The following is a 127656-nucleotide window of genomic DNA, read 5'->3' as shown; positions in this document are numbered from 1 at the left end:
ACCAAGAGTTGTGCATTCAGTCAATCACGGGATTGATGGGGCACTGGTAAAGGAAGGGGACAAATGGGAGTGATATTGAGGAGGCGAATTATAACAACTTGGTGATTGATTTGCATGGAGAGTAAGGGCGATAAGAATCAAATTTCACTTCCAGGCTGTAGAGTGGGTGCTGTAGAAGATACAGGAAGAAGGGGTAATGCCCGCGCGCACACTCACGTCAGTTGAGTTGCAACATCCAGGGAGGAGATTCCATCAGGCAGCAGGACCCATAGGTCTGAAGCATGGGAGACAGATATGGATCAGAGCAGTTTCTAAGATCAACTTGAAAGGAATCCCCATATATATGACTAGGAAAATTAAAAAAAAAACACTCAGGTTTTTGTTGAGGCAAAGACATGGAGGGAGTATTTCGTGAGCAGATCAAGAATGTGTTTGTCTTGGAAGGAGCTTTCCAGTGGCCAGTGGAGAAAAGGCCATCAGCCTATAAGATCCCAAGCATGAACACTATGGGGACGAGGGTTTGGGGAGACGAGCGGACTAGAAACTTACAATCTGGGCTGGGGCCAAAAGTATAGGGATAGGACTAATTTGCCTTCAAATTCAGACAAGACCCTGGCCCAGCTGGTGTGTGTCTACTTTTCACCTTATACATTTGCATATGTCAACCTGGCTCACATACTCTGGATTAGTCCATCAAAAACACATTCTTGTTTTATTGCATTTAACATTTATTTGTAAATACATGTTCCTGGCTGTTACCATAAGGCACATTAAGTGTATTTTTAGTGTTTCATTCAGTAAGTCATTTGCCAACCTTGACATGGCCTGGAGTCTGGGCTGTAGTCCCCACAGCTCAAAGGCATCTCGCCTGTCTCGAAACTCCTGTAGCACTTCATCTTTGTACATCTCTAGCAGCTATCACAGGCTGCCTTGGAGTATTATTATTTGTGGGCAGCTTATAAATTCTTTGATGTCAGAGACACTGTTTTATAAACCTTCGCAGCCCACTCAGTGAGAAGAACGATTCCCCATGAGCCGTAAATTGTAGGAACCAGCTTTCACAGGATGTCACTTGCACTGGCTGGTCAGTGCCCACTCCTTGTTCTTGGGGAGCAGCACGTCCTGTCCTCATAGTAAATTCTCTCAGCAGTTATATTGCTGCTGCCTGGAGCTACTCCACAGGCATCCCTAACATGCACATCACAGATCAATGAGGTTCTCTCCACCCCTGGAATTTGGAGTTTTGAGCTGAAACAGCCCACACTGAGGCATCTTAATGGCAGCGTGCCGGAAAGAAGTCGGCTTCCCAGTCTGTGGCTGACATGCCCAGGGCTGCCCTGATGTTGGTACCTTCTGAACCTGATTGAAACCTCCTGAATTTCATGAGATATCCCAGCACCTTGCACTAATTTCCTCTTTTTGTTTCAGCTAGCTCAAGTTGACCTCTGTAACTTGAGCATGAAATAGCTTAACATGCAACATTATCCAGTGCAAGCAGCAAAAGATAGGTTCATCACTGAGGACTCACAAAGTGTCTCATGAAATCCGAGGGCAAGAATGTGCCCAGGTCAGAGAAGTAGTCTGGAAACCGGAAGTGGGAACTGTCAGGAACTCAGGAATATAGTCTCTTTTGTCCTGTCTGTTTTCTGTTTTTGTTTTTACTTCAGTTCCTCTCTCCCTGCAGCCTGGCTTTCCCTATCTCTCAATGCACATGGCAGAAGATGGCCACATCATATCACCCAGGTTTCACATCTCCTCCATCCACAAGCAGATCCCAGCATGAGAGTGGAAGCTCTTTGTCCCAATTCCAAGTTCCCTGGAGAGGAAAATCTGATTAGCCCAGTCTGGGCGAGATGTGTATCCCGGTCCAATCAGAGGAAATGATGTCCCATGGTACAAGCATGGCCATCAGAGAGCCCACATCATAGATGAGGATGAAGTTTAAGAGGGGTGCTGTAAACCAGGCTGACACCTCCAATGCTGAACAAACAAGCAGCTCAACTTCAAAATGGCCCAGTGTGCCCTGGATCTAACTCACAACCACCCACCACCCTTCCACCAGAGCAAGCCAAAGTGGCTTATCTGTCTTCCTACACCAGGCTCTGCTCGGGTGAGGGTGTGTGACACCACCTTGTCTGCCTGAGTCATGCCTGCTTTCCTCACTATGTCTAACTAGGAAGATACCGTAATAATTACCTACTGTACCTGGTAGCATTCAGGAATAATTGGGGGCCTACTATGTGCCCAGCACTGTGCCAGAGTTTTCATTGACTTATCTCCTTTGACCTTCACGTTAACCCTGAGATGCATATTGCTGAGCCTGTTTTATGGGAGAGGAGCTATGTCCCAAGAGGTCTATTTCCCAAGTTCAATAACTATTAGTGACAGCCAGAGATTCAAATCCAAGTCGGTCTAAACTCTTTCTACGGCCAAGGTCACCTTCATTATGGATTAGAGGGGTGGATAGAGTGCAGCGATGTGCCTCTGCAAGCAGAGGATGAAGGTGAAACTGAGTTCAGGCTGAGGGTCTCAGACACTGCGGATGCCCCCTTCCTTTCTGAGGCTCTGACACTGACTTCCCAGAGCCCTAACTCAACACACTGCCTCTCTGCCTCTCTGACCCAACCTTCCCCAGGAAAACGGGGCCAGGGAGGAGCAGAGTTAACGTGGTGGAACAACAGAGCCTGAGACCTGCTCAGTGGTTTCTCTTCTGAGTCTCAAAGCCTTTTGTGCTCAGAACCTCGTGTACGTTAAATCACTTAAACCTCAAAACAAAACAAGTTTTCGTAAGAGAAGAATGAGGCTTATTGAAAGTAACTTCCAAAGGTTGCACAACAAGTAAATTTTTTTTGCGTGTGTGGTACGCGGGCCTCTCGCTGTTGTGGCCTCTCCGGTTGCGGAGCACAGGCTCCGGACGCGCAGGCTCAGCGGCCATGGCTCACGGGCCCAGCCGCTCCCCGGCATGTGGGATCTTCCCGGACCGGGGCACGAACCCGTGTCCCCTGCATCGGCAGGCGGACTCTCAACCACTGCGCCACCAGGGAAGCCCAACAAGTAAATATTTTAACTCAAGCTGTTTATCTCAGAGGTCTCAAACTTTTACTACCATGACAAAGCAATAAATATTGGATATGTGCTGAAGAAAAATTTAAGGACTTACCCAGAAAAGTTTAAGGAAGGAATATGACACATAAAGGAGAGGATGAGGCTAAGAAGCCATTTTCCCATGGAGGGGAAACCAGCTGAACTGAAAGGCAGCTCTGGGTGTGATGGGCCACAAAACATACCAGGGAGCAGCTGCCACCTCCTTGCCGGTGAGTCGAGGTTATGTTTAGGTTGAGTTCTCAGCTGCAGCAGCAATTGCACCTAACTTGGCTGTGTGTGAATGCCTGGGCTATGTGAACCCCTGGGGGACACACTGAGACTTCCCAAGGGATATCTGGGCACTAAATTCCATTTTAAGAGGTCCACCTGCCATTCAAGATCCTTGTCATAGTCAGTGTGGGCTGCTATAAGAGAGTACTCTAGTCTGAGTGGCTTGTAACCAACAAATATTTATTTTTCACAGTTCTGGAGGCTGGGAAGTCCAAGATCAAGGTGCCAGCAGATTAGGTGTCTGATGGGGGCCCACATCCTCGTTCGTAGACGGCCGTCTTCCCACTGTGTCTTCACGTGGATGAAGGCATGAGGAAGCTCACTGGGGTCTCCTTTACAATGTCACTGATCCCGTTACCTAATTATCTCCCCAAAGCCCCACCTCCAAATACCACCTCTTTGAGGGTTAGGATCGCAACATATGAATTTTGGGGGACACAAACATAAAGTCTGTGACAATCCTCCAATTTGATGTGAACTCTCCCAGGTTGATCTGATTGTGAACTTTCCCGTTGTTTCAGGCATCTCCTTTCCACCAGCCCCTTTCCCACTAGACAAAGATTCCGGATGAGTGGGAGGTTAACTTTCTTTTGTCCAGTGAGAGAGGAGCACCTCCGAGGCATCAAACGAAGGGATCATTAGAAATACTATTGGGTAGGTATCGAAAAAACGATGTGTCTAATAACAGGATTACAAATCCCTCGTGAGTCAAATGGTTTCCAATCCTTTGCTTTCAGAATAATTGGAGGGGGACATAACCAGGTTGCCAGCTAACACCTCATTAAGCATCATTTTTGATCATTCATAAAAAGGTTTTTTATGTATGACTCAGAAGGAATTTCACAAACTGAGTGGGATTACGGCAACAAAACTCCACCCATTCCCATCGACTTGTCTGTATAGAGAATGTTCTTCAGCACTTAAATGTATAGATGTCTCTTTCTTGCAATTAATATTATTCATCCAAGGTTATATGGAAAAAATAGCCCTATCCACCCCATTAAGAGATGTATTTCCAGTAAAATTACTTTTGAAAGGGAATAACTATCAAAACTTGTAATATGTTTGTAATATTTTATGTTGTTTTGATCACAGGTAATTAAATTTTTAAAAATTTCTATTTATACACTTAATTTTGATGCATAGAAATATGAAGCGGTGCTTAAAAATACTTTCAGATATAAAAACACATTACATTGGGGTAAAATTCTATGGGGGCAGTGGAATGGGAGTGAGCTCAAGAAGAGAAGGAATGATATAAATTTTTGTCTCATTAGAAGAGCTGGGTCCTGTGTATTAAAATGGACCATGATGGGTATCAAATTGCAATGATATGCAGCTCCCAATGGATTTATTAAAAAGTGATCTAATGGTTTCTTTGTGAAATGTCAATACTGAAATTACACCTGAAATTACATCCTTTGCAACTATTTAACTAGATGATGAAAGATTTTAGATGTCTACTTAAAAATGTGAGGGAGGGCTTCCCTGGTGGCACAGTGGTTGAGAGTCCACCTGCCGATGCAGGGGACGCGGGTTCGTGCCCCGGTCCGGGAAGATCCCACACGCTGCGGAGAGGCTGGGCCTGTGAGCCATGGCCGCTGAGCCTGCGCGTCCGGAGCCTGTGCTCCGCAACGGGAGAGGCCACAGCAGTGAGAGGCCCGCGTACCGCAAAAAAAGAAAAAAAAAAAAATGTGGGGAAAAGTACATAGCTTTTCAAAGTTTGTTTAAAGGCTAGATGAACAGTAAGATTGGAAGAGCACGGGCCTGCGCCACCGAACTCAACCCATGAGCACAGGGGGCTAGATTTAAAAGGGTGAGTGTTGGGACTTACCCCACCCCCAGAGAGACTGAGACCTGGCCTCACCCTGAAGCCTCTCTCCCATTTCCCTTCAGGTGACACTCTACGAAGCACAGGGCTTTTCTCAAAGGCCCATTTCAGGGCCCTCTCGTGGCACCTTTAGCCCTTCCAGTGGGGTCACCAAGTCTATACAACCACCTTCTAAGTCAACAGCTCTCAAACTCAGAGAAACACCAGTCACCCCATTGGTGGGTCTGCTTAACAATGCAATTTCTGGGCCCTCCTTAGACCCATGGAATCATATTCTCTGGGGGTTGAGGAAGAAACTGTCCCAAATCTAAGCAGGAATGGTATAAATAGCTCTGGTCTGGTATAAATAGCTATTCTTTCTCAGAAGAATTTTGCATTCTTGATAAAACACTTGAGCAATTTTCTGATAGACATTAACAGGCTGTAGTACATTTTCTGGAACCTCACCACCCTACCATGGTCTTAGGAGGAGCCTACAGACTTTTACAGTCCTAGGAGGTTTCTGATAATCCTTCTCCCCTCCCCCTCCTTCTCCCTTCCTTTCTCCCTCTCCCTCTCCCCCACCCCCTCCTCCCTTTCCGCTTCCCTTCCTCTCTTCTTTGCTCTTCTTTTTTGCCTCCAGTATGACAATGATTATCTAAACCAACACTATTCAATAGAAATATAGTGAAAGCCACAAAAGCAAACCACACATATTATTTTAAATTTTCCAGTGGCCATATTTTTTAAAAGGTAAAATGAAACAGGTGAAATTAATTTTAAAAATATATTTCATTTAACTCAATATCTTCAAAATATTATCATTTCAATATGCAATTAATATAAAAATTATTAATGTGATATTTAAAATTTTTGCCATATTAAGTCTTGGCAATCTGGTGTGTATTCCACACTTCAGCACATCTTTTTTTAATTAATTTTTATTGGAGTATAGTTGATGTACAGTGTTGTGTTTATTCAAGGGTTCAACAGCTGCATGGAGCTTGAGGCTACCATACTGGACAGCAGAGATTTAAACATTTTTATTGTTTCCTTTTAAAATGTCTCTGCCAAGAAAACAGTCTTTGAATTAGCTTTTTTTTTTTTTTTTTTTTTTAGAAAGCTTCCTTCAGTGGAGGAACAAGGGTGTCATTGGTAAGAAAGTAATAATGATTCAAAAGGAACAGGGGTTGCGTGGCCTTGGCCACCACCCCTTAGCAACATTGTTTTAGGTCATATTAGAAACTTTGACTACCACCAGGGCTAGGAAGTGAACACAGGACCTGGCTTCCTTACTACAAAATGAAGCTACATGTGGAATGTTGCATCCCCAAACCCTTTATCCCAAGCTCTGTACCTAGGTTGGAAATCACAGTTGCTATGTGTTATAGTGACCTGCATAGCGCAGAACCTTCAGGCAAGGATGGGACATTCCATGCTCCTGGAAAAGATTTCACATAGTAAAATTTCTCATGGTACATGGATTTTTAGAGGACAGTGTTCCTCAGCCCCATGTTGTTGATGTTAAATAACACAATCGGTTTTATGGTTCCTAGTGGTAACAAGAGTTAAGTGAGATAATATATGCAAAGTGCCTGGTGCATAATAACAGCTCAATAAATAAATGGCAGGTGCTCTTACTCTTGGTAGGAACATTGTTAGCATTAGTGTTATTCATCTAGGTTTCCTGTAAAATCATCCTTTCCTTCTGCTGCATGGGCTGCAGCCAGTTGAAGTTGGACAGTTTTTCTTTAAATCTTAGCCCACACAGGATTGCTCCGTATAGAAGCACCACAGAGGCTCCTGGTCTAGGAGTGTCTAACACTTCCCAGAGCCACGAGTTCCCTTTTTACCAGTGACCACTGCTTGCCTTACCTAAGACGTCTGTCTTTGCTCTGTCAGGGCTTTACTTCTGGACTTCGCTTTATTTTTCACGCACAAATAACCTAAAGGCTCCTTGAAGAAGAGAACCTTATTTTATCAGGAGCCGAGCCCTCATTTCAACCCTGCTGCACTGGGTCAGGGCTACTTGTCCAAAGTGCCCCCACCCTGACACACACAGGATGTCCAAAGTCTCCCCAGGTCCCGTTTGTTTTTTCTATACAACGCCCACACCTGGATCTCCCACCGCCACTCTCATTCACACCTGAGGAGACCAGGTAGTTTTCAGGGCCCTCCCTCAACCTGTCTTTGTCAGACAGGTTCTCCCACCTCCGGAACTTTCTTTGAGTGTAGAACCCAGTTGGTGGTGGTACTTTTTTTTTTTTTTTTAACGAGGGATCGAACGCATGCCCCCTGCAGTGGAAGCACGGAGTCTTAACCATTGGACCACCAGGGAAGTCCAATTTTTTTTTTTTTTTTTGGTGGTACCTTCTTGTTTTCAAATGCAATGATACTGGGATTACTAAAGTAAAAATGTATTTATTTTGAGTGGTTTAATTGCTTGTAAATAAATTGCTTATTTTTCTATATGCATCTCATAGGGAAAAAAGTGGACTCCTCAGATAAGCAAGAAGAATCCAAAACACCCCCATAAGCATCCTTCACACATCACTGATGTGTAGGCAGCCTTCCAGGCCACCTTCCCAGGCATTTTTATTTGTTTGTTTGTTTATTTATTTATTTATTTTTGGCTGCATTGCGTCTTCGTTGCTGCGCGTGGGCTTTCTCTGGTTGTGGCGAGCGGGCGCTGCTCTTCGTCGTGGTGCGAGGGCTTCTCACTGCAGTGGCTTCTCTTGTTGCGGAGCACGGTCTCTAGGCGTGCAGGCTTTCTCTGCTTGTGGCATGCGGGCTCAGTAGTCGTGGCTTGAAGGCTCTAGAGCGCAGGCTCAGTAGTTGTGGCGCATGGGCTTAGTTGCTCCACGGCATGTGGGATCTTCCCGGACCAGGGCTCGAATCTGTGTCCCCTGTGTTGACAGGCAGATTCTTAACCACTGCGCCACCAGGGAAGTCCCCCAGGCATTTTTTTTTTTAAGGCATTTGTTCTTTTGTCAAATCAAAATGAGGATCACCCCGTTGGCAGTATTATACCTTTTTCTTTTCTTTTTCACTTAGCAAGAATATACCACAAACATCTTACTCAGATTTTGACACCACGACTTTAAGTAACTGCTTGTCATTTATGACTTTCATTTGCAGTGTTACTGAAGGCCTCATGGCTTTTTCTCTTTGTGATGTTTTTTCAGCACCGGCAACACAACACTGAGAGGGTGACTAGCAGGTTGCAAAAGTGTGACATACAGCTGTGCATCTCTCTCTGGCCAGGACAGGAGGTTGCTTCACCCTGTCCCTCTAAGCAGGACAAGATTTCCTGAAAGAAGCCACCAGAACAGGCCACAGATACTAAGGGCTCAGCAGCGGTCAGCTGGACAAATTTATCTTGTGGCTAATCTGTAGTTCCAAACGTCAAAAAAAAAAATGTATTTTAACACGTTTGGGATCATGCTACACTTGACTATTAATTCTTTTTAAACTGCCTTTTTCCATAAATCAGGAACATCTTTTCCCGTCAATAAGTATAATTTGAACCCCTCATTTTAAAAAATTGTACAAAATTGATAGACTATTGGCAACTGATGAAGCACAGGAATAGGCACACGGAGCTCTGTTGAACTATTCTCTGATTGTGTGCCTGTTGAAATGTTCCATAATAATTTAAAAAAATAGGTTATAGTGTGCTCTTACAGTCCATCTTTAGTTTTCTGAGACCAAACCCTAGGGTTAGGGAGATTTAGGTGAGTGGCCAGCTTCGAGCAGAAGACCAATTGGGAGATTTAGTGTAGGTGGACCTCACTCTAGAAAAGCCGCTGTAAGGTGGGCAGGACCGGAGGTGGAGGAGGAAGCAGAGGGGAATGTGAGGGTCCGGGGGGGCGGGTGGGGTGGAGGCGGAAGGGGAGCCGTTGCTGTGCGCAGATGCAGGGCCCCTTCCAGGGAAGCCACGGTTGCTGGCTTCTTCCTGCCTCTTGCTTAGACTTTGGGTGCCCCAGCCTGTCTTTAGCACCTGGGCTGTGTGGGAGGAGTTCCCTCTGTACCCGTTGGAGGCAGACCTTGGGTGCCCACAGATGCTCAGGATAGGTATGGGGACGGACAGGGTGGAGAGGTCTCCCCAGGGAGCATTTTCCACTTGCTCCCGCCTAAGGCACGCTTCTCCCCTCCCACACATACTCCCCCGTGAGTACACGGTTGCAGAGTAAGTCAAGGATGCGGGGGAGAGGTGGTCGCAGAGGAGACTGGGGGCTGAGGGAGGGCTGGCAGTGAATTAAGCAAACATGCAACTTGTTCTAGCACCCAGGCCTTTCTGTGTGATTCCACTGAATTGATTTGACTCAGGACAGGCCAGCAAATGAGGGGGGACAAAACCGAAAAACAAGGAGGATTCATCTCTTACACAGAGAACTAAAACTTCTGGCCCTTCAGGCTTTTTGTTTTCTTTTCCTCCTTTCTTTTTTGCTTGCACAGTGTTTACAAACCAAAATAATAAACTTCTAACATTTGGTCTAAAACCAAAGTTATTACTGCTAACAATGAAAAATTAGGGGATTTCACTTAAAAAATTGTGTTTTGGGACTTGTTTAAGAGCATCTGAAGATTGCAGACCCTTTGGCTGTGGGTGCCGGCGGCTGGGTCACCCCCTCCCCCTCCCCCGACCCCAGCAGCCTGGCCCTGGGGGATTTGAGCACAGGGCCCTTGGTTATAGACTCACAGAATGTCAGGAGATCACTTAGTCCAGAGTTTTCCAAACTGTGGGTCTCCCTTCATTAGTGGCTCTTGAAGTCACTTTATTTTGAGAGGAGAAGAGAGGAGAGGAGAATGCAGGCTGACAGAGGCAGCAAAAGTGCTGGTGAGATGTGTGCGCTGCAGGGAAGTGAAGTCCAAAAAAACCCCCAAAATGTTTGAGAATTACTGGACTAGGCTAATCCTCTCATTTTACAGATAAAGAAATTAAGGACCAGAGAAGGAGAATAACTGACCCAAAGTCACACAGCTAGCTAGGGTGAGCGCTGGAGGAGGATGTACGGCCCCTGAGCCCAGGCTACCCACCTTGCTGGGGGTTGGGAACACTGAACTCAATGTGGTCACATCAGGCTCAAGCCAATACTCTTCACTTATTAGAAAGGAAATGCCCAGGTCCTTAGGACAATGTTTCCTCAAGGTAAGGGACCACCTGTACCAGGATCACCCCAGATGCTTTTGACAGATGCAGATCCCAGCCTCAGCCACCTGCTCACCTTAGACAAGTTACCTAACTTCTCTGAACCATTTCCCAGCTGTGAGGTGGGGCTCGTGAGAGCGCCAGCCTCACAGCATTGCCTGGAAGTGCTCCCATATGATTTCTGACATAACGGTGGTTACTATCACCTATTAATTCTCAGCTAGGAGCCAGCCATTGCACTGGACCCTGGGGGACAGAGATGACCCAGCCAGTCCCCCTCTTTAGGGAGCTCACAGTCTAACCACTGATCACACCGGGTCCTCCCTCTTCAGAGCAAGACTCCAGCTCCTAATGATTCAACGAGGCCTGTGACGGTTGTATTTTCCCCAGAACAAGTAGGTATTTGCACCAAAGAAAGGAGCCTCTGGCTGGTTGAGGGGATTCTCCTATCCTGAAGATGATAAAGCCCCTTTCAGTTTCCTTATCTGTAAAATGGGCTTTCTCCATCCTCGGGATGGAGAGGACAGCATGCAAATATTTGGGCTGAGTGCAGAGGCCTGGAGAGCAAGCCAAGAAGGTGAGACTGGCAGGGACAAGACGTCCTGGGAGCAGGACCCCGTGCTGGCCCCTCGGGAAAAGCCCTGGACCTATGGGAAGGGCACCATGGGCAATGAAGCCAACAAGGTGGGAAACCCCCGAGGCCCTGCCCCGCCCATCTGGCCGCCAGACCTGTCTGCCCAGAAGGGAGCGACTAATCAGAGACGTCCCTCCTCTGAAGCCTTCACCTTTCTCCTTCTTTCCAACCTTGACTCCCAAGCTGAATGGACACGGTTCTCCTGTTGATTCCAGCCCACCAGCACTGTGTGGTTTTCCTGTTGTGACGGCTGCAGGGAGGGCCACAGAGGGAGGCCAGGAGGTGCCTCCCTCCGCACCCACCAGCCTGGCACCAGCAACAAAGCTGCCCTGTTCCCACTCCTGCAGGTGGCTTCAACTACGGGGTTCCATCCAGAGAAAAGTCTGGGGAGACACGCCTCTCTCCTTTGGCAAGGCTTTAACTTCTTGCAATTAAGTTTGAATAAACGTAAAGTGATTATTTCACCTAATTGATACAGATCACTTAACCCTCGCACAGTCCTTCTGTTCTTATTCCGAGGCAGCAGAGGAGACCCAGGCTGCCAATAGCGGCAGACCCAGTACATTGGACCACTGAAGCAGATCATTTCTGAAGACCAGCATTATCTATACAACAAAATTATTTTCATCAAGAATCATGGAATAAAAAAAAAAAAATCATGGAATAAAACAAATAATAATGGCCAGAAAAGAAACACAGTGAAGTTTGTCTCATATTTAACTTTGTATATGAAAGCATATATATTTTTGGCATCATTTTTTATTCCTTATCAAACTATTATAGCAACAGTGTATGATTTGTGAGAGAGAAAGAAACCACACAAAACTCCTGTCCCCTAGGAAAGCCACATGTTTATCTCTCCGTGGTCCCCTTCCAACCTTCATCCATATGAGCGCATGTCTTTACATGGCTATAATGAAAGCAAGTCTATTTTATGCCTTCTTTTTGTTGCCTGCCATATTATAAGCATTTTCAACATAGCAACAGCACCTTTATAATTATGGCTCAAAGGATCCTAAGTGAACAACAATGGGGGATGATAATGTATATGCAACAACTCAGTGTTTTTTGTTTGAACAACAAAAGCAACGAATGCACCATATTTCTCAGCAGCGGGAATATAAAATCATCCTTGTTAAATTTAAAATAAAACATAAATATTACATTACAGAAAAAAGCAATGGATTAAAAACCTTAACTACATGTATGTTTGGGTGGTGGGTTTTTTTTAACAAAAGGGGAAAGAACACATGAAGAAATGTTTCTGAATGAATAAATGAACCAAACCATTTGTTTCATCCTTGGAATTGATTATCTGATTTTCTCCAGAAAAAAAAAAAAAAAAGAAGATGCAAATGATTCAATCCAGGTCTTATTATACATTCTGTTATTATAAGTTCCTGATCTGGTAAGCGCACGCGCGCACACAAACACACACACACACACACACACACACACACAAACACTTGAAAAATCTCCCATTCCTAACTATGTGTTTAGTGCACGCCACCTGGTGGACAAATTGCACAGCACTCTGTCTCTCTCACTGGAGCTGACATGAAGTCACAGGTGCCAGAAAGCTCTATAAAGGTTCGAAAACAGGTTTATCCCTCATTACCTAATCCATTTTCAGTGTTTGACTGCCACTTTATTAACTTGAACCATTTCTCACCTTCACCAGGATTTTAACTTTAAATTGAAGGAGGACCATGTGCCTGAGCAATAAGCTATCCAAATGGAGCAAATAAGAATAGAGCTTGGGCTTCCCTGGTGGCGCAGTGGTTGATAGTCTGCCTGCCTATGCAGGGGACGCGGGTTCGTGCCCCGGTCCGGGAAGATCCCACATGCCGCGGAGCGGCTGGGCCCGTGAGCCATGGCCGCTGAGCCTGCGCGTCCGGAGCCTGCGCGTCTGGAGCCTGTACTCCGGCACGGGAGAGGCCACAACAGTGAGAGGCCCGTGTACCGCAAAAAAAAAAAAAAAAGAAGAATAGAGCTTGGCATTAAAGTTAAATGAACACACTGAAAAACCAATGTGGCTTGTGTCTGTGATAGTGCAGGAGAGCCTCTTGGCACAGGGCAAGCAACAACTGACAAAGCTTCAGGGAGAAATAGGTAAGTCAACAATTGTACTTTGAAATATTACCACACTCCTCTATGCCCAAGCAATACAATTAATAGACTGAGCTATTAGCTATATATAGCACTCTGAACCTGGAAAAAAAGGAATACATGTACTTTTTGAGATACGCAACCTTTAAAACAACATCGTAAGCCATAAAGGAAGCCTCTACAAATTCCAAAGGATCTTTACCGTTCAGACTGTACTTTGATGACAAAGCAATAAAATTAGAAATGTATAACGAAAGTAGAGGTTTTTAAAATCTCAAGACAGGCAATGGTCTGTGAAATATTTGGTGGATGGATATAATAATTTCCTTTTTTTTTGAAAAAGTTTGGTGACCTCTAAAGAAGGGAAATACTATTTTATGGCTTCCCAACTAGACAAGGGAAAAACAGAGGTTATAGAAAACTGATAACATTTTCAATCCAAAAGAGAGTCGAAAAAGTAAAAGTGAAGAACGATAAAAGGGTAATACAAAATAAGATATTAGACATAAGTCCAAATGCATTAATAATTTTAAGGAAGATAAACATAATAAATTCAAATATTAAAAGAACTTATCAGATCATAGTCCTACAAATCCAATAACGTGCTACTCACGAGAGAGACCTACAACAAAACCGGAAAGAAAATTTGAAAACAAAGGGATGAAAAGCTGGCTTAGCAACCTAACATAAACAAATAAACTATATGGTGTTAAAAAAATTAATAAGGGATGAAGAGGAAAAGTACATAATAAAGCAATAATCCATTAAGAAAAGAGGACATCGGGACCTCCCTGGCAGTCCAGCGGTTAAGACTCCACACTTCCACTGCAGAAGGTCGGGGTAAGATCCCTGCATGCCGCGTGGTGCAGGCAAAAAAAAAGAAGAAGAAGACATCGTAAGCCTGGGTAGACTGAATAACAGCTGAACCATTGTTAAATATGCACGCAAATTCTTTAACACTCTTCCCTTCAAAAGGTGGAGCCTAACTCCCCTGCCTTGAATATGGGCTGAACTTAGCAGCTCATTTCTGATGAGTAGAATATGGTGGGGTATGTGGTTCCGAAAGCCACATCATAAAAGACATCATAGCTTCTGTGCTGCACACTCTTGCTCTGGGGAAGGCCACTTGCCGTGTCACGTGGACACTCCAGCAGCCCGAAAGATGTCCACGAGGGGGGAGACTGATGCACCAACCTGCCAATCACGTGCATGAGCTTGGAAGTAGGTCCCCAAGACCTGGGCTCACCTTTGGAAGACAGTTGTCCCAGCTGAGATCGGCAAACTCATGAGACACCCCAAACCAGGATCACCAAGCTAAGCCATTTCTGAATCCCAGACTCAAAAACTGAGAGACTGTAAATATGTATTGTTGTTTTAAGCCATTAAGTGTGGGGGGTAATTTACTACACAGTAATAGATAATTAATAAGATGGCCTTAAGTTTTAGAAAGCAAAAACTGACATAATTATAAAAAGAAATTGACAAATCACAAGGCCTAGTGGGAGATCCTAACAGCCTTTCTCAGAAATGGGTAGATCAAGCAGAAAAAAAAATTATAAAATAGAAAATAATAATACTATTAGCTAATAGTTAAGAACTTATGGTATCATTCAAAGTATTTTGCTTGAATACAGAACCTTGCACCAGAAAATAGAGGCATACATTATTTCAAGGGTGAAAAAAGCATCATAAATGCTGACCAGTTATAAGGTCACAAAGAAAATCTCAAGATAGTTCAAGTAATCTGTTATACTAATCACTGTTTCTACTAAACACAGTGCAATTAAATTTAAAACCAATAATTAAAAGTGTTTTTAATCCATATTTGAAAACTTAAAAATTTACTCTCAAATAACTCATGGTTAAAGGGGAAATGACACTTAGTAAGAACTGAACAATGGAAATACTACTAATCAAATCTTTTGAAATGTAGCTAAAGTGGTAGATAGAGGGAAATGTGTAGGCTTAAATGCATTTACTGAAAAACGAATTAAAATAAGTAAGTTGTGCTCAATACATGAAGCCAAACAGAAATACAGAATAAACCTAAATTAAGACCAAAGAAGGAAATTTTTAAATGAGACAATAACAATAAATTAATGAAATAGAAAGCAACAACAGCAACAAAAACAACAACAAAAAAAACAAGAGAGAGGGATTGACAAACCTCCAAGCTGGTTATTAATTTATTTTTTTTTAACTTATGAACTTCATTTAAATTGGAAACTTCTGCTCTTTGAAAAATACTGTTAAGAAAGAAAACAACAAAACAACAATAAAAAACCAAGAAGCAAATATTTGCAAAATACATACCTGACAAAGGACTTGTATCCAGAATAGAAAATAAGTCTCAAAACTTAATAAGAAAACAACCCAGTTTTTTAAATGGGCAAAATATTTGAACGGACACTTTACCAGAAAAGACAAATAGCAAATAAGCACATGAAAAGATGCTCAACATCATTAGTAAAAAATGCAAACAACTCAAATGTCCTTTGACTGGTGAATGAATTAAGACCTGGTACGTCCATACGATGGGATGCTATTTGACAATAAAAAGGAAGGATTTACTGATACCCATAACAATATGGACAAAAATCAAATGCATTATGCTAAGTAAAAAGTCAGACTCAAAAGGCTACATAATGCATGGTTCTATTTATATGACATTCTGTAAAATCAAAATTTTAATAAAGACAGAAAACAGATCAGTGGTTGCCGAGGGCTAGGGTGGGAGAGGGGTGGTTACAAAGGAACCTCAGGGGGTGATGAAACAGTCCTGATTGTGACGGTGATTACATGATTGTATGAGTGTCAAAACTAAAAATGAAAAAAGGGTGAATTTTACTGTAAAGACAATACATGTTAATAAACCTAAGACAAATAACACTAATAACAAGCCTCTGTGGAGATTGCTCAAGAAAAAAGTGAAAGTCACACAAGTAAACAATTTTAGGAATTGAGAAATATTAAAGGGTACATGATGGACAATCCTGCAGCCTGTGGAACAAAAACACATTCACAGAAAGATAGACAAGATGAAAAGGCAGAGGGCTATGTACCAGATGAAGGAACAAGATAAAACTCCAGAAAAACAACTAAATGAAGTGGAGATAGGCAACCTTCCAGAAAAAGAATTCAGACTAATGACAGTGAAGGTGATCCAGGACCTCGGAAAAAGAATGGAGGCAAAGATCGAGAAGATGCAAGAAATGTTTAACAAAGACCTAGAAGAATTAAAGAACAAACAAACAGAGATGAACAATACAATAACTGAAATGAAAAACACACTAGAAGGAATCAATAGCAGAATAACTGAGGCAGAAGAACGGATAAGTGACCTGGAGCACAGAATGGTGGAATGCACTGCCGTGGAACAGGATAAAGAAAAAAGAATGAAAAGAAATGAAGACAGCCTAAGAGACCTCTGGGACAACGTTAAACGCAACAACATTTGCATTATAGGGGTCCCAGAAGGAGAAGAGAGAGAGAAAGGACCCGAGAAAATATTTGAAGAGATTATAGTCGAAAACTTCCCTTACATGGGAAAGGAAACAGCCACCCAAGTCCAGGAAGCACAGAGAGTCCCATACAGGATAAACCCAAGGAGAAACATGCCGAGACACACAGTAATCAAATTGGCAAAAATTAAAGGAAAAGAAAAATTATTGAAAGGAGCAAGGGAAAAACGACAAATAACATACAAGGGAACTCCCATAAGGTTAACAGTTGATTTCTCAGCAGAAACTCCACAAGCCAGAAGGGAGTGGCATGACATATTTAAAGTGATGAAAGGGAAGAACCTACAACCAAGATTACTCTACCTGGCAAGGATCTCATTTAGATTCGATGGAGAAATCAAAAGCTATACAGACAAGCAAAAGCTAAAAGAATTCAGCACCACCAAACCAGCTCTACAACAAATGTTAAAGGAACTTCTCAAAGTGGGAAACACAAGAGAAGAAAAGGACCTACAAAAACAAACCCAAAACAATTAAGAAAATGGTAATAGGAACATACATATCGATAGTTACCTTAAACGTGAATGGATTAAATGCTCCAAGCAAAAGACTCAGGCTCACTGAATGGATACACAACCAAGACCCATATATATGCTGTCTACAAGAGACCCACTTCAGATCTGGGGACACATACAGACTGAAAGTGAGGGGATGGAAAAAGATATTCCATGCTAAATGGAAATCCAAAGAAAGCTGGAGTAGCAATACTCATATCAAATAAAATAGACTTTAAAATAAAGAATGTCGGGCTTCCCTGGTGGCGCAGTGGTTGAGGGTCCGCCTGCCGATGCAGGGGACACGGGTTCGCGCCCCGGTCTGGGGGGATCCCATATGCCGCGGAGCGGCTGGGCCTGTGGGGCATGGCCGCTGGGCCTGCGCGTCCGGAGCCTGTGCTCCGCAGGGGGAGAGGCCGCAGCGATGAGAGGCCCGCGTACCACAAAAAAAACAAAAAAAAAAAAAAAAACAAAAAAAAAAAAAAAAAAAAAAATAAAGAATGTTACAAGAGACAAGGAAGGACACTACATAATGATCAAGGGATCAAACCAAGAAAAAGATATAACAATTATAAATATATATGTACCCAACATAGGAGCCCCTCAATACATAAGGCACCTGCTAACAGCTATAAAAAAGGAAATCAACAGTAACATAATAATAGTGGGGGATTTTAACATCTCACTTACAGCAATGGACAGATCATCCAAACAGAAAATTAATAAGGAAACACAAGCTTTAAATGACACAATAGAACAGATAGATTTAATTGATATTTATAGGACAGTCCATCCAAAAACAGCAGATTACAATTTCTCCTCAAGTGCTCATGGAACACTCTCCAGGATAGATCACATCTTGGGTCACAAATGAAGCCTCAGTAAATTTAAGAAAACTGAAATCATATCAAACATCTTTTCTGACCACAATGCTATGAGATTAGAAATCAATTACAGAGAAAAAAATGTAAAAAACACAAACACATAGAGGCTAAACAATACATTACTAAATAACCAAGAGATCACTGAAGAAATCAAAGAGGAAATCAAAAAATACTTAAAGACAAATGACAATGAAAACACGAAGATCCAAAACCTATGGGATGCGGCAAAAGCAGTTCTAAGAGGGAAGTTTATAGCAATACAATCCTACCTCAAGAAACAACAAACATCTCAAATAAACAATCTAACCTTACACCTAAAGGAACTAGAGAGAGAAGAATAAACAAAACACAAAGTTAACAGAAGGAAAGAAATCATAAATATCAGAGCACAAATAAATGAAATAGAAACAAAGAAAACAATAGCAAAGATCAATAAAACTAAAAGCTGGTTCTTTGAGAAGATAAACAAAATTAACAAAACTTTAACCAGACTCATCAAGAAAAAGAGGGAGAGGACTCAAATCAAAATTAGAAATGAAAAAGGAGAAGTTACAACAGACTCCGCAGAAATACAAAGCATCCTAAGAGACTACTACAAGCAACTCTATGCCAATAAAATGGACAACCTGGAAGAAATGGACAAATTCTTAGAAAGGTATAAACTTCCAAGACTGAACCAGGAAGAAATAGAAAATATTAACAGACCAATCACAAGTAATGAAATTGAAACTGTGATTAAAAATCTTCCAGCAAACAAAAGCCCAGGACCCGATGGCTTCACAGGTGAATTCTATCAAACATTTAGAGAAGAGCTAACACCCATCCTTCTCAAACTGTTCCAAACACTGCAGGGGAAGGAACACTCCCAAACTCATTCTTGGAGGCCACCATCACCCTGATACCAAAACCAGACAAAGATACTACAAAAAAAGAAAATTACAGACCAATATCACTCATGAATATAGATGCAAAAATCCTCAACAAAATACTAGCAAACAGAATCCAACAACACATTAAAAGGATCATACACCATGATCAAGTGGGATTTATCCCAGGGATGCAAGGATTCTTCAATATATGCTAATCAATCAATGTGATACACCATATTAACAAATTGAAGAAGAAAAACCATATGATCATTTCAATAGATGCAGAAAAAGCTTTTGACAAATTTCAACGCCCATTTATGATAAACACTTTCCAGAAAGTGGGCATAGAGGGACCCTACCTCAACATAATAAAGGCCATATACAACAAACCCACAGCAAACATCATTCTCAATGGTGAAAAACTGAAAGCATTTCCTCTAAGATCAGGAACAAGACAAGGATGTCCACTCTCACAACTATTATTCAACATGGTTTTGGAAGTCCTAGCCATGGCAATCAGAGAAGAAAAAGAAATAAAAGAAATACAAATTGGAAAAGAAGAAGTAAAACTGTCACTGTTTGCAGATGACATGATACTATACATAGAGAATCCTAAAGATGCCACCACAAAACTACTATAGCTAATCAATGAATTTGGTAAAGTTGCAGGATACAAAATTAATGCACAGAAATCTCTTGCATTCCTATACACTAATGAAGAAAAACCTGAAAGAGAAATTAAAGAAACACTCCCATTTACCATTGCAACAAAAAGAATAAAATACCTAGGAATAAACCTACCTAGGGAGACAAAAGACCTGTATGCAGAAAACTATAAGACACTGATGAAAGAAATTAAAGATGATATCAACAGATGGAGAGATATACAATGTTCCTGGACTGGAAGAATCAATATTGTGAAAATGACTATATTACCCAAAGCAATCTACAGATTCAATGCAATCCCTATCAAATTACCAATGGCATTTTTTACGGAACTAGAACAAAAAATCCTAAAATTTGCATGGAGACACAAAAGACCCCGGATAGCAAAAGTGGTCTTGAGGGAAAAAACTGGAGCTGGAGGAATCAGACTCCCTGACTTCAGACTACACTACAAAGCTACAGTAATCAAGACAATATGGTACTGGCACAAAAACAGAAATATAGATCAATGGAACAGGATAGAAAGCCCAGAGATAAACCCACACACCTATGGTCAACTAATCTATGACAAAGGAGGCAAGGATATATAATGGAGAAAAGACACTCTCTTCAATAAGTGGTGCTGGGAAAACTGGACAGCTACATGTAAAATAATGAAATTAGAACACTCCCTAACACCATACACAAAAATAAACTCAAAATGGATTAGAAGCCTAAATGTAAGATCTACACTATAAAACTTTTAGAGGAAAACATAGGAAGAACACTCTTTGACATAAATCACAGCAAGATCTTTTTTGATCCACCTCCTAGAGTAACGGTAATAAAACCAAAAATAAACAAATGGGACCTAATGAAACTTAAAAGTTTTTGCACAGCAAAGGAAACTACAAACAAGACGAAAAGACAACCCTCAGAATGGGAGGAAATATTTGCAAATGAATCAATGGACAAAGGATTAATCTGCAAAATATATAAACAGCTCATGCAGCTCAATATTAAAAAAACAAACAACCCAATCCAAAAATGGGTAGAAGACCTAAACAGACATTTCTCCAAAGAAGACATACAGATGGCTAAGAAGCACACGAAAAGCTGCTCAACATCACTAATTATTAGAGAAATGCAAATCAAAACCTCAATGAGGTATCACCTCACACCAGTTAGAATGGGCATCATCAGAAAATCTACAAACAGCAAATGCTGGAGAGGGTGTGGAGAAAAGGGAACCCTCTTGCACTGTTGGTGGGAGTGTAAATTGATACAGCCACTATGGGGAACAGTATGGAGATTCCTTAAAAAACTAAAAATAGAATTACCATATGACCCAGCAATCCCATTAGTGGGCATATACCCTGAGAAAACCATAATTCAGAAAGACACATGCAGCCCAATGTTCATTGCAGCACTATTTACAATAGCCAGATCATGGAAGCAACCTAAATGCCCATCGACAGACGAATGGATAAGAAGATGTGGTACATATATACAATGGAATATTACTCAGCCATGAAAAGGAACGAAATTGAGTCATTTGTAGAGACGTGGATGGATCTAGAGACTGTCATACAGAGTGAAGTAAGTCAGAAAGAGGAAAACAAATATCGTATATTAACACATATATGTGGAACCTGGAAAAATGGTACAGATGAACCGGTTTGCAGGGCAGAAATAGAGACACAGATGTAGAGAACAAACGTATGGACACCCAGTGGGGGAAGTGGCGGGGTGGGGCGGGCGGTGATGGTGTGATGAACTGGGAGATTGGGATTGACATGTATACACTAATATGTATAAAATGGATAAGTAATAAGAACCTGCTGTATAAAAAAATAAATAAAATTCAAAAAAAATAAAAATAAAGTAGGTAAGTAAAAAATGTCAGTATGAGTGATCTATTTAGAGGGGTGGGAGAGAGGGAGAGGTGTAAACACCAGGAGTAGAAAAGCAGGAACGGTTATATACCGAGCCTCTGGGGAGCAGAAGTGGGTGTGGGGAGGGGGAGGCAAGGCAGATGGCTTTTTCCATCATTACTTACCTTCTTTGTGTTTTAAACAATATGCTTGTAGTAATTTAATAAACAGAAAAAAAAATAAAGGGTACATGATGACAGATAGTAAAATTTTAAAAAATGAAAACACTAAATACGAACAAATTTGGAAAACATATATTTAAATAGATAACTTTATAGAAAAAAATCACCAAAATTATCTCAATGAAATGGAAAATCAAATTAAATCAATAATCATTCAGGAAATTGCACATATGGTTTTATAGGTCAGTTTTATCCAACTGTTAAGAGCCAATAAACTCTGTAGTCTACAGTTTCAGAAAATTTAAAAGAGGGAAGTCAAGAAAATATTGTTCCATGGGGTTAGTACAGCTCTGGTAGCAAACAGGGACAAGAAAAGAAATTTTCAGACCGTTTTCACTTACGAATATATGTCAACTGAAAAAAAAAAAAAAAAAAAAGCACAACACATGAGAGTTGTGAGTTAAGTTTTATTTAGTGCCAGATAAGGACTACAGCCCGGGAGACAGCCTCTCAGTTCCCTGAGGAACTGCTCTGCAGAGGAGGGGGAGAGCGTCAGTGTATATATGATTTTAGTGAAGGGGGTGTGTGCAGCCAAGCACACATTTCGGTGGAAGGTCGCTGCTAGTCACGAGGAGCAGATGCCTCTGTTAACAATTTTAGTCCTTTTCTAGATATGAGAAGATGCAAGAAATTGAGCTCATAAAATCTCCTGAAAATATCTAAGTATCTGAAGGCCTGTTCTGCCAGCTTTTCTCAGAGCACAGAGGGCCTCCTTCCTGATCTCCGCCCCGAACCTTTCAGGGTGTGTTGAGGGTCAGTGACGTCAGGGGCTAGTGAGTTCAGTCTTGCAGAACCAGATGGCGAGCAACAATTTCTAACCGGCAGTAGATGCCAATTAAACAAAAACTGCGGTGTATTTTAAGACACACAGGCACACGAGTGACAATTTTTAATTGGCAGTAGATGCCAATTAAACGAAAACGGCAGTGTATTTTAAAACAGGCACACACGGCTACATGCTCTTATCATAATCAAGTTGGGTTTAGCAAGGATATGAGGATGGTTTAATAGCAATCAATTCTATCACTATTCAATATAATGCATTACATTAACAGATTAAAGAAAAACACGTTACATCTTATCTTTTCTATCAGTAAAAGCATTTGATAAAATTAAACACTCGTTCATTATTCACAGCAAACTAGGAATTAAAAGACACTTAGCTATGCTAGCCTATGAGAGCCAGCCTGTGAGCGAATGTCCCTAAAGTCACACAGAAGGGGTTTCTTGGTATTTGCTGCCGTGCACACCTCAGGAAGAAGATGCTACCAGGGGCTTGTTTTGGAAGCTTGTGTTAAGTATTTGAGGTAAGTTTCAAGGCAACATGGTTTTATTCTGGCCTGGGGGCTGTCAGAAAGTGGAGGCAGTTCTGTGATTGGAAATTTCCCTTTTTATCTAGGAGGCCCTCTGGACCTCCCCCTTTTTCACAAGTCTCTCCCTGCTTCAGTCTCTACCCCTGATAATGATGACACCTAGAGCATGCTTTAAAATCTCCTAGGGTGCCCCTCCACCTACAGGGTAGCATTTAAAGTCATGAGAATGTCCCTCCCAGCCCTTTACCATAGAGCAGTCTCCAGGTCCATGCCACTGGGCAGCACATCCCCACACACACACCCTCCCTTCCAGCCACACCAAACGCCCCCCTGCTCCCCAACATCACAGCTTCTTTCAGGCTTCTAGGCCATGGCTCACAATTTTAGCTCAGTCCAGAAGGACCCTCCCCTGCTCACCTTCTTTCTGCTGAGCAAACTCAAGTCCCAGATTAAATGTCAGCTGCTCTGCAAAGCTCTAGCCGGTGGTCCTGCACTACTCCCCGCTATTTTCCCCGGCGCGGTCTCCCTCCTCATCCTTCCTGCAGCCCTTCTTTCCTGTCTCCTGCCCTTCCTCCATCTTCCTTTCCTTCTTCAGTGAAATAATGAGTCTCTGGACCTGCCCTGCTGGGCGCTGAGGAGTCAAGGGTGAACCAGGAGGCCACAGATCAGTGACAAGACTATAAGAGCCACACACGAAACCTCCAGGACCCAGCAGTGTCCACACGTTCAGCTCCACAAGCCCAGCCCCCAGCACAGGCCTGGCACTTTGCAGACGCTCAGGGAAAATCTGCTGGGTGAAAGGAGTCTGTTGTAGGTTGAACTGCATTTCCCAGAATGATACGTTCAAGTCCTAACCCCCAATACCTGTGAATGTGACCTCACTTGGAAATAGGGTCTTTGCAGATATCATCAGGTTAAGATGAGGTCGTATTGGATCAGGTAGATCCTAATCTGATGACTGGCGGAAGTAGAGGGAAATTTGGACACAGACACAGGGAAGATGGAGGCAGAGATAGGAGGGATGCATCTGTAAAACAACAAGCGACAAAGATTGCTGGCAGCCACTAGAAGCTAGGGAGAGGCAAGGAAAGATTCTCCCCCTAGAGCTCTCGGAGGGAGACAGGCCCTGCAGACTCCTGATTTTGGACTGCTAGCCCCCAGAGCTGTGAGGGAATAAATTTCTGTTGCTTTAAGCCATCTGGGTCGTGGTGATTTGTTCCTGCAGCCCTAGTAAATTAATGCAGAGTCCCAGGGTCATTGCCCATGAACTCCTGGTCACATTCCCTCTCCACCGCCCCAGGAGGCCACAGGTGCCCAAAACTCTGCTGCAGGCTGCATCTCAGCTTTCCAGTTTATCCCACCCGCCTGGCCTAAGCCTCCCTTCTCTGACCGGCAGAGGACTAGTGTCTAGTCTGACATTAGATGGCGCCAGCAGGCTGAGCCATCCCGGCTCCCTCACTGTGGGCTGAGCTCCCAAGGCCAAGACAAGGAACAGACATCAACTTTTTAAGTGCTTCCCAAAGAGCTGGCTTTTGTTCTATCAGAGGGAGGAAGTCAGATGCTTTCATCTGCAAACTGTCCTTCCCAGCCTCCGAGTTTGAGCTGCTGTGGGGAGAAATCAGAGGAGCCGAATTATTGCCCTCACCTCCCCACCTCCCTGGGGGTTGTTTTGTTTTGTTTTGTTTTGTTGTTTGTTTGCGGTACACTGGCCTCTCACAGTTGTGGCCTCTCCGTTGTGGAGCACAGGCTCTGGACACACAGGCTCAGCGGCCATGGCTCACGGGCCCAGCCGCTCCACGGCATGTGGGACCTTGCCGGACCGGGGCACGAACTCGTGTCCCCTGCATCGGCAGGCGGACTCTCAACCACTGCGCCACCAGGGAAGACCCTTCCCTGGGTTTTGCCCTCCCAGGTGGGCTGTGTTCTGGTCCTTCGAGTTCCCCTACATGTTCCTATGGGAGGCCAACCACTTCTTTTTTCACCCCAGAAGCAATTCCCTAGAACAGGCTTTGATTCTCCCCCTGGACAAGTCTGATGGACCCTTCCCTGGGTCCTGGTCCCTCAGCCCCATATACTCCAGGACCCTTTGCACAGCTCCCTACATTCCCTCTTTCCAATCAAAGCCCTTGTGCATTTCTCTGTTCTTCCTCTTTTTCTCCTCCACCATAGAGATGTACGGTTGACCCTTGAACAACATAGGGGTTAGGGGTACCCACACACAGTAGTAGAAAATCTGAGTATAACTTTACAGTCCAATGTCCATATCCAAGGTTCTGCATCTGTGGATTCAACTCACGTAGTACCGTGGTATTTACTATTGAAAGAAATCCATGTATAAATGGACCAGCACAGTTCAGACCCATGTTGTTCAAAAGACCAGTACAGTCTTTTTGACCTGTTTTTTATTCCTTTCCATACAGTAGAGTCAACCACAGAGACCTCAGACCTCTTAACCTGAACGATCTTCCCAAATATGTGAGCAACGGTCTCATTTCTTCCACACTAACTCAAGCCCACCTTCTGGTCTAATCACCTGAGGGCTGCTCTTCCTTCTCTCACCAGGATGCCTGCAGTGGCCTCCTGGTTAGGTTTCCACTCTAATTTATTGTCCACCAAGTTCTTTTCTAATATACTCAGAGCCTGTCCTTCTGCTCTTCAAAATCCTTCTTTGGCTCCCACTTGCCTAGGGAATCACATCCAAATCCTTAAGACAGCAGTCAAAGTCCTGCTCCAGCTGGTGCTGTCATATCTTTCTAGCTATTTCCCTCACTAGCTTCCTCCACGCTGTCTGCCACCTGGATACGTCACTGTGGGAGAGAGCTTTGGTCAGAGCCCCCTTTGGAAATTGAATGTTATATTAATTTGCTGGGGTTGCTGTAACAAAGTACCACAGACCAGGTGGCTTAAACAACAGAAATTCATTGTCTCAGTTCTGGAGGCTGGAAGTCCGAGATCAAGGTGTCGGCAGGGTTGGTTCCTTCCAAGGGCTGTGAGGGAAGGACCTGTCCCAGGAGGCTCTCCTTGGCTTATGGGTGGCTATCCCTGTGTCTCCACATTGTCTTCCTTCTGTATCTGTGTGTCCAAATTCCCTCTTCTTATGAGGACATCAGTCATATTGGATTAGGACCCACCCTAATGACCTCATTTTAACTTAATTACCACTTTAAAGATGCTATCTCCAATTTCAGTCACATTCCAAGGTACTGGGAGTTAGGACTTCAACATATGCATTCATGGGGGTGGACACAATTCAGTTCATAACATGAAAGATTCCAAGCCATAATTTTTATTTTCTCCAGGAAGGCAGGTGGAAATAACAGGCAATGAATACTGTTTATCGTTCTTAAGCAAAGCTCTTTGGGGAGCTGTGTGTCCCTTCCCAGACGGCAAATTACTAATTTGTAACAAAAGATCAGATACATTTGCAAAAGTTCTTTGTGAATATTTTCTCTGTACCTAGGTATCATGCATTTTGTTTTTTTAAGAAATAATTTAATTTTGAGCAGGTAATATATTCACTTGCTGCAAAATTCAAAAGTACAAAAGGTGTAGAAAATGACCCTTCCTCCCAAGTCACGCTCCATCCCCAGAGGCACCCAATGCTGACCATATCTGGAATGATCCTCTGTGCACAGAAAAGGATGTACATTGACACATTTTAAAAATCCTTTTTTGTACACAAATGATAGCATTCCAGCACCCTCTTCCGCACCTGGCTTTTTTTGGTTTTTTTTTTTTTTTTACAACAGTGTATCCTGTAGATTAGTCCAGAGCTATTTTATTCTCTCTTTTTTTTTCCTGTATTCATTTTATGTTCAGATGTATCATATGTATTTAACCAACCTATGTTGATGATTATTTGTTATTTTCAAATTTTGGCTTTATTAGACAACTGCAATGAATACCTTGTATACTTTTGATTTTCCATGTATTATGTGAGGATATTTTTCAGAAAAATATCTGCAAGTAGAATTTCTAGGTCAAAGAGTGTATTGTAATATTCTTTAAGTAAATAATTTTATTTAGAAACAAATTTACAGAAAGTTTCCTGAACCATGTGGGGAGTATGTTGTCAGATCCCCTTTAACATGTATTTGCTATGAACAAGGACATGCCCCTGCATAACCTCAATATAACCAACAGAACAAGAAATGAACACGGATACATTACTACCATCTAATCCTCACACTCCATTCAGGTTTTGCCTGTTGTCCCAGTAACATCTTCTATGGCAAAAGCATCTAATTTAGAATCATGCCTTACATTTCTCTGGAACAATTCCTCAGTGTTTCCTTGACTTGTACGACCTTGGCATTTTGAGGACTACAGGCCAGTGATTTTGTAAAATATCACTCAGTTTGGCTTTGTCCCAATTTTCATGATTAGATTTAGGTTGCATTTCAGGGCATGTTATGGAAGGGATGCTGGGTTCTCTCACTGCATTCTATCAGGCAGTGCATGATTTTGACTTGTCCCCCTAGATGAAGTAATGTCTACCAGGCTTCTGTTTATCTGTATGGACTCCTGGTCTCCTATCTTATTCAATGGATTATAATCTATTATATTATCATCACTTTACTTTGATGCTCATATTGCTCCTGATTTGGTCAGTAGAAGCCCCTTCCAGTGGGAGTCCTTTGGACATGTACCCATCATTTCTTGAGCACTTTTTTTGCTCAACACAACAAAATATTGCAGGCTCATCTAGTAGTCTTCCTGCCTGGGCTCTGGAAACAGCCATTTCTCCAAGAAGCCCTGGTTCCTTTTAGTGGAAAACAGTATTTAAATGCCAAGATCTGAACTCTAGATGTGCTCGCTGCTATTGAAGTGTCACTGCTCCCAAACCCTCTGGAAAGAGCTAGGGAATATCGGTGTGTGTGTGTGTGTGTGCGCGTGTGTGTTTGTGTGTGTGTGTGTACATGCATATGTGCATTACATCTATATTTCTATATCTATTTATGTAGATTGAAACAATGAAAACCTACCATTCCAATCTGACACTGCAGGGTTCATTGTGTTTGTTCTGTTTCCCATTCTGATATATGTAACTCTGCCCCTACTTAATGGCATTAGAATTGTTCAGAAGGGAAGAGGGGCTGCACTGTAACTTGATGGTTGCCGCCAAATTGCTGTCTGTACCAAATTGGTAGAGAGAAGGTACCAATTTACACTCCCAGGTCTCTACAGTCTGGAGAGTCCTCTTCTTCATACTTCCCACCCCACAGCTCCTTGGGTTTTTTCTTTGTTTGGTCGTTGTTGTTTTCAGTTTTAATATTTAAAATAATTGAACTATAGTTGATTGACGATGTTATATTTCTGCTATACAGCAAAGTGATTCAGTTATACATGTGTACATTCTTTTTTTCATATTCTTTTCCATTATGGTTTATCATGGGACACTGAATATAGTTCCCTGTGTTATACAGGAGGACCTTGTTTCCACAGCTCCTTGTTGACTTACTCCTCTACCTGTAGTGTTAAAACACAATTCATCCTTCACGATGCAAAGCAAATGGCACCTTCCCTAGGGAGTCTCTCTGCTCGTCCCTGAAAGAAAAGAACTCTTCCCTCTTCACTCCCCATGCACTTGGCTGGTGCGCCATTAGATTTCTTTAAGTTCTGCCTTAAGTTTCAGGCAGCTATTTAATCTCTTTTCTCCCCTGTTAGTCTGAAAACTCTTAGAGGGCAAAGACTGAGTCTTATTCACTGCTGTGCCCCTGGAATCTAGTATCAGACTTTGTGTAAAGTGAATCCTAAAAAAAAAAAATTTTTTTTTTGGTTGATTGAATTAGCAAATGAATGAATGAACAAATGATTATAACAGGAGTGGGAATGGCCATCCCATAGAAAGGCTACAGCACCGAAGTCTCAAAAAGTCTTTGGAGCCGATGTTGAAGGGCTTCAAGAGGCCACCCCAGAAGCCAGAGCAGCCCCCATGCTTGGTGTGTTTGTGTGGAGCCGAAGTCCTTCCTTTCAGCCCCAGCCAGCAGGCTGAACCTGCAAGCAGGCTGCCTTTGTTGGAGGCTGGACTACCTGCTCCCACAGGAAGCTCTGCGGTGGGGAAGTCCACACTTGCCAAAACCTCCTCAGTTTTCTGCCAAGTTGGGAATCGTCTGCCACCCCAGGCTCAGGGACAGTTCAAGCTGCCCCAGATGGGCTGCTCAGGACATTCCTATGTTGTGAAATTTCCTTTTCTGGGGGCCGTAGGGCATCATGGGAAATCTGAAATGCCAAACAGCTGTTCACCTCTGGGCGTGGGACGGGATGGTCCCCAAGCCCTGTGATGCTCCTCTACCACCACAGAGCTTAGAGCAGCAACACGGGCCTGTCTTGGGAACGTGTCATGTCTTGCCCAGGTTCAGATTAATTCCTTTCCTCAGGAATTTATCTATCATCTATCTTTCTCTACATATATAATGTATTATTTAATTTAGAAGAGGAATCGCGGTTTTGATTTTTCATCTCAAACATGGATGTCTCGGACGTCAAACTTGGATAGTTTTCGATATATGTCTTTGTTACAAAGAGTAAGCAAATTATATTTTAAAATTCAACTTCAGGAATAATGAAACAAGTGTGAATCAAAGCACCATTTTCTGTCAACTGGCATATTTTTAAAAATGATAACTCCCCATGCTGGTGAGGTTGTTTAGGAAAATGAACACTGCCAATGACAACATAATTTGGAATAACTTCCTTGGTGGGCAATTTGAGATATATCAAAAGACTCTAAAATGTGTGTTTCTTCTCATCTAGCAGTTTCATTTCCAGTAGTTTATGCCAGAGAAATAATTTAAAATACTATCAAACCACTGGTTGTAAGAATTAAAAAAAAATTTTGGCAACTTCAAAGTCCAAATTACCAATACGACAGAAACCTATACAACCATTAAAAATGAAGTCAACGAAATTTTATGAGATTAGAACAACATTGCCAGCAAGAGGTGGAACTATGGGTGATTGTAACGACCTTTCTAAATTTTCTCAAATGCCTATGTGTTACTTTGGCGTACTGCAAGATATTTTAAGTAGTCTGAGAAAGCCCTGCCCTGGAGACTGTTACTACTTTTGTTCTTGTCTAGGGGTCTCCACTTTCCAAATTGGGAGGCAGGGGTTCAGCAGCAGGGCAGAAAATTCTTCTGCTCTCCTCCCACCCACTTTCCAACTTGAGGCAACCACTTCAAAGACAGCCATTCCCCCAGCAGCTCTGCAGGTTTCGCGGGCTGTTGCCTTTGTCCCCCTCATCTGTCATCAAGAGAAAGGCCGCAAGCCTGTGCTTGACCCCGTTTTGACAAGACTACCCAGCATACCTTACCTGATGGGACGTGTTTCTGCACCTATTTCCCGACAGAGACGACTTACCTCCCACTGAAACAAGCAATCTTTCCTGTGTTTTTTCTTGTAGAGGAACAACTCCCGCCGCTTTGTGAATTTATGTCTTATCACATTTCTGCATAGCTTAAATGCCTCCTCCCCACACGGTGATGGGTACGTCCCATCCTTTGAGATGAGCGTAGTTTATTATCCTCGTGAACAGTGTGCCATTTCCCTGCCCCGAAATTAAGTGTTTTTCCTCTACCTGAAGCTCACTGGTGAGACAGAGACTCTGAAAGGCAGAAAGAAGGGGGTGAGGGCCTGGAGAGGCAGGCAAGGGTGTGATGGGGCAGGAACGGGCCAAGGGAGGGGATCGCTCCGGCAGGGGTATCTGGGTTTGAATTCAATCCCGGCTCCGCTTTGGGCAAGTTAGTTCACCTCTTTAGGCCTCACTTTCATTCTATATCGTCTGGGGCTCTGGGCAGGGATAGTGCCCACCTTGCAGAGCTGCTGTGTGGGTTCCATGAGTTTATACACACGGAGTACTTAGAAGCCTGCCTGGTACAGAGTAAGTGCTTTTTTAACGATCAGCTTTTATCACCATTACTCCTATTGGTACAATACTCTTCTCTTCCTCTCCTTGCAATTGATGTCAGTGATGTCTGTGCGGACCCTTCTGAGGACTGGTGCTCTGAGGCTGAGACTGGGTGTTTGGCACAGATGCCCCTAGAATGTTTTCCCACCTGACACTGTTAGAGAAACACATCCTGACCATTACCCCAAGGGCAAATTTAAGGGTGGCCTGGTTTTCAATGCCAAAATACCCTGTACATCTCTCTACTCACACCCTTGACTTTACTACCTGTTGCAACTGCTCGAGTACTGTCGGCCTCTCCTACCTTGGCAATGATGACCTCTTCACCTCTATGTCCTCTGCCCTTTCATCTCTAGATCTCCATCATTTCCCCTCCCCAAACTGTGCCTTCCATTTCCCCATCTCAGAGAATGGTGTTGCTGTTTACCTAGCTGCTCAAACTGCCTTATTTCCCACAAGACCAACAACTTCTTACATGGTCTCCTGGTACTTATGTTATATCCCCCTAAATTCATTCTTCTTAAGAGACGGAGATAGCTTCCCAAAGAAACAAACAAAAAAACCCCCAGAGCTTACTAAGTCATTCTATTACTTAAAACCATTAAGGCACTTGTTGCCCTTAGGATGAAGTGAAACTTCTCAGCTTGGCTGGCCGGGGCCTCCTACCACTGGCCTCTGCTTACCCCGCTCAGCCCGTCCTGAGCCACTCTGCCCTCAGCCCTGCCTGCGGCGGCCCTAGACTCCTTTCCGTTTCTCAAACTAAATGTGCTTTTCTGCTGCCTTCACACCCACACACACATAGTGCCCTGCTCGGCAGCCTCACTCTTCTGGCCCTTCGCGTCTCAGCTCACGTGGCATCTCATCCAAAAGGTGTTTCTGACCGTCCCCCAACATAACTTCGGTGATCACAGCCATCACTGCATAGTGTTGTGACTGTCTGCTTTCCTGATATGTTAGGAATTCCATGCAGGCCCCAAACTCACGGTGTTGCTCACTGCCGAATCCCAGCGTGAGCACAGTGGGGGGCACACTAAGAGCACTAAAAAACCAAGAGAAGTGATGTATTTCCACTTACGTTTGTGGTCTCCCTTCCCTGTACCTTCATCCTGTCTCCTCTTACCAGGTACCTCTCTCCCCAGAGCTAGCGCTTCATCCCTTCACGAGCTCCTGCCCATAGGAGGGCTGCTGCAAAAACTTTCTGGAAGGATCACATCTCTCACAACTGCCTTCATAAGAACTTTTTTTTAATTATTATTATTTAGAAATGCAGTTATATACATAGAACAATTAAAATTAAATTAAACTTTGTACAAATATTAAAATACTATCTTCACACCCACTGCAATGTACAGGATACCAAAAAATATATATATAACATAAAATAAAGCAAACCCAAACTGACTGACATCCTGCACAGTCAATGATGCGTGTGTCATGTGAAACCATTGCAGAGATTCCATAGTGGTGTGATGAGAAGCCTGGGCAGGGTGTGGTGGGCTGCCAGGCAACCCTCCTCGCCCCTCTCTCCTCCCCTGCTTGGCGATCTGAGTGCTCTGCCCCTGCATCTTCCCCAGCTCCTAGCAGAGGGCTCAGCCTTGGGGTTCTCATTCAAGATTCTACCAGATTTTCAACTGGCGGTTAAGAGGAGTCGCTTCCCAGGAAAGCTGAGCCTGCCTTTCCCTCTCCGGGGAACTGGCTACTCTACCACTCGGTGCACCCATCTGTCGAAAAAAATCCTCTCGGAGCCCCTCACCGGACACCAGTAATGACAGGCCCGATGCTGAGAGCCAGGAGCCCTAGCAGGCTCCACGAGAAACGCTCCCAGCCTCTATCCTCAGCAAAGCACATCTGGAATTAAGCTGTCAAGCCCGCGTCCCTTCCCTCCTGGGCCCGTTATTCTCAAGGTGGGGGGTGGGGGGGAGGAGGGGAACAGGCAAGGATCTAGAAATATTTGCAGCATTTTCCATTCTATACGTAAAGATGTTCCCTGGGAATGGAAGTGACATTGTTATGTAGAAAGCAAGTGGTTTGAGCTCTTCTGGGATGGGGAGGGGAAAGGCCGAGTGCTAGGATTCCTGTGCCACCACTAACTTAGCAGGAAAAGTGTACCTTTGTCTGTCTTGCCCTCCAGCTTCTCCACGGAGCTTTAAAGCTGGGGGAAGGGGAGAGGAGGAGGGCAGGAAGAATGGGGATGACAACGTGAGTTCTGTTTGCAAATGGAGTGTTCGCAGGATGTACACTGAAATACCTTATAAAACCAAAAGAACTCACAAAGTGGCCAGGACTCGGCCCATTTCACGGTTCACACCCAGTGAAGTGGGAGCATAGCACACAAAACTCAAAAATGGCAAAAGACAGAGCCTACGTGCTGAACTAAGGCATTGAAAGGGATGGAAATTTTAAGTAATTTTCACCACATACTGGCCCTTGAAAGTCACTGGAATGTGACTGCAAGTTGCCAGGATATAAAACCTGCACTGAGTCAGCTCATGTATGCAAAACAAACAAACAAAACAAAACACCCCTTTTTAAAAGTCCTTTGGTGCCAACCGTTCTCCTGGGCAAGTCCTCTGCTGGACTCCCCTGGAGGGGAGCCCGGGAAGCCAGACCATGGGCAGTTTTCCCCACCTGCTCCAGGCCCCTCTGGCAGCCCCCAGCACCACCTTGTCTCTCAGCCAGGCCCCACTCCAAGGCAGCTGTGGGGGGGCCCTGATCCTTCGCAAGGGACAAAGGCCAGAAGCTCTAGAAACAGCAGCGCATGGCTGATGTGGGAGCAGAAAGCTCACTGCGGTAAGCCGTCGTGGGTGTCAGCAGCAATGAGGCTGGCTCTGCACCCACAGGCCGGGGGACTCCGGGAGGCCCCAGCAAAGCCAGTGACGTGGGGGACGTGGCAGGGAGGTTCCTGACTTTTCTCTCTTCCCTACCGGGTGGCAAGTCTGGGCTTGTGATCCCCAGGGCGGGCGGGCCAAGTGGAAGAAGGGTTCAGAGGGCAGGCGGGCCAAGCCGGTCACCTCTGTGGCTGAATATACCGCAAACAAAAAGTGCAATCTCTTGGGTGAGAAACCCAGAGTAACTGGATAGAAAAAGGTAAGAGCTTCCATTTAAAGAAAGATCCTAGACTAGAATTCAGGTGTTGGAAGATTGGGCAACAGAAGCTGCAGGCTCAGCAATGAGACTTTGGATGCCTCCCCCTGGTCCCCACTGGTCCCTGCTCTCTTTTGGAGGAAGACAAGGGCTGCCGGTGGGTGGAACAGAACCTGTGCAGGGTGAAGCAGCGGGGCCGGGGACCCTGCCCTCCAGATGGGCCCCGTGCCAGCAACGGCCAGCAGGCACGTCTCCAAAAACGGCCTCTTCTGAGGCCAAGGACAGCCCTGCTCTGTTCCATCTCCCTCCCTCCAGCTCCCGGGCCAGGGCTGAGGGCACACAGCATGAGAGGGCTCCCGCGGGGAGGAGCCCGATGCACGCAGGCGCTGCCCTCACCTGAGCCGAGGGAAGACCACAGGGGCGGCGAGCCCCCCCGCAGAGCCCGGAGTAAAGTGCGCGTGTGAGAGTGGAGGCGGGAGGCTGAGGGCGGGCCATTCGTTCTTCTTCTCTTGGAGGCCACCCGCAGCCACCCCGGAGCTACCCTGTTAGGTCAGGAACTGAAAACACATCGGGCTCTACTATTTTCACCACCCCAGACAGAGGCTGGGGGAAGGAGCGGAGGCGCGGTGCTTCAGACACAAAACAGTAACACGCGCTCCGTAGTGCCACATCTCCTGAAGAGGCAGCAGCCCTGTCAGTGTGGGACCCTCGGCCAAGGGAGCGGCCCCAGCAGGGCCCCGGAGCCAGGCTGCTTCCAAACCATCTCCACCAACAAGCTGGGGGGGGTGTGTGTGTGTGCCGACTGTGTCTTGGGCCCTCCCGGTGCCGGGAAGACCAGGGAGTCGATTGCCAGCTGTGACGAGCGGAGGGGCGGCAGGGGAGGGTGGAACGAGGAAAAGCAGCAGCGAGGCAAGCAGCAGGATGCTTCCTGGGCACAGTTACTAAGGCACGTGACTGTGGTGAGGAGGACCCTCAGGACCGGGGCGGAGCTGCCTGCAGCTGCCTGGGGACACGGTCGGCCGGCGCCTCTCAGGCCCCCTTCCCTCACCATGAACCCAGAACAGGGCAACTGGCCCCAACTGCCAGCGACCAGATGGGCATCTCATGGCATCTCAGCAACACTCCCGACCCGTGGATGACTCGCCTCAGGGCTCGGCCGGCAAGGAAGCCGGAGCTGCGCAGGATCAAACCCAGGAGGCCGCATGCAACTCCCCCCTATGCTCCAGGGAAAGAGAAAAGACCGGTGCCAGGAAGGCCAGATGCTGGAAGGAGGAAGTGAGAACTTGCATATGCGGAAGGCGATCGATCATTATCAGCTACCGTCCTCCCCTCCCTTGGGATCTTCTGGATGCTTCTTGGAAACTCGACAGGGCCAGGCGCTGGCACCTCTGAGCTGCAGAGCTGGGCGCTGGGACAGCTCAGGCCAAGGGAGCCACAGCTTGCCCCAATTCGAGCCACTATCGGATCTGCTCCTGCTAAGGGCCGCGGTGCCAGCCCCCGAAGGAGACAGGCCAGACCCAGGCCCGGCCCCCTGCGTGGCAGAGTGCCTCCACCAAGGCTTGCAGGACAGCAGCAAGCCCGCACGACAGGGACACTGGACGGGCGGGAGGAAGGCACAAGTAAACGCAGCGCTCTCGGGCCCACGGGGGCTGCCGCCCAAGCGCTCGCTCGCTGGAGCGGACCCGGAGGGCTCGGGGAAGGAAGGGCTCAATCCAGCACATTCAACGATGTCCCCGACACAGACGGGAAGGCTGGGCCAGGCAAAAAGCCAGCTCCTCCAGCTGTCCAGCAGGCAGATGGTGAGAATCTTCCTTGAGTTTCCAGCCAAGGTGGGCCTGCAGGCCCTCAGAGATACAGAGATACACAGATACACAGGTGGCAGCTCAGGTATCCGGGCAGGGCAGCTGGAGTACGCGGTGCTCAAACCCACAGGGAGAGGGAGGGAGGGCAGAGAGGAGAGAAGCCAGCGGCAGCCCTCATGCTTCTTTCAAGAGTGGGATATCTGCGGGCAGAGGAGGACGGAGAGCACAGTGGTTAGCCCATGTGAGTGACTCTGCAGCACACCTGACCCCGTCGCAGGGATCCTATGTTTAAAGAAATAAAATGCCCTGTTCACAGGCTTCTAGGTAGCCTAAATCCCTCACCCTTTTCTACTCCTTCCTTGCTCATCTCTCCCTCTGCCTCTGTGACAAAATCTGAACATTCAGTCGGGTATTCAAACCCCTTCTGGTCCTACCACCTTGAACCCTCTTCTCTGCTTTAACTATGCTGGTTTAGTTGCTTCTCTTTCTATCCTTATTCTCGCCCTATGAGGCTCCTGAGCCCTGGTTAAGTCTCACCTCCTCCTTCAAGCCATCCTCCAGCTGTGTGATACTGAGTACATCACTCCCCGTCTCTGGGTCTTGGTTGACTCATCTGTCACCGGGCTTAGACTGACACCTTAAGGGCCTGGCTTCCTTCAGTACTGTCAGCCCCAGACAGCTCAGGCTTAGCCTGCAACCAACTCGATAACCTATGTGTCTTGTTTTTTTGTACTCCTCATTCTGACATGGACCCTACCACTCTTGGTTCCATTTTTTCTCAAGTATAGGCTTCATCTTCCCAACTGACTGACAATCCATGTGGGCAGAGAGCATGTTTCACAGCTCTTCCCATCACACCTGAAACCTAACCCAGCACCCGGCACAGAGGGGCTCTGAGAAACGCTTGTTCAATACCTGGGACAAAGCAAGGGAGCAAAAGGAGAAGAAGGGAGAGAGCTGGCACCACCCTGGCTCCTCAGGAAGGATAAGGGCTGAGGCTTGTGTCAATACGTGCAGACATACAATATGCAAAGCTGGCTGCCCGTGGGGTCACTGGCTTCCACCTTTAAACCCTGGCCACCTATTTAGTGGCCCCTTCCTAGCTCTACATCCCACCAAGAGAAAAGCAGGCATGCTGCTGACAATCAGGAAACCCTACACCTGATCTGCACTTAAGAACTTCCAACTTCTTTGCTTTCAGCTATTCTAAACCATACACATGAACTGTGCCCAGGACTCCCAGGAAACTGAGTTTTCTCTAAGGCTCTTTTACCGGGGGGGGTGGGGGGGTGGGGGTGGTTGGTAAGTATAGAAGTCCTCACTTTCTAAAGGGAAACATCTAGATTCGGTCTGCATCCTGAACCACAGTGGGATTTTACGTAAAGATGTTTTTTAAAGTGACAGAGTCAATCCCGATGTTCGACTCTCCAGGCTCCCGTAAAGGCAGAGGTGTCAGGAGGGGGCAATTTTGTTCTCTGGCTGGTTTGCCACAAAGGACCTGGAGTGACCTGGGAGGCAGCATGGCACCATGGGGCTATAACGCAAGTTTGGGAGCAGATCCATCGGCTTCAAATCCCAGCTCAGCCACCTACCAATGGGCAAGTGACTTAACCTCTTTGAGCCTCAGTATCCCTATCTGTAAAATGGGGCTGGTAATAATACCCACTTCTCAGGATCACTGTGAGGTTTGACTGACACAGAGCAAGAAAACCAACTAGCACGGGACCTGGCATGCTCCCATTTAAAATGAAGCAGCTGGAATGCTCCGGGAGAGGCAGGCTCAGTTTCCTCTGTCATAAGACCCCACACCTCCTTGTTATTCCTGTTCTTTCAGGAACATAAAAATTATGACAAGAGGACAGGCCCCACTCCACGTCCAACTGGCTGTCTACCCTTTGATTTAGCATATCCCTGAGGCCATGAATAGTTTCGGAGACTCCAAACCGATTAAAATTCACAGACAACAGTGAAAAGCCTCCCTATACAGAGCCCAAAGGCCTACCTGGGGCTCCGAGGGTAAAATTCTATTCTGTAGGATAATCCCCCAGGTATTATCTTTCTTTGCCGCCAGATACACCAATTATCAGAAAGGTTCGCCTTCCTTCCTCACTCCAGCAAGGACCCTGAGCAGATAATAACTTACGGTCAGCACCGAGCACCTACCGTCTGTGTAGTCCTCCGACGTGAGGCTTTGTATGTCACTGTTCTCTGAATCTGGGGCTTCTTTGTGTGCCACTCGGCTGTTCCCTGAGCCGGCCACCCAGGAAGAGGGGGCTGCCTGATGCACCATCACAGTCTCTGAGCCCCGAGAGCCCCGGGCTTCACACAGTCCAGGCTGGCCTGGGGCCTCCTCCTCTCCACCTGCGGAGGAGCAGGCCCCCTGGTCCTGCAGCTGCTGCTCCCTTGGCCCGCTCCTCCCACTGGGCCCAGACCCTTCTGACAGCACAATCTGCACTCTGGGGTCAGCGGGCGGCACACAGTGACCGGAACTGCCGTACACAGCCTCCTCATACGACGGCAGCGCAACCTGGACTCCATCCACCATGATGGACACCTGGTCCCCGGACACGCCCTGGTCACGCCTGCATCCGTAGGGAAGGACAAAGGAAGAATCAGAATACACGCACAGGTAAATATCACAATATCAACACCACCAACCGTTTCTGACCACTTACTATGGTACCCGGCATGGCACTAAGGGCTTTACACACGTTGCCCCACTGAGTCCTTTCAGGTAGATTGACCAAGAATGCAGATGAGGCTCAGAGTAGTTAAGTAACCTACCCAGTCGCACAGCTGGTAAGGGAGGAAGCTAGGATGTGAATCCATTCCACCTGCTTCCAAAGACTGTGTTCTTAACCTCTGGGTACACAGGCACCTAGCTCTCTGGTCCTGTGCAAAAACGAGGAAGCTAGAGACCCAGAAATAAAGCCATTCACTCAGCACAGCTAAGACAGGAAAGTGGGAGAATGATGGCTACAAATACCCGTGAATATACCCCTGCCTGCGCACTTCACGCGGGTATACTGTATGGTATGTAAATGACATCTCCGTCAAGCTCCTTTTAAAAAGAGGAGGAGGAAAAGAAGCACCGTGGTCTGGAAATGGGACACTGGACTCAAAAACTGAAGAATTTTATTCTTTTGACTCAGCCACTTTGCTTGCCTTTTATTTAATTTTAACTTCGTAAACTTAAAAAAATATGTGAATTATAACACAAATATTAGACAAACATCGAAAAATGTACAGCTGACTTATTCCAGAGGTAACATGGAGTACAAGCCCTAGCTGGGTCAAGAAACAACACTGCTGGCACCGCCCAGCCCACCCCCGCCGTGTCCATTCCTATCGCCTCACCACCAAAAGCAACCACGATGCTGACTCTCATGAAAATCGTTCCTTTGACTTTTATTTTAGTAATTTTACTGCCTAAACATGAATCCTTCAACACCAGTTATTTCTGCATATTTCTGATCTTTATATGAATGGGAAAGACAATAAATGTGTGTGTGTGTGTGTGTGTGTGTGTGTGTGTGTCTGGCTTTGAATTTAACTCAACATTATAACATTACGTTTGGGAGATTTATCCATGTAAATACTTCTTTTCTGGATTACTTTTATACATGCGCTTTTTTTTTTTTTTTTTTTTTTGGCCACTGTGAGGCTTGCAGGATCTTAGTTCCCAGGCCACAGATTGAACCCAGGCCCCCGGCAGTGGAAGGGCAGAGTCCTAACCATTAGACCACCAGGGAATTCCTGAACCATTCTGAAAATAAGTTATTTCTTACTAATTAAGACAGTAGTTAGCACACACCTCCCAAGAACCTCTTTTCCTATGTTAACTACAACAATATTTACATCCTGGAAATAACATTGGTATAATACTGTAATACAAATGTTCCCAACTACCCAAAAATATATCTGCTTCAGCTGCTGTCTTGTTTGTTTTCATCCACAATCCAATTATGGATCATGCATTGCACTTAGTTGTCCCGTCTCTTGCATCTCTTTTAATCTAGAACAGGCCAATCTCGGCCTAGAACACTACACGCCACAGCACTGCCTGTGATGTCATGTCCTCTTCTGTGTGTCACACCAGGAGACACGTAAGGTCTATGGCTGGACCATATTATTATTGCTGGACTGTTTTATTTGTTCTCAATTTCCTCACCTGTACGTGCAGATAAAAATCTGTACTACCCAGTTCAAATGGCACACACACAGTGAGGATGACAGAAGTGGCACTCATAAAAGTGCTCAGACATTTCTGGAAAGAAGGGAAACTTTGATGGCAGGGTGGCATCCGAAAGCAGAGTGCATCCTGGCATGCGCTTAACTTTCGTTATTCAAAATAACATTTTTTTTTTGTTTAAAAAGTAATAGATGTACAAAATTTAGACAGGGTCTATAATGAAACCCAAATCTCCCTGCCTCTTAGGCAAAATCAGTTACTTTGAACACACTGACTAGTTAACTACCAGGGGAAAATGATCCCTAATTTGGAAGAAATGAGGAACAGCTCGAGTTGACTTTACGTGGCAGTAGCCAATTCTTTCAAATAAACAGTCCCTTCCAAATCTTCTCTAGTCTACTAATTGTTTAACTACCTTTAAAAATAGCCGCTACCCCCTGCCCCAAACAAAACAAAATAACAAGAAGAAAGAAGAATCACACACACAGTACACACAGATATTAAACTGGTCCTTGTCTGTGCATTCCAAACCAGGAGCATTTTAGTTAATGCAGTTTAGTCTGCTCCTTCGTGCCTGTGCCTGACAACAGTCACTGAGGAAGGGCTGTGGATGGACATAAACTGTTTTCTTCAGAGGGAATGAGGAAGGGCCAGGGCAACCCAAGCAGGTAAGGGGGCCATGCCAGCCTGGGAGAGTCCACCATGAGGGACCCACCGGGGGCCAGGTCCCCACCATTGGCCATCCCCACCCCAACCTCACCTATCCAGTCTGGGATGATTTGTGGCTGGTGCACTCACCTGGAATAAGGAAAGTGACAAAGGCAGGCAAGAAAACCACTTCCTCGGTTTCTAGTATGGTATAGTGCAGTGCTTGCCAATCCCAGCTGCACGTGAGAACCACCTGGGGAGCTTTTTAACCCACTAATACCAGGCACCCATCCCAAACTAAAGAAATCAGAACGTCTGGGGATGGAGGCCCAGGTGCTGGCGTTTGTTTTTAGTTTCCCACAGGTGCCTCTACGTGCATCCAGGAGAGGGGAACAGGGAGACAGGGCAGTGGCTCACAGCCATGAGCCTGCATCCGAAACGCTTGGAGGGCCTGAGAAACACAGAGTTTCTCATTCTGTTGGTCTGGGGTGGGGCCTGAAAATCTGCATTCCTAACAAGCTCCCAGGTGATGCTGAGCCTGCTGGGACCACACTTTGGGAACCATTGACGTAGGGGAAATAACATGCCACTCGAGTTGGACAGACTGGGGTTTAAATCTCACCTCTGTCATCACCTAGAGGGAGGACCCTGAGTGAATGACTTAACCGCTCTGAGCCTCAGTTTCCTAATCTGCAACGATCCTATGAGGATGAAGACAATGTATGCAAAGCAAAAGCACAGTGCCAGGCACATCTGGAAGCTTAACACACGGCAGGGCCCTCCCCTTCCCCCGGGTGCACACAGACCAGCAGAGGCCAGCAGGCCCTCCAGCACCCCTCTGCCAGCCAAAGGCCAGCCTCCACCGTGACGCACGCCGCCCGCTGCCACTGGCTCACCTGCTGTGATGGAAAGACTTCAGCTTTGGCTGCAGCAGCACAAACAGCACCACCAGGAGGAGAATGAGCGCCACGGAGCTGGCAGTGGAAGCCACGATGGACAGCGTGGGGACCCCGAGCGACGTGTGGGCGTCTTTGTCTACGGGAACAAGCCATCATCAGACGTGTTTTGTACCCTGACACACGGAACGTGAGCCCCACGGCTGACCTTGTCAAGGGCCCCCTGCACAGCGCCACGCTGAGACATGCTACGTACGGCCAGGGCCACTTTTGGAGTAACGGTGCAGAGTGGCTTTTACATCAGGGAAAGGGGACATTCCCCTATTCTGTTCCTGAATCTAAAATTCCCTTCACTTCACTTCCCTAGAGGTCTTACCTTTATAAACCCCATCTGATCCTGTCCTTAAGAGCAGGCTGGAAGACATGAACCATCCAAATGCACACATCATTCCACCATCTGAAGTCCCACCCATGTGGCAGGAAAATTTATAAGAACAGGGCGGTAATAACAATCTGTTCTAAGATCCTGCAGCTTTAGTTGTAAACCTCAGGCCTGTCCCCACCCTTCTCTGGGGTGTCACGGTCTTGAAGTTCGAGTGAAAGCACAAAGATGGCTGCATGACACACTCTCCCGCAGGCAGCTGGATTTCCTGTCATGCATGACAGGAGGAGGCGGAGGGGGATAGGTCTTCTGGCCAGCTGGACTGCAGCTCCGTGACAAAACAGTCCACTTCCATTCAAGGAAAAATAATATAAAAGAGACACTACAGAAGGTGCTCGCACCGTGCTCATGGGTTAGCAGAACACAGTCGGAGGTCACCGGCACTGGGCTAGGCAAACAAGAGATCCGGTGCATCAAAGGGACTTTACATAGCACAGCAGATGCCTCGGTAGCTCGGCTGAAATGCACTGGGACACGCACCAGCAATCCAAATGCCTTTCACAGAGACGTGAAATCCCAAAGGAAAGGAGGCTGCAGGGCATCTGAAGGGCCATATGCTGCCCCACAGCACAGGGTGCTCCAGAGGGAGCGGGTACCACTTCCCGGGAGTTAGAAGAAAGCAGGAGCCCAGCAGCACCCCTCACTCATCCGCCAAACTGACCCTCGTTGAGATGACAGCTGATCTCCATGGCTGGCTTCCACTCGCCATTCTTACACGTCAGGTACTTGTAATCACCCTTCAACATGTAGCCTTCAGCACACAGGTACTCGATGACGCTGCCCGAGTTCAGGGGGTCTCTACAGGGCCGGGGGTGGCAGATGTAGCCACCATTCTCTGGCTCCGGGGGCAGGGAACACACTGCAAAGACAGGGAGAGCAGAGGTACAGTGGTGAGGTTTTCCAGCGAGACTGCCGTCAGCGACAAAGAGGGGGCAGCTCTGAGGGCTTCAGCAGGAAACACACCAGGAGCAAAGAGCCAGCCCCTTGGAAAGGCAGCTGGCCAAACTTTGCAAGTTCAGGTTGCCAATGACAGAGGGAGGCGCCCTGGCAACAGGGGAAGCTTGGCTGCTTGCAGCACTTCCCCTCGCCCTCCCTCCCCAGCACTGCGCCTTAGGACAACTGCATCCATCACTGAACAGTAGACTTCGACAAAGCTGAACTCGCAGAGATCTAGCGCATGTGGGGCTTTTCCAGCATTTTATTCTTTTATGATTACAAATTGTGTATTCTTTTTTTTTTTTTTTAACTCTCAGTCTATCCCTCCCCCTGCCACCCTTCCCCCCCCACCCCCGGTAACCATAAGTTCATTCTCTAAGTCTGTGAGTCTGTTTCTGTTTTGTAGATAAGTTCATTTGTATTTTTTTTTTTTTTTTAGATTCCACATAAAAGTGATATATATTTGTCTTTCTCTTTCCCTGACTCACTTCACTTAGTATGATAATCTCCAGGGCCACCCATGGTACATGTGTACAATGGAATATTGCTCAGCCAAGAAAAAGAATGAAATAATGCATCGCATAATGTGGTTTTAATAAAACCTACTGAAATACACAACGAATCAGAGTGACAGGTGATAAAACACTGGTAACCTGCACAGGGGAAACATCAGCCTTGTTTCCAACATCAGTACCAGAAAGGATTCCTTCGCATGATAAAAATGTGACTTCTTGGCATCAGAGGGGATTTCTGATGCATTTCCTGGGAGGCTTCCCAGGCCCCCATGCACCACCCATTCCCTGACTAGAGCGGTCACTGGCATCACTCGTCTCTATCCCATGGTAACGCCCATTATTTTTCATTCAGGTAGGACTGTTTAGCTTTAAAAGCACCTTCATTGACCTCCTATCTTATTTATTCCTCTGACAACTCCGTGAGGTAGTTATCATTTCTCCCTTTGAAGATGAGGACACTGGCCCACAAAAGTTAAATGACTTTTAGCCAAGTCAGGCAGACCTGGGAGCAGAGCCAGGGCTTCCGATTGTAAAACCTGTGCTCTTCCCACCAGCAGACATTGCTTCCACCCTAGGAGTGAGCAGGCCTTTAAGGAGTGCATATATGTCAAGGTTGCCTCCCCTATGAACAGGTCAGTTAGGGAGATGGCAAGTGGTACCTAAGTGTGGTGGGAACGCTGGTGTATAGGTAAGTTGCAGTAATACATCAGAGGAGCCGGAAGGCCTGAGCAGCCCAGGGAGCAGGCAGCCTCCCCTTCTGAGCCTGGACAGACACTACAGAACTGAAGTCCCCAGGCAATGGATCATGGGGTATGCCTAGCAAAAACAGGAGGGGACAGGAGGGGCACTATGGGATCACTGTTAAGAAGGCTGGGCTGGGGGAGAAGACATGCTGGCAGGTGGCCAGGCACCGACAAACTTCAACTTACCACAAGCCTTACCTACCAAGGCAGGAAAGATGAAAGTCTCTAAAGGACATTTGATTTTGCTGACAAATACCCTGTCCCCATCGTGACTACCACAAGGACATCAGTATGAGAATAAGAACTGCTGGGTTTCTTTTCTTCACTTCCTCTAACAGACCTGGAGCCTCTGACTGTCTGAGAAAAGGTGCTCTCCCTTCATGGGACCACCCACCACTCTCTCACCAAATGCCACTTCCCTTCAACCTGCTATTATTAAGCAAGATGACTGCCAGCCAGGCTGTGGGGTGGATACTAAGTCGAAAAAGAGATGGTGGCTCCCTGCCCTTGGGCTGCTGATCACTGAGACTAGGAGAAAAGACTCCATATTTAAAGCTGTTAAAACCCTGGGGTAGGTCCACAGCGATCCAGAAACGTCTAGGCAGCCTCTCTGAAACCGGCAGATGAGCCCAATAAGCCCCCTCAGTCCCCTCTAAGCACACACCTCCTCCTCTAGACTCTTCCCACACCACCCACCTCGCCCAAGGTCTTGAACAGGAGGGAGACACAGGCATCACATTCCTCCTGGCGCCTCTCTAAACTATGGCCAAGTAGTTCAAAGAGCCGGCCAGCTGGATTTCCAAAGGAACCTCAGCAAACTGCTTTACCCTTTACACTTACCCTCTTTTGTTCAGGGCAACAAGCCTGCCACAGATTCTCCCGGCTCTCCTTGGGTTGTGTCTAATTGGTTCATTTCCTCAGGGTAATTAATGATGAGCACCCGGGGGGCACTTCCTGAAAACAGGCAGGACCCACTTACAGGTCCAGTGTGCTGGGGAAGACAGTCCCAGGGGAAGGGCTGCTCATTCTAAAACCATTCCCGCTCTGCTGGGTACTTCTGCCCATAAAGCCCACATCTTCACGGAATCTCTGAAAGGGGCCCTGGACATCACCTGGCACCCATTTTTTACGTGCAAAAAATGAGGTCTACAGAGAGGCGACTTACAATTCTATTTCAATTCAACTAATATTTACTGATTACTGTGTAGGGATCATTGTGCTATGCTCTGAAAAAGGATAGAAAGATAAGCACTTCAGGTACTTGTAGCCAAATAGGGGTATGACAAGTAAGTCCACACATATATTTTTTAATTAATTAATTAGGTTGGTTGCAGCAGGTCTTAGTTGTGGTAGGTGGGCTCCTTAGTTGCGGCTCGCTGGCTCCTTAGTTGTGGTATGCAAACTCTTAGTTGCGGCATGCATGTGGGATCTAGTTCCCTGACCAGGGATCAAACCCGGGGCCCCCCGCACTGGGAGCTTGGAGTCTTAACCACTGCGTCACCAGGGAAGTCCCAACACATACATATTAAAAGTTGTTTTCTTCACGGCTCCTGGGTTTTGTGTCTTGGCTAAGGACATTTTCCTAAACATACTCTCCAATATCTTCTTCTAACGTTTTATAGACTGGGTCCTTTGTTATGCAGATAATACCTTCATAGAAAAAAAAAATCTTAGGAAACATATACATGGTACAAAATCCAAAAAGGAAGAGGGTGAATGTGGAAAATAAGCCCTTCTCCTTTCCTAGTCAACTCAGTGCCTCTCTCCAAAGATACTCCACACAGATTTATTCTAATACACATCAAAGAAAGGGATTAGTGTCACAAGAGAGGGAACTCAGAGCAGGAGAGACCAACGTTGTGTGGGGAACGGCTGGGAACAGCTCGCGGAGGAAGTGGCATTTCCAATGGGGCTTGATCTCAGCAGGAAAGGAGGTGGTGGTTTGAAGCTAGTGCGCCAAAGCAGGACCGTGTAGATGAAGCCCAGAGAGCAGCAAGTAGCCTAGGTTAGCTCGGCTGCATAAGAAAACTTGGCCGAATGAATAAATAAATAAAATATAATGGTAACAGTAGTAGTAGTAATAATAATATTGTGATGAAACCATCTCGTAGAGGGGCCTTGGCTGCAACAGGAGGTGTTTATACTATATTCAATGGGCAGAATTACAAGAGGAGCTGAATTTGATATAAGATGGACAGAAGCTGAGAGAGCTTTTAGGGTAGGTCAGCTGTAGAGCAGCCCTTGCAGGGTGAAATAAACTGGACAAAAGTTCTTTTATGTTTGTCTATGAGGATCATACAAAGGAAACAAACTACAGTACGTTAGGTTCAGCGTCACAAAGGGACTGCCCCAGGTCCGAGGAAGAAATAAGGAGGCCTTAGAAGGAAAAGTCAGAAAAAGGCAAGATTGTTTTAAGACGCCGAGAACATAAGGAAAAAAACATGGCCCTCTTGCCCAATCAAAGAGCAGAGTGGGAGAGCCGTGGCAAAGAGCAGGGGCTGGAGAGACCCTCTCAGTGACGCCTGGGGTTCACAGGAACGGGAAGAACATCAGGAAGAGCAAATAAATCATTCAGTGGCTTCCGGAAGCCCCTGTTCTGGGCAAGAGGCTGACTTAATCAGGCGTGCTCTAGGACAACCCCAGGTCCGCAGGGGGAGTTTCAAGCTCTGTTCCTAGTCCCAAGAAGACAATGAACTCATCTGATTTGGCAAAGCTGCGTAATTTCAAAAAGAGAGGGAGAAAAGCCAGAAGATGGAAATTTTACAGAAAAAAATCAATTAGCTCTCCTTAGCTTCCTTCTCCACTTTCTGTTATCTCTTACACCCACTTAGGCCTCCAGTGAGCACAGGAAGCAGCGAGGTAATTCTCCAGGGGGCCCTGCAGAGTGCCTGAAGCACAGCAGTCATTGAGCGAGAGACCATGTGACCAGCTGGTGAGGGTGCAGACGGAGGAGACGGAAGGCGATCTGGCTGATACTTCTACCCCAGAGTCCCCGCAGCCTAAAACCATTAGCAGACACCAACAAGAACCCCCAGTCAGCACTTCTAAATGTGTTTTGCTTTTGCCGTTTTGGGGACCAGACTTTTAGGAAGAAGAGACAAATTAAAGACAAAACAAAGTCTTATAAGATTCCGTAGCAAGGGAATCAAAACAAGCTCCAGGAATGGCCCTGGGGTCAAAGTGTTCAGTTTAACAAACTGAACAAATACCTGAGCCCCTTTAAAACGAGGTGTGGGGGCGTAGGGAGTGTGAAGCTCAGCTTGAGGAGAGGAAGCAGACATGTAAACACCTAGCACAGTTAAAAAGACTCAACCTAAGAGGTGTCCATCTGATGTCACTTATCAAGAAAACACTATACTCCCACACACAGCGCCTGAGGGCTTAAGAAACTGTGTCGGTGTTCACCTGCAGGTTTGAAATAATGTCGTTTTACACCAAAACCAGTGCACTGGCATTGAGAACACAACTGAGCACAGAGAAATAGGTGCTCAGTGAAGGTGTTCAAAGGATGGCCAGAGAAAAGCTTCCCTGGGAATTCAGGGGAGAAGGAAGTGGTTCCCCCAAACCCACCACACCAACACGGCAGCTGTGGCCATCAGGGACACGGCTGAGGCATTATCAGACGTGTCCCTGTGTGGCTGTAACTCCATCAAACAGTTAAGAGCGAGCCTCTCCTCACAAGACGCTCTAGCAGGGCCACAGAAGTAAAGGAGACAGGACCATGCCCTCAGAAAGTTTACAGTCTACAGGACACGGACACACGCACAGCCAACTCTGATGTAAAGGAAAGAAGGAAGTGTTCAAAGGTGAGCTCTTCTGTTGGCCTGGGGTGACCTTCTGGGTAGGGACATCTTTTCTGTTCATCTGAGAACCGCTGGCGACCAGAGGAAGGTGAGAGCCCAGGCAAAGAGAAATGGGAGAAAGGGGAGGAAGGAATGGATGGAAGCACACACCTAGCACAATACTGTCCAACAGAAATATGATGCGGCCACACAGGTGATTTTAAATTTTCTTAGTAGCCACATTGAAAATGTACAACTGGTGAAATTCACTTTAATAATATATTTTATTTAACCAATATATGCAAAATACATTTTTGATCGCTCAACGCATAATCAATATAGAAACTTATTAATGCGATATTTTATATTCTTTTCATAATAAGTCAACACTTACAGCACATCTCAAGCCACACTAGTCGCATTTCAAGTTCTCAATAGCCACCTGGGGCTAGTGGCCATCGTACAGGACGGCACAGGTGCTAGGGAGCTGAGAACAGTGGGAAGGGTTCAGACCACACAACTGAGTGTGAGACAGGAGGCTAGCAGCAGATGAAGACACCACGGAGCACTGAGGGTCCCTTCAGGTTGTTTTTTAGAGCACTGTCTATGTGCTTGCTCTCAAAGCCCTTTCTTGATATATGAAGGTCCAATTTCTACTTCTAGCCCTCAATGGTTTGCTAGGAACAGAGAGAGCCAGAGAAAAAGCAAGGCAAAAACAGCAAAAAAAAGAAAAGAAAAGAAAAGAAAAAGTTTAGATTTCAAACGTGCAGATTTCTTTTTGCACGTAAGACAAGGAAAATAATAATTATTGCAAACAGCATCATTACGTGTGCCAGGCACTCTTCTGAACTCTCTCTTTACACGAAGCAGGTACTATGTTTTCTCCATTTTATAGTAAGAACAATGCTCCAAGCCACATCTCTAGATGACTCAACAGGCGCTCTGGCTCCTGAGCTGCAGGCCTGACCACGAAGCCACGGTGGGCCTGCAGAGGAGGGCAGGACACCAGGCTCCATTCTGCGGCTCATCCCCCGATGGACTAGGCCTAGGGCCTTTGGAACATCTAGCTACTCTGTGAAAGGTGTGAGCTTGCTAGTTCAAAGGGGAGATGATTCTCCTCAAGAAAACCTCCCCAGAAAGTTGGTACTGGGCATTCCAGACAAATGCAAGGGGGGATGGGGTATCACATCTGACTACAGTCTAAAGGTTCCTTCTGAGGTCTCCTTTAGAAATCTCAGTAATTACAGCTCCTAGTCACTGACCATCGACTATATGCCAAGTACCAGTCTAAGCACTTTACGTGTTTACCTCATTTAAACTTCACAGAAACCCTGTAAGAAACATTATTATAACATTATACAGGGAAGCAAATTGAGTGAGAGAGGTTAAGAAACTTGCTCAAGGTCACCCAGCAGGTAAGAGGCAGAGTCAGGATTTGAAGCCAGGAGGGGTGGGGCCCACTCCACGGCACTCCCTGGGCAGCAGCAAGGGTGCTGAGCCCAGCTTCTCCTCCCACACCCGCATCTTGGAAGGGGAGCCACAGAGAGAGGAGCCCAGTGACAAAGACAAATCTGGGTGCTGCCCGTGGACACTGGTCTCTCTGGGACTCAGTTTCAGTACACACAGGCACTGAACCAGATGGCCTCCGAGCCTGCCACTGGCAAATCTGTGTAAGCTGGGTGGACGGCCAGCCTCACCACCTCCCGAGATTCCTTCATAAAAGTCCTACAGCCACCGCAGTTTTGAACTGAGCACAGGGTGTGAGAGGCTCCAGGAAAACCATCCTGTCTGTGCAGAGGCTCCTGCATCCAGCATCAGGGCAGATTCCTACCCTGGGCACGTGGTGAGGTCAGAGAACCAGGCAGGCAGAGGTCAGTTAACTCAAGAGAGAACCAAGGGCTGCTTCTGTCCATGGCTTTCCCTGGCTTTCTGCCTTCCTGACCCCACTCAAATAGTCAAAAGTCTAAAACAGGCTGCAGCGAGAGGGAAAAGAGGATTTCTCATGCCATTTGCAACCTTCCTCTCCTCTAAGACAAACCTTCCTAGCAGTCAGACAGGAAGCCCATTGTCCTGCCAGGATCCCTTTTCTCATGAGAACTTTCCACATGCCGGGAGGAGGGCCAGCTGCGGGGTGCTCAAGCCCTTCCCAGGGTGTGGCCCTGGAGCCGGGGTGGAGGCTCAGTGGCAGAAGCCACCACGGCTTAGGCTGTCCCCACAGCTCCTCCCAGGCCCCTAGCACCACCTGCCTGAGAGGGGCCCAGCCCAAGCCCTGCTCCAGGGGCCTGGCAGCTCACAAGTGGGTCCGGCTTCAGAGCCTGTCCCTCTTGTCTTAGGCCTGAGTCCCTCACTCCCCCGACCTCACAGGAGAGGGGACCTGCCAGCCAGCAGGTCAGAGCCCACAAGAAGGAAGAACATTTTCTTTATTGAACCCTGCCCCAAACATAAAAACTCTTGTCACCTGGAAGTAGCCATCAAAGTCCCTAGTCATTCTGAAAGAAGAAGTGCTAATCCTCTGCCTGGAAACCCTGACCTGAAACTACAACGGGGTCAACTGAAACCCAGCCCATCTTTCAAGACTCAGTTCCAAGGTCGCCTGCTCCAGGACACTGTCCCAAAGAGAACTCAGCAGCACAGGGTAGAGATTACCAGCCTGCGCCTACAGTGAGAGCACCCGGGGTGTGTACCGCTCTGACAGTCTCCCACCACGTGGGCTCAGGGAGATCTTCCTACGCACCAGTTCCCTCATTTGTAAGATGGGGACACTAAAGGTGTGTACCTCACAGGGGCGCTGTGCAGATTCATCACAATCATGCAGGTAAGGTACCCGGTAAAGGGCCTGTCACACTCCAAGCGCTCAATAAACAGCAGCTTATTACTCCTCCTCTGTTTTCCCCTAGCATCTTCACACCTCTCTATAAACATCACTGTATTGCCGTCTCTGCAATTATTTTCTCACAGGTCAGTCCTTCCCCCACCTCTCCATTAACCCACCCACCTACCCAAGCGGTAGGGCAAGCATCTGTTCTCCTTCCTGTTCTGATTCTTGTATTCCCAGAACTCGGCACAGAATCTGGCAGAGAGTAGACGCGTAGTAGAAAACTGACTTGACTTGGAAAATTTTGCCCACATTTCAAGGCACTACCTTGTTTGTAAATGCAAAGGGTCACATGGTTTCCGATTTGAGATAAGTCAGGAGCAGGTAACAGCTGAAACAGGAGGGAAGGGGGCAGGGCACAACCTTTAAAAGAATGACACAGCCACAGGACAAGACAAAACTGGTTAGAACTAACCAGATCCACGATGCCACTTCCAGTGGACCTTGAGCCCCATTATACGCTCATTGTAATGCATTAGCTAAATGGTAACACCCACTAGCGCCATGACAGTCCTGAGGCCAACCATAATAGGTCAAAAAGTGGGCGGTGGCCCAATTCCTGGAAATCCCCGCCCCTTCCCCCAGAAATAGTTGGAATAATCCTCCCACTCATTAGCCTATGAAATTACCCCATCCATAAACACTAACCACCCCATATTTCCAGAGCCTCTCGCCTTCTGAGATGGCCCACTCTCTGTCTGTGGAGTGTGTTTCTCTCTAAATAAATCCACTTCTTACCCATCACTTTGTCTCTCACTGAATTCTTTCTGCAACGAGACATCAAGAACCTGAGCTTCGTTAAGTCCTGAAACCAGGTGTGTGATCTCAGTTAAAAGACGGTGAGTTCAAGTCCCAATCTCGCTTTAGGCTGGGTTCGAGTCCTGGCACATGGGTTCAAGTCCCAATCTGAGCTGCATGGTTTTACAGCAGAGACTCCCTCTGCATAGTACATCTCATGTTCTCTAAGTTGGCATCTACCAGTGAAAATATTCTCCCAGCCAACCAGGATCAGGGCCACAAAGAGTCAGAGCACGGTCTGATGGATGAATCTGGGTTTGACCTAGGGGCCTGCCCTGCAACCCTGTCAACTGCCTGAGCTCTTCTGAGCCTTGCTCCTTGACAGCCAATACCCACCTCCGTAAAGTGTTTGAGGGGACAGATGAAACTGTGTACCTGAAACTGTCTTGCATCATGCCTGGCACACAGTAGGCACTGATAAATTCTTCACATTTATTTTCACATTGTAAACTCAATTCCCACCTCTGGTTTTTGGAATGGGGCAGGGCAAAGACTCTGGCAAAGAAAAGAAAAAGGACTGCTTCAGAAATTTCTGGATATCTGGAGAGAGGACAGGCAGAGAGCAGAGAAGGATGAATACTTTGGAGGGGCTTGCTTTGCTACCTCCTCCTCCAGCTCAGTAATATGCCAGCCCCTTCCCCACTTCTCAGCAGAGACTGGGCTGCTCTTGGCTGACAAGTGGCCTCCATATGGCCTGTTACCCCTTCTCACAGCTCAGGAACTTGGGGGACATGCTGTCAGCTGGGACTGCACGCCCTACCCCACCCCTAAACTGTATGACTGCTATAAAACGGGCAGGCAGGAGGACCACTCGCCTTCTCCTGCTGCTCCAGGCCTGGGCTGTACAGCATCCAAAGCCCCCCACCCAATGCAGTGACCTACAGAGCAGTGCCCACAATTGTCTGCCGCCCCCGCCCCCAGGATGTTGGGACACAAGCAGAGCTAGGGAGCCAGGCCATTCCACAGGCATTAACAAAATGATACTGTGTTCCCTTGAGAGTGGTAGTTAAAGGGTTAAGAGAAAGCAGATGTTTATTTTTTTCCTCATCAGCAATTGCTACTTCCTGGTCTCATCTCCTTCATCCTATCATCTAAGGAAGTTGCACACGAGTCGGCTCTCGCCCTCAGAATTCCTCACCTCCAGGAGGAGGTAGGCTGGTCCTCCGGAGGAAGGCCCCAGTCAGCTGCTTAAGGCACTGTCCAACCTCAGAAGGATAACTGATGAGCGAGTGATAATTAACTTAGGAGTCGGGCTTGGAGTTTACAACAGGGTTGCACTCTTGGGTACAAAGCTCAGAGTTGTGGTTTCATTTCCAATTCTGCCATCTAATGGAAATGCTTCATGCCAAGTCTGGTGCCAGGCACACACAGCAGGCCTTCAAGAAACACCAATTTAAATTTAAAATAAATTTAGAGATCTCTGTTGCCCAACAGGGTGGAAGTGACTAAGAGAATTAACATTTACCACCAGGTGCTACACTAGGCACTTTAAAGTCGCCATCCTAATTAATTCTCCCATCCTGTGAGGAAGGAAAGTGAGGCTCTGAATTTAGTAGTGGCCTGAGGGTACACAGCCACCCAGTAGTAGAGTCTGGATTCCAACTCTGGCTTGCCTTTCCCCCCATTATAGGGAAGCCCCCGGTCTACAGATGCCACCAGAAAAACTTACCCCAAGACCTACAGAAGTATAGCATGGGGGTGGGGTCCATCTGACAAATGTTATAGTAATTCCTGTTTGGAGAAGAATGTGGACTGGTGAGTTTGCCTGTGCCCAGAGGACTCAGCTCGTATCTCAAGTGGGGCCCCATTTTCCCAGAGAAGTGGTGGGGGGAAGGCAAGACAGTGTCCTTCACTAAGCTCTGAGCATTACAAACAATGGAGCGCTTTAAGGAGTACAGATCCCAAAGCTGCAAGTGGGAGAGGGTATGGGGGCATTTTCAGCTGGGAACACAAGCCTTCCAAGAGGGATGCATGACTGAATGCAGAACAGGGACGCGAGCTAGAGTAGATAGAGGGCTGCCCTTCTGCCAGCTGCCCAGAATACACAGGATCCCTGGGGCAGCTCTGCCAAAGCCCAAAATAAACAGCCTCCTCTGCCGTGTATCTCCAAACAGTGAGTCAGGCAGCGTCTTGCTTATGCTGGGTGCTCAACAAGCCACTGCTACTTACCGAGGCCCACACAACTGCAAAGAATGAAAGGAAACAATCGATAAACTCTACCCACGGACGGTGGCAAAAAATCAGCTGAGGTGGCAGAAATCAGCTAGGGGGATGGCCTAAAACCAGCAAGCACCACACTTCTTTGAAAAACACTCACCAGTAATTGAGGGGTAAAGGCCTGAATAATCTTTCCTGAAAAAACAGATGTGACTGGGTCTCCCTGTGACAGACAAGGTGCAAATAACAGACTACGAGTCTCAGGCAGGCCACGAAGTGAGCCCTGTATATTCTGTAGGGGCTTGTGTCAGGCTGACCCTACCACGAGACTAAAGGAAATAATAAAAGGGAAAAGCTGTTCTTTTGGAGGGGGGTGGGTGGCATGGGGAATGAAGCTAGGGCTAGGGGTCTTGTCTTTATCACCTCTGAACCAACAAGTATAAGGAACACTGTGACAAATGGACCATGGGAAGATACAGTCAAAAGTTACAGAGTCCACTCATCTGGAGAGTCTTCTCCGTCCTGTGGGGGATGGGATTCTCTTCTTTAAACACTTCATCTGTTTAAACCACCCCGTCTCACATAACCAGCACAGGAAAAGGAGCTTGTCAGGCCTTCTTGGTTTCCTCTGCATCTCCTAGAAGGGGAACTTATCAGCCTGCGCTATCATTAGCTGACCAAAGGCGGTGAGGAGTCAAATCCGCCCAGAGGTTTGTTTGTTCTTCCCTACTTTCAACTTGTGGATCTTTCTAAATTTCTGGACCAGATGGAGTCAGGGTACTCCTAGCAGATCCCTTTCCTCTCCCCAGGCAGCAAGGAAGACAGGAGAGCCTCTCACCTCCTGTGAATCCACTCAAACCCGCTGTCAGGTCCAAAGCAGGGCCCCTGGCCCCCAAGGTGCTTTCTCACACATCTGGGACTGGCCTCCCCTTTGATTTTAGCCTGAGTATTTATTAGCCTGACTCTGACATACTGTCAAGACTCCTTGATCGTTAAACAGAGCGACCCCAAAAGAGATTACAGAAGCTTTGGAGACAGAGTCTCAACCATGCTTTTATTTGTCACACTGAGGCCCACGCTCCTGTTACCTCCCCTGGCCTCTCTCGGTCTTTGGACCCCTGACCCTGGCAAGCCACTTTTGACTGACCAATCGAGATTCCTGGTCAGAAGACGTTGCCTGCTGCAGCCTCACCCATTCTGTGCCTCAGGAGATAATCTTTTGTATTCCAAAGAATGCCTTTCACCCAGAAGAGAGGTAAAAAACATTTGCAAGCATTGATTCTTATTCTCTCTGCATTTCACTCTCCTAATAGGAATGCCTTCCTCAATGTAACAAATAAATATCTATGAGCACCTACCAATGTGCCAGGTTGGTGCCAGAAATTGAAGAGCAAATAATACACAGTTCTGTCCCTGAGGAGACTTCAGACTCTTTGGGGAGGTAGATGAGGAGCCCAAGTACCTTATAATAATAGTAACATCTATGCTGTTTATCCCCCAGAGTTCACGTAGGGATTACATGTATCCATTCATTCTTTCAACAAGTTGTTTTTTTTTGTTTTTTGGGGGTTTTTTGCGGTACGCGGGCCTCTCACTGTTGTGGCCTCTCCCATTGTGAAGCACAGCCTCTGGACGCACAGCCTCAGCAGCCATGGCTCACAGGCCCAGCCACTCCGCGGCATGTGCGATCTTCCCGGACCAGGGCACGAACCCGCGTCCCCTGCATCAGCAGGCGGACTCTCGACTACTGCGCCACCAGAGAAGCCCTTTTCAACAAGTTTTTACTAAGCACCAAAGCACTGTAGCCGGCAATGGGAGAAGGAGGGTTGGGAAGATGGCAAAGATATAGGTCCTACCCTCTGGGAGCTTACTGTCTAATAAATAATCACAATAGACACATGTTAGAAATCACTATGGGCTAAAATAAGAGGTTCTAAAGAAAGATTAATCCAATGAGGAAGAGATGAGAAAGGAAGAAAGAAATGATAACAGAACTCCAATTCTAGGGGGAAGCAGGATTGTGACCACGGGATAAAAGACTGCGACTATAGGATTGAGACTGGGCTAAAGGAAGGGGGAAGAACACGCAAGGGGGAAGATAAGGGCATGAGCAGCAAAGGCAGAGGAGCAAGAAGAGGCCGTGTGTGTGTGTGTGTGTGTGTGTGTGTGTGTCTGTGTGTGTGTGTGTCTGTGTGTGTGTGTGTCTGTGGAAAGCAGCAGGTTTAGCAGGAGATGGCTGGAAATTGAGAAAATCAGGCTGGCGCCAGAACAGGGAGGGCCCTGACTACATAGCTAAGGAATGAAAAAGTCTTGGGTTCCTCTTCCATAAAATGAGATTTTAAGGACCTTTCCAGTCCCAAAATGCAAAGTCATGTTACTACTAATAAAAAGAAAGCCTGCTCTACGGTACTAATCCAGCTGAAGAAGCCAGCCGTCTCCGTCTCCCTGCCTACCCTGGCAACCATTTTTCAGTGGAGCTGGCCGTGCTGGTGCGGTGGAGTGGGCACAGGAGAAGAACAGAAGGGGAAACCACGTGAGTTTCCCAGTGCAGATGCATCATGCTTCTTAAGTTTGCCGAGGTGAAGGGGGCCAGAAAAAACTGGAAGGACTAGAGTGGAGAAAAGGAGTACAAAGACATCTTGCGGTCAATTTCTTTCCCAGGGTTCTCTCGCATGGCAGCAGATGGCCTATCCCTGAAGGACTGGATCTCAGAAAGCAGCTGCTCCCAGGTCCTGGTCTAACAGCTGGGGTCACAGGACCTCTCTGCACAAGCTGAATGCCGGAAATCAATGGGTTCCATTGTGCCTGCACGCATGAACTCTCGTGTCCAGGCTCCTGCCCTATGCCTGCCTGGAGCAGAGGACTGGGAAAAATAACACTACACACTTTGAAAGACAGCACTTGCAAATTAATGGAAAGATACAGTATTATAAAGTCCAATTTCCTTTAAATTACCTTGACTTTGCTAGGAAACTACTGAGACATTAATTATTTGAGAGATAAAGGACTCATCAGTGAGAGGGTCAAGGCGAGAGGGAGCAGAGGGACATAATCAGAGGAAAACCCCTAACTGCCTCTGGCCCTCCCCTTCTTCCTGCCCAATGCACGGAGGAGTCTGACTCCACCATACCAACCAAAAAGCGGGCTGGATGTTCCATGTACTGGAAAGGGGGATAAGAATCCATAAAATGATGTGTGTGTACACAGAGGAGTGTAAGTGTATGATTACATAATTAGGCACATTAAAGTATTTATACTGCTGAGACTAAAAGCCCCTACTCAAAGGCGTTCCACCAAAGTTGAAAGGGGAAAAAGAAAATAGAAAATAAAGCATCTAATTGCAATCTTCCACAAAGCCAGACATCCCCAGCTGGTGCCACAGCTGAATTCTCGTAATTAACATGTTGTAATGGCAAGTACGAGAGACACTGTATGCTTATCGACTCCATGCCGTGGCCAGCCAGGCATGGGAGAAGCCCGCAGCACTGCTACAATTAAAGGGATTTTTCTCTTTCCATTATACTGGTACCCTGGTGTGGGAGGTTGGTTATTGTTTCTTAAAAACTTAGTTGTTTAAAGTACACACATAATAAAACTCTATACCCACAAAGTCGGGGACTGAGACTGGAGAATATAAAAAAGTTCACAGTCTAGGAGCTGGTTTATTTTTGGTGGTTGGTTTTCTCTTACCTCCCCAAACGTGGGGCTTTCCCAGTTAGAGAAGGCTAGCAATGTTTGAGCAGCCTATCCTTTTAAATAAATAAAGCCCATCTGACAGCTTAAAAATCATAGGTTAAAAGTATCTAAATAGAAAAAAAGATGACAGAAACTAGCATATACATGAGTACAATGCAAGGGGAAAGGCCTCGGTGCACCAAGAGAGCAGATCAATATGGCCTGTGTTCCAAAGGACACTCAGTCCCAGAAGGGCCCTGCACATTTACAGAAAGGGTTTTGTGGGACTTCCCTGGTGGTCCAGTGGCTAAGACTCCACACTCCCAATGCAGGGGGCCTGGGTTCAACCCCTGGTCGGGAAACTAGATCCCTCATGCATGCCTCAACTAAAGATTCTGCGTGCCACAACTAAGACCCAGTGCAGCCAAAACAAATTAAATATATATATATTTTAATTTAAAAAAAGGGTTTTGTTTTTGCACAATTCTTGGTCACTGCAGAACCTGGTTTTAGATAGTCCCCCCCCATTTCCCTGAAAAGACCCCCCCACCAAAGTTAAATAATAGCTTTACATATTATAAGGAAGTTGTGTTCTCAGAAAGCCAAACAAGATGGTAAAATACTCTGCCTTTTACACTCTTGGACAACATAATTTGCGCATTTTTTTACACTATTCTTTAACTGTGTTTTTTTCCTCTTCATAACTGAGCAGGGCTGTTGACTTAAGAGTCAGCAAGCGTTCAACTGACACTAATGATTCCCTACTTCTGGCATGCTCACTGAGTTTCAGAATCGTTTCCTCTACTATATCAACTTTAGAAGTCCCACCCTTCTTCTAACTACCATCAGTGATGTCATTTTCCCACTTTCAACCACCCTTAGAGCATAAATGTCCAAAACTTCAAGTTACTGCTACAGCGCACACGGCTGCACAGGTGGAGTCAGCGAGGCTGCTCAGCGTGTGCTGCAGACCGGCAGGCAGCCACACCGCAGACCCACCACCCAGAGGTTCCTTCTCAGCTGCTGCACCAAAGTCCAGACTCATTACCCAAAGGTGAGTGGGGTGTCGACTTACAATGCGCCAAAGTACAGGTTGTTCCTAAGACAAATGTTTACAAGCTGACTGCTCAGCACTGCTTCAGAAGCACCTCACGAGGCATCCAATGTGGACCCCTCGCCCCTCGCTCCCCCAGCCCCCAAGGCCGGGAATCATTTTGGTGAACCTGAAGAAAATACATTCTTAGGTAGGCCCAGATACAAATGAGGAACGTGTCCAAGGATCACGGGCACTCAGCAACACACACACCTGCACTTCACAAAGAAGCCAGGACTGCAGCCAGGGTGCAGAGGTTTGCACAGCACCAAGGGAAGTCAAGCTAGTCAGCACCTGCCACAGGCCTGTTACTCAGGATGACAGCTCATCCTGGGTTTCCGCAGCCTCTTTGCCTTGTTGATGGAAAAGGTCTTGTCACACAGCCTCTTTGCCTTGTTGATGGAAAAGGTCTTGTCACACGCGCAATCAGGGATCCCAGATGCCTCCAGCCAGACCTTGCAGTGAAATAACGTTAGCAGAACAATAGTTCCTTCCCCACTGCCGGGAGCAACTTGGCCTATGGGAGACAGAATCCAGGTGCTTCAAAGACTCCACACAAATGGGTGGGCAGTCCTTTGGGGCTAGGCCATTTGTACTCGCAGCCCTTGTACAAAACCAAATGAAACCATACACCCCAAGACAGCACAGAAGTTGCAGAGCAACTGATTCTGAACTCTGGGCCTCCTCCTTTCTCCCCAACAATCCCCTCAATTTTCCCAGCTAGCCTCACCTCTCAGAGGGACGGAGAAAAACAAACGCAAAGACAGCTGGGCCTTCTGCAAACGTGGGCCGGGCCACTGAGGTCAAACCTCACTTTAGGGACACCCTGTGACTCAACTGTAGCAAAGTGATTGCTCAGAATGGTCTCAGCAGTTTATCTGACCAGCAATCCAAACAGAGTATCTGGGGCCTTAGTTTTCACAAAAAGGGGAAGAAAGCACTGGTCCTTTTACATGAGGTAAAAGCTGAAGTTTCAAGGCTCTAGGCTAAGCCCCGGCACCTCCCCTGCACCAGGGCCCCAAAGCCCTCCGTGGAGAGAGCCAAGGCTGGCAGCGGAGCCTCTGCCTGGCCTACACCCTGGCCTGGTGACAGGCTGGGATGATCCCCAAAGAGGAAATGCTCACTTCCCAGGGCTGCAAACTTGACATCAGCCCTGGCCATGCTGTGCGTCCGTGCTGGGGAGCTTGGGGTGGGTCAGCTGGGAGTGGCAGGCCAGGCCCAGGCCCAGCAGCTGGTACGGAAACTGTGATTCCTTTTCTGACTTAGGCGAACTGGGCAGTACCTCCCTTGGCAATCATTTACTTTTCCCTCTTTCTACTGGAAATTAATAGATCTTGTGATATGCAAAATGTGTTTATGCTTGTTTGTCCCCACCGATACAAACTCTGTCAACAAAAATTTATTTTCTCAATTTCCATTTTTCTCAAAGAGCAGCTACTAGACAGTCGATTAAGAAGAGCACTTTCTGGGCTTCCCTGGTGGCGCAGTGGCTAAGAATCCGCCCACCAATGCAAGAGACACAGGTTCAAGCCCTGGTCCGGGAAGATCCCACATGCCGCGGAGCAACTAAGCCCATGCGCCACAACTACTGAGCCTGCGCTCTAGAGCCCGCGAGCCACAACTACTGAGCCCGTGTGCCACAACTACCAAAGCCCGTGTGCCTAGAGCCTGTGCTCCGCAACAAGAGAAGCCACCACAATGAGAAGTCCGCGCACCGCAATGAAGAGTAGCCCCCGCTCGCCACAACTAGAGAAGGTCCACGCGCAGCAATGAAGACCCAGCGCAGCCAAAAATAAATAAATAATTTTTTTTAAAAAAGAGCACTTTCTGACTGATACTCTTTGACCAAAGTTACCCAAATTCCTTATTTAAAGTTGTTAAGGGAGTGCAAGGCACAGGGGACGGTAATAGTACTCAGCACTGGCAAGGATATTAGAAACAGCACTCTTTCAACTCCTGATTAGGCATGAGGTGACTTGTGTCACCTGGATCTGAGCAATCGTCCCTGGTCAATCACATCCTAAAATGACCAGCTGGAGGGATGGAACTCACTGCACCTTGTGCCTGGCTCCACTGGGCCCACCAGGGCACATCACAGCTCCACGGTGGGCCTGGTCAAAGCTCAACTCGAGCTGGCACCTAGTGGCTGGTCCTACTCAGCCAGCACTAACCTCATGGCCTGAGTTGCTGTGCCCTGCCAGGGAGAGCTGCAGGAGGCCAGAGGCCACAGGCACTGTGGGACCGTGCTCACTCAAGACAGAAGCCTTCTACCAGGCCACCCCTCCCTCCTAGGACCCAAGTACAACTTCCTTCCAAGAACTGTGGATGGAGCTGGGGTTCTCCTACTGCCCACCTGGAGGCATATTCTAACTCACCCTGATGAGCTAGTATTCCCCCAAACCACATTTTTCCTAATGATGCTCTCTTCTCAGAATCTTTGAAAGTCTGCCAATTTCTTTCTATATAAGTCTGTGTTTCTCCTGGATACGCCAGGCTCTCCACAATTCGGTCTGTCCCATTTCTCCAACGTCAAGTCCCACTAGGCTACCCATACTGGCCTTATTCACCCACACTCATGGCCTCAGATGGGCCTTCTGGCTCTTCTCAGCTCCTTCTTCCCCTCCTCTCAATATCCTTCCTTTCCCTCCATCAACTCAAACCCCTCCCATAGTGCAAGGCCTGGTCTTAGTGCTTTCTTCTACAGGAATTTCCTTTCTCTGAACTAAAGTGCCCAAGACTACACAACCTAGCCCACAGTTACATACCATTTTGTTCGCCATTGCTACGTGGGAGTCGGTCTTACCTCTCCAGGGTACCGTGAGCAGCTCAAAAGAACAGAGAACCCACCTTCACCAGCCTGGGCACATTGAAGGCCCTGAACAAATACCTGATGGAGCTTGTGTCCAGAAGGGCTGACACCTCTTACAACGTGGACTGATTAAATGCTTAAAAAGTCCCCAGCTCTTGCTTCTCAGGGAATCTCTCCTCCCCACACCCCACTCCTGGACCCAGTCCTGGCAGACTCGGAGACTTCTGCCTGCAGACAGCCAGCATTCCAGCTTGCATCAAAGCGTCAAACAAAGGATTTCACAATGCCCCCGCCCCGCTTCAGGCTCCAAAGCTCTTCAAGGGCACCCTGTTTAAACAAGAGGTGCAGTATATTTTTGGGAAATGATGAAGCAACTTCCCATAAGAGAAAAGAAAAAATTCCCCAAGTGCAGAAGGCTTCTTGGAAAACAAATAGAACAGCTTCCCTTGCCAGGGCAGAGAGAAAGGATTTGACATCCAGGCTCCTCGTCCTTGGCAAAGAAGCCTGCTGTGCAGGAACAGGGGAGACAAGCCACAGGGGAAGGAGGAGGCAAATCCTTACGGCCAGATGTAGAACACAGCAGTTTTCAGAGTTGGAGGCCCAACCTAACACCTCATTTCACACTGTCCAAGGTGCCACTGGGAGCTCCACAATCTTTTCTTCCTCTTACACACCTTAAACAACAGACGTGACCCTATGAAGTTGGGTGCTAATGCAGTATTTCACATAGGCCAGGAACACTTCTACTTAAAAACAACTGCACAGGGAATTCTCTGGTGTTCCAGTGGTTAGGACTCGGTGCTTTCACTGCCAGGGCTCAGGTTCAATTCCTGGTGGGGGAACTAAGATCCCGCAAGCCGTATGATGCAAAACAACCGCACAGTGACTCCTCTGGTGGATGGTAAAATCCTTTTGCAGTAACCACACTCTTGGACTTCCCTGGTGGCGCAGTGGTTAAGAATCGGCCTGCCAATGCGGGGGACACGGATTCGAGCCCTGGTCTGGGAAGCTCCCGCATGCCGCGGAGCAACTAAGCCTGTGCGCCACAACTACTCGGCCCGAGTGCCACAACTACTGAAGCCCGCGCGCCTAGAGCCCATGCTCCGTAACAAGAGAAGCCACCGCAATGAGAAGCCCACACACCGCAACGAAGAGTAGCCCCCGTTCGCCGCTACTAGAGAAAGCCGGCGCACGGCAACGAAGACCCACCACAGCCAAAAATAAATAAAATAAAATAAATATTAAAAAAAAAATAACCACACTTTTTTTTTTTAATGGGGGTGTGGATTTTGTAATTCATACGTTAGGTTTGATTATTAGGATTGTTTTCTCACATATTGCAGTGTCTGCGTTTCAGGGGAGGGGGCATGAGCAAACTGGGACAGAAGGAGAAAATTCCTATCATTGTGCTTGATCTTCAAGGCTTAACTAACTTCTCCTCATATTTCATCTTTATAACTACTACTAATCAAACAGTACAGCAACATTAGCAGTACTCTTCAAATAAGAAGAAAGAAAAGCATCACCCACCAAGGAAACCTCTCAGGTCCATATCCATATAAAGACCTAACGTTTCCATACCTAGTAACCAGCATTTGTGTGTTCAGACCTCACTTCTCTGGCATAAGCCCCTTCTCCCTGAACCTGAGAGTTCACGTCCACCTGGACTATTTACATGGACCAGAAGGCAGTGTGCAACACGTCAAATCCTAGCTTTGCCCTCATCAGCAACACGAGCCAAGGAACAATTCTTCCCCTTCTGCTGTCTTACTTTCCCAACCTACCTAGCGACCGTTCTCAAGAACCAACGGAAGGGCCATAAACAAGCTGCCAAAGAAAGTCAACTCTTTCAGACACCATAACGATGTGAAGAAGGCTCCTGCAAGCTTACAGTCTTGGACTTGAATCCTTCTCAGGTGCCCACCCCAACCTCTTACAGCAGGCACGCAGGCCTGCAGTCTTTCCAGCAGGGGCCCCCTTTCTCCGTACTCACGTGGATTCCTGCTACAAAGCTCTTTCAGAAAATAAAAGGTAATCTACCTAATCTGCATCTCTAACAGATTTCGAGGGTTTGTGAAATTTTATTTTTTAAGCCGCTGAAGGGGAGGCAGGAGGCTGGGTGGGGCTGAGCGGGAAAAACAGCAACATCTAGAATCCCTTCCCTGAGCAGGGCCTTTCCGCTGGCAGCATTAATGCATACGTACAACTCACGCATCGCTTTTACAATATGCCAGTCAATTTAAAATAAACGTCAATTTATTATTTTTCAAAATACGCAGTAACTAAATTGTTGGTAGGGAAAGCGAGGGACTAGGTGCTTTCATTCGGCTGTTCAGCACATTCCCTCCCTGCAGGCAAGATATGCCGGAAGAAGATCTATTAGGATGTCTACATCAGCTCCTTAACCACAAAAAAGAAATCCCCTCCTCCTACTAAAGAATTGGGATGCAAAATAACAGGAGTCAACCAGGTAAACACAATTTACAGGGAAGGAACTTGCGGGGAAGGGATGGAGATGTAGCAGCTGTCCCCCAAGCGAAACAAAGACTAAAAGAAACTAACTCCAAGTCTTCATTTTAATCGGAAACGCTGAGTTAGTGGGGAGACAAAGATGAAAAGGGATCATCTTCTCAGAATTTATATTTGCGTTTTGTGGGGACTGAGAGTCAAACAAGCTCTCAGATGGGGAGCAACATGTGAGATGGAGGGAACGGCATAAGTGAGGCACTGGGGGCACATTCGATGGTGTATTATGGGAATGATAAAATGCCTGGTGATGTTCCAGGACGGAGCACAGGCTAGGGCAGCGGCTAGAGAGAAAGCACAGGTGAGGGTTACGTTGCTAGGGAGTACAGACCTTAAGAGCAGCCTTAGAGCAAGACCTGGATTTGTTTTCGTTTGTTTTAAGGGGAGAAGTATCACGCTAAGTCTGAGATTTTAAGTTATTCTGGCAGCAAGGCGGAAGACAGATTTGAGGGGAGGGAGGTGGGGAATACACTGCAAACAGAGGAGTCAGTAAGAGTCTGGTGAGAGGTGATGAGGCCTGGGATGTCAGTAGTGTTATTTTTTTCTTGGAGGGGCCACCACCATACCCCTCACTGTAGTTAACCTGGTGGCTGCCTGCCCGCCCACTGCCCTCACCCCCCAGCCCAGCCCAGACACAACCAGGAAGAAGAAAGCTAGTGCTTCTCTGACAGGAACTCAAATGTCCGGGGCTTTAGAGAGGGGACGCACTTCCAGAATCCCTGTCACTAGTGAACTCTGGTCCTCTGGACAGCAAGTTGGCAATGAACTAATGATGAACACAAGGATCCAAAATGAGCATGTACAGCATCTCAAGGAGAGACTGCTGGATTCTGCAAAATGCTTGGCGACTATCTTGAACAAAGGGGTCTGGAAAAAGTGACTAAATCCCTGCCTGTCCTTCCATCCCTTCCCATGCCCCCCACAATCCCCCCCCCGCCCCCCGCCAAAAAGAATTCTACTATAAAGGTAGATGTGGAAAACGTTCTATTCAGGCTATACAAATGTTTTGAGAAGGTGCAAAATTAAGTAGCTGACAGGCCTGGGAAATGGCAGACAGCACCCACAAAAGTACATTCCTAAACTTCTAGAAGAAAATACGAGCCCATCTTCATGAAATTTGGACAGAATTTCTTAAGCAAGTCAAAGGAAACATTTCACATATACACACTACTATATATAAAATAGATAACTAATAAGGACCTACTGTATAGCACAGGGAACTCTACTCAATACTCTGTAATGACCTATATGGGAATAGAATCTAAAAAAGAGTGGGTATGTGTGTTTGTATAACTGATTCACTTTGCTGTACATCTGAAACTAACACAACGTTGTAAATCAACTATACTCTAATAAAAATTAATTTCAAAAAAGAAAACATATTCCAGGAAGAAAAAAAATATGAATAAAGTAGCAGTGGTTCTCAGATCCCTTGTTCGCAAGCCCCCCTTATACTATCGAAAATTACTGAGGACCCCCAAAGTTGTCTGTGTGTTACAGCTATCAATACATACCACAGTTGAAAATAAGCCTAATTTTTACTATTTATAAATTCATTTAAAAATAATAATAGGGCTTCCCTGGCGGTGCAGTGATTAAGAATCCACCTGCCAATGCAGGGGACACAGGTTCGAGCCCGGGTCCGGGAAGATCACACATGCCGCAGAGCAACTAAGCCTGTGCGCCACAACTACTGAGCCTGTGCTCTAGAGGCCGCGAGCCACAACTACTGAGCCCGTGTGCCACAACTACTAAAGCCCGTGCGCCTAAAGTCCGTGCTCCACAGCAAGAGAAACCACTGCAATGAGAAGCCCATGCACCACAACGAAGAATAGCCCCCACTCACCGCAACTAGAAAAAGCCCGCGCACAGCAACGAAGACCCAACACAGCCATAAACAAATAAATAAAATTATAAAAGTAAATAAAAACAATAATAAACATCAGAGTGATTGTGTCAACACATGTCATGTAGCCTCTGGAACTCCACGACACACCTGCGAAAGAATGAGTGCAAAAAGGCAAATAGCATCTTAGTATTAATATGAAAATAGTTTCAACCTTGTCAGCCTCCTGAAAAGACCCCAACGGCCCTTGAGAACCACTGCCATAGAGAAAGTTAAAATAATCTGCAAACTGGGAGAAGACAGTCAAGAAAAATACAAAATTCAAGCCACGGAGAGATTCCATTTTATATCCATCAGATTGGCAGAAATTAACATCTAACAATACCAGCTGTTGCAAAGCATGTGGAGAACTAAGAATTTTCGTATGTATCACTAGTGGTGAAAACTCATACAACTACTCTGGAGAGCTACTTGGCAATATATAGAAAGCTGAAGTTGTACACTTCTAATAATCCAGCAACTCCACTGCCACATGTATATGCCAGAGAAATCTTGTATACATATTTAGTACACATGTACAAGGATGTTCCTTGCAGTACGTTCCTAACGATGAAAAACTGAAGTCACCTGTATGTCCATTAATGAGAGAATGGTTACAAATATTCTGGCATATTAACACAATGGAATAACGCTATACTGTAGGTAAAACAAATGTATCAACGTGGCTAAATTTCAAAAACAATGTTGGGGCTTCCCTGGTGGCGCAGTGGTTGGGAGTCCGCCTGCCAATGCGGGGGACGCGGGTTTGTGCCCCGGTCCGGGAGGATCCCGCGTGCCGCGGAGCGGCTGGGCCCGTGGGCCGTGGCCGCTGAGCCTGCGCGTCTGGAGCCTGTGCTCCGCAACGGGAGAGGCCGCGGCGGTGAGAGGCCCGCATACCGCAAAAAAAAACAAAAACAAAACAAAAAACAATGTTGAACGAAAAAAGGAGGCTATAGAAGATAACATGCATTTTAAAACATAAAATGATACAATAGTCAGGAGATGGAAACAACCTAAGTGTCCATCATCGGATGAATGGATAAAGAAGATGTGGCACATATACACAATGGAATATTACTCAGCTATAAAAAGAAACGAAATTGAGCTATTTGTAATGAGGTGGATGGACCTAGAGTCTGTCATACAGAGTGAAGTAAGTCAGAAAGAGAAAGACAAATACCGTATGCTAACACATATATGTGGAATTTAAGAAAAAAAAAATGTCATGAAGAATCTAGGGGTAGGACAGGAATAAAGACACAGACCTACTAGAGAATGGACTTGAGGATATGGGGAGGAGGAAGGGTAAGCTGTGACAAAGTGAGAGAGTGGCATGGACATATTTACACTACCAAACGTAAAATAGATAGCTAGTGGGAAGCAGCCGCGTAGCACAGGGAGATCAGCTGGGTGCTCTGTGACCACCTAGAGGGGTGGGATAGGGAGGGTGGGAGGGAGGGAGACGCAAGAGGGAAGAGATATGGGAACATATGTATATGTATAACTGATTCACTTTGTTATAAAGCAGAAAATAACACACCACTGTAAAGCAATTATACTCCAATAAAGATGTAAAAATAAATAAATAAATAAAATGATATCCTATATCGCTTAGGGATGCATGTATAAATATGTAAAACTTGTACACGTCATATAAAAAATACAAAAAAAACCCCACACACCCCACTAAAACTCAACCTCCACAGACTGAGGGCCCTTAAAAAAAAATGCATGTAAATACATGTGTAAGTATGTAAAAACAGAGGCACGGTTGGAAGGATACACATTGATTTAGCATACTGGCTATATCTCTGGAGAAAAAGATCTGAAGCAAACATGGCAAAATATTAAATCTGGGTGGTAAGTACCCAGCTATGTTAGTCTCTGTATTTTTTTAATGTCTGAAAATTTTCATTGAAAAACTAAGAATGGGATAATAGATTGAAAGTGGTTACTACCTGAAACATATTGCACATTTACTACAGGTATTTCACAACACCCCAAAACTCAGGCACGTCATTTCTCTTTTTTTTTTTTTTTTTTGCGGTACACGGGCTTCTCACCGCTGCGGCCTCTCTCGCTGCGGAGCACAGGCTCCAGACGCGCAGGCCCAGCAGCCATGGCTCACGGGCCCAGCCGCTCCGCGGCACGTGGGACCCTCCCGGACTGGGGCACGAACCCGCGTCCCCTGCATCGGCAGGCAGACTCTCAACCACTGCGCCACCAGGGAAGCCCAGGCATGTCACTTCTTAACGGGGTATTTAGTAACTTGGTAAGTTTTCTGATTCTTCACAACCACCCTAGGTCCCATTTGGTCCCCAAATACAGACAGAAATCTTAAGATTCACCAAGACTGCCCACTCCTATGGAAGACACTGGATTACCTCTTTCAGGGCTCTCAATGTATATGACCCTCAATCCCAAAGAAGTTTCCTCCACCTACCCACTAACTGACCCTTGACTGCTCCCACCCCCAAAACTCATCTGAAAGCTAAGATACCAAACAGCATCTGTAAAAATGCTTTTCTTAAAAGTCAGAGGCACATGCAGTAACTGAGCATGTACTGTTTTGAAGGTCCTCAGCCTCAATGGCCCCACCACCTGCCTTCAATTCAAGACAGCAGCCAGACGGACCCAGCCACTCTCAGAGTCAACTTCACTTACATCATTTAATACCACTCCTCCCTTTCCTCCTTAGTTTATCCTAAACACTTAGTCCTCAGGAGTGGGCTCTCTATGGTGTCAAAACCCAGATCCCCAGCCCCTCATGCTTCCTGCAACATGGAGGGCATTTCCTTGGAATACAGTGTTTCTCAGAGGGTAGGCCACTCTCACGACGTGCAACAGTGTGTTAAATAGCTTCTGCCTCTGGAAGGGAACAAATGAAACCTGCACCCTTGCTTTCTTCTGTTCAGGAAAGACAACTGAAGGGCTGGGAGACTGATATTATTTTAAAACTTTTAAAGAATGCATATTGCTGGGCTGCACTCCAGACTGACTGAATGGTTCTTTGTGGGCATGGGGTATGCGAATCTGATTTTAAAAGCACAGTAAAGTCCGAAAACCATCACCCCAGAGGATGTTAGTTCTCTAGTCTGATAAAGGACTCAAACCTCACCACCTTTTCTGTATCCCAGAGTCCTAGGTGGCCAAATACCAAACTCCCCTTTCCAGCTCTCCCTTGGTTTGGATCCTGCCTTCCCACCAGGCCCAGCGTTAAGTCTCAGCTCTCTGGAAGCCTTCCTGGATGACGTCAGGGTTAATTCTCTTCTTTCTAATAGCACTCAGTACCTGAACCACTCAAGATGTATTCTGTCTTATCTTTCTCCCCAATTAGACTATGAGGACCTCAGTTTCTGGCAGAGGGCCCAGTGCATACATAATAGCTTCTTAACACTTCAGTGGTTGAAATAATCCTAAAGACAATGGCATGGGAAAGTCAGTGTGAAACACACACACACACACACACACACACACACACACACACACAATGTAGTACAAAAAGCATTTATTTCATTTGCAAAGGGAGGACCTGGGTTCAAATCCAGCTTTACCCTTTACTGGCTGTGATAAGTTACTGTGAAGACACCAGTATGACATGATATACAAGAAAGTGCTTTACCTTCTGTCAATTGCCAACAGTAGTACGCTGTTACAGCTATTGCTACCCATTATTTCTCTGATCTCAGGAGGTGGTTCATATTATTTATTCCTCTTTAGAGCCAAGAAAGGAAAAACACTGAAACAGGCATTCCTACCATAAAAACACATAGAGAAAGCCTTAGAGACAATTCCCACGGTCTGCCTGCTGGAACCTCAGCTACTCAGGCCTCTGTGCTTCCACCAGGGCAGGGAGGAGGGGCAGGGAAACACTCAGTAACTAGACCGTGCCTGGCACACCCAGGAGGTCTGTAAATGTTGAGTGATGAAAAGCCTGCATACAGAACTTGGGACAAGAGAGCATTCTCACAGTGACCCCTTCCCACCTGCACACCAAGAACTAAGTAGAGTTTTATAGGAGCAAGGTGAGTGAGCCTTAGGCCCCCGAGTGGGTGTAAACTGAAGAACAGCGACAGTCTCAGCTTCTGGAAGTACTGTCAAAGCCGGTCGTTAAAATCATCCTCAAACTGCTCTTCCAGTAAATGAAAAAGCAGCGTGCAGTATCCAGCTGCCTCAGATTAAAGCAGGGGAGTGGGGGGAAATGAGAAACACAGTCAGGATTTCCAATTACTGCTAACATGAGGGTATTCAAAAGGGAGGAAATTAATGGAATCATCAAAAGGCTGGTGATTTCACTTAAAATGAATTAAATCAACCTCAGTCTTTCCCTGTTTCAAAGCAGACCTCAGGCTACTCAGTGTTTGAGCTGCCTGAAAGCCACCCACGCAGGATCAGAGGGGCTAAGTGACGATTAGCCAAGGCTGGGAAATCTCTCATTTGCCCCTTCAGAAAGAGGCTGGAGAGACAGGGTCACACAATGGTTCTGAGGCAGGATGTGCTAATTTTCTCCAGGCCAGGAGTCCTTTAGTCTGCCAATACAAACAGCAGGAAATAAAGGCTGTAAACGGGGTCAAATTCAATCTGAAGAACAGCAAACTCCCCTAGGATGGCAAAAACATTCTGTAACTCACAGCTACCCCAGACCAAGTGGGCAAAAGAGAGAAGGGAAGAAGAAGACTGGGGAGCTCTGGATGTGCCCCTCACACAGATGGCGTATGTAGGGCCTTTGTGACCTCCCCAGGCACACCCCAACCCCTACACACACAACGTACAAACATCAACGGCTAGCTCTGTCAGAGCAGAGTAGTTAAAATGAGCACAGAGGAGGAAGAGAGAGGAGGGCAAAAGGACTATCACACGAAGTTAAGCAGGGAGAAATCAAAGGAAAGGAAAAGAGGCACATGGATACACACCCCTCTATTCCATCCACCAGCAAAGATTTTCACAGGCCTACCATGAGCACTGTGCCAGGCAGCGCGGAATGCAGGAGCACCTGGAAATGAGAACTGATCAAACAGCCTGGGAAACACTGCAGTCGACAAGTGTGATGATCTGGAGTAAAGGGATCAGCACCCAACAAGGATGCTAAGTCATTCCTCTGTGGACAGTTTTATGGAAGCAGCATAACTGTAGAGCCCAGAGGCTCTCTAAAAAGAAAAGTTACTCCAATTTCCAAACTTCTGTAGTTTCACTTTCCAGATGGGATTCTGGTTCAGTACTGCGTGTCAATGGAAGTTTTCACACACATTAAAAACTAAAAAACAGGGCTTCCTTGGTGGCGCAGTGGTTGAAAGTCCGCCTGCCGATGCAGGGGACACGGGTTCGTGCCCGGTCCAGGAAGATCCCACATGCCGCAGAGTGGCTGCGCCCGTGAGCCATGGCCGCTGAGCCTGCGCATCCGGAGCCTGTGCTCCGCAACGGGAGAGGCCACAACAGTTGAGAGGCCCGCGTACCACAAAAAAAAAAAAAAAACATGTAACAAGCAAGCAGAAGTTCCTGACCCTGCAGAGGAAGCTGTCAGAGAAGGCATTAAAGAATATGCGGTATCTAAGCTCAAAGGGCCCTGGAGCGCTGGTCCAACCCTTACCTCACCACTGAGCAAAGTGAGGGGCCTTCAGTTACTGCTCATTAGAGGCAGTACAGGGGCTGAGGCCCGGGACCCCAGCTCAGGGCCCTGCTCTTCATACCACAGATCCCAAGCTGGGGCAAGACTTTCTAAAATGCAGACTTTCGGAGCTCACCGCTGCCTGAGAGGGCAGAAGAAGAAGTGGAGGGAGGAGATGCCCAAGGTGATGCCTCCAGGGCTGCACCAGGCCTGGTTCCTCCCTCTCTGCTGGATAGTCAGCAAGGACCAGAACCAGCTGGTGAAGGTAACAAGAGGCCTGCCAGCACCTCCCTTAATCATTTAACCTTTTCTCAGTTTTCAAGTTAGGCTCGTCCACCTGCAGCATTCTATTTCTGAACTTCCTCTCTCCCCAGAGGTTCACGACCTCTCCAGCCCTCTGTCTCCGCCTTATCAAATTTGCTCTGGAAGGGTTAAGTGGGCTTGTTCAGCCCCATTGTAAACTGGTGATTCTCAAAGTGTGGTCCCCAGACCATCAGCAGTAGCCTGTAAGAACTCAGTAGAAATACTGATGCAAACTGGAGGTGGAGGTAGGGCCCAGCAATCTGGGCCCTCCAGGGGATTCTAACGCACACTCAAACTTGACACCTAATGGTGCTTATAACATACATGCTTCAGCCTGTTGCTTCTCTCACAAGTAGGTGACTTAACTGGCACAGCTGAATGACCTGAACTTCAAGCCCAAGAGCCCACGGAGCTGCCACTGGAGGCAGGAGGAGCTTCCCAACTCAGCATCCTCTTCCCCCGTTTCCAAGGTTCAAGGCCTTGTACAAGAAAGTACACAACCTGTCCTTGAAGCTGTGACCAGAGGCTGGAAAGCACAGACTTGGGGAGAAAGGTCTCGAGGACCCTGAAGGGCCTGACCTAGTAATGTGAACAAAACGGAACCTCCCTTCGCCAGCTCTACACTGCTGAGACCAGACTTCAGAAGGGACGACGGTGGACCAAAGGGCCCAGGCCTCTTCCTGACTGGAGAGTTGACATGACTCTGATCTGCCCAGATGCCATCCTGCCCCACGGAGGCTGCAGTACTTGTTCTGCGGGAAAACTGGCCTGGGTCAGACACTCAGGGAGTTGCCTGATCCTGCCTCCGTGGGGCTTTACCATGGGGCCTGCAGAATACAATGGGCACCTGTTGTGGGTGCCCTGACACACTGGGTCACATTGGGGTGGTGAGTGGGTTTCCGCTGGTATGTGTCAGGGAGCAGGTACCGTGGTGCAGAATCTGGTGCCTCAGGTATCGCCAACCACAGCCTAAATAGAACAGGACCCGTGTCCAAACCTGCCGTAATTAGCCTTCTGCTTCTCTAGCTTATACCAGGCCCTCATTCCTCGTAGGGACTCTGGGCTAGAGGGGAAGCCCCCAGAGGAAAATGGACGTCAGATTTCTAGGCCTCTAAAATTCCTGACTACAACAACCTTGTCTGACATGACCATGTCTGTGAAAAAAAAGACTTTTTTAAAGATCCCTCCATTTCTCCTCTCACTTTCTCTATTCTCAGGAGTGAGGCATTCTCACATCTGGAGGTCCAAGCTTTAGACTCCATAGATTTGAGCTTCAGACTCAAGATTTGGGGCTCTCTTGGAAACTTTAGTTTGATCTCCTGCACAAAGGGGGCTATCATATGCCAGCCTCCTGCCCAGGGATGGATGAAGGATCAACTGGTTAGTATTAACCAAGTGCTTTGAGCAATTCAGAAAAGAGATACTCTCTTTAAAAAAAAAAAAAAGAGCACTATAATAATCCTTTCCATTGGAATAGACTTTTATTACTTACCCAGAACTTTTACATATATTATCTCACCTAATCCTATCGTTCACACTCTTAATTATTCCTGCAGGGCCAGGGTCTGGTATTACTGGTTAACAGAATTTCTGTTACTGAAACCGACTGCCAAGTTTCTCAAGTGCCTGACAAATTGTCACTGAGACGGACTGCAAAGCTAAGAACCACAGCGTGGAGAATGGGTTCCTCTGCTGAAAGCCTCTCTCGAGAAACTCGAGACACTGGGACTCCCTGGAGGTCCAGTGGTTAAGACTCCATGCTTCCCCTGCAGGGGACACAGTTTTGATCTCTGGTGGAGGAACTAAGGTCCCCACACGCCACGTGGCCAAACTGGAGACACATCTCTGCCGGAAGGCACAGCGGTTCTCTGCACCCTGAACACATCAAATCACAGAGAGTCCTCACCGCAACAGCTCCAGTCACTGCGGCCTGACCCCAGCTGAGGGGTCCTGGATACACGCGCATGCCCGTGGCCAGCTGCTCCTCTCTCCTCCCTTCCTGAGCATTAGGAACTTCCCCGTGGAATTCCTGACGCAGAGGTCCACATGGGGACCCTGTGCAGTGCATCAGACTGGCTGCAATAAGCCATCCTTGTCAGGCACGCCCCCCACGGGTTGGCTGGGCTGAGGTAAGAGGATGAAGGGCCTGTCCTGAGTGACGCCCTGGAGGGGCAGCCTCACTGAGCCAGTCACTTCCTGTTCCCACAGGCAAACAGGAGCCCATTCTTCTCATCCCCATCTTCTCCACAACTTGTACCAAAATCAACACTTTCTGCCAGCCCTCCTTATTTCCCTGTTTAGACTCATTCAACCCTTAATCCATTAACTGGTGTTTGCTTTTTTCTTTAACCCTTTGATCTTTCACATCAAGCTTGTTCCTCCTCCACGCCCCCTACCCCTCCACAGCTCTGAAAGCCAGCTAGGAAGGGCACCTACCTGCCTCCACCAGCATCTTACCCCCTGGGAGCTTCCCCCAAACTGGGCTTCTGGTGATGTTCAGCCCCATCTCTGAACTCTGAGGCTAAGGACAGACTTCATTTTTCTTTTCTGAAACCCCAGCTTCCAAACATACTCCACCAGGGACATCGCTGGTGGCACAGTGGTTAAGAATCTGCCCGCCAATGCAGGGGACACAGCTTTGAGCCCTGGACCCGGAAGATCCCACATGCGGCAGAGCAACTAAGCCTGTGCACCACAACTACTGAGCCTGCACTCGAGAGCCCGCGAGCCACAACTACTGAAGCCCGTGTGCCTAGAGCCCGTGCACCGTATGGAGGAGTAGTCCCCGCTCGCTGGAACTAGAGAAAGCCCGCGTGCAGCCACGAAGACCCAATGCAGCCGAAAATAAATAAATTAATAAATTAAAAAACAACAACAACAAAAAAACATACTCCACCAAAGTAGAAGAGACCACTCATTTATCCAGCAGGGTAAGAGGAAAACCAGTTTAGAGAACAGAGCATATTGGACTTCCAAAGTTTCAACAGAAGTGACACTGCAAGTTCCAAAGGAAGGAAGAGCCAAGGTGAGCACAGCAGACGCGAAGCTAACTCTCTCCCTCTCCTCCCTCCAGACTGCCCCCAACGTGCTGGCTGAGGTGACACAGAGTAACATAACGACGGTAACACCACAACCCTATACGTTAAGTATGTTATCCCAATCTCACACCTATGAAAACTGAGGGACACTGAGAAACTTGCTCAAAATTAGACAACATGTTAGTGGCAGAATTAGGATTCAAACCAGCCTGCTTGGTCCAAGAGACTGCATTTTTTTTTTTTTTTTTTTTTTGGTGGTACGCGGGCCTCTCACTGCTGTGGCCTCTCCCGTTGCGGAGCACAGGCTCCGGACACACAGGCTCAGTGGCCATGGCTCATGGGCCCAGCCGCTCCGCGGCATGTGGGATCTTCCCGGACCGGGGCACAAACCCGTGTCCCCTGCATCGGCAGGCGGACTCTCAACCACTGCGCCACCAGGGAAGCCCCAAGACTGCATTCTTAACCTTACTATGTCATCTTGTCCCCCTACTTGCCTCCAGGTCTCGGTGTACACTCCTCTCCCTCAGAGAGGCCTTCTACGACCACCCCTATCTGAATCAGGAGCCCTGCCCATGTGTATCCCAGTGCAGCAATGACTTCCCTGATCACAGCAAGTATCTCACAGACTGGAGCTGGCACAGTCGCAGCACTCAGCAGGCGCTCAGCAAATAACTGTGGATAAATCAGAGTCTGAACCATCCCGTCTGCATCCCTCCTGGTATAAAGTACTGTTCCTGGCTGCAACCGCCCACCTCTCACAGGCTGACTGTGAGGACCAACTAGATGTGATAACTTCCAACAAGAGCCAGTCCAGTACTTGGCCCCAGGAAGCCCTTCACGGCATCACCCATCTCCTGCTGTCCTCCCTGCCCGCCTTATATCAACACACATTTGCTAAACGAGCTGATGCCGCTTATGAAAACACCAAACCCAATCTGTCCCAGAGCAGCCCTGGTCATTAGGGTTTGGAACAAGTCCATATAGGGCTTGTGTGTCATGATCTGCAGAACTAAGAGTTCAGGTTCCCCAAAGCTAAGTCTTAACGAGCTGCCCAATCCCTTCAAATAATCAAAGACAGTTAAGATTCTAGGAGTTGGAATCCCGTTCATAGGAAAAACTCTCTGACATCCTCCCAAGAGAAAGGACTGAGACCAAAGAGCTCCTGAGAATTCCATTCAGCAAATACACACATAGCCTACTCTCCTTCCTGCAGACCCTATTAATTCTAGTGGTAAGGGGATGGGTGGTGTCTCAGAGAAGGTAACTTTGAACTTGATCTTAAAGGATGAAGTGAAGTACAGGAGGGAGGGGAGGCTGGGATTCCAGCCACAGGAATCTAGCCACTCAAAGAACAGCGTGAGGATAGGCTTGACTGTGCTAGTGTTCAGGGAAGGGGAATGAGGAGTCCCCTTAGCCTTGACTTTAGGGACAGAGGTAGAGGGAGCTGTGGGTGGGGAAGGGAAGCCACACCCATGCAAGCTGCCTTTCCCCCCCTCCAATGCCAGTATATTTTTAGAGCCAGCACAGTTCTCACATGCATTCCTCCACATGACTTCATTCCCCGTAGGTAATGAAAGCCTTCCTTTCCTCCCTCTTCATCACCTAAAGGGACCCACGCTGGGTTCAAAGATCCTCACTCGGGCTGAAAGTCGGCGCACTCTGTGATAAACTCTTCTGGGCAGCCGGCCCAGTCCCACTCCCTTCCTCTCAGAAGAGCCCCACCACCTGCATCCCCTGAGGCATGAAGACACTTTCACATCCTCCTCCACTCCCAAGAAGGCTGTGGACAGAATCTCACGGGGAACCACAGATCAGGCTGCTGCCGCTCGCAGGGCCGCGGACTCGTCCTGCTTATCCTCATGCACAGGACAGGCCATGACCCTGCACAGTCCTGCCAGGAGTGACCCTCCTCTGGGATGATCACTGGCCTGGTTATAACAAAGTACAAAGGACTGGCTCTGCCCTCAACGAGCTTATATGCAAACACTTAAAAAACCAAGAACAAAGAACACGAACTAAGATCAAGTGGCTCGTGTACAGAAGACTCAAAGATCAGAGACTGACGGGGTCTACTGTGTGACAGGTAGAAAGCAGAGGGCCACACAACCTACTGATGTCACCACCTAACTTCCTGGACCATTAATTAGCAATTCGGGGCGACCGTGCATGGTTTTCAGGAGCCCGAGTGGGGCTGCACTGACTCAAGACACCACTGGGTCCTCTGCAATCTGGCCTCCAAAGTAATGAGACCAACCGGGAAGCAGAAACATCCAAGGCTTCTCTCCGGTCGGCCCCCGTACCTTGCTGTGCCAAGATCAGTGCTCGGCAAATACTGACAGGTGACTCCCCACGCCCACTCAGTCCTTGTCTGGTGTGTGACAATCCCAGCGACATTCTCTTGTGCCTCCCACCATTGCCAGAGTCAACAAGGCTGAGCTGTCAGTACTCCAGCCAGTGACAATAAACACACAGGTCCCGCCCTCTCCCAGGGAGACATGTGTCTACTGCACGTGAAGAACTGATCATCGGGCCCATTGTATTTCATAAAGTGTCACTAGTTACTCAGAATAACAAAGGCTAGAGCAGAATTATTTTATAATCCTGAGGGAGTACTTGGCCATAACTTCCTGAAACACATTTCCCCTCCTTGGTCGAAACACCTAAAATACTTTTGTGAATTTGAAAAGAAAAAACGCTTTGCAAAGAATAAACCTTGATGAGGATCTGTTTGTGTTCCCTGCACTACTTCCCAGAATTTTGAATGATTAAACAGTTGTACTTTTAAAAGATTTGGCTACTGGCAAAGCTAACAAGTTAAAGAAGTTAAGCAAGGGGAAAACCTTGTCTCTGGGGAAGCAAGTGAATCTAGGAAGGAAAAGGCTTCTAACAAGAAGAAATGCTGTCAAATATAGCTAGCAGGAGGAGGCCAAAGGACTACCAAAATGGAGAGACGAGAAGAGAGCTCTTAATTTTCAATTCTAATGTTGTATTCTCACGGATGTGTTTAGGAATTCTTTAAAATGTAATCCTTCCATCATACATCACCGTGCTGATGAAATGAAATACCTCTTTAAAAGAACAGACCCTTGGCATCCTCAAATTTTTAAGATTTCAAAAAAACTCTGAAAGTTCCTAACAAATAGTAGCTTCGAGAAATCCCAGCTCTGAGATGCCAACAAGACAGCCTCACGGAAGGGAAGGGTTGGCTGTGAGATGGCCTAGCTGACCCCTCAGCACAAATAGCGCAAAGGGCCACGGCCCCTCTTTTCTGCATGGCTTCATGCGTGAGATGCCAACATGTGGCATTTGAGAATTAGGAACCTGTGAACTATGAAGAACTCATGCAGTACGTGTCTAACTCTGCTCAGGATGTACTGAACTGAATCCAAGAGAATCCAAGACACACGGAAGAAACAAGGAGCTCCTTCCAACCCGAGCTAATCAGCTTTGGTGTCGTAAGTGTAGACTGGTATCAACTGGTGCTAGAATCTGGTCTTCAAACCTAGGAATTACTTCTTTGTATGCCAGTCAATGTCCTAAGTGCTTTATATATACTATCTTATTTAATCCTCACAACAGTGTATTAATAAGTAAGATTATCTAGTGTCTTCCCTGTTCTAGGGAACATCGACAATGATGTCTGGAAGATTATCCAAGGTAATACAGGCAGCTAGGCGTAGAGGCAGTGTTCACCCTCATCTTCCAGTGAATTCAGAGTTCACGCTTCAGGTTGGCTGAAGGTGCACTGGGTGAACAGGGCTGGGAGAAACCAGCGGCCAGCGCCCCCCTCAGTCACACCACACCATGGCAAAGTTGTCTCTAAACACTGCTGTCCCTCCGGGCCCCAGAGCTAAACACGAGGCGGGCCAAGGTCACTCCTGATCTGGCCCCAGTCCAGGCAGCCAGCTACACCAGTACCAGCCACCTGGGATGGGAGGGCTGCTCACATCCTCGCAGGCTCATGCTGCTGGGGTGACGCAGAAGAAAGGAACCTCCAGTGGGTAAGAGGTGGTCAAAGAATTCATCTGAAAACATACCTAGAATAATTAAAGACTCTGAGCACTAACCCTAGTTGGTTTTTTTTGTTTTGTTTTGTTTTTGCGGTACGCGGGCCTCTCACTGTTGTGGCCTCTCCCGTTGCGGAGCACAGGCTCCGGACGCGCAGGCTCAGCGGCCATGGCTCACGGGCCCAGCCGCTCCGCGGCATGTGGGATCTTCCCGGGACCGGGGCACGAACCCGTGTCCCCTGCATCGGCAGGCGGACTCTCAACCACTGCGCCACCAGGGAAGCCCTTTTCTTTTGTTCTTTTTAAGCACCCTGTGACCCCCTTTTGTGGAAAGAGTTGGGCAGGTAAGGATAACCTCTAAGCTTGCAGTTAAGGATAGGGTAGTGGGGCACCTCTGTTTGGTAGGTGGAATCTGTGTCTAATGAGGGCTTTCACCCAGATGAGAGCCACTGAGGTGTTTGGTCTGGTGGACTCCTGTCTTCTTTTGTTCGAAAGTTACAGTGCAAAGCTCGTACCATGCGTTGGCAATGGTCTAAACATGGCACAACAATCAGCCTGCAGAGGGTAATTTCTCAATGTCTTTTCATGACGCCAGGGTTCAGCAAGCTCTGTAATGACCCATCCAGCCTCCTACCACAATCTCCAGTCTTTTTATAGTCACAGGTAATTATACCATGGAGAGATTACATCACGACGCCAGCAGCTGACAGGAAGATGCTCTGCGGATGTTTTGGGAACTACAGCCGCATTTAGCAAACAATTCGCTGTGGTCCCTATTGTTCCTTTCCAAGAATAGAACTGCCTTGGCAAACCTTGTGCCTAAACTAGGACCCAAACCACCAAGGGCCACTGTAGATAAGAACAGAAACAACCACAGAGGTAAATATGGTAACCCAGAGATGACTCCTGCATCCTATATCCAGGGAAGAAAACAGATGGTGCCTCTCTTCCTCTGTCAAAGTTACCCTCTGAAGGGTGATCTGAGTGCTCCAACCGAGCAACACAAGAAACAGGTCTCAGAGAAGCCTGCCACTCAGCACAGGTAGTACAGTTCTCAGCAGAGCACGGGCAACACAGTCAGACATACTGCACGCAAATCCAAGCCCGCTTCCCCACCTACGACTCAGTGTCTCTGACCAAGTTACCTAACTTCACTCTGCCTCGTTTTCTCACTTGTCAAACAGTTACATGACCATGTAGCTCACAGGCACTCTGAGAACTTCACACGTGACGACACAGAGCCCGACACACAAGTGATGCTCACAGGCATCGTTTCCCTACCTGTTCACTTTTCCCAGTTCAGTGTATGTTACCTCTGACTCCAGGTCCCTTCAGAGACCGTGAGGTGAGCCAGGCCACCTGCCAACATCTCTCTCTGCCACCGCAGTGCTAACGGCTGAAGCCGTATCATCCCCTGAGAGCCTAGCTCTCCACATCTTCCATCTTCAGTGAGCACTAAGTGCCTGGCTTTCTCCCTCTGCCACACGGAAATGCAAATGGCTGCCTTCCCTGCTTAGGTGCTTGTGTGATGTTTAACATGGCCGCTGAGTGTGTGGCAACATCTTAAAGGAAAAAAAAAATCAGAAACAAGTAAAATACTAAGTATTTTTTCAATAAATATGCTCAGAACAGGGAGAGAATGGAAATTAAAAGCTTTTTACATGAGCTAGGTTGAGACCATCAAACTATGCAAACATGGAAGGCAAAAGGGATTCCGGAAGTAATCAATCCTTCCTCAACTGGTCAAGTTTGACACCTCCTCCCAACCCCTCATCCCCAACCCAAAAAGTGACTCTGCATCTCCAGTTTCGTTTTTTAAAGACAGCAGAGGACGTCATCCACAGGAAGTCTCTTGCCCAACATGACTCCACAGGAGGTCAAACACCGTCTCTGCTGCTGTTATTTAGGAATTACGCTGAGCATTTTTGTGTCAAGGGCCTTCCAATCATTTTTATTACACAACACCAACCTAACATCCTTAAGCATCTTGCTTCTGTTTTACAGGGCACACAGAGAGGGCAAGTGATTCACCTCAGGCCACACACACAGCAACTTTCTTAAGGTCACAGGTAAAGAGATCTGTGACCTTAAGATCTCTTAAGGAGAGAGATCTGGGAGAGGCTGCTACACAGTTGGGATCCTAATTCCTCCCTAGTCCAAGAAAAGCAAGCTGGGTAGCTCGAGCACAGATCTTATTTTTAAATCTGGTCTTCCCCTGCAGGCTGTGACCAGGTGTGAAGAGTAAGATATGCTTCCTTTTGCCACCCTGAAAAAGGGAACTTTATCAGTAACTCTCTCCATCTCTGCTATAGGCATGACCAAGGGGCAAGCTGAACCCAATGCCTCCGTAACCACTTCTCTGTTATAACTCCAAATCTCCAGCTGCAGATAAGAGGAACCAGGATGGAAAACTGAACTTTGAACATGACATATGTAACTTTTCCCAGAACTCTCAGGTGCCTCTTCAGACGTGATTCTTTTTTCTAAACCTGAGCAATTATGGCCAAGACTAGAGGCGCCTGTGGGACTTATGACCAGAGACTGTGCAGGCCAACGCCTCACCGAGGGTGCCCACCAACCTCTGTCCCGTGGGATTCTCACCGTCGCGAATGTGCCGAGACACACGAGCATATCGACTAGAGCTCACTGGGTAACGAGCGCCTCATTTAAAAAGGCCTCTGGAATGGGTATTCAGGGGAAGCTACAGGAGCAGGTAAGAAATGCAGGAAAAGGAAGAGGAGACCTTGCCTGACCTGAATTGCCTTTCCTCGACTTCAGAGTATCTGAGAGCCTTGGTTTCTTGGCAAGCTTGCTTGGCACGCTGCTCAGGGCAGGCACAGCCGTACAGGTGTGCTCTGGGTTTCAGGCCAAGGTGTGGGTACCTCCTTCCCCCAGAAGCCACTCCAGAGAGAGGGAAAAACATCGTAACTTGGTGCACTGGATCGAAGTAATGATGAAACCCCTTCCCCTGCCTGCACTCTGCTCTGTGCCAGTACGTTTGTTTTATGGAGAGTAAAAAAGACTGGGCAGAGGGAGTGGGGTGGCAGGGGAGGAAGGATTCTTTGCAGATGGGGGAGGGAAAGAAAACAACAGAGCCAACTTTCCCATCCTGGTCTGAGCCCACACTACAGTTATATTTTTCCGTACTGGAAAATAATCATCCCTTTATTCAGCCAGTCTGGAAGCATCGATCCCTGATAATTGATTTCAGACCTTGAATGGAAAGTTGGGAAGGTGTGGGTAGCTGGAAAATGGGGTGGGGAATGGGAGGAGGAAGGGGGGAAGCCCATAAAAGAGAGAGTGGCGGTGTACAGGGGATGGCTTAATGGAGCTAAAGAGGCGGAAGGCATCAGACACTGGAGGCAGATGCTCTGCCCTCATACTGCCATGTAACATACCAGGACCGCTTCCCCAGCAGAGCCCTAGAAGAGCATGGTGGTGGTAGCGCACCAGGCACTAGGCGAGGTTCTGGTCCAGGCACTGCCGTGAGCTGCCCTAAGGCCCTGGGCCGGCGCACAGCCTCTGAGGTCCCTCCTAGCTCTGCCCAGTCAGTCCTTCCTTCCTTCCTACGCTGACAGCCACTCCATTCACAGGCATTCCTACTGAGCGCCGTCTGTTCTGGGCTGGGGGTAGGGTGGCAAACCTCTGCTATAAAGGGTCAAACACTTTAACGCGCACAGATTTTAGGCTTTGGGGGCCACGTGGCCTGTCAATTACTCAACTCTGCCATCTAGCACAGGTGAGGGAACTGAGGCTTACAGAAGTAGAGACTCGCTCTCGGTCACAGAGCCAGCAAGTAGCAGGACTGGGCTCTGAAAACAGGCAGTGGATTCCAAAGCCGGCACCCGTACCTGCACACTGCACCCTGAACCCTACACCTCCGTCCCACCCGTGACTACAGCCGGGGGAGGGGAGTGGTCACGTCATCCCCGCAGGCTCCTACACCCCCGCCCCCCGCCGGCTCACTAGGCACCTCAGCCACCAGTCCCACGCCCTCAACTGGCTCCCTGCTGTACCAACAGAACAGAAGCCCCCACTCTCTGCTCCCCTGCTAACGGCTCCACAGAGAATCCCTTCTCCCAGCCTTCAGGAGAAACAATGGTATTGAGTCTTCTCCCTCCCACACACAGGAGGCAGGCTGGGGCTCACCTGAGGCAAGTCCGTCTCCAAGGAGGGCGCTAAGAATCACCAGCAGAAGGAACACGCCATGTCCCGCGGAGGCCGCGGCAAACAATGAGGTGCTCTTTGGTGCTATCCTGCCATGGCACATCTTTCATCCGTCCAAGTTATTTTAAAAAGAAAAAATTTAAAAGCCAGAAGTAAGAACACTGAAGTCAGCCCTGGGTAGATTCACCTACAAAAAACAAACCAAAAACAAGGACATAAGTGAAAACTTTAGCCATAAGTTAGTTACAATAGGCACTTTACGGTAAGGAAGCCATAATCACATACAAAGTTGAAAGAATTCTAGCAACTGAATCCCTACTGCCAGGAGAAGAGACAAGCACATAAGCGGCTTTCCAACTCCTCCCTGGGGAAATGCCAAGGCCCGAAGCAAGCTGCCATTGGCGTCAGCATCCGGGCATCAGATCCTTGCGACGGGACAAGGAGACAAGCGCCGGCTCACCTGGAGATCTGTCAGGCTCAGCAGAGCTTTCAGAAACTGCTGTGGCTCTGCCCTGCTGCCTGCCTTGGAGGCTCGAGCAAAGAGGAGGAGATAGATGGCTGTTGACTCAGAGCTGCTACACCAGAGTCTGGCTTTGCCTTTGCCACCGGACTCAGAGCAAGTTCAACTAACCGAAAAGAAAAAAGAAAAGAAAAGAAAAAAAAAATACAGAACACATGTCTTAAAGGGAGAAATACACCGCCTAGAGAGAAGGAATGCAGCAGCGGGAGCCAAGGGCCTGGGGCTTGGCTGGATGAGCCCCTGAGGACCTGGCTCTGACTCCACAGCCACGAATCTCAAAAACGGACTAATTAATCAAGGCTCACCCAACACACCTGTGACCCCAGAGCCCACATTTGTTGGCTACACTTGACAATGATTGAGCGGAGAACGGGCTGTAACTCTTAATTACCCCACCATCCACTCTAGCTCAAAGACGTAAGAAGAATAGGAACCGGTATCTTAAAAAAATAATAATAAAATCAGGGATTAAGACTTTTCAGGATTTTTTTCTACTTGCCTTCAGGGAAGCAGAAGGGTTGATGATACATTATGATATAGGCCTATTATATTTTAGTTAACCCATGGGATTTCATTTATCCTAGTTTATAACAGGTATTCCAAATAATGTTACACTTCCTTTTTAAATTCCATATACACCTCCTTCTCCAACAAGGCTTTATGTAAATAGATAAAGAAGCCTGCCATCTACAACCCTAATAAAGGATGCCGCTGAGGGATAACACCCAGGCCTGACTTTAATCCATGTATGAAGCCTTGACTCAAGCCTATGCACCCCTTCTGAAGAGAGTTACTTCAAACAGCAGTATGAATTGTCTCAGGCCAAAGGAAAAGCAGCTATGAGGGTCTTCAATGAGAATGAGCCAGGGGCTCAAGAACGGAGCTAGCCACCGGCTCTTTATCCACTACCCCCAAGTAGTTAGCAGTCCTCTGTCCCCAGCTTTTACCCAGATTCCAACTTGAGCCTTTATGGCTGTAGAACAGGGATGGTTCATGGAGAGGTCCAGGGGTGGAGTCTGTGACTGACCCAAAACAGTACACAACACCATGTGTAAATGTGTGGAATGTGTAAACAGTTTTGTGGCTAAGAATGGTAGAGTCAGAATGCCAGAATTCAAATCTATTTCCTTTATTATGACCTTGTGGCCAAATTACTCTCTTAGCCTCAGTTTTCTCATCTGTAAAATGGAGACAGTAACGATACCATCATCTTCACAGGGTTGATGTAAGGAGTAGGATCAAAGTGCTTAACACAGTGCCTGGCACTTAGCAAGTCCTCAGTAAACACCAGCGGCTGTTGCTATCGTAATTATTAATAAGATCTGAGCGTCGAGGACCTTGGAGGTCATCAGGCTTCACCTCCTCTTTTGACAGATGCCAAAACCAAGGTCCAAAAAGTTAAAGGATATGCCCTGGGCCACCAGCCAGTCAGCAATGGGTCCTTGGTGCTGCCCTTGTACATGCAGCCACAGCAGGTAACCCTACCAGGCAGTCATCATCCCCTCAAGGCGAGAACCAATGGATCATCAAGGATGACACCTGCCCGTGCCACATCACAGCACGTGCACAACAAATACTTCTGCAGTGAATGGATGAGGCTGGATCAGGGTGAGGCGTAGTGTTCCGTGCCCGCCTGGAGGAATGAGGAAAGATTACCCACAGGAGGGGATGCTAAACAGATTGCTAAAGGATGTGTCTACTGGAAAAGGAAACGGAGACACCAAGTCCAAGTGGCTCAGAGCAATGGAACCCAGCACTCCCGGCAGATGCTAGAGGCAGGGGCTGGGCTAAGTTTAAACTTTATCCTGAAGACCACGTGAAGCTTACGAGGATTATAAACAGGGAAGTTACAACACCAAATTCATTTAGGAAGATCACTCTGGCAAGGATTTTAGAGGACTGGCGTGGTGGGGGGCTTACCAAGTGGTAAAGAATCTTACGTTTCGTATTTTATAATTAATATAGAGCTCTTTGGAGAACTGTGTGACAATATATGTCCCCAAAATGCACACATTCTCTGACCTATCAATTCTACTTCTATCATCTGTCCTGAGAAATCACGTGTGCAATGATATATATGCAGGATATTCAGTGCATTATTTTTACTGGCACAAGACTGAAGGGTTACTAGTTAAATAAGTTGTCATACACCCACATAATAGAATACCACGCAGTGGTTTAAAAAGAACTGGGCAGTTCAGTCTGTACTAATATGGAATGACTTCCAAAATTAGTATGTGAAGAAAACTATGTGTGTGTATGCATGTATTTTTAAAGGACACACACATACACACACACACCCCTGTATGCACTGGAAGTCTCTCTCTGGAATTGATGCGCAAGAAACTGGTAGCTACCAAGTGCTGTCAGCGAGGGAATCTAGTGGTTAACAGAGAAGGAAGCTCATTTTTCACTGTATGTATCCCCTTTTCATCTTCTTGAGTGTGGTACTTTGTGTATGCATTACCTATTCAGACAGATAAAATACAGAATAAAATTAATGTAGCAAGGCATTCCTGTAAGCCACCTGTCTCCTCCCTCAACGAACTGACTGACACTCCAATAAACCTGATTGCTCTCTCTGCCAGGAATACAGTCAAGTTTCAGGGCTCAGCACAAGCGTCATCTCCTGGAGGAACTCTTCTGACATGTCACGCCCACCTCCAGTAGAACTAACCCCCTCCTTACTCCCAAAGTGCCCTGAGCACCCTACTCTGACTGTACCTCTATCAAGTTATTATATCTGTTTATCTGTCTCACCTCACTAGGCTCAAAGTTCCTTGAAGGCAGGGACTGTGAATTACTCAACTTGGAATCTTCATAAGTCAGCACAGGGCCTGGCACCTGACAGGCAGGCAGCAAATGTCTGCCTAACTCATGAACACTGTGGGGGAGGAGCCAGTATGGGACTGGAGAGAAGATGCACACAAATGAGCCCATGTTCTGTTTTGTCTTCTAGAAACAGCCGGTTCCTCCCTTACTGTTTAAGCAGTTACCTGGGCCAAGGGACCGATTCCACCATGAAGCCTAAGACCTGATCAAGTGCAAAACAAATGGGGTGATGGAAAAAGGGGCTCTGCAAAGAGAAGAGAAAAGATGAACAGAGGAGAGTCAAGGAATGTTTATATGCTAGGCTGAGCCAAGGGTCAGTGCTTCAGAAATAATACAATAATACAGAGAAAAGTGAATCCCCACAGCCCCAGGATATCACCCCAAATGGGAAAACCCAGCTACTATGAAGAAAGGGTCACACGACATCTAATCATTTTCAGAAAGAATCCACTTAGAACACAGAATTTTAAAAAACAAAATAAAGCCTGCCCTTGAATCATGGCTTTAGACCAAGTGAAAAGAAGAACACTTAGAACAAATGAAGACTAAGTATTCATTATTACCCTTAGAGAAACACATAGACGAAAACGTAGTTAAAAAAAAAAAAAAGAATTCATTTCGCTTCAGTATTCCGCTGGTGTGTTAGTGACCACTTCCCGATTTAAAAAAATTATAATTTAGAGATAAAGTAAAATGGTGGATGTCAGGGGCTAAGGGGAGGGGGGAATGGGGAGTTATTGTTTAATGCGTATAGAGTTTCAGTTTTGCCAGATGAAAAGAGTTACGCAGACGGATGGTGGTGATGGCTGCTCAACACCATGAACGTACTTCACACCACTCTTCTCTGGCTTCCGTCTTCATACCTGAAAACAGCTCAAGGGTCTCTCTCAATCACAGAATTCTCCAGGGCATCCACGCTTCTCTTCGTATAACCTACCTCTTCCTCCAGCTCTTCCAAAACACGGGGTGGGGCAGGGTCATGGGAAGTCTGCATTCACCCTTCTGACTTTCCTTCTTGGGACCAACACTGCCGCCTCAACAGCCTGTAGCAAGGGGAGACCCCCATGAGCTAGACTGCCAGCCCCTTAAGGTCAGGATCTGGCCTTTCCCCACCTCTGTGAACCCAAAACATCAAAAGCTGAGTGACTGCTCTGCTGAATGTGATGTCACGAACCCTCGTCTCCTGTCCAGAGTGACCCTCCAAGAGGAAGGACACTGCCCTTAAGCCACAGCTCTGAACTTGGGGAAGAACTGTCCCACATCTCTGCCTCTGTTTCCTCATCTGTAAAATGGAGGTGTTGCTTGCTTTGACTATCTCACCAGTGAATATCTCACCAGTCTATAGTGAGGTTTAAAAGGGACAAAATATCAAAGACTGCTTGCTCTGTAAACTAGTAAGAAGACTCAGGTCCTCCTATTTACAGTCTTAGCCTATAAGCCAAGAGAGCAGAGGGTGACCTGAGGAACCGCTCGCAAAAAAGATGATGATAAGCATGGCAGGCTTCTGGTGCCGAGGAGAACCTGTAACACGAGCTCCAAGTTCACGCAATTTGCTTACTTGTTGTTGCCACAGATGCTTCCAGATTAACCAAAAAGCCTGCCTAAGGTGAAATGTATCCTTAGAGTCACCTTGAAAAATGGCTCATAGCTTAGGGAGGCAGCAGCAGCTGGGGGAGGGGCTGGGAGTGGGGAGCCATGGAACAGCCAGGGCGCCCAGTCCCCTAGACACGCAGGGCAGGGCCCAGATCTCCGCAGCTCATGCGTCTGGGTTGCCCTGGGGCCTATCCCTGCGGGTGGAGAATGTCACAGTCCTGCTGAGGCGCAGTCATGTCACACTCTACCGAGCGCTCCTCTGTGAAGGCAAAGGGTCCTGACTCAGCGACGCTTGGCGCCCAGGGGCTAGGTGAGTTTCTCTACATCTCTGTGAGCTCAGCCTCCGTTTACATGTAATCCTCAGGACAGATTATTTCCTATACCATAGCCATCTCTCCATTAGTTACAAGAGAGAACTGGACAGGTACAACCAACATAAATCCTCTTCTTGCCTCAGACTAGTCTGGAAAGGGGATGGTGGTGGTGGGAGAATCTAGAATAAGAGTCTGTTCCTTTGATTAATACTACCATGTGATGGGGGGAGACAAAGAACAGTTCATGAAGTTGGAACAGAACTTAACCATTACATTTTAGACTGTAAAGATAAGAAGTGCTAACTCTGGAGTCCAAAGTTCCCCAGAGGGTGTGATGAGAGAAGGGAATAACGTGCTGGGAGGCCCCCCCTTACCTCTCCCTTTCTGCCTGCAGTGTCCCCCCCTTCACTCCCACTCACCCTGAAATGCCTAGGCCACAGCAGCAAAAGGTATCTCAATGTGTATCAGGTCTTAGTGCCTCCCACTCCTCCCCCACAAAATGACAAAACTGTATTACTTCTAGATGTCTTCAGTTTACTTTTTTCCTCCCTGGGGATAAATGGCTCCTTCCAATCTTCCTAACCTCTGTATCTTCCCCTTTCTTTTGTGCCACCAGCAGCTGAGTACCTTCAATAGGCACGAAGTTGTCTATCGGACTTTGAGATCCTTGACAGCCATAAGTTCCTTTATCCATTTCCTTTTCATCTCCAGCTCCAAAGCCCAAAGGACACAAACATCAAACTCTTGTCAAAATTTGTCTCCTACAGGGACTTCCCTGGTGGCACAGTGGTTAAGACTCCACGCTCCCAATGCAGGGCACCTGGGCTTGATCCCTGGTCAGGGAACTAGATCTCACATGCATGCGGCAACTAAGGAGCCCATGAGCCACAACTAAGGAGCCTGCCGCAACTAAGACCTGGCGCAAGCAAATTAAATAAATAAGTAAATAAATAAAATTCCTAAAAAAAAAAAAAAATTACCTCCTACAAATCACAAAAATAACCCTCAGCTTTTCTCAGAAACCACTGAAGCCAGGGTAGGGTAGGTGTTTGAGGCTTTTTTGAATTGCTTTAATATTCCTTGTATTCTTGTCTCACTCCCCAGAACTGCTCACTACATCCTCTTGTTGTCCCACTTTTCCCCTACACTACTGCTCAGGCTTCAGACAGCAGGGACACCAGCAGACACACTAAACCTTCTCCTCAATAGTCTCCAGCATCTCTTTTCTAGAACCTAGCAACAGGATGACTGCAGCCTGGATCTGAGTGCAGCAGACAGCCCTTAAGTCCCAGCTCCACCAACCAACAGCAGATTGGCCTCAGGCAAGTCAATCATTCTTCCTGGTCCTCACGGGGTAGGTCTGGATGATCCCCAAATGCCCTCTGAGTTCTAAGGAATCTGGAATGTCTTCTAGGGAAAAGGAGAAGCCCAGAAGTATTTCTCCTGAAAACGTGAGTCAACAAAAGTTCTGACTAGAAGGAAGAAATGTTAAATCCATCCTCTTTTTTTCCGCAGAGCAGTCCTTTCCCCCTGCATCTCCCCAGACCTATCCTAGAATCTATCTCCCTCTGCACTGCAGCAAACTCAGGAGACTCCAACTTTTCCATTTAGAGCTTAATCAATCCATCAGCACATTTGTATAGGCCATCCGTACACAGTGTTCCTAAAGTGCTTTCCAAAAATAACAAACATCTGACCAAAAAACCCCAGCCTACACACACACACACACACACACATCACTGCAGAGCTGTAGGGGCCCAGAGAGAAAGAGAAAATGCAAGAGAGAAGGACACAAGAGAACAAAACAAGACAGGCTCAAGACAGGACAGAAAAAAGGAGAGAAAAGGCAGAGTGCCTGCTCACAGGCACTTGGCTCAGGCCATAAATTTCCAACAGTGAAGGCAGGAAACCACTTCTCCTCTAGACTGATGGGCTAAACTAGAACCAATCAGTTCGCCTCTTGATGCCTCTGTTTCCTCATCAGTAAAACGAAACAATTCAAGTACTTCTCTCTCAGAGAGCCTGGATCCGTGGAAAGGTTCTGGTAGGCTGTGCCGGAATCTCTGGTCTGCTTGGATATTATTAGTTAGGTGGCCTAGGGCAAGTTATTTTCAGTTCCCATCTACAAACTGGATAAACAACACCCACCTTATTGGGCTGTCGTGAAGTGGAGATGGGATCAACGTGAAGGATCAGGACAGTGTCTGAACACTGGGCCCTCAAATCAGTGCTGTTGAAGGCCCCTTCCTGCTGTAAAAGGATGTTACTGAGCCCCCACTAGACCCCCGAAGGGTACTGTTTCAGCTGGGCTGAAAACACATGCCCCCAGACTAGGCTCGAAACACAGTTAGTTTAGATGAAAGAAGAGCCAAGAGCTTAAACAAATGAACCTCCAAAGGTCTCTCCCATGAAGTTCTGAAAATATGTTTTTTTAAGGAACTTAACATTCCCTCCCCCAAAATTAAATAATCATGTATGTGACTATACTGAAGTGATATTTGTGTCTAGAGGAACCAAGGAGGTTTTCTAGCCTGAATATGCTACAGGAGAGGATAAGGGCACAGACCTTACATGTCTGAGACACACACACACACACACACACACACACACACACACACACACACACACACACACACACACACTCATTACCTCATTATATAGGTGCCATTATGCCTATTTTACAGATAAATGGAATCAAAGGGGCCTAGAGGTCTTTCCTCCTCTTGCTTTCCTACTGCAAAGGACTCCCTGTTCTTTTTTCCAAATACAAGGTCAAGCTTATTTGCATCTCCTCTGGGAAAACTCTTCAATTGAGCCCACAGGCATGGAAGGCTCTTCTGAACCCATAGCATCACTGCCTGGAAGACTGGGAGAACCAGTCATATCCTCCCCCCAAGGCCCACTCACAGTTACTTAACTGCTGTATGCTACATTTACTGCAGGTAGTAAATTCCTGCAGAGCACCAACTCCCGCCTCTTTCTGTGCCCCAAAGTGCTCAACATTTATTTGTTCAGGAAGGGGAAAAAAAGATAAACCCCAAACCCATAATTTGTATAGGAAATACAAGATGGCAAAGTAGCAGCAGATGTAAAACAGGAGGGGAAAAGGGTATATAAATCCTGAAGTTTTGCCAGGTAGCAAAACAGATGTTTGGCCGAAGTGGCTGTAATTGGTTCCTAGACCCAGAGATACATCTATGTGTCATCACACCTCTCTTCTTGGTTCCTATCAGAGCTGAGTGGAGCAGGCTTCAATACCCACTTGGCAAATAAAGTCTGGGAAGCTGATCTGCTAAATCTGATTTCTTAGGGCTCAGTGTTTGCAGTGACTCTACTGCAATTCAGCAAATATTTACTGGCTGTCTTCAGTGCAAGACTTGGGTGATCACAGAGATGAAGTGGGGCATAGTTCTTACTCTCAAGGAATTCTCAATCTATGTGAGAGGAATTACATGTTTATCTACATCACACTGTGAAACTGTTACAAGGGTTTGTGTTTTTGTTTTGTTTTTTAATGTTAAAAAGTGCTATGAGAACACAGAGGAGATAAGAACAAAGGCTTCTGGTTGGGAGTAGGGGGAGGTGACAGAGAAAGCTTTGAGCTGGACCTTGAAGATCACACACGGATTCAGTGCGCTCCCGGGGCAGTTTTTTTGTTTTTTTGTTTTTTTGTTTTTGCGGTACACGGGCCTCTCACTGTTGTGGCCTCTCCCGTTGCAGAGTACAGGCTCCGGACGCACAGGCCCAGCAGCCATGGCTCACGGGCCCAGCTGCTCCGCGGCATGTGGGATCTTCCCAGACCGGGGCACGAACCCGTGTCCCCTGCATCGGCAGGCGGACTCTCAACCACTGCGCCACCAGGGAAGCCCCCGGGGCAGTTTTGCATGCACAGCGCTAATTATAAAGAGAGAGAGAGAAAAAAAAAAAAAAGGATGGCAGAGGGAGAGAGGAAAAATAAAGTGATAATTTTGTCTGCCAGGAGTCACTGAATGCTGCTGTCTGGTAACAGGAAATAAATATCTGTCTATATACCTTCACTCAAGGGGATGTTTCAGTGCTAGATTTTGGTTTTCAAAGTATGTACTCATAGCTGTGTAGGAAACACCTCCTCCAGGTCAAAAATAGCAAACCCAAGAGAACTGGTTGAAGCAGTTGTGTTTACTTTCTACTGTCTCTGTGGATCGCTTTCCAAAGGCTCCCAAGTGGAAGGGTATAAACAGGTCTGTGTCACTTCCTGGTTCTCAGGCCTTCTGCTACATTCCCAGTCAGTCTGGGAATGCTGCCTATTTAAAAATAAACTGTAAAAACTCACCAAAAACCCCAACTCTACTTTTTCCTCTACTTCATTCAATTTCACTGTAATTAAAAGGGGCTGAGCGAGAGAGGAGACAAAAATGACCACAGAGAGTGAATTTTCAGGTGAAAACAAAAATATAGGCTTACTGAGTTCAAGGTCAGGGGATTTGGATTCTACTAATGTTCTGCCTCTAAGTGGAAAACCGGACCTTGAAAAAGCAAGATGCTTCATCTCTCTGCACAACAGCTGCTTCAGCATCCTCTTAACCCCAATACAGTTCTCCAATTTTTCTGGACCTCAGTTTCCTTATCTATAAAATAGCACTAATAACAGCTACCTCATAGGGCTATTGTAAGTATCATATGGGAAATATATATAAAGCACTTAGTATAGTGTCTGGCACTCAGTAAGTCATCAAAAATGGTGTTATAGTTATATCACCACCTATCTTTACTGTCATCATCATCTGAAAACGGAAGGGCTGAGCTAGATGACCACTACTTGAAGAAATCCTCTGGCTCCAAAATCCTATGATTCTTTAAGTCACTTTCTCCTTTTCTTTTTTTTTTCTTTATTTTCTTTTCTATTTTTTTTTGCCGGGGGGGGGGGGGTTAGATGGAAAGGAAGGGAGATCAACTTGGAGAAGCATGACAGTTACTGACACATCCTCAATGTTTATGTTAGAAACACCAGAATACAATTAAGGAAATCCATCAATGAGCTTGAAGGGGGCGTGTTACCCTCCCCAAGGGAAAAGTCTATCTATGACTCACATGAAAGCCACAGCACATGGCAAGTTTACCCACAACTGCTGCCTCTACTCCCATGTTCATGAAGGACAGCACCCTCCTGGGCCAGCACAATCCGACTTCATCCACCTTATCTTTAACTGGGAGCAGCTCCTTAGGGAGCCCGAAAAGACAGCATGTGGCTAATCCACCCATTTCTAATAATAACTAATCCCCCCACAAAGTATTCCTGTTTTAAACAAAAAAGTGCCTTCTCCTTAATATAATTTGAATGTGGTCAAAAATCAAATGCCCTTCCCCGAAAGTTACGAGTGTAATCAGAGATGTTTGGATTTATCAAAACCAAAGTGCTAAACTGTAGTTAATTTCAGATGAAATTAATAAGCGTTTTCTTTTATTCATTCTGTGTCCATAATGTGCCAAAGGCTGTAGAAGATGCCAGAAACTAATAGGATGGGATGAGTAAGATAAAGGATGACACCTAGGTTTTTGGCTTGTGACTGTGTGAATGGTAGAAGCTACCACAGGAGGGAGAGAACACAGGTAGACAAGCAGGTTTTGGTGAAGAATATGATGAATGTAGTTCAGGTTATTTTTGGGTGGGTTGAATTGTAGGTACTTGAAGGATATCCAGGTAGAAAAGTCTAGCAGGCAAGTTAGAAATGAGTATGAAAGTCTGCAAAGTACTCCGAACTTGGGGTACTGCCCTGGAGTGATTGGCCTGAAAGTGATGGCTGAAACCATGCAAAATAGACGATGAGCTCACCTACGTGAGAGAGATGAGTGAGGAGAGAGTCAAGCCAGAATCCTGGGGAGAACACTAACTTTTTAAAGAGGTCTATCAAGGAAGGAGAGACCATGAAAGACACTCCAAAAAGCACAAGGAAACCGGAAGCCTGTGCATCACAGCTGTCAAGGTAGGGACAGAGTGATTCAAGGAGGATGTGAGGGGGCACAGTGGCAGATGCAGCAAAGGTCCAGTAAATAAAAACTAAAAAATACCCACTGGATCTGGCCACTAGGATATCACTAGTGACCTCCTCAAGAGCACATTTATTAGAGTGGTGAGGGCAGATCATGTTGACTTTAACATGAATTCAAAGTGAGAAAGCAGACACAATAAGGGCAAAACAATTGGGGGTGGCTGGAACTGGAAAAGAAGGGAGAAGAAACACTGGATGATGGCTTCTGGCTCCAAATATATTATGAGTTGTACTTTCTCAGTTAACCCAAGGATTTCAGTTAAAGCTTCTGGAACTGCCCAGATAGCTCCGAGACACCCTCCCCCCAAACCCAATCGAGAGTTCCTCCGAATGAGCACCCAGACACACACACTATGGTTGCCAAAGCTGTGGAGACGCTGGGGATGAATATTTAAGACCTGCCTGCTTCCTTAAAGTTCAACAACAACAAAAGCCTCTCCACCCCATCACCCTTTTTCCAAAACTACTACCTCTTCTGTAGGATTCATGAGTGAGAAGAAACAGTCAACCTAATGGCAGGGCCAGAGAAGTGGACTTAGTGTCTCTCAGGCCTTAAGGTGCTCCATAAATATGGTCTCGATTTCTGCCATTTCCCTCCTTTCTACTCAAATGTCAGCCGAGTATTTTCCCCTAAGGTTCAGGATTCCAGAAGCATGTTCTTCACCTCCATCTACTGAAGCTTAACAGCACCAGTGAGGTACACATTTAGAACAAACAAACACTGCCTCTGGCTCCAAATTGTTCTCCATCTTGTATAAGTTCCAAGAAGCCTCCTAATTTATAACCAAACCATGACTCTTCCCATCCTCCTCCTCACAAATTACCCAAACTTCCTGTAAGTTGTCAAGGTTGGACTGAAAGGCCCCAAGCAAAAATGAGAAGCAGGAACTTGCCTACTGTTCCTTCCCCTTTGATTAGTGCCACGCCCCAGCACCACCTCTGCCCTTACATGACCCTCTCATTCTACAGAGCCCCTCCACCAATGCCTGCATGCAGGTCTAGCTCCAACCATACCTCCAGTTCTCTCCACGTGGGGTTCTAAGTCAGGACCGGAGAAGAAAGGAATCTGGTTAACTCACAAGAAGGAATATTCCCTTAAATCTCCAAATACAGACTCAAAAGTTATCTCAAATTAGTCAAAGTTCAGGCAGAGGTATCAAATGAAGAACTTCATAAAGTCCAGGTATCATCTTAGAAGACGTTAAGAGATTGTGATAAACACAGCAGATAAGAAAGAAACAGCAGACTATACTACAAACCTACAGTAATCAAGACAGTATGGTACTAGTACAAAAACAGAAATATAGATCAATGGAACAGGATAGAAAGCCCAGAGATAAACCCACACACATATGGTCATCTTATCTTTGATAAAGGAGGCAAGAGTATACAGTGGAGAAAAGACAACCTCTTAAATAAGTGGTGATGGGAAAACTGGACAGCTACATGTAAAAGAATGAAATTAGAACACTTCCTAGCACCATACACAAAAATAAACTCAAAATAGATTAAAGGCCTAAAGGTAAGGCCAGACACTATAAAACTCTTAGAGGAAAACAGGAAGAATGCTCTGTGACATAAATCACAGCAAGATCCTTTTTAACCCACCTCCTAGAGAAATGGAAATAAAAACAAAAATAAACAAATGGGAACTAATGAAACTTAAAAGCTTTTGCACAGCAAAGGAAACCATAAACAAGACCAAAAGACAACCCTCAGAATGGGAGAAAATATTTGCAATTGACAAAGGATTAATCTCCAAAATATACAAGCAGCTCATGCAGCTCAATATCAAAAAAACAAACAACCCAATCCAAAAATGGGCAGAAGACCTAAACAGACATTTCTCCAGAGAAGATATACAGATTGCCAACAAACACATGAAAGGATGCTCGACATCACTAATCATTAGAGAAATGCAAATCAAAACTACAATGAGGTATCACCTTGCACCAGTCAGAATGGCCATCATCAAAAAATCTACAAACAATAAATGCTGGAGAGGGTGTGGAGAGAAGGGAACCCTCTTCCACTGTTGGTGGGAATGTAAATTGATGCAGCCACTATGGAGAACAGTGCGGAGGTTCCCTAAAAAACTAAAAATAGAACTACCATACAACCCAGCAATCCCACTATTGGGCATATACCCTGAGAAAACCATAATTCAAAAAGAGTCATGTACCACAATGTTCATTGCAGCACTATTTACAATGGCCAGGACATGGAAGCAACCTAAGTGTCCAGCGACAGATGAATGGATAAAGAAGATGTGGTACATATATACAATGGAATATTAGTCAGCCATAAAAAGAAACGAAACTGAGTTATTTGTAGTGAGGTGGATGGACCTAGAGTCTGTCATACAGAGTGAAGTAAGTCAGAAAAAAAAAAACAAATACCGTAACACATATATATGGAATCTAGAAAAAAATGGCTCTGAAGAACCTAGGGGCAGGACAGGAATAAAGACACAGATGCAGAGAATGGACTTGAGGACACAGGGAGGGGGAAGGGTAAGCTGGGATGAAGTGAGAGAGTAGCACTGACATATATACACTACCGAATGTAAAATAGATAGCTAGTGGGAAGCAGCCGCATAGCACAGGGAGATCAGCTCAGTGCTTTGTGTCTACCTAGAGGGGTGGGATAAGGAGGGTGGGAGGGAGATGCAAGAGGGAGGGGATATGGGGATATATATATGCATATAGCTGATTCACTTTGTTATACAGCAGAAACTAACACAACACTGTAAAGCAATTATACTCCAATAAAGATGTTAAAAAAGAAAAAAGAAAAGAAACAGCATAACTTAATAAGGGAATCTGATATCTCCCTCATTCCCAACACACGTTTCTTAAGAAGCTTACTGTGTTCAACACATATAAGGAGCACCTACTTACCCTAGATTCACACGAAAGGTACAAAGATGGGGGAAAGCTCATACCATTAAAGAGTTTATAGTCTACTGGGGGAGATAAGATACATACACAAATAACTATAATGAGGTAAAAAGTGAAAACACGTTGGAGATATACAGCCAAAGTGTCAAGGACAAAACAGGGAAGTAAGCTGGAGCCAGAAGAGGGAAATGAAACGGTTAATTACAGAATCAATCACAATGTGAGTTTCAGTGTCATACAAAAGGGAGTTCAAATCCTGATTCTGCCTCTTGCTTCTTAGGGGTACTAGGTGTACTGTTTTACCTGCTGTGAGCCTCTTGTTTCCTTATATATGAAAGTGGGGTAGCAGACATTCAACAATAGGCAGCATAGGGCAGTGACCCTTGAAAAAAGGGGAAGAAATGCAGTGAGTCCTACTAGTGCCCCAGCCAAACCCCTAAAGGAGTCTTCAGGTCACAGAGTAGGGAGAAAAAAACCTGAAAGTGTTCAACAATTTCGATGAGTTGAAGAGACAGAGTTGGGAATTTGGGGATGCCAAGGTGGCTAGAATGTGCAGGGCAAAGTAACTGAAAGGAGGGAGCTGCAAAGAGAAAAAAGTGCAGAGATCTGCAGAAGCTAAGTATACCGATCTGTGCAGGTGTTTGAGGAAACTAGCAAGGCTGAGGAAAGAACCAAAGGAAAGAAATAGGCAGCATAACCCCCGGCACTCACACAGAGCCAGAAATTTACATGTTCCCACCGGCCAAGATGGAAAAAATCTCCTAACCCACAGGGCATTGGAAGGAATCTTCAGAAGGGTTTGGCCGCAGCAGTGGGACCATCCTAGCCCTAGACTAAAGGCTGTTCTGGACCCACCCTAATAAACTGAAAAGTAAGCCTCGAAAGGATCAAACCAATTGTAAGTACTAACTGAATTGCTTCTGAAAACAAAGCTGAAGAGTTTTTAAAGGAATGCAAAAAGTTCCAGCACCCACCAACACACAACTATGTCTGCGCCAACTATGTCTAGCTTCAAAGCAAAAATTAACAGGCAGGGCTTCCCTAGTGGCACAGTGGTTGAGAATCCGCCTGCCAATGCAGGGGACACAGGTTCGAGCCCGGGTCTGGGAAGATATCACATGCTGCGGAGCAACTAAGCCCGTGCGCCACAACTACTGAGCCTGCGCTCTAGAGCCCGCGAGCCACAACTACTGAAGCCCACATGCCACAACTACTGAAGCCCGCGTGCCTAGAGCCCGTGCTCCACAATGAGAAGCCACCACAATGAGAAGCCCGCGCACCGCAACAAAGTAGCCCCCGCTTGCCGCAACTAGAGAAAGCCCACGCACAGCAACAAACCCAATGCAGCCAAAAATAAATAAATAAATAAATTTATTTTAAAAAAAATTAACAGGCATGCAAAGAGGCAGGAAATTATAACCATGACATATGGTCACATGAGGAGAATAATCAAACAATAGAAATGGACAAGGAAATGACACAGATGACAGAGTTAGTGGACAAGGATATTCAAATCTCTATTACAAATATACTCTGTATGTTCAAGAGAAAAAAGGAAGGCGTGAGCATGATGAGGAAAGAAATGGAAGACAAAATGAAGACTCAAATTGAACTTCTAGAGGGAAAAATACAAATATCTAAAATGAAAAATACACAGGATGGGATTAACAGATTAGACACTGAAGAAGAAAAAAATTAATGAACTTGAAAGCACAGCAATAGAAACTGTCCAAAGTGACATACACAGAACATCAGTCAGAAGTGTTGACACTATCAAGCAGCCTAACATATATATAATTGGGGCACGGGGAGGGCATATGGGTAGGCACAAACTTTTTTTTTTAACAATGGCTGAAATTTTTCTCAATTTGATGAAAACTATAAACCCACAGATTCAAGAAGCTCATCAAATCCCAAGCAGCAGCACAAAAAGAAAACACAAGGTACATTGTAATCAAAATGATGAAAATTAGCATTAAAGAGAACATAATTAAAAGCAGCCATGAGGGGTTAGGAGGAGAGACAATGCAGAGGAACAAAGAATTACAGCAAGTCTATTGTTATAGACAAAACAGCCCAGGAGGCAATGGAGCATCATGTTCAAAGCACTGGGAAAAAATCAGTCTGACACTGGTGAAGGAAAAGGTGACAAGAACTAAGAAGTTCCCATCACAAATGCTTTTTGTGCTCTACAGTAATATTTTTCACGGAGGCCTGTGCTGAGCACAAGATGGAAGCCCAGTGGCCTTATAAACATTTGCAAGTGCAGCATCCTATGAAGAGTAAAAAGGGGTGAAAACTCTCAGGTTCATACAGAGCCATGTTTTACCCATATTTTATACCTATGGACTCAGAACATTACAGACTATAGCTCTTATGTAGTCATGTTCCTTAACACACTGGAAAAGACAAGAAAGGTCTATCAGAGGATTCATCCCATAGCAGAAGAAAATCAAAAAATAAAAAGTAAATCTCATGAAGGAATGAGTTAGCCTCACCAGCATCAGGCCTGACGAAGCCTCCCTCTCCTCAAGTGTACACTTCTATTGGTTAATGCGTCTGACTGGCCTTTACAGATTCAGATAAAAGGTTTTTTTCAGAATGGAAGAATGCTCCTTGAGAAATAGGTAAGAGTAACTCAAGAGCTGAATGAGAGTTACTCGATTCTTAGCTATGCGATCCAGCCCAGGGTAGCACAGCCTCCTCCTCATTAAGCACCTGGGCTGGCACCCCATTCTTCAGAGTCCAGCCTGAGGCCTTACCCTGGAGGGACCATTAAAATGGCAATTTATCTGTTCTGGGCCCACTAAACTATAAGGTCCTGGGAAAGCTGCGGCCCCATCTGTTTTTTATGCTTTCTTTGTAACTCTGAGACCACCACACTCTCAAAAAAAACCAGTATAGGTGTCCAAGAGGGACCCTCCTTCCCAAAATACTTTACTGCCTGAACTAGAGGTTTTCAACTGGGGACACCTCTACACTCCACCCCAGTCCCAGGGTTTCTGGCAACATTTGGAGGCATTTTGATGGTCATAACTTGGGGGGTGCTATTGGCATCTAGAGGGTAGAGGTGAGGGATGCCACTAAATATCCCACAATGCACAGGACAGCCCCCAGAACAAAGAATTTGGCCCCGAATGTCAACTGTGCTGCAGGTGAGAACCCTGGCCTGAGTGGATGAGCACTGAGCTGCAGCAGATGCCAGTAGATGTGCATGTCTTGCAAATTCCCTCACACCACTGGAAAGCCTCCTGTCCTACCACCTGTCCCCTGATCCGCTGTCCCTAACGCAGGCTTACAGGCCCTCGAGAGAGGAGCTTAAGGGTTCAGACTTCTGGGTTTTCACCCCATCTCTGCCACTAGCTGTTTGATACTGGCTGGACATGTCACAAAACTATTCTGGGCCCATTTCCTCCTCTGTAAAATAGAGAGGTTGGAAAAGATGACTTGAGCCTTCTTCCAGCTCTATCTGAAATGCTAGCTTTGGCCTTATCATGAGCCAAAGAGAAAGGGGAAGGATCCAGCTTAGTCGTGAGTATGCACATCCACCCTCTGAACGACAGAGGTTCTTCTACTGTGGAAACCGAACCCAGCCAAGGGGAGGTCCAGAGAAGCCTGGAGCTCAGGTATGAGCGACCCAGAAAGGGCTCTGCAAACACTGGCTGCAAGTCCAGCCCAGGCCCTCAGGTTTAAAATATGAAAGTCCTTACTAGCCTCCCTCCTGCCTTTCCCGTGTCAATCTTTTCACCAGTGTTTGGAGGAGAAGCGGGAGGCTAGGGCCACTGAAGAGTAGCACCGGCATCACCTGGGAGCTTATTAGAGACGCTGAATCTCAGCCTTCATCCCTGATCTACTGAATTAGAATCTGCATTTTAATAAGATTCCCCAGGTGACTCCTATGCTAAAGTTTGACAAAGCGAGAGAGAGGCATGGACATATATACACTACCAAACGTCAGGTAGATAGCTAGTGGGAAGCAGCCGCATAGCACAGGGAGATCAGCTTGGTGCTTTGTGACCACCTTGAGGGGTGGGATAGGGAGGGTGGGAGGGAGGGAGATGCAAGAGGGAAGAGATATGGGAACATATGTATATGTATAACTGATTCACTTTGTTATACAGCAGAAACTAACACACTACTGTAAAGCAATTATACTCCAATAAAGATGTAAAAAAAAAATAAATAAATAATAAAATAAAATTTAAAAAACTGAAAAATAAAGTTTGAGAAGTCCTGGTTTAGGGTATGCTGCCCTTCTATTATTCTCTGCTTTGTCATCTCCTCGCTTGTAAAGATGACTTTCAAGACTCTGTCCACATTCTACCCTAACCCCACCTCCTTGCACACCCTGTGCACATCTACACACACGCGTGCACACGCGCGCGCACACACACACACCAGTTCAGAACTTCCAAATCCAGAGTCACAAGAGTCATGGGGACAGGTTCCTTTCTCCTTGCCTCTTTCCTACATCCATACAAGGGGAGAAAGAAGCTAGGCTTGAAGCACAGGCCAAATTAGAGCTTTTCTGAGAGAGATTCAGCCCACCCCTGCTGTTCAAAGATTCCCCAGGAGGCGGGATGGAAAAAGGGAAGGTGAACCCAAAGGTACAAACTCTGATGGGAAGAGATTCATCATTTGCATCTGAACAGAGACCAACAGGGGTCCAAAGTTTCATTTCTAAAGTTTTGTTTTTGTTTTTTTTTTTTGCTGCTGCTGCTGTCTTACCTTACAGAAAGATTCTTGGGGCACCGGCTAAAGGGCAAAGCACACACACAGAGTAAACAAAAACGCAGCAAGGGTTCTCCTGGGGGTGGGGGCAGCTGGAACAAAGCAAGACCATGCTGAAGGGTAGCACAACAGAGCACTGGAACAGAGCACAGAATGTGGGGGGCAGGGGGGCAGGGGGGCTGGACTCTGCTGAGAAGTCAGTGTAGTGGAGGAGATTAGGCTGCTTCTCGCCCCTCACCCCACCCGCTGGTATAAGCAGCAGATGGCCCAGCCCCAGGCAGCTGGCAGAGACAGCCATCTGCACGTGCCTGCCCGCCCCTCCCCCACAGCTGAAGATGGGGCGGAGCAGGGCAAGGTCCAGGCCCAAACCCAGGTGGACGCATCCTCTGGAAAGCGCACCCTGGGGGTGGGGTAGCAACGTCACCCAATGCTCTGCCACAGTGGGATGAGCCTCAAAAACAACTCTAGCATTATCCAAGGTTCTCCTGCACCCACCTTTGCTGCCTCTGGTCACCTTCTTTACCAGGAGCAGACTCATGGGTCTGTCTTGGGATCCGAACACAGTACAGCCCGAAGTCCAACCTACCCGTGTTAAGAGGGAAAAACTGAGGCCTGGAGCGGTATTATGACTTGCCCTGGGGACACAGGGCTTGTTAGTGGCTGAACCAAAACTAAGTTCTCCCAACTCTCACTAATAAACAAGGTTCCCCAAATATCTCCCAATCAGAGTCTAACCACTGAGCCCCCTCAGAGTGCCAGCCCCAGCACTGTTCACTGTGCTCTGTCCATTCTGAGCCCCCAAGGAATGGCTGCCGCCCATTCGTAATTCTGCCAGATTAGGAAGCCCAGCAGCATTAGTCTCCAAGAACTGTGTGTATGTGAGTGTGTGAGTGTGTGTGTGTGTGTGAGAGAGAGAGAGAGTGTGTGTGTGAGAGTGTGAGTGTGTGTGTGTGTTTGGAAACGAAAAAGGACTGTTCTGAGAGCTGAAGGGAATTATCAGCCAACACAGAAACGGAGGCGAGTCTGAGTTACTGCCAAACTAGACTGGCTTAATTAAGACCCTCCCACCCTCTTCCCCAGGAAACCCACCCTCTCCCCTGGCTGGTCACACTAACCTAGCTGTAAGAAGCAGTCATTTCAGGGAAGCCGAAGCCCTCGCAGTTGACCTAGCCCTGGGGGATGGGCCATCAGCCAGGGAGCCAGGCCACTGGAGCTTCGGCACACCAGCTGCCCTTACTGTCACCTCAGTATCCACCTTCAACAGCATTTGCTCCGTAAAGGTCCCCCAGCCTCCAGCCCACTCTGGATCAGTGTGCGCGCACAGTGGAAGAAAACACTCATTAGCTTTTCAAATGTAACCCTCTACAGAACCTAAATAGAAGGCACAGTTATGCAACGGCAAAGCAGGATTCCTCTTCTTACAAAACAAAGATGCACGTCCACAACCAGCTATCTGGTAAAAACTGGGTAGAAAGAGGCTAAGGGGCATTGAGGTTAAGCTGATTTACTAACCTCATCTAGATGCCTGGCAAACGCCAGCTTCAAGGCCCTGAAGCACTGGTATAATGAAAGCATCCTAATGATCAGAAATCTTTCCTGCCCTAAACGCCCTCAGATGCTGCTTCTGACCCTACACTCCAGTGCTATCACCATAGGCTCGTCCTGGCCTTTAGGGCCAACACCAGCCCAGGACCCTGGACATGGATATTCAGGGCCAGAAAGTAGCCTGCCTGAAAAACTGACTTACTCAGGAGCTGAAAAGCAATGTTTGGTCCAGTACAACAAAGGGCCATAATGGGCACCTTGTACCCCAAACTCCTTCACAGCCGCCACAAGGAAGCTCTGGGTAGAGCGTGGGGTGTGCAGTAAGGGTAGGGAATGGGGACACTACTTCCTTTACTTCCGCCCAAACCACACCCCTTTAGAACCTGCCCTCCTGAAAGGCAAATGCAGTTCTGACTTCCAAACCTCACTGTTTGAGAGAACTTCTGGTCTTCTCTCTTCACTTTTTAAAACAGAGGACTGCTCCCCTAGGGAGAAAAAGCAGCTGTAAACACAGGAGAGGGCAGACAAAGAACCCTGCTAGGAGTTCCAGAGGAACAATTATACTACTGTAAAAAGGCTTCTCAGAAGAAGCAACACAGCCCATTCCAAACAGAAAAACACAACTTCCTTCAAAGTACTTGTCTAAAGGGTAACCTTTGGGCAGATGATTTCCCTACACTCCACTATGCTGCCTCCTCTACTCAACACTAAGACCTTGACATGTAAAGTGAGGTAGTGATTTTCTTCCTGGGAACCTTAAAAGAAGCAGTTCACAACTCAGTCTGCCTGCTACTGTCTATTTTTATCACCATCATCATAATCATTAAAGGGCTAAACTTCATTACCAAACTGCTACGAACATTTAAACAAATTTAAGCCATTATGTTTTTAGGCAGACTGAAGCCACAGTAGTTACTAGTGGAGAGAGAATGGGGAGAGGGTATAAATCTGAGACGCGCAGCCTGGCTTCTGCACTTCTTACTTCCCAAAAGGAACAGCAGTTTTCAAAGGCTCAGGATTCTGGGAAATCACCCACTGGCTCATTATACCGCTCCATCACAAGTAATGAGGCTGCCACCCCAAAACCCATTTGCCAAAAATAAAAGATCTAAAGAAGTGTTTCAGAGAAAGTTTGTGAGAAGAGTATTCAAGCTGGTTTTATTTTCATACAAGCTACAATTAAATGGCTTTGCCTCCGTAACCACACTTCCTACCTAGAATTCCAGGAAGTTTAGGTGTGCCCCTCAGATTTAGACTGGATTACAGGGAATTTAGCTGGCTGAAACTGGTCCCAGCCCATAAATGTTACCAACCTGTTTTCACAGTCCTAGTTGGATCTGAGAAATAAAGGGGGGTGGGGGAAGGAGGGCAGGGAGTCAGTGCTACACTTATAATTCTGCCCAAGTCAGAAGAGGAAGACACTGCTTTTAATTTCATGCAAGAGTCTATTATTAGAAGGAAAAATGCAACATAAGCCATAAGCCCCATCAGTGACAAAGCAAAGAAAAAAACATATTTACGGAATATATTTAAATCCCTAAACTTCCCAGAGGAATCAATACAAATGCCATTAATACAAATAAATCACCGGTTGCCCCTAATGGTCTGTTCCCTGAAGCTACAAGCTTCCCTGTGGCCACGTACCTTTCACATCCTACTTCTGAGAGGATTCGTCACACGTGCATCTGGCCTCACTACAATTCCCCAAGAAACACTGGCCAACTTCTAGGATGAACAAAATTTCCATGTGAACTGGGTTTTCAGGAGAATCTCAGAGTGAGACCAGCTCCTGGGGGACAAGCCTGACTCTTTCTGACATTTCCATTTGCTCTCAGGTCTTGGGTTTCCAGAGCCCTAAAATTCCTTGATGGTCTTCCAGCCTCCAGCCCATGCTCTGCTCCAGGCCATCCAAAATCCTGCTAGGCACCCCACTCCCAAGCACTGTCAGATCACCTTTCACCTTTGTCCACTCTGTGAATCATCGTTTCCTGACGGTCCTCTATATAAAGCTTGCAAAATGTACAAAAAGCACAGGCCCGGCCCACCAGGAACTTTCAGTGGAGCTGGAGAAGCTGCCTACCCTGACAGCAAACAGTCAAGGCACACAATAAGGAAGAGTATCTACTTCAGTAGTCCATGTGGGTGCAATAAAACACTGAGTCGGGACTTTCCTGGTGGCCCAGTGGTTAAGACTCCACACTTGCACTGTAGGGGGCATGGGTTCGATCCCTGGTCTGGGAACTAAGATCATCCCACATGCTGCGCGGTGCGGCCAAAAAAAACCACAACCACTAAATCGTGAGGTATGAATTTTAGAAAATAAGGAAGAACAGCAACGACTTGAGAGTTATGGACAGAATAATGGAAAGAAAAAAAGATACAGAAATGGATCTGAACCAAGACAATTAAAGAGGGCCGTAAAAAGGAAGGAAGGGAGATCTGACCTGAAAGCCCTGAGTGCTGAGTAAGTATGGAGATAGAAAGAGAGAATTTCTGGGGCTGGAAGGCTTAAGTACGCATGATAAATTAGGAAGGTAGAGGTGGGGAAAGAAGTCAAGAATCAGGGAAGAACAGAAAAAAAAAATCCATCTGAGATCGTTCAGGGCAAGGGACAATTCTTACGGTTTTCCTGGTATCTATCACATAGCAGACTCTGGTTATTCCACAAAGTATTAAGTATTCAACTGAATACTTAAAATAAGGCCAGATTGTACAGCTATGAAAAACAGGCAGAGAAATTCAGCTTTGGATCAGTAGGTAGCGGGGAGCCAATGAATGTTCTCGAGCAGGAAACATGACCTAATCCAATTCAATGGGCATTTACTAAAGGCCTACTATGTGAGAGGCGCCAGAATACTCAGTCCTCGCCCTCAAGGAGCACCGCCACCATGGGAAGGGATGGTAATATGACCGCCCACACACATAGGGCTGCATTCTCTTACCTAGTCTCACTTGAGATAAGAACAATGTTAACCGGACATGAACCTGGCAAGAGAGACTAAAGTAGCCTGGGAGGCCAGACAGGATGATAAGGTCTGGGCCAGAGTGGTGGTGACAGAAGCCTACAGAAGAAAGAAATGGCAGGAGCTGGTTACTGACTAGACAGGAGGCGCTCGTAAGAGGGGAGTCACGATGACACAAAGTCAGAGAGCAGGACGACTCGGATTTCAGTTCCCAGATGGTGACATACCTTCAGCCCATGCTTTGGCCCACTGACCGCCTAATGCTAAGGTCAGTCGGCTCCACCATTCTGCCCATTTCTGGGAATGAGGGTTACACACTCCATCCTTCCCATCCACACACAGTTCTTTATGCTAGTTGTGATTTCCTGTAATTCCCATCTGCAAGGGGGTAAAGGAGATCGATGAGGAGTTGACAATTCCGTTGTCCATCACAACAGTAATAAATACATCTCAATAGTCCTGCCCTAAAGTTTTACTGGCAGCTCGTATTCTGTGAAGAGGAGAAAAGGGGGAGGAAGCGTTACATTTTAAAAGCCTTGAGGCAGTGTTCTCCTTACCCAGTGAGTTTTCCTCCCAGGCAGAGCCTCCCCAGCGACATTTAGCAAGGCAGAGGCAAGAGATGGAAAAGTATCAACCTTGAGAGCCAGGACCAGTTCCTACAGAGAAAAGAGGCCCAAGATCCCACCCCACCTGGCTACGTGAAAAATGAGCACACGATCAGGAGGGCAGAATCAGCGCGAAGCAGGCCCCAAACACTCGGAGTACACAGAATCAACAGAAACAAGCAGCTGGCCTTCCACAGTAACTGCTCTCCAGGGGAGATGACGCTTGAGGACTGGCCAAGCGCTCATCCCGAAGTAGAGCTGCCCAGTGCAAGGCTCTGAGCCACAGGAAGGCCAGCCTGGCTCCCAAAAAGGTGGCCCCTCCTCAGAACCCTGACACCCTGCCAGCCACCGCCATCCCTGATCATCCTAGACCAAAGCAGCACAATAACAGGAGAACGGTGGTGACCTGTGGAAGGAAAAGTCACGGCTGAGTTTCTCCCTCCATGATTGCAAGTGACCTGTTTTTCCTATCCTTTCTTCAAGAAACAAGTAGAACTTGTGGTTTCTTAAATGTTTTGAAAACAAGTAAGTTGATGGCGGAAATGAATTTGACATGTGTATCATTACAAAGGGAAAGTGCAACTTAGCCCTCTTTCCTAACCATTAAACAAGAAGAAGAGGAAAAAAAGAGTGCAGACTGAATGAAGAACAGTTATTGGTTAAAACAACTTGGTGGATTCTCTGACATTTTCTAAACAAGTGCTTCCCTCCCACCTGTGACATATCCTGACTGCCTGAGAACAGTCACCCACACCCTTCACACAGGGGCTCGGAGGACTAAAACTGGGATGCTGAGGATATGTTATCACAAAGCTTTTTCCCAGTGCTTGGTTTAGGCTTCCTATGGTTGGCAAAAGGCCTTTCATAAGCCGGTGGCTTGGCTGTGTCAGTGGGAGAGGGATGTTTTGTTACCCTGCAGGACTCTACTCTGTAACTGGGGTGGTCATACTCCCAGTAACATGAAACCTCAGGATAATAAAAATAACAACAATAATAACAACATTGTTATTATTACCTGGAGCCTGACTGTCTAATCACTGCACAGGAATCTAAGCATTTTCCATCTAATATCTGATTTAATCTTCACAAGAACCTTAAAAGGTAGGTACTACTACTATCTCCATTTCTGGACAGTGGTTAAATAACTTGTCCAAAGTCACAGAGATAGCAAGGTTACAAACTAAGCAGGCTGACCCCAAAGCATATAATCTTGCTAGAGGTTCAAATCAATTCCATGTTAGATAATGTAATTCATTTTAAGTATTAGAATTATCCTGGATATATTATGGAATAAGAGGCAAAACTTCCATTCACTATAAAAAGAAAACAGGAAGCTTTGAAGATTGTTCATACTGCTGCTTGCAGCTCTACACCCTCTTGAGTGGGCTTGGACTTGGCTTCCCAGCTCTACTTCAGAACCTAAGCAGAGGGAAGTCTTTTAACATGCAGACCAACTCCAGGGCCCCAACAAGGGAAGGAGTCCTCAGGTATAGGGTGGATCCGGTGATTCTAAAGCACACATTGAGAAACACTGCTTTGGGGTATTCTAGGAAACTTTTTTTTTTTTAATTGATTTATTTATTTTTTTGGCTGCGTTGGGTCTTGTTGCTACGCGTGGGCTTTCTCTACCTGTGGTGAGCGGGGGCTACTCTTCGTTGCGGTGCGCAGGCTTCTCATTGTGATGGCTTCCCTTGTTGCAGAGCACGGGCTCTAGGCGCACAGGCTTCAGTAGTTGTGGCACACGGGCTCTAGAGCACAGGCTCAGTAGTTGTGGCACATGGGCTTAGTTGCTCTGCGGCACGTGGGAATCTCTCCGGACCAGGGCTTGAACCCGTGTCCCTGCATTAGCAGGCGGATTCTTAAACCGCTGCACCACCAGGGAAGCCCCTCTAGCAAACTTCTGAAGCCACTGCAGGATTTGAGAACTAGGTCATTAGAGGTTGATGGCTAATTCCCCCGAACCGCTAATGAGACAGATAATCACTTTCAGTCATAGGCACCGCATGTGAAGGAAGCTGTTGATAGAATGGAGTGGAGGGAAGCAGGAATTCAGAGACTTCAATTCCCAAAGCTCTCTTTACAGACCTGCATCATCTGAGGAAGCCATGTGCCCCTAGTCTTCCACATCTGAAATAACCTGGCTAGAAGCTGCCCCCCAAAATGAGATTGATTCCTCTGAAAAATAACTGCCAAAGAAGCAGTTAACATTGCATATTAATGACCAAATTCAGATATCCTTAATAGAAACTTCAACACCAAAAGGCTGAGTGGGGAAGAGTTCTTTTTTTTTAAATGTGTGATTTTTCGAAGTCCCAACACAAAGCTTGTTGCCTAGGTCTTTGCACTCATTTGTAAATTGAATAAAGATGCACTCTCGCTTTAAGGTTTTGCCTCTCTGTGTTTTAGTCAGAGTTAGTAAGTGTCCATCCACATGTGTGAGCTCACCGATTCTGTCCTTCCTCTTTGGCTTAAATTATCTCTATGTCAATTGCATTACTATCCAAGAAAGATGGCTCCAAGTTCGGAAACGGTTTTGGTAATTTGATTAAGTTGTACAGAAATGCTAGTGCTTTCTTGGGCACCAGTGATCTTTCCCTGATCCTTTCTGGTCTCTGAGGTAAGTCCTGGCTGCTGCCTCCCCTTGAGGTGGGACCCCCTCTATTCTCTGATTTCCGCAGGGTCTTCACAGAGGCCACACAGTCCAGCCAAGACTTCAGATTGTCTGCTTCTACTGCTACATACCAGCTGTGCCATCCTAGAAAGTGTTTTTTATCCTCTTTTGGCATCGATTCTCACAACTGTAAAATGGGTATAACATGAGCAACCTACTCTGAAGTTGCTGCAAAGATTAAACAAACTAATATATATAAATCACTTGGAACAATGCCTGGCACACAGAAAGCACTCAATACGTGTTCTCTTTTATTATGACTCCACCTTGCAGTACTAAGAAAGTTTTGCATGAATCTAGAGTTTTATATTTTTGAAGCAGTCTCAATGCATTATTACTACAATCAGCCCTCACAATAACCGTTTAAGTGAGACAGGACTTAAAGTTTATGGATGCTTCCTGCTATAAGGAAAAGGAACTGACCTGGCCCGCTCCTCATGAGCTGTTTGCTCATTAGTCCCAGTCACTGGGTCAGAGACCCATCTCCGTCATCTTTGGACACCACTCCCCACACACATGCCAGCAGGCGTCAGTAAAGCAAGGCTGAACTGCACTGAAGGGTTACAGCAAGGGCTAGCCGTGCTATAAACAGAGCAACCCCAGCCTTAAGGCAGGGAGTGGGGGAACAAATCAGAGTCCCTGTTCTAGGGAATTCCCGGCTACCCTGAACACAGAGACAAGAGGGCTAATTTCCTAGTCCTGACTCCCACCTCATCCCCGAGAGGAAAAGGAGCAGCTGCAGGAGAGGGAGCAGCCAGAGGCCACTCAGAGGGAAATAGCAGAACTGTCCCTGCACAACCTCGGAGGCAGCAGGGAATCAGGAAAATATAACACGGCGTTACCCAGCCCCTCCTGCTGGGCCAAACGGGGATCCATAAATGCGGTGTTTCAAAGGCGAATAATGCTGCCTTCACTAACTGAGATGGGAGGTGCTTTTGAGTAGAGTACAGGCCAGTCTATAAACACCAGGGATTAAAAGGCTTACTGTGGGGCCCAACTGCCACCGGCCTAAAGACAGAGTCTACCTGGCCCTCCAGACCCCAAACAAACTCCACGCACTTGCTTCAGAGAAGAGCTGCCATCACCCGATGGTGCACCCCCTCAGGGTGATACCGTAACCCTTTTTCTTCTTCTTTTTTTCCACTTCAGATCACTTTGCTAAGCAACCTCCCCTTTCCGCATCCTGCACCCAGCACCACTCACTCCCCAGCGGCCCCCCAGCAGCTCCCCACCTGACCCTGTCCTCTGCTCTCCAGGCATTTGTTTTCTGCCTCCCTCACCACCTCATCCTCCACGCCAACAACTTCCTAATGCACATGTATTTTATCTGCCATGAACACAACACAGGCTTCAGAATCCTCCCAACCTTGGTTCGGGCTGCACACAGTTACTTACAGTACTTAACTTTTCAGAGCTTGGTTTTCTGATCCATGAAGTGGAGACAGGCCCTCCTAGGCACAACACCTAGCACAGGACCTGGCACAGAGCGTGCACTCAATACTTCCTGCCTTGTCCCGCTCCGCACGGGATTTTTCTTCTTCCTTCTTTCCTGGGCTCTGTGACCCTGATACAGTCACTCTTTCTAGGTATCACACCTGCTACATCCAAAGGTCTCAACTCAAAGGAGTGACTCAAATGAGGAACATTTTAGTCCCCAATGTTATCTGTGTAGCAGGCACATTCTGGGCACATGGTCCCATCAGCAACCTTCAAATTACACTAAAGAGAGGACTGGTCACCTTCTATCTCCCCACCACAAATGACCCATTTAATGAGAAAAGTAACCAGAGGGGCTGGGAGGACACGGAGTTGAGAGTCACTTGTGGCAGAAGCAGGAGATAAATAAAGGCCTCTGTAAGGTAAGGGTAACATTTCCACATGCAACTAAAAACCCCAAAAGGAAAATTCCCATAATTCCACATTTACATGTAAAATTTTTAAATCACTTCTGACAGCAAGAACATCTGCCAGTTTTGCTAGAAACACCATCTGGTTCATTTCTGATAAGCCCCAGGCACAACTTCGCACAGGCCAGGAACTGCCTACAGTTTGGTTCCCAAAAGGTGGCATCCTCCACGACAGCTCCAAGGCAGTGTGCCACCCCTCCCTCCCTGGGGCCCGAAGGCTGCTACTGCTAGCTAGTTCATGATTAGACTTGAAATAAGCCCGGAGCTTGACCCTTTTGTAAGTACCTCCTCCAAAACTTCCAAGCATCACCCTTATATCCAGAATTAATTTAAGCAAGTCTGTCTTCAAAACCCGATAAACACTACAGAAACATGACAAACAGCAGGAACAACTTGTGTTTCAGAGGGGCTTTCATAAACCAGGTGGGAGGGCAGCTTCTCCACTGAAGAGTCTTATTTTTCAATTAGCTAAGAGTAAGAGGGTCCCCTCCACGAGGTCTTTAAGCTCCTCCAAGTACCTTCCTTTTGCCAAGCCAACAGGAAACACTTTGATGCACTTCGTGGAGGTCTTCAGGCCACCATAAATAAGGGAAAGAGAGCAGCCTGGGAGTCAGAGCAGACTTGTCTCAAGGTGCAATGACTTGGTTTGTGGTGCCTCAACAGCAGGCCTATTCTTCAGATCCTGATGGGGAATTAAGCATAAAATGTGAACCCAACACCTACAGCAAGGATATACCCCAAAGAAAAATGGACTACAAGGTTCACCAGCCACCACTAAACACAAATGGAAAAAGGTGTATTTGAAACACACGAAAACAGGATAAAAACTATCATGTGCAAGAGCCTGTACAAATATGCACACCCCTGGGCCTTCCCTGGTGGTCCAGTGGTTAACAATCCGTCTTCCAACGCAGGGGACGCGGATTCGATCCCTGGTCAGGGAACTAAGATCCCACATGTTGTGGGGCAACTAAGCCCGCCTGCTGCAACTACTGAGCCCATGCACTCTGGAGCCCACACGCCACAACTAGAGAGCCCGCGTGCTGCAACTACTGAGCCTGCGCACTCTGGAGTCTGTGCACCACAACTAGAGAGAAGCCCACACGCTGCAACAAAAGATCTCACATGCCACAACAAAGATCCTGCGTGCCCCCACTAAGACCCGATGCAGCCAAATAAATAAATAAATATTCAAATAGGCACACTCCTTCTTCTAGTCACTAAGCAAACCTGGGGTGGTAAAGCTTTAAACACTGTATTGCCCGTATTGTTCACCAATTTTTGGTGTTTCATGACCCTTGTGAAGATGGAGCAAGGCAAATGTGGTAAAGAGAGAACTGAGAAGGCAAGGGTGAGAAGCATGCAGTACAAACGGAAGGTGAGAAACTGGGGCATAATCAGCTCTGGCCTCACAACTGGGTTTGGGGATGAGAATCTCTCACTCTCTGAAAACAATGCTGGGCAGAAATCACTCAGCGTTTTTTCCTCTCAACATGTGTATACACAGAACAGGAGCCCACAGCGAAGCTCAAAACTGATTTCCCACCAAGTGTGGCTTCAACTCACCCATTCAGCCGCACAGACAGGCAGCTAGTTGAGGAGCAGGTAGGAAGCCACCAGCAGTACCAAAGTGGTGTGGAAACAGGCCTACCCCAGAGAAGCTGAGCGTCCTTGTGCTGGCCTTCCAGGACAGAAGGAGGAGGGCTGGGAGGCTGTCGGCGTGGACTCCAGCAGCAGGGCAGTTAACAGAGAAGGCCAGACTGGAGGAGCTGAGAAAACTGAACCCACAACAAAGGCAGTGGTCAGGAGTCCACCACCTGACAAGCCAGGAGGATGTGAAAGAAAAGCAAGAGGAAACAATCCCCTCCCTTTTGTCAATCTGGATGCGGTCCATCTGCCTTAGAAAGTAGAGGAAGGATGTGGCCCTAAACTGGCCTCTCCCCTTCTCGGACAAACTGACCCTCAATAATCTCCGCTGTCCAGACCAGCAGCATGTTTCACATCCGGCACCTGGCCAGTGCTTCGTGTCTGCCCATCGGTGAGACCTCCCTGGTTTGCTACTTGGGCCAACAGGCCACACCAGCATCACCATTTCTGCTGCTAACTCAGCCCTTGGCCTTAAGACAGGACACTTGTCCTAAACTACTCTGTGCCTCACATTCTGTAACTTTAAAGTGGGCGTCACTCCCACCTCACTTCCAGGGTAACTGAGACGATAATAGCCAGTAACAGATAATATTTACTGAGCACTTACTATGGGCCAGGTACCAGGCTAGCTGCTTTCCATGTCTCCTCCAAACCCCCCTATGTAGTAGATACTGATGTTAACCCCCATTTTCAGTTTAAGAACTGGGGCTTAACAAAGAAACTTATCCGAAGTACACAAGCCAGACAGAAAATCTAACACTACAAAAAGCAAGGGTCAAATACTAATTAATACCACTTCTTCCCCAAATAAACTGCCGTGAGTATCTTTTACTTGACAGACACTGAACCTAGTGTTTTAACTATCCCATTTTATTTGGTTTTCATAACAATCCCATGAGGGGTTACTTTTCAACATAATTTTAATTATTTAAGTTATACATGCCAATAGTGAAAATTCAAATGAAACAAAAAGAAAGTTTAAGAAGCTATAGTTTCCTGTTACCCTTTATCACCCCAGAATTCCCACCCCAGGTAATCATTAATATTCTGGTAGCTACCCCTCTACAGACAGGTAGTGGTAACATTATCACCTCCATTTTACAAGTGATAAAACTGAGCATCTGAGAGGTTAAATTTGCTCAAGGCCATACAGCTGGGAAGTGGCTGAGCTGAGACGGGAAGCAGGGCGAGGCTGATCCCAAGGCCGCTCTCCTCCACTGCCTCCCACTCAGTACCCACTCCTCGAAACAATCGTCCATTTTCATTCACCATAGGAAAGGGGGAAGCTCTGCCTGGCCCACAGCCAGTCTCATTTCTCCACTTTCCCAACCAAATGGAAAAAGCAGACAGGCTGTCCGAGCACACCCTGCCCCAGGAACATTGGCACTGCTTTATGTTTTTCAAATCTAAGCTGTCCTGGATGAGGCAGGACCTTCACCTCCAACCTCCTCACTGCCCAGGCAGGCTCATCTACTGCCTCTGAAAGTAAGGGCAGGACAATGGGGAAGAGGAGGTCAAGCCAGGCCTACAGGAGACCTTGGATCCCCCTGTCAGCAAAAAAGGACACTCTTCAGGGAGCTCTTAGGAGTATTGAAGCGAAGACAGTCCACCTTTGGAAACAGCTGCGGGGGGCATCTCAGGAAGGCCCGGACCCACAGTTGGTGCCTAGAGTCAGAACACACCTGCAGAAAGACAGAACAAGACTGCAACCATGCTGATACAGACTGCAGAGCCCTCAAAACCCCCATCACAGGGCCCTGAGAGCCCAAGGAACCTAGAATTTCTGCTCTGGCTCACCCCCAAATGGACCTCTAATAACCTGAAAACTGCACAGGTTCCTAGATACCAGGGCTTTGCCCCTGTGGCCTCCCTGCTCCTCCAAAAAATAAAAGTAAAAACCTTCTCAGACTATATGGCAATGCTTTTTCCTTAGTTAGGAGACGAAATTTGCCCTTTCTAATTACACACACTTTCACATCTCTGTCCCATCAGTACACAAAAACATACCGACCTTTAGAGTACCTATGCTGAGATGGGGGTAGGGACGAGGAAAGGGGTTGTTACATTGCCTTCCACACAGAAGTTAAAATTTATCAAGTCTGCAATTCCAAGAGCTTTCCTATTCCCCAGCAGCATACCAATGTTTGATTCAGCCTCAGCCCTGGCTGACTCAGCGTCCCTAGTTACAAGCACAGTGGATGCTAAATGTCCACTGGTTACCAAAGGCCTTGGCTTTCCCATTTGTAAAAAGGGACTGAAACCTTCCTCACAGTAATTATCTGATTTCCTATGTGAAAGCACTTTGTAAAATAAATAAATCTTTATTGCTATTAATATGAATGCCCAACCTACATAAGTAAATGAAGAGGAAACTTAAACCACCCCTTCCCTCCTCAAGGGGTTTGACATCTATGAGGGGAAAAGATTAACCAAAACAACAATTCAACAATTCAAAACCTTGCTTATACTGTGCTGCAAAGAATCCCTGTGGGGAGATGATTATATGGGAAAGAGCATCCAATACTTGTTCAATTAATAAATGAGTTCAGATGCACTGCTTAACAAACATCTACTTGTTACCATCCACAGAAAGTTGTACCAACACCAAAGGCTCTGCAATCTGTTCATTCACTGTCACTCACACACACATCCCAAGAAAAACCATCAGCGTTTGCAGAGAGCAGCCCTTCTTTCAAAGATGTGATTTTTCAAAAGCATTCACAGACCTTCAAATGAGATGACCCACACAATTATACTCTGTAATTCCAGGAGCAAAAGAACCGCCCCCAGAAGAGCTCAGTTCTGGAGAACAAACAGAAACAAGCCATCCTGTGTTAACTACTTCCTTGCCTGCAACCAGATTCACAGTGGATAACATATATATATGTAAAAAAGGCCAAACCAGTAGATGCACACATGTAAATTTGCTTTAGGGTATGACTGATGCCTCCTGTGGCTTTTAAAAGAATGACAGAGTTTTCCAGAAACAAAGACCTGCACTTGAAAATTAGAAGGGGTGACTCTCTGGTCTCGGATCAAAATTCCTAAGGGTTCCTATAGATTGTTTTTGACTGGCCTTGCTAAAACATTTTGGACAACAGCCAATACCCTCTCTTTGCTTCTCCTCCTCCCACCTCCATGGTTCCCGAGCTGTCTTCTTTTCCTGCCACCAGTCAGAGTAAACTTGGTAAATGTTAACAGCTTTTTATCACCTTGTTTCTATTTGGTTTTCACTCAAACCAAGCCTCCCTCCAAATGTTTCTTTTTTGGAATTTCATCAATAATACCACTCTTACATTCCTTGTCATCAAGGCTTATGGACTCAAGGTCACCTTGCCCTCTCACCCTTTTTACTTTAATCCTCTATACCTGGTCAATCCTTCTCAACCAGCTGAGTATAAAGAAGTGGACAAGACAGTCACTGACCTCAGGGAACTTCCAGTCTCAGCCTAGAACCTGAGCCTACACGGAGATGGCTTACCCACAGAGGTAAAACATACGGGGATGTGCTTTTATTGGGACCCTTATTTGTGCCAGTAGTGTTCTAGGTCCTTTACTGCCTCCAGCAAGTTATAAAGCCAGATATATCAGAAAGAGACACAAATTAACATATCTAAAAGTGAGGTTTGAAGGAAATGGAGAAAAAAAAAGATTCCCTAAGGAATTCACACCACTGATCCTACCTATTTCCCTTCTCCCAGTTTCGCACTGTTGAATTCACACCCGCTTTTCTCTCTAAACTAAAAAAACAAAAAAACAAAAAAAAAAAAACACGTCAGGGTCAGAAAACCTTCCCACATTAAAAACTGGTTAGTTAAGTAAAGCTGGAAAAACGGAATCCTCACACCAAACTCCTAGACCGAGCTTGCTCTACAGAGAAAGGCAATTGCTCTCTTGCTAGAGAGGCCAGGAGGAATTCTCCAAGGGTATTTTTCAAGTCCTCCTCCCTTCCAGGGTGGTTGCTGGTTTGGAGCACAAATGTCCCTGAAAAAGCCAGAGCCACTCCTTCAGAGCAGCCAAGCTGAAAGCCTGCTTTACACAACAGATTCCTCCAACGCTACTGTCAGACTAAATAAGCCGTGGGTATTCCCCCAGATTGTTAACTTCATGAGGGCAAGTGCTGTGTGCATTTTGTTCTTGTTCACAACTGCATACCCAGCACTTAACCACCACGGGCATTCACTGAATACCGGCCACACAAATGACTTGACTTCCTTCCTTCCTCTTGGTTTCTGCAGCAACCCTCTAGCCACCTCCCACCAGCCTGACATCACAGCCCAACCAGATTTTCAGCTCACAAATTATGAGAACTTGAAGGTGCATGTAAAGGGGAAAATAAGATGGACCAATGAAATCTTATGCAACCCAGAGCCTGTTTTTCTTGCCATCCTGCTGTGTAACAAGCAAAATTCCCACAGGACTGAAACGAGGCAGTAGATGGCCTTCCCATGGCAGAGTGTCTACCTGGGAGTGGATGAGAATCAAGGATTGATAAAAGTGTGCACCAGCCAACATACCATTTGTTAATTCTCTAAAAATGTTCTGAGCATGCCAACTGAAAGAACACCACCCACTGAACACCAAACTGCTCACTGGTTTTCTGGGATGGAGAAAGCTAGCATATATGACACCTCAACCCAAGAAGTCTATTTCCTTCCTGGCTGGTTAGAGACACAGTTAGAGACGTGTGTTCACACTGCATTTGGAAGGGTGGCTGACCCACATGAAATAAACCTGAGGATATCAGAACCACAGTTGTGAAGGGTTTCAGTCTGCTAGGAGGGAGGGGCCATCAGCCGTCCTAGACAGCATGTTTTCAAATACTGGGCAGTCCTACTACATCTAGGCTGCCACCAGCACCTACCTGCCACCGTCCCACCTGGGTGACCAAGACCCAAAGGGGAAAATGACTCAGGAACCACATCCCATTGGCCTGGAGTCAGGTGGTGTTTTCTAAATTGTAAGGAAGCACAGTACAGAGATAAAAGAGTTAAGCAGGCCCAGCCTAAGCACAACTCCCATTTTAAGAACAGTTCTTCTTAAGAACTGAATTTAAAGACTCAGTCCCTTTTGTACTTTCACTATTAGACTCAAAACCACAATCACAGAAGGGATAGGAGTTTGTTCCTAACGATATCAACCACATACCCTTCTGGGCTCCAATCCCCTTTCCTGGAACAGGCCCAGAGAAGAGAAGTTGATCACACTGGGATAGAAAAAGTACCAGACTAGGAATCTGCAGCCCTGGCTTCTCCCCTGGCCATGTCATCACTCAGGAAAATGAGCTCTGAGCAACCATTTCCCATTTTTCTATTCTATAAAGTGAGGCTGTAAAATGAGACCATCCTCGGAGTCCCATCCTCCCAACTCGAGCATTTCAGAGCTCTCTCTGGTCACATGCTTGGCTTGTTGTGCAAGAAGTTTTGGTAACATCTGGATACTACAGTCAAGCATTCAAATCTTCAGATAAGAGTCCTGTCTCCTTACTCAGCCTTTTGAGACTCCTAGTACTTGGGAACAGAATTTGTATTACCAGGTAGAGCCACTCCAAATCTAAAACTTTTGGCAGTGAACAGTGGCAGGGAAGTTATGGCTGTATTCATACACATTTACACACACACACGAGGGAACTTTCTGGAAAAACTGGTCCTTGGACTTGGCTCCAGGTGAAGGAACCTGAAACAGGTACAGGGGAAGATGATTCAACTTCCTAGTTTTTGTCTGGCTTGTTGGACAAAGGGCATGTGCCCTGTGTCCCATGTGTTTCTGAGGTAGAACCATCTTGACTCTCTGACCCTTAGGTGGCCTACACATGCACAATTTCAAGAGCTTCTGGGAGGGATCTAGGAGCAGGAAAAGCAAGACCAGCTATTGGTCGCGAATGCTAGGAATTCCAATTAGAACAAGAGTGAAAGGAGGCACTGCACTATTTCAGTACTGAGGCTGCTATGATGTAAAACCACCCAGGGGTAGATTAATCTGTAGAGGAAATGACACTCCCAGCAGCACCATCTGTTCCTCTTTGTGTCTGGCCTGATCTATATTTTAAACCTCGGGTGCAACTAAGGTCCACCAGTAAGAACCCATAAGAGCCGTTCTAAAGAACATTCTCTCTCAGGCCTGCGTTTAAACCACACTCACAGCCCCTCTCCCTCCCCCGCTCACGGGCTGGCTCTCTATTCAGCAAGCATGCCACTCCCCAGTCTAGCAGCAGCCTCCAAGCAGGTGCACAGAACCCTCGCGTGGAATTTTTCATAAGGAAAGGGAAAACTTCTGAGAACTATAAATTACATTGATAAGGAAGGCTCTGTGGGGTTCATGGCAACACTCTCTCCAAAAGACACAATGATGCAATTTACAACTGAGGCTTCATGCTGAAACCACGCCCCCCCCTTTTTTAAAGCAGCAGTACACGTGCACTGAATCGAGGCACTAACGCATCTGTCAACTCACTACTGTTTAAAGGTCCGCACCAAAGATTTGAAAACAATGCTACTGGAGAGTTCAACCCTCTTAAACACTATATATATATATATATATATATACACACACACACACACACACACACACACACACACACACACATATATACACACACATATATACATACACACACACGTGTATATATATACATATGTATACACACATATATATAATATAGGTATATATATGTATATGTGTATGTAGCACCTTTTCTTAATTCAGGGCAACACCCTCAACACCACAGGACCAAGAGATTTCGCTATACTGTTCTTGCCCAAACAAACTACATAACCAAGTAGAACGTTAACTCCAAAGTAGAAATATGGATGCAGCTTTTAAAATATCTCCCTGAGAAATGAGAACATATGTCTACATGAAACCCATGGGTTCATGGCAGCATTATCCATAATAACTAAAAAACACAAAAAACCCAAAAGACCATCAGCTGATGAATGGATAAACAAAATACAGTAGTATATCTAAACAACAGATTATCCAGCAATAAAGCAGAATGAAGTAGCGATATATGCTGCAACATGGATAAACCTCAGCAACATCATGCTAAGTTAAAGAAGCCAATCATTAAAGACCGCATATTGTATGATTCTATTCAAACGAAATGTCCAAACAGGTAAACTATAGAGCGGATGAGTGGTGCCCCTGGGCTAGGAGGATTATAGAGGAATAGCGACTGACTACTAATGGAGTTTCTTTTGGGGGTGATGAAAATGTTCTAAGATTAGATTAGGTAAGATTATGGTGATCGTTGGACAACTCTGTAAATATACTAAAATTCACTGCTTGTACACTTTAAATGGATGACCTTTATGATATATAAATTACGTCTTAAAGCTGTTTTTAAAAAATGTCATATGACAAAATAAAATCACCCCTCCAAAAAAAAATATCTCCTTGAGAAAACTTAGAAATAATCTAGATGTATGAGAGAGGGTATTTAAATCACAGCTGATCTATTTGATGGAATTTTATAAAGCCACTAAAAATAATTATAAAGGCTATGTGTTATTATAGGAAAATGTTTATGCTATAACATTAAATGAAAAAAAAAAAACGAAATACAAAATTGAATGTTACAAGGACTACCAACTAAAAGAAAAAGTAGAATACATGGAAATGATGTTTGTGTTAGGTTGGTAGAATCATAGTGGTTCCCCCCCTCTATTTTCCAAGCTTTCGGTAATCTTGTCCCAGCGTATTGACGATTAAAAACAAAACAAAAAAAAACCCTCAGTCTTCCCTCAGTTTGCCTTGACTACTAAGTTGTAGTAGTCTACTAAGTTGCAGACTTAGTAGACTACTAAGTTGCAAAATAAGCAAAACCACTTTGTTCTCTTTTTCAAGTTCCCTTTTTTAAACTTTCATCCACTTAGTTTATTGAGATCAACTGAGAACCCAAAGAAGGAAGAATGGGATAAACACTCCTCCTCTCCTATTCCCAGAAGCTAGTTTCATTTTCCTGGCTTTGTCAGAAACCAAAGCCAAGTCTAGCCAAAATTTCAGCAAGGAGAGTCTACACACAGGGCAACTCATGTTCTGTTCTTAAACTTCTGTGGGCGAAGGCAAGTCACTGCTGGCAGGAGGCTGGATTTGGAAAGATCAGACTTTCCCCCTCCTTAAAAAATGATAGAAAGAAAGGGGAAGCTGGGGAAAAGCCCCTATTTGTGTCTGTCCTCTGAGGTTTTGTGTCCAATCTCCAACTACAGGAGGAAAGAATCCTGAGTCATTTAATCTTTCACCACAGAAGATCCTCTTCTGAGTAGTAAATAATTGTCAGTCACCACCTCTGCCGTCTGCAAACCCACTGAGAACCTCTTACTATCATCAGGAATCCCAGGCTACCTGTCCCCAAATCAAGCAATGGGGCTCTGCCAAAAAATAATAATAATAATGGTACGTGTGTGTGGGAGGGGAGAATACATTTAAGGGCACACTGCTATCAGGTAATTTTAAGGATCCACCAACACTGGCGACAGTAACAGGGAGCTACATCTGTTTCTGCTTGAGAAAAATGCTTCAATAATATCCTGTCTCTGGAGTGCTGCATGAATTCTTGGCACGCGGCTTCAGATGCTTCAAGCGTGGCTATTTTCCTTTTTTGAGATATAAGAGCCAGGGAGGGAGAATACATCACAGGCAACACGAGAGTCTGTGAAACCCATTCAGTTCTCACCACAGTCGCTGCATTTTCTGCTCCATGAGTCTCTCACGGAGACCTAACTGTCCCCTAGTCCTGACAGCAGCACAGGTGGCCTTTCACAGCTGAAGTGACCCAACTTGGCACCACCGAGAGGCCTACCAACAGAGTGGAGACTTCCACACTCAGGTAAGAACCAGAGGATGAGAGAGCAAATAGAGGAATCCTGCTGGTTTCTAGGCCAAAGAACTAAAAGGGAAAGAAAAAGGACAGCATCACAGACACAGGTGAGCACAAGAAAAAGGAAACATCCACAGGTGCCTGACAGGCTCTGCCACTAAAACCTAACCCTTGTAAGAGGTGCCTCTTTCCGCAGTACCTCTACTATTTCAGATAAAGGTTTCACACGGATACACTGGAACTTACAGCCATCTAAGGGAACAACAGCTGCTGCCTTGAATCCTAGCCGGGGCAGGAGTGAACACATCTTGATACTCAAGGACGGTCACCCCCATGCTGTCCTGAAACTGTCATTAGTCTCAGATCCACAGCTGTTAGCACCTTCAAATACTCATCACACACACACACCCCAGCCCCAACCCTGAGCTGCATCCTTCATTCCCGCCAATGGGGAAACAGCCCTACCACATTACAGGTATCATTTCTCATTGCTCTAGTTTCCTGCAATGCGGCAACATAACTTAAAAATACTAATTTTTTAACAACCATTCCCATTAAGTGAAGCCTCACCACGGTGGGATATGTGGGTGGCCCCTAGACTGAAGCCATCTTGAGGAGAAACCAGGGGAAAGAGTCTCTATTATCATACAAGCAGGTGTCCTAATCCTCAACACTCAAGTCTGCACCACAGCAATATTTGCTTTCAAAGTTAAAAAAAAAAAAAAAAAAAAGGCACTGGGCTTCTTCCTCTCCTTGTTCCTTCCCATCTTTCTCCTACTGCTTGAGGGAATGCACTCTACACAAGACTTCCCTACTGTCTAGGTGGATGAAAGAGGGAAAATGAATCCTGCTCGGCAGCTTTCACTAGGAGATCGCATGTCAAATTTAGAAGCTCAGTAAAACACTTCATGCATGGCAATTACACAACCGGGCCTAGTGGGTCTGCAGACATTCAGGCCTCCAAGTAGGCATTTCAGGCCTGTAAACAGAAATCACATCCCTGCTGCTGCCTCTCGGTGAATCGTCCCTGAGTAAATGGGAAACTAGAGGGGAAGATAAGCACATGTGCTCTCTGGCCTTCCTTCTCTGCCTGCAAGAGGCTCTGCTAAAGACATTCTCCCCAGTTCACTTGTTTTGGTACGGAAACGAGGAAGATTACGTGGCTCACTAACTTTTTTAAAAAAATACTGTAATTCTCTGAGCCCACAGACAGATACCAGTAGTTACCTGGCTATCAGAAGAGCTAAGAATGCGGAAAGAGAGTACTAGGAAAGATTTAAAACATAAGGCAAGTTTTTTTCTGGAGAATGTAAAAGCATAGAGGAAGTGAAACAACGCTGAGTAGGAATAAAGTTGAAATAAGTTCTTACTTTTAAGAAGCCAGATAAATTATTCCCTTTGGACGGTGCATATGTGTGTGTATCGAGGGGGAGGGTAGCTAGAGGAATTGCTGCCCTGGGAACGGCAAGGAGGAAACCCCCTGCCAGGAGATGCACCATTATGTAAGAGCACAAGTTCAGTCACCACATAATGGAGACCTGCCAGGAAACCAGACAAAGTGCTGAGGTCTCTTCATCTGCCAGCCTGCATCTGTAACACCTCATTCTACCTTTCTTCCTCTTCTTTCTATCTGCCCACATTCTGGGCTTTGAGAAGGCAAGCCTCAGTAAATAAGTTGAACTGCCATTTGACAATGGGTTTGCTCTCCGGGTTTAAGCACTGCAGGGCAGAGAGGCAGGTCCTACTCTGAGCACTCAGGGACCTGTCCCCGTCTAGCTGTAGGTAAGGTTTGGTTTCATATGCCATTTCTACTACAGTACCCAAAAGACCACCCTGTGGACAGGAAGTTCTATTTATCAGGACTGGTATCAGTATTGTTCTCTATTTAATGCACTGCTCAGGACTTCCTTAAGCAGCAAATGGCCACCAATGAAAATTAACAACATAAGCCAAAATAAATTGACTTAAAAACCATGAACTCTGTAAGAAATGGCAGGGTTCTGCACTGCCATTCACTGCAGTAACCCCAATACCTAGCACAGTGCCCGGCATATATTCTGTATCACAAATACTTGTGAGTACTAAATTAAAAACAAGAATGAATGAACCCACGAATGTTGTGCAAACATACCATAAATGTGCACCTTGGAGAAAGAAATAAGGATGCGCATGATCTGAGAAAGCCTGAGGAAGTAGTGCTTTGGACAGAGTCTAGAAAGACTCCAGTTTCAATTTTACCAAATGGTAAGCAAACTAGAAATTAACAGTATAATCTAGTAGTTCAGGGTGAGGGCTCTACTATGAGATACCTTTGTGACCTTGGGCAAGTTATTTGTTTGGCTTTGCTCTCATCTGAAAGAATGAGGATAATGACAAAATCTACCACAAAAGTTTGCTATTTATTAAATGAGATCAAAAAAGTAAAGTTCTTGGCACAAAACTCAGTTCACATTAAGTCCTCAAGAACTTTCCTCTGTTATTGCTATTATTTTTTCATTATTAAATATCTCCTCTACTGAGGGGAAGGTAGATGTACTCCCCATGCCCCAAACTCTGAAAATTTTCATTTCTGGTTGAATATGCATCTAGCTAAAAATGGAAAGCCCAGAAAATTCAAAACTCAATGCCAAGTACATGTCTCTACTAGCCTCACTACATGGTGACAATTTGGGTGTGGAATTCCCAAAACAGAAAAGGTGTATGTATGCATTCACCCCATTCATACATATTTTTTAAATCAGAGCAATGAAAATAACAGAAAAGAATTAACCAGTGTAAAGGATGGAAAGACACTCTTGTCACCTCTGCAGACCTAGAAAGGGTGTAAAATACCTACGGTTTAATTGAACTGGGTAGTTTCACTGCACCTCTGTACAGAGCACACACAAGCCCAGTTAGCAAGAGCAGTAAAGCCCAGCGAGCTGCCTGCCACCAGGGGACATTCTATGGGAACAGCAGCATCAGGCCTCACTGCTGAACTTCCCTCGAACCAGCTGGAGATTTGTTCTCGACGCCTCTTTTCTCCTGGGTCTTTCGGTCCCCAAAACCACCTCCCCCTCCTGACCTCCTTACAGGTAACTTTTCCCACTTCAGCAGCCCCACAGTCACAACCCTGTGGGAGGGTCAGACCGACACCAGTATTTGTCTCTAAAAACCAGAAGTGAAAAAAGAAAGTCTACATACATAAACAGGAAGTGGTTTCGGTGCGTCTCAGCCCGGATACTAAAAAAAGTTTTTGAGATTAAAGACCAGACGAGGTGCGGGGGCTCCAGAAAGCTCCGGTGCTCGCACACCCGGGCTCCAAGGTACCCTCGGAAGTCCACCATCGCTAAGCCAACCCTGCCCCAGCGCAGGACCCGCAGCTTTAGCTGGCTTGATGAAAAAACATTAACAGTAATAAAGACAGCCAGCCTGTGACTACCTCCCAGCGACCTGCAAAATGTGGTCTCCACCGTGAATTCCGAGCCGGAGCGCGACCCCGCACGCCCGACGAGGCCCCGGCGGAGCGCCCCGATCCCGGCCACCAAGCTCCCGGCCGCAAGCCGGCCGGCCGGTCTTCCTCCCGGCCTCGGCACAGCTCCCCCCCGCCGCCCTTCCGCCCAAGCCGGCACTGGGCTCGCCGCCGGGCGTCGTGGTGACAGCCGGGCCGGCGCAGGAAGCGCGGAGAGCAGCCGACGCGGGGCGGCCGTCCGGGCTCCCCAACGTCCCTCCCGGGCGGTGCGCCGGTCCTGCGCCCCTGACAGCCGGCCGAGGGCGCCAGTGACACAATGCCCGGCCCCGCCGCCCCCCGGCCGCGGTGACAACTCACCCGGGGAACGGCGCGGCGACCTCCGGGAGGCGGACGCTCGCAGCTTCCGCGGCGCCGGGATCCGCTCCGCCGCCTGCGCGCGTCCGCAGCCCTCTTGGGTCTAGGCGAGACCCCGTGGGCCCTTGTCTGGCTGGCGCTGGCCGGCGCTGCGGGAGGAGGAGGCGGGAGGCAGGGGACGAGGATGTCGCCGGCTTAGGAGAATGGAACGCGGCGGCCGTAGCAGAGGCAACGGCAGCAGTACGCGCGTCACCGGCCCAGCTGTACCGCGCGGGCGGGGGAGGCCCGCGGAGGGGGAGGGGAAGGGGCGGGCGAGGGGCGGGGCCAGGCGCGCACGCAACCAGCGCCGGCGTCGCGCTGCCGCGACCGCCCCGCTGGGAAGCCCCGCCGGTCGACGGCTGGCAGCACGCAAGCGCCGCCGGTCGGCCCGCAAGCCCCGCGGTAGCCGAGACTGGGTGGGCGGGGGGTGTTCTTAAAGGCACCGTCACGCCAGCGCTGCTAGAGTGGACCGGGCAGTGGTACAGATTCAGACTGAGATGCCTTTGCGCTGCACTCTCCAGTTCTTTTACTATTATTATTGTATTACTTTTTGGATTATTCGGATATTATTTGGATTACTATTATTTGCAAAGAATTGGTTTACTCTCCGGTCGACAAGGCGCTTTCATTCCTGTTGCCTTCTTAGCTCAGGAATCCGTCGCCAGGCCTGTCGCTAAGCGGTACTTCTCCCTATTAAGCGGTACTCCTCAAACTATGTTGCAAAGCCTACCAACCTCAAAATTGTCCCAGGGGTGCAGGTGTAAAAATGCAGACTTAGGGTCCAACGTCCCATCATTCTGATTCGAAAAAGCTACGATTGGACTCTGGAATCTATCTTAAAAAGCATTCCTAAGGGATTCCTCAGCACACTAAAAGCACGCGACGGATCTCAAGGTTCAGAAAACTGAAGTTCAGAGTGCGGACTGGCAGAGTCCGGGCTAGAACCCCGCCACCACCTAACTTTATTTCCCATCCTGAGCCTTGCCTCCTGGGGCTATTTTCCAACATATGCTAGTTTGTGGACTTTATAGCTACAGCATCTATAAGTGATCCCACTGCGGCCCTAGGAGATACGTCCTCTGTATTTACAGGGCTTGTGACCCCTTAATGACAACAGTTTTGACTTTGTGGCCCAGGGCCTTGAACAGTGCCTGTCTCAGAGGAGCTCAATTAATGTTGAGGCGTTCCTACTTGAGAAACAGTGCCAGAGTCTGCGCTCGGACCCAGAGACTTAAGCCTCTGCTGCAGATTGGGTAAGGCAGGCTCTCCTTTCTGATGCCCTTTGGACACCCTCTCAGGGCCTCTCACCTAGCCTAGTTCTAACAGGTTCTCCGGAAGAGTGCTGTGAATTGAATTGAATTTTTGGTTGAATTTTTGAGGTAGCTCAAACAAAGCAAGCAGGGTGTCATGCCGACCCCAGTCCCGCCCGACCCCACCACCATGCACACACACCCATCCCATTCTGGGCCCCACAGAATGTATGGCTGCTGCTTCCTCTTCCATAAGCCTGTCTTTGTTCTGCCTTCTTTCCTCCTTGAGTTCTGTTAAAGAGAAAACCCACAGGCCCAAAATGGCATCACTTGTGCTAAAGCCCGTGATACCAAACCTAGATTTAATACCTAACCTAATTGCAGTTTTGACCTTCACCATAAATGTAATCAACCAGTTTGGAATCTTCTGGTCAGCACCAATGAGGTGCTATCACATAGTAATCTGTCACATGGACCCTCTCCATTACCCCAGAGGAAGAAGAGGCAATCTGCATAATAGAACCCTTGGCAGTTCTCTTCCCTCCCACCAAAAAAAAAAAGAAGACCTTCAGGCCTAAAAATTATCGTTTCTTTTCTTTTAATAATAGCTCCCTTGCCCCAGCCTTCTTCCTATAAAATCCTTCCATTTTGTACAACTCCTCTGAGCACCCTTCTAGT

General features: G+C 46.6%; 1 protein-coding gene and 1 long non-coding RNA gene across 5 annotated transcripts; one reads left to right on the top strand and one right to left on the bottom strand.

Annotated features, from left to right (window-relative positions):
* The first annotated feature begins 3147 nt into the window (after window positions 1-3147).
* LOC113623051 (uncharacterized) lies at window positions 3148-4273 on the top strand. The gene is made up of 2 exons (XR_003433748.1): window positions 3148-3314; window positions 3897-4273. It is a non-coding gene; the product is annotated as an uncharacterized LOC113623051 (long non-coding RNA).
* A 27785-nt stretch (window positions 4274-32058) lies between these two features.
* On the bottom strand, window positions 32059-125967 carry SUSD6 (sushi domain containing 6). 4 transcript variants are annotated; one of them, XM_027111618.1, is made up of 7 exons: window positions 125693-125967; window positions 87099-87204; window positions 82792-82996; window positions 42557-42754; window positions 41454-41592; window positions 37881-38299; window positions 32059-35917 (listed from the first exon to the last, which is right to left on the bottom strand). In XM_027111618.1, the coding sequence occupies exons 3-7, from the start codon at window positions 82910-82912 to the stop codon at window positions 35892-35894; spliced, it is 903 nt and encodes a 300-aa protein (XP_026967419.1). In that variant the 5' UTR covers window positions 82913-82996; window positions 87099-87204; window positions 125693-125967; the 3' UTR covers window positions 32059-35891. The 4 variants fall into 4 exon arrangements, with proteins under 4 accessions (XP_026967419.1, XP_026967418.1, XP_026967421.1 ...); XM_027111617.1 differs by lacking the exon at window positions 87099-87204; XM_027111620.1 differs by lacking the exons at window positions 87099-87204; window positions 125693-125967 and adding an exon at window positions 125317-125608.
* Window positions 125968-127656: the final 1689 nt, after the last annotated feature.

Source organism: Aethalodelphis obliquidens, unplaced genomic scaffold, assembly GCF_003676395.1.
Source record: "Aethalodelphis obliquidens isolate GAN/ISIS:26980383/991018 unplaced genomic scaffold, ASM367639v1 scaffold10, whole genome shotgun sequence".
Lineage (NCBI taxonomy): Eukaryota > Metazoa > Chordata > Mammalia > Artiodactyla > Delphinidae > Aethalodelphis > Aethalodelphis obliquidens.
Note: the sequence above shows the minus strand (reverse complement) of the source record. Positions and strands in the feature narration are given on the sequence as shown.

Coding starts and splice junctions, on each gene's coding strand:
- SUSD6 (XM_027111618.1), bottom strand. CDS start 82,912: ATGTGCCATGGCAGGATAGCACCAAAGAGCACCTCATTGTTTGCCGCG. Junction 42,755..82,791: donor TGGAGACGGACTTGCCTCAG/GTGAGCCCCAGC, acceptor CTGTCTTTGCAG/TGTGTTCCCTGCCCCCGGAG. Junction 38,300..41,453: donor AAGTCTTTCCATCACAGCAG/GTGAGCCAGTGG, acceptor CTACGGATGCAG/GCGTGACCAGGGCGTGTCCG.